Consider the following 124,675-nt stretch of genomic DNA (forward strand, 5'->3'; position numbering starts at 1 on the left):
GTAGATCCGGAACCACTTCCTCCAGTGAGAGCCAATGAGCTCTTTCTTATGGCAGCCAATTTAGTCCCGGAGTCCTCCCGACGGGAAGAACATTTTGATTGGTGGCTCAGCCGAGTGCGCAGAGGCTCACGGGAGTCAAGTCCCGCCGCTTCGCCGTGACTGCCCAGAAGACCTGTCAGTCAGCCGAGCCGCCCCTCTGGTCACGCCTCTTCCGCCGCCAGGCAGCGAGGCCGTGGGGGCCGGGCATCTCCGCTCGGCCCAGGCGCTTGTGCGGCTGAGAGGCGCGGGGCCGCGCGGGGCGGGCCTGGGAGGGGAGCGGCCGCGGGGGCGGGGCCGGGGCGGGGCCGGAGGAGGAGGCGGAAGCGGCGAGCGAGCTGGAGCTGGAGTCGCCTCGAAGCTGCGTCCGGGCCGGCGGAGCGGCGGCGGCGGGGTTGGCCGGGGCGAAGGGGCGCTGGAGCCTGGGCGGGCGGGCAGAGGGCCGGGGGGGCGCGGCCCGGGTGTGGGTGACGGGCGTGCCGGGAGGATGCGAGCCGGGGCTGTGGAGCGGGGCGGGCGGCGGCCCCGGGAGCGGCGCCGGGGGCGGGCGGCCGCATGAGGCGCTGGGCCGGCGGCCGCGGGAGGGCGGCGCGGCCCGCGGCCCGGTCGCTCCCGCTGCAGCTGCTGGCCGGCGCGCTGTGCCCTGACAGCTGGGCCTCGGCCGCTCTCGTCTCGGCCGCGTCTCGGGCCGCCGCTGGTGACCACTCGCCGCGCTGCCGGAGGCTTCACCCGCGCCCTCCCTCAGGACGCGCCCGCGAAGCTCGGGCGCCTTCGCCCCGGACCCGGAGGCCGCGCTGCGCGGGGCGGCGGCGAGGCTGGAAGATGGCCTGGGTGCTCAAGATGGACGAGGTGATCGAGTCCGGGCTGGTGCACGACTTCGACTCCAGCCTGTCCGGCATCGGGCAGGAGCTGGGCGCCGGCGCCTACAGCATGAGGTAAGTAAGGGGCGCCCGGTGGGGCCTGGGCCACGGGGTCGGGGTCCTGCCGCGTGGCTCCGTGGCCTCGGAGCCCGACGGGGGCGCCTGGAGGTGGACCCCGCCGCTTCAGCCCAGGGAAGGTGCACTAGCTGTTGAGATTGGGTCAGAGGGGCTAGGGAGACTTCCTTTCCAACGGATTTCCGAGTCTTTTTTAGCTGCGATAGGCTGTACAGAAGGCACCGCTTGTAGTGGGAAAACACGGTAGCCTTTCCTACCGTGCCTTTCAGGGTGGCCTTTGCATTTCAGCCACTAGACATTATATTAGTAAGTTACGTTGTGAATGAAAGTAGCCCCGAGGGTCGGCGAGCGTGGGGACCTGCCGTGTAGTCTCCTGATTGTGTGAAAGTGGAGCTGGGCCCTTGACTCGGTTTCTTCGGCCTCTAAGTGACACCCCTCAGGCTGTTTCCTCTTGCAGAGGGCTTTAAGATGGTGCCACAAACAATAGTTTAGTCCCCGCTGTCTGCACCAGCAGCTGTTCCACTTTGAGTAATTGGGAGAGGTTGAAACCGATAGGAGCCAAGTATGTCTTTGCCTGATCCTGAAAGAGTTGACTTCTTTGTGGCCCCGGAAGCTCTTTGTTTTGATATTGGAATATGACTTGTGTAGGTTATGGTTCATCCAGTGAAGTAAAAAACGGAGTGGTCTTTGAAACTGATGTGAATTAAGTATAATATTCTGTTTTCAGAAAATTCCTGGTGTGTGCAGTGCAGCGCAGTGCAGCTTCTAGAAGCTCTCTTAGTCTCCCTGTCGCCCAGGGGAGGACAGGAACGTTAATACCCCATGAGAAATGACCTGGGTCGGAACTGGTCTGGAGAAACTCATCCCTGAAGCAACTTGGCTTGGCTCTGCCCCACACAATACTCTCAGAACAGTGGGGAGGTTTCTTGGCCCATGGGAAGGAGCGATGGAGAGCATGCTAAGCTGAGAATTAAGTCACTCGCATCTAACCCTGGTTTGGTCTCTGCTCGACTCCCTAAACTTGGCACCTCCTTTCTCTCCAGTTGTGTAACTTGAGGGCTTTCAATGGGGTGGATTGTTTTCTAGAACAGCTGTCTTGGTTGTTGAGGAAACTGAGCTACTGAAAGTCTCGGATCACCTAGAGAGGTATACTGAAGAGGAGGCTTTCCTGTGGACCCCTCCTCCAGTGAGTGTGCCCTTGGCCACTGGAGAGCACATGTGTCTCCTCGTTTTTTCAGTGGGACGGGGCTGCAGAAAAGCTTGCTTATTGGCGGTTTCTAGAGCTTGACTTCTTTCTAGGGTCTTCTGTGAACTGTGCTAGTTTGTTTGTTTGTTTTTTAACTTTTGGTGATTTTGCCAACTGGCTAACTTGTGTTTTTTGTTATTTCTCTGAAGAGGAAGTCAATTCTTAGGATATTCTTCCCTTGATATTATTCTTGAAGTTGGTACATCTTTGTGTTCTCATTAGTGACACTACACTGGGAAAACTGTTCCCTTTAGTGGAATGGCGGTGTCATTTAGTCTAAAATTCCCAATGTATCTGAGAGTCAATAGCAGTTTGTGAGGGGCCTTGTTTATTTTTCATATTCAACTGGGTTCTGAGAAATCAAGAGGAGTTTGCCTCTTATGCCTTCAAGACCCTTGATTTAAAATCTTCATGTATGCCGGGACTTGGGAGGCAGAGGCAGGCAGATCTCTGTGAGTTTGAGGCCAGCCTCATCTACAGAGTGAGATCCAGGACAGGAGCAAAGCTACACAGAGAAACCCTGTCTCAAAAAACAAAAACAAAAACAAAACAATCTTCATGTAAGACATTGTGAAAGTGAGCTGACAGGAGAAAGTCGGAGAGGCATTAATCTTCCATAGGCCTCCCTCCCTTGGTTTGCTGTATCGTTCCCCATTTATCTTGAGCAGCCTGCTTGTTCTGCATAGGAATCTGATAGAAAGCAAGCCTTTCCTTTTTGTCATTTGTTCTCACCTATTAAGCTCAAAAAGTAAGCCTGAGGTGGTGGCTCACATCTGTAACTTCAGCACTTGGGAGGCTGCGGCAGGAAGATCATCTGAGTTTGAGTCCAGCCTGGGTACCTATTTCCTCTCTCCCTCCCCCCCCCCTCTCTCTCTCGGCGCGCGCGCACACGCACAGCACTTAAGAAGTATACTTGAACTTACTGGAAAAATCTTGATAAAATTTGGTTTGGTGGGCTGCAGAGATGACTCAGCAGGCAAAGGCATTTGCCGCCAAGCTGGCAGACATGCGATCTAGCCCTAGAACACACATGATAGAAGGAGAAAACTGACTTTTGTAAGTTATCCTTTGTCACATACATGTTGATGGCACCCTTGTGCTCTTTTCTTTTTAACTGAGTGTAAGCCATTTTCCATTTTTCTTCACACTGTATTTGTGGGAGTCCTAAAATAAAATTCATTCTGTCTCTTAACTTTATGGCTCTGGGAATTGAACCAAAGACCTTGAGTTTTGTAACTGAAAGTTTTCCTGTGTACCACCTGGTCTGCAGCCCAAGTAAAGTCCACTCAGACCCATGTAAACACACAGAGGCTTATATTAATTATTATAACTGCTCGGTCATTAGCTCAGGCTAACTACTGACTAGCTCTTACACTTAATACTCAGCCCATTTCTGTTAATCTATATGTTGTCCATGGCTTTACCTTGTGTCATTACATGCTGCTCCCTGTACAGCGGGAGTCTTCTGACTCAGCCTTCCAGCCTTCCCAGAGTTCTCCTTTTTTGTTTGTCCTGCCTATACTTCCTGCCTAGCTACTGGCCAGTGTTTTATTTATCAGCCAATCAGAGCAGCACATATTCGCAGTGTATAGAAAGACATTAACCCATTAGCGTTTACTAGGGAAGGTCTTTTTTTTTCTTCTTTTTTTCTTTTCTTTTTGAGACAAGGTCTCACTGTGCAGTCCAAGTTGTCCAGGAGCTCACCATGTAGCCTAGGTTTGCCTTGGATAGATTCCTAAGTGCTGGGATCATAGGAATAAACCACCATAACCAGTTTAGGCAAAGTATTAGAACTTTTTGTTTCTCTTCTCCATCCATTCATTCATTCATTCTGAGAAAGAATCTTATTTAGCCCAGGCTGGCCTTGAACTCACCGAGTAGCTGAGAATTTTGAACTTCTGGTCATCCTGCCTCCACTTCCAGAGTGCTTGATTATAGGTGTGAACCACATCCTGGTCTGTATGGTGCTAGGATTGTACCCAGGTCTTTTTGCATGGTACTAGCCAAGCACGCTACCAATTGAGCTGTATCTACTGCCCTTTCTACCTTTTTTAGACTTTTTTTTAAAAGACTGTTTTGGAGCTTACAGTGTAGCCCAGACTGGTCTCAAACTTGATCAGCTTCTGCATTCCCAGTACTGCAATATTATTCTTTATTCTTTTTTCATTTTTGGTTTTTTTGAGACAAGATTTCTCTGTGTAGCCCTGGTTGTTCTGGAACTCACTGTCTAGACCAGGCTGCCCTCAAACTCCCAGAGATCAGCCTACCTCCGGGATTAAAGGCATATGCTACCATGCCTGGCTGCAATTTCATTCTTAAAACCTATTTTAGGGGGTAGTTTCTACAGCTCCCCTCACCCCCAGACAGGGTTTTTCTGTGTAGCTTTGATGCCTGCCCTGGATGTCGCTCTGTAGCCCAGGCTGGCCTTGAACTCACAGAGATCTGCCTGGCTCTGCCTCCTGAGTGCTGGGATGATCAAAGGTGTGCGCCACCACCACCCAGCATTTCCATAGCTTTTGTGGACAGTAACTTGAAAAAAACTGGAGAATTGTGGTGTTTTTGTTTTTTTTTCCTCAGATCTGTGGCCTTATATGTGTTTTATTAAATAATGTAGGCTGATGGTATTAGGGACATATTTAGGCAAATTTCTGGTATTCCTTTGCTTCTCTTTTTCTGAGGGAGGGGTCTGGTTCTCATTTTGCAGGTATGTGTTCTGCAGCCAGACTTGTAAGCTAGCTGTGCAGATTCCCTTTAAAGTGAGCCAAGCCATATATAAATCTTAATTTTTTTTTATTACAATATCAGTTCCAGGATGGGAGTGGAGCTGACTGAATTGGTAGAATGCTTGCCTAGCATGCATGAAGCCCTGGGTTCAGTCCCCAGCACTGCCTAAAACCGGGTATAGTGTTACATACATCACTTAGGAATATTGTAGGTAGAAACATCAGAAATTCAAGGCTGTTCTGGGCTACATAGCAAGTTCTAGACTATCTTGAGATACATGATGAGACAAAAGAAAGAAGAAAGAAAGAAAGAGAGAGAGAGAGACAGAAAACCCTTATTAATTTATAGCCACAAACCACTTTGTATTATTATTATTATTATTTTACTAAAAGCTATTTTGCAAAATGGAAAAGTTAGCCATAAGAATGAAATTTCTTATTTTCTATTTTGTAAAACTTAGCTTTTCCCCTTGAATTTGCTTATCTGATACTTTTTTGTTTGTTTGGTTGGTTTTTGTTGTTGTTGTTGTTTGGATTGATTGGTTGGTTTTTCAAGACAGGGTTTCTCTATATAACAGCTCTGGCTGATTGGGAACTCATTTTGTAGACCAGGCTGGCCTCAAACTAACAGAGATCCATTTGTCTCTGCCTCCCCCCAGTGCTGGGATCAAAGTCTTGTGGCACCACAACCCAGCTTGCTTATCTAATACAAATGAAGAAAATTAGCCTCACAAAGAGAAGTACTTAATTTAGTTTATGTACATAGCTTTTTCAGATTGTTGTGGATATTATTCTTTGAACATATCAACATTTGACAAGTGGTAGATTACTTTTTAAAAAACTTACTAGCTTGGAGAGATGGTTCAGTGATTAAGAGCACTCACTAGCTGTTCTTCCAGAGGACTCAGGTTCACCTCTAACCATCTATATGACAACTCCAGTCTCCGGATCCACAGCCCTCTCCTGGCCTCTACCAGCGCCAGACTTGCATGTGGGTCACAAGCATATGCAGATAAAACATCCATACACATAAAATAAGTTACATTTTAGAACTTTATTTATTGTGTGTGTGGGGTGGGGGAGAACCACAGTTCTAGGGTGGAAATGGATGACAGCTTGCTTTGGTCAGTTGTCTCCTTTTACTGTATAGATGTATAGACGCTGCAGATTAAACTCAGGTTGCCAGGATTGGCAGCAAATGCTTTTCCCCACTGAATTGTCTAGTGATAGTCTCCTAAAACTCAGCTGGTGTGTAGAATCCAAAACCATAACATTTCAGTACTTTTCTGGTTTTGCTTTTTTGGTTTCTTGTTTTGAGGCAGTCTATTTATGTAGCCCTTTTGGCTGGAACTCTTTATCCTCAGGCCTCAGAGTGCTAGGTTATAGGAGTTTGCTGCTATAGCCAGTTACATTTTGACACTTTTAAGTTACACAGTATCAAGAAGTTGTATTCTTTAATATAGACGGCTCTCCAGCACATGGTGGAGGCTCAGACTTTATTACTGCAACATACTGTCAACTTTTTTTGCCTTGAATGATGGGCTTGCTTTGTTAAATTTTAAATCACATTTATTTATTGTGTTTGTGCATACCCCAGGGTGTGCTTGATGTAAAGGTCAGAAAACAGCTTTTGGGAGTGGGTGCTCTCCTTCCACCAGGTGTGTCAGGACTAGAACTCAGGTTGTTAGGCCTGTCAGCAAGCCCCTTTACCTGCTGAGTCCTCTTGCCAGTCTTCATGGTGTTAATGTGGAGACCATTTCTGTTCTGCATCTAGATCTGAGTCACCATACCTTTTCAGGTTAAAATGATGTCTGTTCTTGTCTCACACACTTGTAAGATCTGTCCCTCAACTTCACCACTTATTAGGGCCCTAGAGAAGCCTGTAGAGTGTTCTACAGCTAAGTAACGAGTGACGGCTAAGGTTTGCAGGTTCAGACTAGGATTGACTCTGGTCCTTTCTGTCACCTTTTTTTTCCCCGAGACAGGGTTTCTCTGTGTAGCTTTGCACCTGTCCTGGAACTCACTCTGTAGACCAGGCTGGCCTCGAACTCACAGAGATCCACCTGGCTCTGCCTCCTGAGTGCTGGGATCAAAGGCGTGCACCACCACTGCCGGCTCCGTCACCTTCTTAAACATCCTGCTGATAGTAATTGAACAGTCTCTACATAGAAGAGTAGGATTTCAACAGGAGGAAAGTGGACTGAGAATCCTGCGCTTTTCGTTGTTTTGTGTTGTTTTTTGAGTGAGGTTTCCTTATATAGGCCATGCCGTAGCCCATGCTGGCCTCAAATTCACTATGTAGCTCAGGCTGGCCTAAAACTTGTGCAGTTCTTGTGTAGAGGCACATGACTTGGTTAGGACTTCTGCTGCTGTTGTTGTGCTCCCCCACCTTGCTTGTTGTCATTCTGGTCATTTTATTCATTCTAGGAATGTGGAAGAGCTCAGGTTTTCTGCACAGCTAGATTGTGTCTTTAAATGGTGACTGTACTTCTTATATTTCTTTCTGTCTCCCTCTTTGTGAGATGTCTAGGGTTTCAATGAAATCTTGGCTAGAGATACCAAAAGCAGGAATCCTTAGTTATCTTACTGACTTTATAGAGAATTCTATATTCTAAATTTTAATTTTAAACTCTAAAGTCTCCTAAATTGTTTGTCTCCATCCTGAGACAAGATTGGTTTATTTAGCTTTCTATTCTCTTAAAAAATATTTTAAAGGTTTTATTTTATTTTATATGTGTGTGAATGTTTGCCTGCATGTATGTATGTATGTGCACCGTGTTTGTGCCTCGTGCCCAAGGGGGCCAGAAGAAGGTATTATCAGATTTCCTGCAACTGAGGTTACAGATGGTGTATGCCATCATGTGGATGCTGGGAATGAAACCCAGGTTCTCTTTAAGAGCAACAAGTTCTTGACCATAAGCCATCTCTTTAGCCCTCTTCTTATTTCATTTTATGAAAAAGTGTGTGTGTGTGTGTGTGTGTGTGTGTGTGTGAGAGAGAGAGAGGGGGGGGGGGGACAGAGAGAGAGACAGAGAGAGACAGAATATGTGTTGTGTGTACTTGGCACATCACACATGTGGAGGTTAAAGGCTAACTTGTAGAATTCCATTCTTTTTCATTCTACCTTGTGGGTCCCGGCTTGCCAACAAGTGCTTCTACCAGATGAGCAGTTTCACTGCCCTTTGTTCATTTTTCTTAGAGCTATAGCTCATGTGGAATTAACTATTCAAAGGTTGAAGCCAGGCATGATGGCACACACCTGAAATCCTAGTACTTAGAAGTGGAGGCAGGAGGATTGGTTGTTCAGGACCATTCTTAGAGCTACTGAGTGAATTCCAGGCTATCCTGAGTTACATGAAACCATCTCTCAAGACAGGAAAAAATGGGGGTTGGAGAGATGACTTAGTTGTTAAGAGCAGTGGCTGCTCATTCCAGAGGACCTAGGTCAATTCCCAGCACCCACATGGCAGTCTACAACTGTCTGTAATTCCAGTTTCCAGGGATCCAACACCCTTACACAGACATCCATGCAGGCAAACACTAATGCCCGTAAAATAAAAGACCAATTATTTTTTAAAAAGACAAAAATGTTTCGTAAAATTCACCCAGAATGAATTCTAGATTTGAGGTTTTAGCTCTTTTTCAGTGAAAATTTTGCAAGAATGTCTGTACGTGTACTTTTTCAGGCACATGGAATACTGAGAGTACCCTAGTTGTGCTTGGCTCACAGTTCTAGTTGAGTCTTAGCTCCAAGCTGCTCAGTAGTTAGTGACCTTTTGCCCTTGCTCCTGCCCTCCCTACCCCCACACTTTCCTAGATGGCTTCCCAGCCTCAGGATGCTTCTTCTGTGTCCAGCTGCAGCACTCTTGCTGCTACTAGAAACTAGGTGGTGATCTGCAGGCTTGGCCAGGTGGGGTACGCGCCTTTAAGGGCAGCACTCAGAAGCTAAGGCAGGCGGATCTCTGAGGCCAGCCTGATCTACAGAGTGAGTTCCAGGACAGCCAGGACTACATAGTGAGACCCTGTCTCGATGTCCCCTCCCCCAACAACGACGAGGACAACCCACTGCAGTCTTTCTCCCCTGCTCCCCTCTATTTCCACTCCCCTGCTGTCTTCTGGATACCTCCTTTCTCCCATTCCATTTCCTGGACTTGCCAGTCACAGTCGGAGCTGCCATTCAGCCCGAGGTCTTCATTTGGCTCATCTTAATTTTCTGTTCTGGAATTCTATGTGTTTGCTCACCTTGAAAGTCTCTTGTTCCTTGCAGGTCTATCTAGACTTCTTCAAACTAGGTAAGCATGATTTCAGAATTTGGGTCTGATAATTCTAGTGTCTGAAGTCTGAATCATTTCTGTATCCGATTAGGAAAATGGAAGCCATTGAGTTTGTAGCAGGGAGCTTAGTGAAACCTTCCACAGTAGAGGGCTGGGGAAGGACTGTGGTGCCCTTGGCTCCTGCTGGCTCAGCATCTAGCTGTGTTACCTGCCTTGCCTTTCCCTGCCCCACTCTAAAATCTCCCACGGTGCTTCACTACGCATGCAAACTAACAAGATTCCGGTTAGTAGGAAGTCTCCTATGAGGGTTGTGAGGCCTCTGTTCTCTGCAGCAGAGACCCGAAAAGTGCTGGGTACTGCAGACAGGAGTCTGAGACTGGCTGTTAAGCCATCTGTCGTTTTTTTGCTTTGGGTTCTTATTCCTAGAGTCTTGTTTGTCCTTTTATACTTGGTATTTTTGAATCTTGGCATTGTGGAATTACATGGAACAGTGATGCCTGTGTCTTTCATTAGCTTGTCAAACTCTGAGAGGCCTTCCTGCCTGGCTAGAGCCACCTTGAATCCACATTTAGCAGTTTCTTGGATCATCTGGAGAAATCAATGTGACTGGCATCCTTGTAGAAGCTTGCTCTACTTCTCCATGCTCTTAGACTCTTTCCTGTCCAGTTCATTTGAGGAGGGGCTCATTCTAGACCCATAATGTAGCCAAAATAATAACGTAGCTCTCTGATTCTATCTTCAAACTGGAAAGGCAGCCTTTGGTAAAGCTTTTTTTTTTTGAGCTGAGGATCAAACCCAGGGCCTTGTGCTTGCTAGGCAAGCACTTTACCACTGAGCTAAATCCTCAACCCCTGGTAAAAGCTATTTTGCATTCCAGGTTTGCTCAGAGTTTCTGAACTTTGCTTGTATTTTAGCCTCTTTTTGTACAAGATAGTTAGCTCTTAAGTCCTTGTAAGAAGAATGTATGTTGAGGCTGCTTCTGTAGATGAATGACCAAGGTTCATTTCCCAAGACCTGCATTGTGGCTTGCAACCACCTACTCATATTTCGAGATGTAGAGGATCCAGCACTCTACTGAGTTCTTTGAGCTCCTTTGTCAATGTGCGGCATATGAAATTCATGCATGTACATGTATACATGCACACTAAATAAATTCTTTCTTTTTTTAAAGTTAAGAATATATGTGATTTTCTCTGTATAGCTCTAGCCGCCCTAGAACTCTCTCTGTAGACTTTGCTGGCCTCAAGCTCAGAGATCCACCTGCCTCTGCTTCCCAAGTGCTAGGATTAAAGGCATGCACCACAACCTCTGGACATATATGTGTATAATATATGTGATATTATAGAGCACTCACTGTTTTGCTGTTCTTGACTCTCAGTAGTCTTGGTCTTGGACATCTGCCTCAGGTGTCTGCTTTCTTGTTCTGAGTGGGGCAGAGTTGGCGTATAGACTATTCTGTTAGTTCAGGTCTCCATGTTAGTTTCCATCTTGGTTTTATTCTTTTGAATTTTGAAAAGTATTACATTTTATTACTATGTGTGTGAATGTATGTATACATATGTATACCACAGCACACATGAGAAAGTCAAAGGACAGCTTGTTGGGGTTGGCCCTGTCTTTTCTTTCCATGTGGGTCCTGGGTACTAAACTGGTCACCATGCTTATGTAACAAGAGCCTTTCCTGCATGAGTCATTTAGCCAGCCCTTTGCCTTTCGAATTCTTTAGAATTTCACCTTCCAAATATGTTTCATTATTTACTTGCTACTTTCTCTCTAAGAAGGCATCACATTTTAGCTTGTTTTTGAAAACTACCCCATCACTATAGTTGTGTTCAAAGCTATGAAAGCAGACACGACACTCAGTGCATGCTGGGCCCAGTCATCCTGGAAAGCATCGTGTACTGCTAGATATTTAGGAATCCTTACAGTTCTTCTTATGGTCATTTTATCAAGTTTCTTGGGGCTTTCTCTTCTTCTCTTGTCTGTCTGTCTGTCTGCCTTCCTCCCTTCCCTTCCCTTTTTCCTTTCCTTTTCCTTTCTTTTCCTTTTCTTTCCTTTTTTTCTTGAGATAAGGTCTTATACAGCTCAGGCCAAACTCGAATTCACTATATAGCCAAGTCTGGCTTTGAATTTCTGATGCCTCTAGTACTAGAGTTCTAGGTGTTTACCACCACACCCAGCATATTTCTTTGTTTTGTGAGGTACAGTCTCCTGTACCCCAAGCTGGTTTTCATTTCCACATGTAACTAAGGATAACTTTGAATTTCTGACCCTGTCTCTGTTGAGGTGGCAGGCATGCACACTGTGCTCAGCTTTGTTAAGGTTGTAAAGTCACAACTTTAGTGCGAACAGTATAGATGGTTCAGTTTTTCTTATTAAGAGTTTTATCTGGTTTTATGCATTTTGTGGCTATGCAAAATAATCTGTCCTGAGATGAAGAAATGGCTCAAGGGTTAAATACCCTGACTGCTCTTTCAGAGGATCCAAGTTCCATTTCTAGAACCCACATGGTGGTTCATAACTACCTGTAACTCCAGTTTCGGGGACATAATGCCCTCTTCTGGCCTCTGTGGGCACCAGACATGCACATGGTACACAGACATTCCTGCAGGCAAAACACCCATACACATAAAATACAAATAAATAAATGTAAAAAGAGTCTGTCTTTAATACTCAAAAGACTCTTCATTTGTGAGATTACAAAGACAGTGCACTGAGTGTTAGCACTTTCATATGGGTTAACATAGGAAATCCTGAATTATTAAGTGTTTTATTGATTCAGTAAATATGGCTGCTTTGATTAGATGACAGTAAAGAAACAACTTTGGGTGTGATTATGCTAGGAGGGCACAAACTTATCAGAGCTCTGTATTAGCAAGAGTAATGGGGGAGTGTTTGGAAGCCTCTTATAATACTCATATCAAGTAAGCTACTTGGACATCCTGTAGAAGGGCAGAGCCAGCAAATAGCCCTGAAAAGGTCATGTTGGGAGGTCAGTGTGGTCAGGATTTGGTAAGGATGAGATACACCGTGGGCTAGGCTTTGCATGATTTTGTTAGGACCCTGGTTGAAAGCAAGCTGATGGAGGGTTTAGAGGAATAAAATGACCTAATTTCTGACGTTTGCTGTGTTGATTGGAACTTTGTCACTCTCTTTCTTTCTTTCTTTTTTTTCAAGCTGAGGATTGAACCCAGGGCCTTGCTCTTGCTAGGCAAGCGCTCTACCACTGAGCTAAACCCCAACCCTCATTTTCTTTTTTAAATTAAAAAAAAATATATTATTTCTCTCTCTTCCTTTCCCTCCCCTACCCCATGTACGTGTGTGTGTGTGCGCGCGTGTGTGTGTGCGCGCGTGTGTGTGTGTGTGTGTGTGTGTGTGTGTGTGTGTGTGTAAGTAAAAGAGAGTCACAGAAGGAGTGTGACAGCAATCAGCCACTCTGAATGCTGGGAACCAAACCCTGGTCCTCTATAAGAACCAGAAGTACTCTTAACCACTGGGCATCTCTCCAGTCCCATCTTTTTCTTTTGGGATATATGGTCTCACTGTCCAGACCATCATCAAATTGGGTTGATCTTGCTTCAGTGTTGGGGTCACTAATATTCCGTTCTACTCTCCCCTTATCTTTTACCAGGGATTGAACCCAGGGCCTTGCACATGCTAGGCAAGTATTCTACAATTGAGCCACAACCTCCACCATTTTTTGAGACATTCTACTGACTTAATTACATTCCTAGCCTTCTTTTTTTTTTTTTTTTTAAAGCAAAATCTCATTGGCCTTTAATCCCAGCTCTTAGGAGACAGAGGCAGGAGGATCTCTGTGAGTTTGAGGCCAGCCTGGTCTACAGATTGAATTCTAGGACAGTCAAGGCTACACAGAGAAACCCTGTCTCAGAAAAAGAAGAAAAGAAAAGAAAATCTCACTGACTGTATAATCCACACTGGCCTCAAACTATTGAATCTCCCAAGAGCTGAGATTACAGTGATAAGAACTTTCTTTTTGAAGCGGAAAGTGTTCTGGAATTGGATTCTGGTGATGGTTGCATGACTCTGTCAGTATACCAAAAATAATGGTATTGTACACTGTTAAAAGATGACTATCACTACTCCGTGATGCTGTTAAACACACGCAGAGCCAGCCAGCCATGCGCACAAAGCTGACAGGTGCAGACATCCCCAGAAGACCCCTGGATGCAGGTTATTCCTGGAGAAAGTAGCCACTGTTTCTGCTGCCAGTTTGCTGTTTTGTTTTGAACTAGACGAAAGCTTTGTTTTCAGCTGTACAGGCCTCTTGGGAGAGCATTTGTTAAACACCATTTTTATTTTATTCAATGCTTCTTTGTAGCTCCATGATGCTAGTGTGACCTGTCTTTTGGCAGTAGTCTCAGTTTCTGCCTTTCAAAACAGGTAGTTAGGCATTCTGGATTTGCTTTTTCTTTTTTAAAGGTAATCTGAAGGGTTTTTTTTGTTTGTTTGTTTTGTTTTTAATTAGGGCAGGGTCTCATGGGGCCCAGATTCTACCATCTGTGCTATATCCTCAACCAGAGTTTACTGTTTTGTTTATTTTGAGAGGGTCTCACTATGTAACTTTTGCAAATCTAGGATTTGCTACCTAAACTAGGCTGGTCTTGAACTCACAGAGATTCACCTGCCTTTACCTCCTGGATGTTGGAAGTAAAGACCTGTACCACTATACCTGGCAAGTTTAATGATTTTTTTGTTTTTGTTTTTCGAGACAGGGTTTCTCTATGTAGCTTTGGAGCCTTTCCTGGAACTCACTCTGTAGCCTAGGCTGGCCTTGACCTCACAGAGATCCACCTGCCTCTGCCTCTGCCTCTGCCTCTGCCTCTGCCTCTGCCTCCCGAGTGCTGGGATTAAAGGCGTGCACCACCACTGACTGCTTGACTTAAGTTTACTGTTTTAAAAGAAAAAAATTCTAGCTAATTTTTTGTTGTTTGTGGTGGTGTTGGGGATTAAGCCTAGGGTCCTTATATGATAGGCAAATATTCTCCCCTGAGCTACATGCCCATGCCCAGCGTTAGCTATTACTTTACAGTGTTCCTAATGAGCTATCATTAGAAAAATGAGTGACTTGTAGTATCTTTTAGATAAACCAGATTAGCATTAATAGTGGTTTTATTCTACAAAACATTTATCTTAACTTTTTTTGGGATTTATTTTTGTGGGGAGTGGTTTTCAAGACAGGGTTTCTTTGTGTATGCAGCTTTGGTTGTCCTGGAACTAGCTCTGTAGACCAGGCTGGGCTCAAGGTGTGCATGTATCACCACCATCTGGCTCTTACATTTTTTTTTTTTTCAGACAGAGTTTCTCTGTGTAACAGTCCTGGCTGTCCAGGATGGCCTGGAACTCACAGAGATCCTCCTGCCTCTTCCTCCCAAGTGGTTCATCACTACCATCTAGCTTATCTTAAATTTTAAATGAAATAATTCATTGACTGTCTAGCATATGCAAAGCTTTGGGTTCCATCTTGAGCACTGGATGGATGATGATGACCCCTGAACTATGTTTACATGCTTTCAAGTACCTGAAACATGAAGAAAGATAAGTTTTAATGTTGTTTTTCAGTGATGTATTGGCATTGCCCATTTTCAAGCAAGAAGATTCCAGCCTTTCTTTGGATGGTGAGGCCAAGCACCCCCCATTTCAGTATGTGATGTGTGCTGCGACTTCACCAGCCGTGAAACTGCATGATGAGACCCTCACTTACTTGAACCAAGGTTAGTATGGTTCCTCATATAGCATGTTAAAGTGTACACAAATCTTAAAATGTTTTGGTATTGTAACTTACAGTGCTAGTAACAATTAAAAGGTAGGTTCTTACATTGTACAAGCTTAGCAAAATCTGTAGGATGTTTTCTGTGAGCCAACAGTGTTGTACATGAACAACATTTTCATGTACGTTGTGGTTCTTTGTCACTAAATGCAATCCTTTGTTTTGTTTTTGTTTTTTAAGACAATGTTTCTCTGTGTAGCCCTGGCTGTCCTAGAACTCACTCTGTAGACCAGGCTGGTCTGGAACTCAGAGATGCACCTTCCTCTTCCTCCTAAGTGCTGGGATTAAAGGCATACACTACCACTGCCTGGCCTCTAAATAGAATCTTTAACTCATTGAACAATAGGTTTTAGGATTCATATTTATGATTAGTATTACAAGATGTAGAAGGGAACTGAGCCTGGTGGCATATTCTTTTAAGCCCAGTACTTGGGAGGTAAAGGCAGGCAGATCTTGAATTTGAGTCTACTCTGGTCTATACAGTAAGACCATGATTCCAAAAAAAAAAAGAGTGGGACGATTAACTTGTAACTTCCCTTGATAGGGAGTTTAGAATCATGAGGCTCTTTATCTTAAGACAGTAATCCTATCTGTAGCATGTGTGCTCTTCTCACTTTGCTTTTAATATATAGTACTTATTTTGGGGTTCAGTTATTAGAAATTTAACTTTCGAATGATTTTATTTAGTAATTTGTTTGGGACTTGAAATTTTCAAAAGAAACAGTGTGAGGGTAAGGATATTCATTTTAATCTTATTTTATTCTGTTGGTTGACTGTGTGGTGTTAGGGATGGAACCCTGAGATTTGTTTAGGCACTGAGGGAAAATGTGGTTAATTTTTGACTATTTTAGTAAGAGCTGCTTTGTTTGTTGTTGGTGTGCTTGGGATCCAGCCCAGGGCTGTAGATGTGTAAGGCAAGTACTGTACTCTACACCAGGCTCACTAAGAGCTTTTCCTCGTTCCAAGAGAAGGTTCTGAATGCAATGGGAAGAGTCCTGACCAGTAAGCACTTGGCTTCCATACAAGGGAGTGGTTTCAGAGTTGCAGGGAGGCTGAGAGTGAGGTCCTGGTTCCTTGTAGGTTTGGGACAGGACCCAGGAACTTTGCTTTTCTTTTTCTCTCTCCTCTGCCTTCCCCATCTCTCCCCTTCCCTCCTCTCCTCTTTTTTCTTCTGAGATTAAAGTCTCTGGCTGGCCTGGAACTCACAGAGGTCTACCTGCCAAGTGCTGAGATTAAAGGTGTGTACCACTACACTGCCAGGAACTTGTATTCCTGATAAATTGAGGTGAGGCTGCTGCTGGCTTGGGAAACACAGGTGCCCCTCTCTTTTGAGACAGGGTCTCACTGTATATCCCTGACTATCCTTGGAACTCACTGTGTAGACCTGGCTGGCATTGAACTCACAGAGATCTGCTTGCCTGTGCCTTAGTTGCTGGGATTTAAACTGTGCACCACCATGACCCCCCACGGTTCACTTTTTTTTTTTTAACTTTAAATATTTGGGAAAATCAGTGGGCTTTCCCTGACTTCTGTTTGTCTGTCTTTCTGTCTTTGTATTTCTGCATTGCTGGGGATCAAACACTGACCTCGTGTATGCAGGGCAGGTGCTCCACTGCTGAGCTCCAACCCCCAGCCCTCCAGCACTACCAGTTGAAGGATAGCCTTCAGAGGAGAGTTGGCAGGTGTTCAGAGGCTAAGGCTGTGATTGCTGTTTGCTAGCAGCTCCCCTGAGGCTCACTGCTCACCTGCCTTTGGAGCTGTTCATTAGGACTGCACCATTGGATAATGGGAAGAAGAAAACAAAAGAAAGGGGAAACTAGGTAATGTAGGTAGCAGAAATTGGATCAAGAATTCTTAGCTGGGTGGGAGGGGTGGTGTTCAGAGTTTGAAAACCACAACTTTGTGTTTGGCTGGTTATCTCTATATAGCCATCTATAAGAAGAGTTAGGTCCCTGATTTTGAACTTGGAGTAACTGGTTCTCCTTTGAACAGGGTCTGACTAGGATAAATCATCCTTTGCCAAGGAGCTTAGTCTTTGGAAGGAGACCCATTCTTCCTTGCTGCATTCTGGGTTAGGTCCTTGTAGCCACTGGGACATCATCTCATCTGCAAGCAAAAAAGAGAACCTTTCTCCCAGTTCCTCTCAAACACTGCTCTGTTAATTAACCAGTATCAGCTACATAGCAAAGAGGTCTTAGGCGTTAGGAAATAATAGCACATTTATTGACTTAAAATTCTGTTAAAATATTGTACACTCTAGAAAAAAACCGTTTTTAGTTACTTTCATTTTATCCTTATTAGATTTTTTCTTGTTTAATTTTGGTCACTAAAAGTCAGGACTGTAGAAATAAGAGGCTAGACGTAGGTAACATAGGTAGCCTACAGGTAAGAACACTTGCTCCCCCCTCTTTTTTTTTTTTTTTGAGATCGGGTCTCATTTGTAATCTTGACTTGCATGAAACTTACTGTATAGATAAAACTGGCCTAAAATTCTCAGAAATCTGCCTGCCTCTGTCTCCCACATGCTAGGATTTCCAGCCTTAAAAATACTTGATGTGGGCTGGAGAGATGGCTCAGAGGTTAAGAGCACTGACTGCTCTTCCAGAGGTCCTGAGTTCAATTCCCAGCAACCACATGCTGGCTCACAACCATCTGTAACGAGATCTGGTGCCCTCTTCTGGCCTGCAGGCACACAGGCTGTATACATAATAAATAAATCTTTAAAAAAAATACTTGATACACTTACAGAGGAAGGACCTGCATTCATTTCCAGTCCCCACATGCCCTCCTACAACCATTTGTAACTCCAGTTCCAAAGAATCTATTGCATTCTTTTTGCCTCTTTGAACACTAGTCAAATGAGTAGACAGAACACTCGTACACATATGCTTAAACTTAGCCATGTGGGTGTTGTCTTTGGAGTCCATGTGAGAAAGGTCAATTTAGAGTCTGAGTACTCAAAACAAGAGGTAAATAGGGATATCAGCGTAGCAGTTGTGTTTTCTTTCCCTTTTTTTTTGTTTTTTTTGTTTTTTGGTTCGTTTGTTTGTCGAGACAGGGTTTCTCTGTGTAGCCCTGGCTGTCCTGAAACTTGCTCAGTAGACCAGGCTGGCCTTGAACTCAGATCAGTCTGCCTCTGCCTCCTGAGTGCTAGGGTTAAAGGCGTGCTCCACCACACAGAGCTAGCAGTTGTCAACCATGGCAGTTCTTGTGTTACTAAACCCTAAAAGAAGAAAAATACCAAAGTGTGGAAGGTAGATTCAGAAGGTAGGGGCTGGAGAGATGGTTCAGTGGTTATGAGCACTTAATGCTCTTGTACAGGACCTAGGTTCAGCTCGCAGAATTCACATGGTGGCTCACAACCATCTGTAACTACAGTTGCAGGGGATCTGATGGCATCTTCTGGCCTCTACAGGCACTGCATGCACATGGTGATATATATACATATAAGCAAACATATAAAAACTAAACAAATATTCTAAAAAATTCAGAAGGTAAGGTTAAGAACAGAACCATCATCTCACTGGCTGTTACAGTTTGATTTGATACACTTCATACTTTGTTAGGAGTGGAATTTGGAACTGAAATGTATGGAGCTGAACAAACTATGGAAGAGAAGAAGACAAATGGAAAGGAAAGCCTATGAAGTCCTGGTCACCTGGTCACCAGTGGGCGTTCCTGGAATGGAATATGTGGCCTTGGGGTGTGACTGGGCAAGTGCTTTATCTCTGAGCTACATTCTTGCCTTTGGGATTTGAAACAGGCTGGCCTGGAGCTCTTGCCTCTGCCTCTCAGGTGCCAGATTACAGGCACAAGGCACCAGGTCCAGTTCACAGAACCCTTTAAAGCCCACTTCTGGTTTGGGAGAATAAATTACTTTTATCCATGAGCAGCATGTTTTGATCTGTGGGGGGGAAGACACAGAACTGTTGTCAGCTGTGTGCTTCAGACCCTTCCTTAGATGGACCAGGAAACATCAACCAAAGAAAGCAGGAGCACCAGGACTCCATTCCTTCTCTTCCTTATTGTCTCAAGCTTGAGGACTTGGTGTTTCTGAGGATCATGAAGTGATCCCAGTGAGACAGTTTTTCCCTTTGTCCAGGAGAGTCCAATGAGCACTGCTTTTGTCCGCCTCTCATCAGCTGCTTTCCCTGGGTGATTCCATGAGGTGAAGCCCTCTGTCTTCTTCAGTGGTCATGTTGAAATGGCTGCACCTCACACTGTATCCTGAAAAGCCCTCCTAACATCTGCAGCCCCTTCTCTTCCTGTAGCTCCAGATTTGAAACTAACTTCATCATGGTGGATGCCCCATGGTAGCTGACCCTTTAGGTCTTGTCTTCTCTGGTCTGCTCCTTGCTGTTTTCACCACATTAAGAGGTGGCAGCTGCTCTTCCTTGATCAGAACTCTGGAGTAGTTCTCCCTCTCCCTCCCCACCCCCAGTTTACATCTAAAAGCAGGAAACTCCCATAGGCTCTTCCTTATGGTGCCTCCAGTGAGTGACCTCTGCTTTCAACCTCTCCTGCTATCAGCAAATAGGACAGGCCTTGCCAACTCAGACTGAGGGGCTGACACCCCTCTGATAGGTGAACATGGGTCTGGGTTTCTCTCATGGAGGGTGTCTGACTTCTGTAGCATGAATCTTAAAAGGTCTTATTAATAAAAACAAACTCAGAGCCAGGTATGGGGTGAACACCGAAAGATCAGAGAGACAGAACCAGCCACAGCTACCTCACCTTGCCAGTTCCTCAGCTGATCCTGTTTCCTCAGACTGGAAACCTCTGTGTCCTCATCTGAATGGATCTCAGCTGAACTGCTGCTAAAAGCTTAACCAGGCTCTAGTTCCTGGTCCTCGAGCCTTATATACCTTTCTGCCTCCTGCCATCACTTCCTGGAATTAAAGACGTGTGTCATCATGCCTCGCTGTTTCCAGTGTGACTTTGAACTCATAGAGATCCATATGGATCTCTGCCTCTGGAATGCTAGGATTAAAGGCGTGTGCTACCCATTGCCTAACCTCTATGTTTAATATTGTGGCTGTTCTGTTCTCTGTCCCCAGGTTAGTTTATTAAGGGGGCACAATATATTGGGGGACACAATATCACCACAGACTTCTCTTGGTCTTCAATTGGCATTTTCTTTTTCTTTCTTTCTTTTTTTTAAACTCACATGTCCTTTTGATTTGTTCATGTTTACCTTGGGGAATATCAGGCATTTGTTGATTCTGTGAGCACTTCTTGAGTATTGGGCAGGCAGCCCTTTGTGGGGAATACAAGTTAAAATAGTCCCCCTCTCGTATTTTCCCCTTTGATTAGTTAGACTATGAGTCCAACGGTCTGGAACTTAACTTATTGACCAGTGCATACAGGCTGCTTTCTAAAGAGACCATTTAGACCATTGTATGAAATCATTCCTTGCCCACTTGACTCTTTCAAGACAGTGTCTCACTGTGTAGCTTGTGCTGGCCTGAGACTCTCGGTCTTGCTTCACCTGCCAGGGTTGGCTTTTTATTCAGCATTTGGAGTAATCAGATACCTACCACAAAACTTTTATTTCCTAAGTTCTTATGAGACTCGGTGTAATTTTAATGTGTAATGATATGTTTTTCAAAACTACATCTATGCTTTTTATTAATCTTTCAGTATGATGGACAAATTTAAGGAATATTTTAAAAATTAAGGAATATTTCAGTAATACACTCTACACAGCTGTTTTTTTTCTTACCAGTTTTCAAGTGGTTTGACTATATTTTGATAACCCTTTGTTGATAATTCTATGACCTAGAGCAGCAGTTCTCAACCTTCCTAATGCTGCAACCCCTTAATACAGTTCCTCGTGTGCTGACCCCAGCCTTAAAATTGTTTCATTGCTACTATTATGAGTTGTACTGTTAATATCTGATATTTGACCCCTGTGGAGGTCATGACCCACAGATTGAACTGCTTATCTTTCTGTAGGCCCACAGAATTGATAGTGTGTTGGTAGTTAAAGTCTCAAGTTCAGCTGGTCTAGAAACAGTCTTTGGTTTATACCAAGTACACCATTATTTTTATTAATAACAACCCAGAGTAGTATTTTTTTTAATTTGGGTGTATGCATATGTATGTCTTTGTAGGGGTAGGTAATGTGGATATGAATGCTTTTGCCCCTGGAGCTAGAAAAGGTTGTAAGCACCTAACATGGGTACAGGGAATCAAACTCAGATCTTTTGGTAAAACAGTAAGTGCTCCTAAACACTGAGCCATCTATCTCTCCAGTCCTCCTAATTTTCTAAATGCTCTAGGCCAGTGTGTAGAAACTGTGTGTGTGTGTACACAAATGAAGCAATGGGCAAATGTGACTTGGATGTAGTAACACAGAGAGTCTCTAAGGTTAAAATTGGTCTTGGTCATTACAAAAAAAAAAAAAAAAAAAACAACAACAACAACATTTTCTATGTTCATAGTACCATTTATTGTCACTCCCAAATTGGAAAACAACACAAAATGTACATCACTTAATGCATGGATGAACAAAATTTGTTCTGCTCTTGCAGTAAAATATTATCTGGCAATCGGAAGGAGAAACATTACATCAAAAGGACAAAGCATACATAAAGTGAAAGAAGGCATTCTCTGAAACCCCACATGTTATGTGTTGGTTTATATGAAATGTCTGTAACAGGCAAGTCCCTAGAGATAAAAGGTGGATTAGTAATTGTCTGGGGTTTAGTAGGATGGACAGAGGAGCATAGCAATTGATAGCTACTGAGTTGGGGTTTCTGTTTAAGACAATAAAGTGCTCTAAAATTGGTAGTGATAGTTGTGCAGTTCTGAACATATTAAAAAACTTATGCTGGGTGGTGGTGGTGCACGCCTTTAATCCCAGGACTCAGGAGGCAGAGGCAGGTGGATCTCTGAGTTCAAGGCCAGCCTGGTCTACAAAATGAGTTCCAGAACAGTTTCCAGAGCTACACAGAAAAACCAAAATAAATAAATAAACAAACAAATAAATAAAATGGATTTCATGGAATAAATTTAATAATTCAGAAAAGTAGAAAGTTAAATCTTGGATACATATGCAGTAAAATAGTTGAGAATGGCCAGAGAAAGTAAATTGACAGACAATCTCCTATGTGTAATTAAGATAGAATGGTGTGATTTTTCAGGGAAAAAAGAGAAAGATCAACTTGAATATGCTTCTCTGGCACACTGAAAAATTAATTTCATGTAGTTGTATATTCTGAGGGACAGTTAAATTATGTAGAATACAGTGATGTTCTTTACATGGATTGTTTTTGATATATAATTTCTTTAAATTAGGCCAGTCTTATGAAATTCGGATGCTGGATAATCGCAAAATGGGAGATATGCCTGAGATCAGTGGAAAATTGGTAAAGGTAAGGACAATCTGTTTCAGTGGATTCTGTAGTGACTGAATAAAAGTGGCTTTTGTCATGCAAGAAATTTTTTGTTTGTTTTTTAATATGTATTTATATTTTGTGTGTGCACACTTGAGGCTGGAGGGCTCTCTGCTCCCACCACAGGGGTTTGGAAGTTGTACCTTAAACTCTGAGCCATTGATGCAAGCTTCTTTATAAAAATTTTAGCCGGACGGTGGTGGCACACACCTTTAATCCCAGCACTTGGGAGGCAGAGGCAGGCAGATCGTGAGTTCGAGGCCAGCTGGGGCTACAGAGTGCGATCCAGGACAGGCACCAAAACTACACAGAGAAACCCTGTCTCAAAAAACATAAACAAAAAAATTTAAAATATCTCTTTAGAAAAATGACTATTTTAGAAGTTTGGGCTTTTTCAGCTGTATTTTGCTTACTCATGTGTGACATGGAAGTTACAGTTGTTGGGAACCAGGAAACAGTAGAAAAGTGAGTTTAATTATGCAGAGTAAAACCCATCTTCACATCTAAACCCTTTTCAGTTTCATTTTTTATTTTTATCATTATCATTATTATTATGAGAGAGAGAAAGAGAATGTGAGAGCACACACTCCTGCACAGGTATGCACCTGCTATATGTGGAGGTAGAGGATAACTTTTGGAAGTTTGTTCTTCCCTTCCAACATCATTTGGGTTTTGGGCATTGAACCTATGTTGTTAGGCTTGTGCTACAAGCACTTTTACCAGCTGAGCCATCTGGCCAGCTTGAACCTTTAGTTTGAAATACATTAATTTACAACTTTTAGGAACCTTTTGTTTCACTTTTAAAATTTTTCTTCAGTATAACTTGAAATTTCAGTTTATCTACTGACATATCTAAATGAGGATGTCAGGCATCCTATATATAAGAGACATAGCCCTTGTCTGGTCAGCCTTAAAGATTGATCTTTAGACAAGGAATACACACACTCTCATTCATGGGTCATGGAGAGTAAGTCCTTCTAGCTCTATCTGCCTATGTATTGGGGCTTGTTATAGACACCACAGCATTAGAAGCGGTGTATTTTTGGAATAGGCTTTTTGGGAAGATAAAAGTTACGCTGTCAGCAGGAGGCTACATGGAGCTCAGCTCCCCTGATGTTTGTTGTAATGTGGGGATCAAACTGGGATCTCACACAGGCTAAATACATGTTTGCTGATACTCCCAGTAATAATTTTTTCACTGGTTTTGTTGTTATTTGTTTGTTTGAAAAGGGGCTTCACTGTATAGACCTGGCTGTCCTGGAACTCACTCTGTAGACCAGGCTGGCCTCAAACTCACAGAAATTTGCCTGCCTCTGCCTCCCGAGTGCTGGGATTAAAGGTGTGCATCACCTAGCACCAGTAATAATTTTTTAAAGAGGAGATAAGACTGTATTTTTCTGTCACTGTGAAAGTTAAATTTGATAACTAGCATGCTGCTTTTACCAAAAAATAGGCAAATATAAAAAGGTTGAAGGTTTGTTTTGTTATGGATTCTGTAATAAAATTAACAGTGTATTTGATGTGTCTTGTGTTGAGCCCTATAAAACTGGCTCCAAAAGTGGAGCTCAAGTGTGTGTGCATGTGTGTTGGCACAGGGTCTCATGTAGCCCAGGCTGGTCTCAAATTCATCATGTAGTCTGAGGACATCCTTGAATTTCTGGTCTTCCTGCTTCCACTTGTAAATACTAGGATGGTGGGTGAGTAACACTGTGCTGGGTGTGTAGGTGCAGAGGATTGGACCACAGCTTCATGCATACTAAGGAAACACTACCAATGGAGCCATATCTCCAATTCCCAAAGTTGTTAGAACATCTTAAAAACTTTTTAATTTTTAAAATTTTTTATGTACATTGGTGTTTTGCCTACATGCATGTTTGTATGATGTTGTTGGATCCCCTGGTACTAGAGTTACAGACAGTTGTGGGTTGCCATGTAGGTGCTGGGAATTGAACCCGGGTCCTCTGGAAGAGTGGCCAGTGCACTTAGTTGTTGAACCATGTCTCCAGCTGTTAAGAACTTTTTGTTTGGTTTTTGTTTTTCTTTTTGGTATTGACAATTGAACCTAGGACCCCATAATACTTAGCAATTACTCTGTATCAGTGAGCCAATTTGCAACTCCATTGAACTTCTAATCTTACAACAGTTTGAACAAGCTGCCTTGAGCTCCCTGTGAGGATCATACAGACCTTGAACTTGCAGTCCTCTTGCCTCAGAGTTCTCAAGAGCAGAGTTGCTGGCTTGCGCTGTCAGGCCTGGCTTTTTAACTTTTATATTGTAAACTTTGAACATACTCAGAAGTAGAGAGGAGGTACTGTGAATTCACATATACCTGTTACGTGAAAAATGTTTTGTCTATCTTGAGTTCTTATGATAGATTCTCCTGTCAGCAAAAACAGTACCAACAACTTTCCAGTCTTACTTCACCTACTTCCCCTTTTCCTCTGTTTCTAAAAGATTTTTTTTTAAGTGTGTGTGAATGCGTGTGTAAGAGCCCTCAGGAGCCAGAAGATCCCTGGTAGCTAAAGTTACAGGTGGTTGTGAGCCTGAGTGTGGATGGAACTTGGGTCTTCCACAAGAGCAAGTCCTGGAACCCTTGAGCTCTATATCTTGTCTTCATACCCTTGAGTTCCTTGTGTGTGTGCTGCGTTATACAGTTTACTAATTCATGTTTGCTTAGGTCATCAGCCAAGACTACTGAAGATCTGAGGAAAGTGTAACACAGTTTGAAATCAACACCAAATGCCAAATTAAATTCCTATCAAAGCACTGGGAAAATCAATTCTAAAACACTTGGCATTTATCAGTGAAAATTGGCTTTTTAAGGCAGTTCCCTGATTGAGAAATAGCTAGTTACATAGGTGAGTTGTGTTTAAAATTATTTCATGGAGCTAGTTAAAATGCCTGTCAGAGTAATTTGGTATGAAAGGTTAATCATTTAATTTGTTGAACTTCTTTGAATTAAACACACAGAAACAATATATCAGACTGACTCAGGTGAAGAAACAGGCAACACTGGCAGTCCATGAAGTAAGGAGCCAACATGAACACCTTGGACATTTGGTGGGCCTGTGTGGCCTGGTACTCATCATGTAGCTCAAGTGCAGACGTACTGTGGTGCTGCAGTGCTGGGCTTATGGATGTGAGCTGTCGGCCCGGCTCTACTGTTTATATGTTTGAAATTGGAGACAGGGACTCACCAAGTTCTGGAGGATGGTCTTGTGCTCACGCTATAGCCTAGGCTAGCCTCATATTCTGATCCTCTAAGTAGTTACAATTATAGGCCTGTATACTAGGCCCAGCTAGAATGTTCACTTTTGTAGTATTTATTGATTTATTTAATTTAGTTGTATGTGTATGTATATGCCACAGTGTGTGTGTGTGGAAATTAGAGGGAAATTTTAATGGAGTCAGTTCTTTCCTCACTTTTATGTAGGTTCCTACGATTGAATTTTGGTCCTCTGCAAGTACTTTATCCTCTAAGCCACCTCACCAGCCTGTCTTTTTAGAGAAACTTAGCGCGTATTTTTGTTTTTCAGACAGTCGTCTATGTAGCCCAGCTGACATCAATCTTAAGCTCTCCTGCCTCAGCCTCGAGATTGTTGGGATTTCAGGTCTGAGTCATTACAGCCGATGTTAAGATTAATACAGTTGACTGTTGTTGTCTGGGCTTACCTATCTATATTTAGAATATTTTTCATCTTTCATAGTTCTTTTAGGCAGCTGGTATTTTCTCATAGAAATCTAATTCCTGCTCACTAATTTCATGGTCATGTACATTGATTTTTTTTTTTATTACAACACTGAATTATTTTATAAATTAAACCTTTTAATTAGACAGTGGTGGTGCATACCTTTAATCCCAGTGCTCAGGCAGATCTCCATGAGTTCGAAGGCAGCCTGGTCTACAAAGTGAGTTCCAGGGCTGTTACACAGAGAAACCCTGTCTCAGGAAAAAAAAAAAAAAAAATTACACCTTTTAAATTTGTGCATAATTTTTAGTTATAATTCTTGGTAGCTAAGCAAGTGTATCATAAATTAGATATCCAAGAATAGAAACAGGTGGAATTTCTCTTCTCTTATTTTGGAACTAAGATGTCACTGTATAGCCTATATTGGCTTTGAAACTAGCTGTTTATGTGACCCAGGATGGCTTCAAACTTGAAGCAGTCCTCCTGCCTCAGCCTCTCAAGTGCTGGCATTTAGGTGTGAGCTATGGTGCTCAACCTCACAGAAGGAGCATTTAAAGCAGAACCTGGTTTTGTATGCTCATCTATTACTATTTAAGAAGTAAAAAACCAAAAATGCTTCTACATTTAGCCAGAGTGGCTGGAATGCTCACTGTCCTCCCTCGTTTCACAGAGCATCATAAGGGTGGTGTTCCATGACAGACGGCTACAGTACACAGAGCATCAGCAGCTTGAAGGCTGGAAGTGGAATCGCCCAGGAGACAGACTTCTCGATTTAGGTACAGGTGGCTGTCAAAGACCGTGGAGATGAAGGTGCTGTGTAGCTATGTCCATTAACATGTTGGCACCATGTAAAATTCATCACGCGGATGCAGCTTAGGTGTTAGTAGATCTGTGCCTTGAGAATTGTCTTATGCTTGAAGAGTAAAGTACTTTTGTGGTGCTAAAGTAACCTCCGCAAGGAATTGTATGATTGTGAAGCTATCTTAAACCTCAGTTGGCATCGTCCATCATTTTCTTAATGAAATGAAATACAAACCGTGGTAGGAGAAACTGTGATTCTTGTTAGGTGGATTTGATATTGAAGACAAGGTTGACTACGGAGAACGTTGAAGGGAAGTTCAACATGGATTAATTATTTCCATAGAACATAATATAGTAAGTTTTAAGTTTGTTTTGTTTTTGTTTGTTTTGATTTTTTGTTTTGTTTTGTTTTGAGATGGGGTTTTACTAGGCTGCCCAGCCTGCACTTCAACCCCTAGGCTCAAGCCGTCCCCCATACCTCAGCCTCCCAAATAGCTGGGACTCTACTTGAGTGTGTCACCACACCAGGCTCAAATTGTAAGTCTTTTATTTTAATTACTTAAAATGGATGCATTTTTTTTGTAACTTGTGTTTGAACATACAGATATTCCAATGTCTGTGGGAATAATTGACACAAGGACAAATCCAAGCCAGTTAAATGCAGTTGAATTTCTGTGGGACCCTGCAAAGCGCACATCTGCCTTCATTCAGGTTTGCCTTTTTACGTTGTTAGATGCATACTGCCCAAGTCATTTAGAAGATTGAATTCCTGTCTCATGAAAGTATTTATTTGTAAATTATAATGTAATGTCTTTTTAAAAAAGTACATACAGTTAAGGGGCTAGAGAGGTGGCTCAGCAGTTAAGACTGTTCTTCCAGATGATCTGGGTTCAATTCCCAGCAACCACGTGGCAGCTCACAGCTGTCTGTAACTCCAAGATCTGACATCCTTACATAGACATACATGTAGGCAAATCACCAATGCACATAAAATTAAAATAAATAAATTATTTTTAAAAATACAGTTAAAATGGGTTTAATTTACTAGGTTAGTTATATAGACATAAAAGACATTGGGTGATAATTTTTTTTGGTTTTTTTTTTTGTTGTTATTTTGTTTTTTTTGAGACAGGGTCTCTCTACATAGCCCTAGCTGTCCTGGAACTCACTATGTAATCCAGGCTGACTTTCAACTCACAGAGATCTGCCTGCTGATTGCTGAGATTAAAGGTGCACCGCTATGCCTGGCAATATATATATAGATATATATATATATATTATTTTTTTCTGGTTTTTCGAGACAGGGTTTTTCTGTAGCTTTGGAGCCTGTTCTGGACTAGCTCTGTAGCCCAGGCTGGCCTCGAACTCACAGAGATCCACCTGCCTCTGCCTCTGCCTCCCAGTGCTGGGGTTACAGGTGTGCGCCACCACTGCCCGGCCATTATTATTATTATTATTATTATTATTATTATTATCTTTTTTGTTTGTTTTGGAGACAGGATCTCACTTTATAGCTTTGGATGGCCTGGAGCTCACCATGTACAATGTGCCACCACACCTTTGGGCTTTTAATTTTTTGTGTTTCAAGACAGGGTTTCTCTGTATAGCTCTATCTATCCTGGAACTTACTCTGTAGACCATGTTGTTTTGAACTCTGTTCCTGCTTCCCAAAGAATGGCATTAAAGTCGTGTGCCACCACCACCTGTCTTAAATTTTATTTTTGATTGGTGTTCACAATAATAGAACTTTCTATTTTTTTCATGATGCACATTTCTCTTGAACAGAAACTGCCATTTAAAAGGATAGTATTGAGAAAAGTTTTAGGCTTAAAATTTTTTTCTAACATTATTTAAAACATGTTCATAATCAAACTTTAAAGCCTCTACAAATGAAGAGATAACTATAGTGGATTCTTCATGTGTCCATCATGTCAGAGATCCACCTGCCTGTGCCTCCTGAGGCTGGGATCAAAGCTGTGCACCATCACACCAGGCACTGTTGGCATATTTTAAAACAAACCCCACTGTATTTTATCCATAAACATTTTTGTGTATCCAAGAGATAACTTTGAAAGTAACATGATTACATATTTAAAACCCAAAAGTAATTGTAATATGTAGTGTTTCCAAATTTGTAAGTGGTGGAATTTTAACTACTGTGTATAGGTAGTCATTATATAGAAGGGAATAGCCATTTAATTGTTGACCAGCTTAAGTATGTGTTTGCATCAACTCTAAGGATCATTAGCATTCAGTATTTGGGTTGTTTGTGAAATATTCCTTTCAGTAATGATGATGACATGATTCATATTGGTTTAATATTGTCACGTGCTGTTAGTGTCTGTCCAATAGAATAATCAGTTTTGTAGTAAATAAGAGTGATAAGACCTGGCCTTATCTCAGGTTGTGTAACCTTATTGCAGAGGGGAGCTTTCACATTGCATATCATTTGAAGAGGGCTTGTCTGTGTAGCAGTCAGAAATGACCTTGGTCTTGCTGCTTGCTAAACGTCATGGTGTATCCTGAGGCTGTTTTCTGAAGTGGTATGGGGGGGGGGGGGGGTTTGAAATGAATTTTGCCCCTGGGATCCTGCCAGGACTTGGAAAGGTTGATCTGGAGAGTTTAGATGAATACAATTTGCATAAATAATAAGCCTTTAGGGATTGAAAATGACCCAGGCAAAGCATCACAAATTGGTGTGTTTGGAGAAGCAGTAGCAAGAAGCTTGGCTGTCTACAGCAGGGGTGGAGGCAGTGGGGAAGCAGGCCTTAGAACCCAGGTCTGAGAGAGCATGCCGCTGGGGTGGAGGCAGGTGAGAATGTGTAGGTGCTTCTGGGCTCCTTTCCTCACTGGAACCCATCCCCCATGGGAGGAGAAGCACTAGAGCAAGAGAATTGCTAGAGCCCAGTGAGTCCAGAAACCCTGGGGTTCTCAAAGGAAGCCTGTATTCAGGAGTGTTCAGAAAATTCCAAGAGAATCTGACTTTTGTCCGTTTAAGGGATCTTGAATGTATGTCCATGAGGGGATAAAATGGAGCCTCCATGGAAGGTTTTGAATGCAGTTGGGCTTGAATTGTTGTGTAGGTACACTGCATCAGCACAGAGTTCACTCCACGTAAGCACGGAGGTGAAAAGGGGGTGCCTTTTAGGATCCAGGTTGACACCTTTAAGCAGAATGAAAATGGAGAATACACAGATCATCTTCACTCAGCTAGCTGCCAAATCAAAGTCTTTAAGGTAAGCAGTGGAAACCAGGAGGGATGTTCAGTTTTGCTTATAAAGTTGTGTGCAGCCAGATGAATGAAGTTACCTACTTTGTTTTTAAGCCTAAAGGTGCGGATAGGAAACAAAAAACTGACCGAGAAAAGATGGAGAAGAGAACAGCTCATGAAAAAGAAAAGTATCAGCCATCTTATGACACCACCATCCTCACAGAGGTAATGCGGCACGGCATTTGGCTTTGGAGAGAAACAGAGGTTTAAAACTCGTGTTAGCAGGACCTTGCAGAGGTGTTGCAACAAAGGGATTGGGAAGGCTGGGTGGCGGATTGACGTGATATTCTGAGGATTTTGTGGGCACGTGTTTTACCCTAAGTTTGAGGGGTTTTATGAGTTTATTTGCTTGGGTGGGATCTTGAATGAAGATGCTGAAATCCCAATGAGGTCTCAATAGACCTTAAAACCTTGAAATTGACAAGAGATTTAAGTGGGGGCCTAGAATGTCCGATTTTTGTCACTGCTGGGGTTTTGCATTTTCTTTAACTTTGAATCCTGTTAGTCATACATTTGTTTAATTGAGCTCTAAGACATGAAAACAGGGTATTAGGTCTTTCTTTGTATAATGAAAAGACATTGACCCCAATCTTTGGTGTTTGTCCAGATGAGGCTTGAGCCTATAATTGAAGATGCAGTTGAACATGAGCAGAAAAAGTCCAGCAAGCGGACTTTGCCAGCAGACTACGGTGATTCTCTGGCAAAGCGAGGCAGTGTAAGGGACTTCTGCTTCTCTTTTCATTGTGCAAGAACCCTTGTGCAGTGTTAGATATAGGACCAACTTCCATGGAAAGTAAAGCCGAAATTGTTTTTTATGTCCATGTCTTGATTTAATTTGCTTTTGTTTAGACTTTCTGCTTTCTGTTTGTTCCTCGCTGAGGAAAATTTCCTAAATCTAACACTTTAAAACAAAGCATAAACAATGTTGACCATAGTGGGTGGTTTTGGAGGGAACGACACTCAGAGAGATGTTTTCCAACTTGTTCCCTTGTTCCCTTCCCCTCCCCCTCCCTTCTTCCCTTCACACACACAACTCCTTCAAGATCATGAAGTTACTTGACTAATTTTAAATCATTTTTATGTAGTTAAGAAAAGTTTTGCTTTTTTCACATGTATACCTAGTAAGAAAATTTTGTAGACAGTTAAATGATGGCAGCAAGCTTGACATTAACATGTGCAGTACTGTGTGACCTTCCCCTGCATGCACTATAAGAATGTGTGTCTGTCTGTGCTTTTAAAAGCCTCTTCGGCAGCACTGGTAGAAAAACATCCTTGACTGTGTAGTGTTTCCTCTTGGCACCTGCGTTGTGATGTAGCGCTTCAAACCACAGTGGTAAGCTTGCTGCACTGCACCCCAGGACCCTCAGCAACAAGCACTTAGTGAGGGTTTTTGATCGAGCTTTGTTAGGGTAAATATAGCAAGTCTTTCTAACACAACTCTGCCCAGTAGTCCACAGAGGATTGTTGAGTTCAGACTGAAATCAGCTATACACCCTTACTAAATATGAGTAGAAATGTGAAAGAATTTTTTAAAATAACCGTTTTGAGTACTCTGATCATTATTGCACTGTTTGTATTATTAGAGTCCCAAAAATGGATTTTTACTTTTACAATTATCTGTGATTAATTGTGGACTTTGAAGGTCAATGTCACAAGGACTATAACAGAGATATCATTTCCATTTTAAAGCAACGTTTAAATGCTTCTTTATGCATGCTTGCATCCCAGGGCACTGGGAGCACATGTTGCATTTTCTTTTATTTATTCATTCATTTATTCTTTTATTTATTTATTTATTTTTAGGCGCTAGTCCAGCATGACCTAGTACTCACCATGTTGCTCAGGTTGACTTTGAACTCATGGCAGGCCTCCTGCCTGAGTACTAGGATTGCAGCTGTGAGCCACCACGCATGATTCTTTGCATTTTCTTTAACTAGGCTGTTTTGGTTTAAATCAGAGACAGAGCCACTGAATGCTCTTTTCCCCAAATGTGTGCTCTTTAGTTTTATGTTTTATCAACTCCTAATTCTTCTGAAAACCTACAAATGTTCCTAGTAAATTTTTTTTTTTTTTTTTTGAGGGGATCTTGGGAGCTTAAGTCACTTCCCTTTATAACTTACCTTATAAACCATTTAGCTAATTTAAAGAAGTTGGTTCTGGTGTGATTGATAGGTAAATCTGTTTTAGCCCAGAGCCAATCCAAAAATGAGTAAGTCAGTAGTAAATTCTTAACGCTTAAGTCTAAAATATGCAAAACGTCAGCAGTTCATGCCTGGGATTTCACATCTTCTTAAGTGTGTCGCCTGCCACCCTGGCTGCATTTGGTTTGGGTATGATGAGTTGGTTAGACCACAGTCTGGAAACCTGTTTTCAAAATGCAGGGTCCAGATCATGAATGCCTTAACCAAGAACGTAGCTGCAGCACTTTGTGTATCTCTTCAAATGTCTGTAAAGGGGATGGGGACAACCTTTCTCACAGTTTCGGGCTTTCAGTTAAAGGGATGTATATCCAGAAGTCTTGATAAAATCAAAAGGTACTGGATGACAGGGTCCCACACTGAATTGTCACTCCTGGGCTGCCACAGTTTGCTGCTGACAGTGGCTCCTCATTCTTTAACCTGGGTGGGAACATGCTACACTGCATTCCACTGAAAGCAGAACTGCACCAGTCCAGACCATTGGCAGAGCCTTCAGGAACATCAGCACTGTGGTGCTACAGCTTGCTTTAGCAGCACCCTGAGCTGTGGTTACCCATTAGTGGTACAATGCTTGTACGATGCTGAGTTTGCTCTCCAGTCCTACAAAGCAACCAAACCCCAGATTAAAATCTCCTCTTGTGATAGTAAAAGCATCTAAATTCATAAATGTGAAATAGATGAGCGTATGGTGAGTAAACATGCCCGTCTCCACTGTGCCACACCAACTTGGAATTTGGGGATAGTTCTGTTTTCTCAAAGACCTGGCAGTAATTACCAAGGTAAATTTGGGGAGGTCTTGCTTTGGTTATTAAGAGTTATTTAGATGTGTATGTTTGGTTGTATTGTGATATTCTTTATTAGGAGAAGGGTGATGTAACAGGAAGCTCTTGCATGTAGTGGAGTGACAGTCTGTGCTCCCTTGGTTAGATCTGTATGAGCATGGCACAGGCGTGGGCACTTCACATTATGTAAACTGAGGAGAAAGAGGTACTTAGTAAGATGAAAAGGGCCCTGCTCTTAAAACAATAGGTATTTTCGTGTGGAGTGTAATCTGTAGTAAGTTGACCAGTCAGGCCAGTTTCTGCTTTGAAAGGTGGTGGTCTTGGAACAGTGTCTGCAGTGATCTTTCTCTCTCTTTTTTTTTTTGAGGGTTCCATAATTGGTCAGATGTGAGAAATGCTGGGGATTTATTTTCTTTCCCTGTCTATGCCTATGTCTGGTAGCTGCTAAGACATAGATGGGCTCTGCCTAGAGAGGCCTCAGTTCAGGCTCTGTGCTTCACATTAGTGATCTTAACACTTGGCTAAGAAGAATTTGAACATGATGATTTTTTCCCTTGATTATTTTCAAGCTGGCAGCCAAAAGTTTCATTGTAAATTTGAACAGTTGCAAAGGAAGCATTTCATGGCATGATGTATGTTTGTATTTATAATTCTTAAATTTTAAAACTTACCTCTGTGAGTTTGAGGACAGCCAGGGCTACACAAAGAAGCCCTGTCTCACAAAAACAAAAACAAACAAAACCAACAACAACAAAAAGGTTATAACTCAAAACTGTTATTAATCTGGAGGAAGTAGCCTGCAGAATCCAAGTATCACAGACATTTCAAATTTCTTTTGTTTGGTGCTGAGTTTTACTCCCATCATCTCTTTTGGTCTCACCTTTGTATTCTGTTCCTTTTAAAAGGTACCTTAATGTGACTGTACCCTTATGCATGGGAGTCTTTTCATGATAACCTCAATTTTTTTAAAGATTTATCTTTATTTGATGTGTATGAGCATTTTCCCTGCATGCATGTCTGTGTGCCACATGTGTGCAGTGCCCAGGAGGTCAGAAGAGGGTGTTGGACCTTCTGGAACTGGAGTTACAGACAGTTGTAAGTTGTATGGGTGCTGAGAACCAAATCTAAGTCCTGGAAAAACAAGTTCTCTTAACCACTGAGCCATCTCTCCAGCCCAGTAACCCCAGCTCTTTACAACACAGCTTCTGAATTTTTGAGTCTAACTCTGTAGCCCAGGCTGGCCTTGAACTCATGGCCATCTTCCTTATTCAGTCTCCTGAATTCTGTAGTGCAGGCATGAACCACCACTCCTGGATACAATAGATTTTTATAAATAGGGAAGACGGAGTTTTGTTGTTTTTACTTTTGTTTTTGAGTTAGGATTTCATGTAGCTGATGTTGGCCTTTAAACTTCTGATCTCTTTGCCACCACCTCCCGAGCTTGGTGATAGACATGTGCTACTAGCGTGCCTGACTTGAAATTTAATTTTAGCTGGGTGGTGGTGGCCCACGCCTTTAATCCCAGCACTCGGGAGGCAAGAACAAAGGCAGGTGGATCTTTGTGCGTTCGGGGCCAGCCTGGTCTACAGAGTGAGATCCAGGAAAGGCACAAACCTACACAGAGGAACCCTGTCTCGAAAAATGAAACAAAAACAAACAAACAACAAAAAAATTTAATTTTTAAAATTTCTTACAACTATAGATTAAGCTTGGGTAGGAAATTAATTGGTGTGCATGCTGCCAAGCCCAGCAACCCAAGTTTGATCTCCAAGACTCAAGTTGTAGAAGGAGAAAACAGACGCCCCAAAATGTCCTCTGACCTCCATGTACATGCCATGGCAGGTGTGCACGCATATAGACACACACGTACGTACATACATACATACATACATACATACATACATACATACATACACACACACACACATAATGTAATTTTAAAAAGAAAAACTCATTAGGACCAATTTATTAAAACAGTTGTTCTTTATTTTTTTTGTTTTTTGTTTTGGGTTTTCCAAGGCAGGTTTCTCTGTGTAGCCCTGGCTGTCCTAGAACTCACTCTATAGACCAGGTTGGCCTCGAACTCAGATCAGCCTGCCTCTGACTCCTGAGAGTTGGGATTAAAGGCATGTGCCACTACCACCTGACAGTCAGTTATACAAATTTTGAAGAACAGCTAATAAATATAAAAATAGAATATCTTTATAAATTCATCTTGAATAAAGAGAGCAGACATAATTTTTAGATTTTTTTTTTCTTATTTTTTTGAGACTAGGCTGGCCTGGAGCATCACCAGGTGCTAAGATTACAGGTGTGTGCCACCATGCCCATGTAGATTTTTTAAAAGAGGTATGAGAAATTTCGTTTCACTTTGTCATTACATTCAAGATTCGACATTCCTTTTGAATCCTCTACAGATATACCAATGATCTTTGTAGATGATTTCGTATCTGCCAGGTGACCGACCATAGAACTGAAAGCCACGTTACTTAGAGAAAAACTTTTAGTTATTAGAAGTGGCTATTCTGCTGTCATCTGCTTGGCTCTAGAGAGTCTTAAACCCTGGTGCTGAAGTTAGACGCTATGCCTTTCTTTTCTCAAATGCAAGCTGGCTGATTATAAAGGTACTGACATCCTCAGCAGAACAGTTGTAGAAAGAATGCCGGCTGTTAGGTGGACCTCTGTGAAGCGCAGGAGGGAAGGTTTCTACTTGACTACTGTAGCCTGCTCAGCATGCTCTGGACCTTGGCTTATTTAGTTTTGCTAACTGTAATAGTGTGTTTCTGTATCTTTGCTCTGTCTCTTGTCAAAATTTTGCCTAAGGTTGAGAGATCCTTAGTTCACCACATCCCTCTCAGAAAACACATTTGGTGTGCTTTTGTGCTAGCCTGTTTGTTAAATCTTATTTATATCAAAGTAACAAGTAGGTACTGATGAGGCTGCTTCCTGGGCAAGCATACGATCAATAAACAGGACCTAGCCACACCCAGGTGACTGTGTGACGTCAGATGTTGCTTGTGAATCCCTTGTCTGCTGTTTTTAAACCTTGAGATATGTCTGTTGGAGCACCTGACAGAAGATGCTGGAAGAGTGTGTGTGTGTGTGTGTGTGTGTGTGTGTGTGTGTGTGTGTGTATCCACGCGTGCGCGTGTGCATGCGCATGCGCATTTAGAAAGCAAATATATTTAAAGTGTCTATAAATTTTGCTGCTATCATCACTCAGATTATCTTTAAGCTAAATGTCTTTAGCTGCATAAGATGAATTTGACACGTCTAATAGGCACCAGGTATCTTGTGCTTTATAAGTTTGCATTGGGTCAGTTAGAGACCAGATAACACAAGTGCTTCTTCCACACATTTAAGAAGCATGTTGTTAACTCATTTCTGTTTCTATCCTTAGTGCTCTCCATGGCCTGACACCCCCACAGCCTATGTGAATAACAGCCCTTCCCCAGCGCCCACATTCACCTCCTCACAGCAGAGCACGTGCAGTATCCCAGACAGGTATCTGGTTTGTGTGGCCGTGTGCTTGCACTTAACCGTTGCTCCTGCAAGTCCCCATCCATGCGGCCTCATTTATGTGTGTCTGTGTGTTGGGTGGTGGGAAACAGCCTGTACTCATATGAGTCTTCACCTGACAGTCTTTGTGCATCTTGTCCTGTGTCTCACTTTGACAAAAACAGAAACTGCAGAAAGGGTTGGAGGGGCGTTTTCTCCAGAGACGGAAACAGGAAGATTTGAGTTTGAGGCCAGCTTGGGGGTTGTATAACAAGACCCTATCTGAACAGGGAGGGAGAGGAATTTTTAAGATTTTAAGAGCCAGGGAATTGTCTTTGAAAGATTTAAACAATCACTAACGGGATACACAGTTAAGGACACAGGGTGACTGGTTGATGTGAGGCTCTGATATGAATTGTTAAGATGACATTGATTACAAAGCACAGTGGGCTTTAAGTTAACCACATGACATAGGTTATTTTTTTCCACACTGTTTCTTACCCTCTCGGCTAGTGTAGTTTTAGGTGAGTATTTAATATTAAAGGAAAGACTCTGGGTTTTCTTAAGACTATGGTGGCTTTTGAATCAGGACCTCTGGATTTTGTTGAGTGTGTTACCTGGCAGTTGAGGGCCCAGGGAGCTCAGAGTGGGAGCTGTATAGGCCTGAGGCTTCTATAAGCCTTCAGCTCCTGCAGCCTTGCTGGAGGACAGTAGTTCAGAACTTCCTGCTTCTAGGAAGTTTCTTATGGAGCAGAAAAATTATAAAAGCTGGAGATAGCAGGGGAAAGTTCTCTTTAAATGCTCTAGTCTTGTTAACAGGGTCTGTTAAAACCTACAAAAATCCTTCTTTTTCTCTGTAGAGATGGGAAAACTAGCCAGGAGCCTGTTTTCATGTAGCAGTTTTGTCTACAAGTAGAAAAATTCACGCCAGGTGTGGTGATGCACACCTTTAATCCCAGCACTCGAGAGGCAGAGGCAGGCAGATCTCTGAGTTCGAGGCCAGCCTGGGCTACAGAGTGACTTCCAGGACAGCTAGGGCTACACCAAGAAACCCTGTCTGTTAAAACAAAACAGCAAGCCGGACGGTGGTTGGTGCACGCCTTTAATCCCAGCACTTGGGAGGCAGAGCCAGGCAGATCTCTGTGAGTTCAAGGCCAGCCTGGGCTACAGAGTTCGTTCCAGGAAAGGCACAAAGATACACAGAGAAACCCTGTCTTGAAAAATAAAGATAAAAAAATTTTAAAAAAACAAGTAGAAAAATTATCATGGACAAGGGAGACCAGAGAGCCAATGTGTAGCACACAAGAAGTCTCTTGTGTTTCCTGTCTGGGTATGTTAACAAATTGCTGTGATCTGAGAGATGAGCTTTGAATTGTATACCTTAGTTTTCTAGATGTTTCCTGAGAGCCCACTGTGTTCCCAGCATGGTCCCAGGTGCTAAGATATTTGGATGACCGGACAAATTCCTGTTGGAAGGGGCTTAAGTTCTGGTGAATGGAGAATAATGTAAGGTATAGGCAGTGGAGAGATGGTGCTGAGAAAGGAACCCTGCTCAGGAATGGGCAAGGTGCCTGTTCTCTGAAATAATCTGCAGTTTTCTTTATACCTTAGACTCACAAGAATGGTGGCAGGTGTTTGTTTCATTTCCTCATTTCTCATGGGTGGATATATTAATTAAAGACAAAGAGTTGTATATTTAGTTAGGATCACTGTTTCATCACTGTTTCCTAGAGCCTATTTTATTAGTGTTCACAGTTATTTTTAGCTGTGTCTCATTTAATTTCCCGTATTTTCCGAACTCAGATGAATGCATACCTTCCTTATTTTCCTGGCACCCATCAAGAACTCAAGGGCACACTTTTCACTCAGTGCTGCTGTCAGCCTTGTCTCATCCTCTGTGCTCGCCCTACTGTGTGCAGTCTCTCACGCTTACACAGCTCTTTCCACGGTGTCGTCCTATTTCAAATGACCTGTGCACTAACCTTTCGTTTCCTGACTTTAAAAAAAAAATTAAAAACTGTTCTTTTCCTTTCTCCAGCAATTCTTCATCCCCAAATCACCAGGGAGATGGAGTTGCACAGGTGTCTGGGGAAGTAAGTATCTTCCTTGCAAGTGTTCAATACTGCTAAGGTCCTGCTCTTTAAACACTCTGACCAAGATGTGTGGGTTGCTCAGTCATCAGCTGTGTTTTCTCTTCAGACTTAAGGCCCTTTGAGTTTTGCTTTTAAACATGCTTCATGACATGCCAGTGACTTGGGGTTTGTTTTAGTTTGGGTTTTGGTTTTTGTTTTTAAGCTTAAATGGTTCTGTCTATGCTCACTTTTTTTTTCTTCATTAATAGCAAATTCAGCCTTCAGCTACAACCCAGGAAACACAGCAGTGGCTGCTCAAAAACAGGTTCTCTTCCTACACAAGACTGTTTTCTAATTTTTCAGGTATGTATGTGTGCGTGGATACATGACAGTATTTTGTTAGTATGTTTTTGTGTTTTTAACTAAGAATTTGTCTCCAGGTTTTCCTCGGTTGTGACTCCCTGTTAAATTCTTTCCAAACAATGAAATTTATTTAACATTGTTCCAGTCCACTCAAGACAGTTTTTTGTGATACTTTCATTCTATTTATTTTAATTACTTTAAAATTATGTGTGTATGTGTGTGCCTGTGTCTAGGTATATGCATGTGAGTGTGGGTGCCCACAGAAACCAGAAGTATCAGAACCCCCGAAGCTGGAGTTAGTGGTTGTGATTTCCCCAACATAGGTGCTAGGACCTGAACTGTGGTCTTAACTGGTGAGCCATCTCCCCAGCCCCAATTCTAACTTACTTTGAGATAGTATTTTCTTTTTCTTTTTCTTTTTTTTTAAAGATTTATTTATTTATTACATATATAGTATTCTGCCTGCATGTGTCCCTGCAGGCCAGAAGAGGGCACCAGATCTCACTACAGATGGTTGTGAACCATCATGTAGTTGCTGGGAATCGAACTCAGGACCTCTGGAAGAGTAGTTGGTGCTCTTAACCACTGAGCCATTTCTCCAGCCCCGAGATAGTATTTTCTTTATGATAAACTATAAAGACAGTTTGAAGATGATCCAGCATGCATTCCATTCACTCAATGTCTCACAAAATTATAGCATCCCAGCCAGCAGTTAGCCCCGTCCTGGGTGCATAGATCTGTTAGTGTGCTGTGAGTGTAGATCTGTGCAGCCATCACTGCAGATAGATACAGAGGTAGGGTGTCTGTCTGCCCAGCTGCTCTCTGTCCTGCTGAATCTTTGTAACATCATTCGTCCCCTATCCACACACACTGAACTGTCCTGCCGATGACTTGATCATTCTAAGAATGTTAAATAGAAGCCTGCAGGATATGGCTCTTTGAATCTGGCCTTTTCTTCCCTGGCCTTATGATCTCAGATCCTACAAGGCCACCCTGTATCCTGTGGTTTTAGCCTTTTCACATAGAGCAGTATCTCATTTGTGTGCTTTTGCTCAAGTGTGGGTGTCATAGATAGCCTACTCTTTTTTCTGCACAGGAAACTGAAGGGAATGCTCTGGTGGGACTTTAGGTGTCAAGCGGCATTGCCCAGGTAGTATGGTTGTTGGAGAGCACGCAGGAGGCAGGGCAATCTTCAAAATGTTTGTGTGGCCCTTGTGCCTTTCCCCATAGTACATTCTGAGAACTGCTGGGCCGGAGATGCAGCAGCCAGCATTCCTTTCGTGTGGGCGGGGGGAGGCACTGAAACGGTTTTAAGAGGACAGACATGTGTGCACATACCCAGCTGAAGGAAACAAACAGTGGGGTTTCTATTAGGTCATTTATTGTATTGTTTGTGCGTTGAGTTACTCCTTGTGTAGCTCTTGGACGCTAAAATTAAAATGTCACATGGAAGTAATTTGCTAGCTGTGATCCACATATTTATATGGTTAAATAAAGCCTTTAATACGTGAAAAACTAGAAATGACAGAATTCAAGATGAGGGGAGGGCTTTCATGAGTCAGTCACGTGTCAGAAAGAACTGTGACACACCATCTGTCCCTTTCTCTTCTTGGGTTACAGTTGTCACAGCTGGGAGCCCTGCTTCAGAGCTGTGTGTAATGACTCCAGTAGATGAGAGAACTTCTTTCTCTGCTATTTCATTCCAAGAGTGACTTCATAATAACTCACAGCATGGACGTTAGGATCTCTAGTCTTGATACTCTTTACAAACTAGAACTCCATCTGGCTCACCCTTTTGAGCCTATGAAACAAAGACAACCCCATTATCTTGTTACATATGGGAGTAGATATCATTATATGAAATCATACCTTCTTAATTATGGAAGTATGGGTCTTGACTGATACTAAAAGTTAAAAACAAGGTTTTGTGGACATATCCAAGGATAATAAAAAGTATGGAGGACATGTCAAGGACTTCCTTTGACCACTCCAACTTAGCTGTGGCCCGATGCTTGTGCAGTCTTGTATCCACGTCTTCCTTACACATACTGGCCTTTTGTTGCTTTTAAGGCCAAGGACTTATGGAAGAGATCTTAAGGAACAGAGTATTCTCTACTAGGCTTGTGTTCCTATTAGAACTGACTGTGGAGATGGAGCTATAATAGAGTGTCATAACTTAAATTGTGTAACGAGACCTGGTCTCCACTTTGCTTACCACTCCACTCACTGGTGGCTTTGGGCAAGTTCTCCAGATGCTATGATTCCATTTATGATTTTAAAAAAAGAGAAGGATGGCAGGGCTGGGGTGGTGTTTTACACGTCAGGCTGGGGTCAGAAACATGGGTAGCCATAGCCCAGCAACAAGGAAAGAAAGGCAGTATGGGAATCTTGTATTGTGAGCACACGGGCCTTTTGACACCTTGTGACCATAGCATGTTGTTTCTCAGAAGGACAGATGTTTGTTACTCATGGGTGTGTGTAATTCAGGACACCTGATGCTGCTTAGAAGGACAGAACCATATGAAGACAGAGCCCCATGAAACACCTGCCGTATCCATCCCCTGCTTATTTGAGGATCTCTCTGCTATTTTCCAGGTGCCGACTTATTAAAGCTGACAAAGGAGGATTTAGTTCAGATTTGTGGTGCAGCCGATGGAATTCGGCTCTATAATTCCCTGAAGTCAAGGTAAAATACTGTAGACTGTTCTATGAGAAATGAGAATGGACCTTTCTCTGCGTGGGGGATTTGGTGGGCAGAATGTGTTTCCACGCTAGGTTGGCGTGTGCCTGTGTGCGCCACCGAGTATCGGCAACTTCGTGCTCACGAGAAGACTGTTTTGTGTACACCTTCAGGGCAGGCACTGATGAGGGCAGAGGTAGACTAAGACTGGTAGCAATGCACATGGGCAGGACTGATTTCTTGAAGACGACTGGGTTTGTTGCCAAGAAAACAAAACTTCTAATTTAGGTGAGCTCTACAGAATCTATGGTTTTCAAGGTCATGATTATTTGTTAAGCAGTTATTAAATGTGAACTTGTAACTGTCAATTAGAATGCTACACCTGTGGCTGTGCTGGCTTTGAGACCTATTGCCTGCCATTCCTGTCTCTAGACTTGTGTGGTGAGAGTTTAGTAACTCGAGCCTTACCCCTTGCAGATTGCTTAATCAATCTTGAAACTTAAATTTACCAGCATCTGACAGACCATCTCAATGGTTTAGAGTCTGGACCTGTGGTAATTGTTGTGAGGTGTGTGGTTTTATATTTTTATTAGGAAATTATCTTGCATAATGAAATAACACTGTAAAGTTCTCATAAGGAAAAATAGGCCTTAGATTCCTGTAGTTGTTGATTGTACATGTGCTGAGGCCACTTCCTCTCATAGTCTCATTGATGGCATCTTCTGATTACAGGTCAGTTAGGCCCCGCTTAACCATCTATGTCTGCCAGGAGCAGCCGAATAGCACTGTGCTGCAGGAGCAGCCACAAGCTGCAGGCAGTGGAGGCGAGAGTGGCAGTGGGACACCCTGCGGTGGGTATTGAGGGCACTTGAGGTCTCCTGTCCTTACTAAGACGGTCAGGAATGAACTGGTGCAGGATTGTGGAGTTCCCACTACAGAGCTGACAGACGCAGCTGTAGGGCCATGTCCTCGGGAAAGGAAGAATTAGAACTTCTCTTAGTTCTCCGCTGTGCATGCTGTAGATCTCTTTTTTATATAGCTCTATGCATGAAATGCCAGGAAACAATACGATAACTTGAACATGTTGAGACCTCTCTGAGTGAATGTAACATTACCAGCTTGCTGGGGAAACAAGAGGGTTTCTCTTTCTTCCCCCATTTCATTGACTAGATGGGGAGAGGGGCCTTATCACACATGAACAAATGGGAGTCTATGTAGCAGTCTTCCTCCAGTTGTAGACCCATCTGGGGTGAGACCCATCCATTGTGTTCCATGCAGGTCGGAAGGTGGGTGATATGTCTTTGGTCAGTGTTAGCACAGTTGCATAGCTTACCTTGTGACTAAAGAGGACTTCTAATCCTGCAGATTTATCTCAGTTGGACAATATGAAGAAGTCTGGCCTCTCCCGTCTCTTTCCTCCCTCCTTTGAATATAAAAATTCTGGGAAAGGGAGAGGCTAGACAAGGTTTTACTAAGTAGTCTAAGCTAACCTCAGAGCTGCCATTCCCCTGCCTCATCCTCCAAAGTACTGGGATTACAGATGTGCATCCTCTCACTTGCACAGTGGTAGTAATGTCCCCTATTCTCACGTTCTGAAACAGAATGAAGGTGACACTCAGCTTCAGAGAAACATGTATTGTGGGATTCAGAGAGGCAGTTACTTACCCTGATAGTGGGTAGAGCTCTGAAAAATACTTTGTGGCTTGGATTTCTTTAAATAATTGGAAGAGTTGTAAATCACAGCTGTTGGCCTTTACATTTATGTCCTTTAACTCCAGGTATGAGCTGTGACTTTTAAGATGGAAGACACAAATTCTTAAAGGAGCCCCCTGTATCACTTCATTGTACACATCATCCCATTTTTGCCAGGAGTATAGTGCTACGGAAGACGTGTCCTCAGAGATGAGTGCTGGCAGGGGTGGGAGATAGGCGGAGACACTGGGCACCTTTACCCGTGACCATCCACATCAGTGAACTTCAACCACAGGGGTTTTCTGCACCGAACTCTGCCATCACAGCATGTGGACAGTGGCTTTGACCCTGTTCCCATAAACAGAAAGTTACTTCCACTTAATTAAAAGAGCCAGAGGGCAGGAACTAGTCCCCAGTCATTGATATGGTAATCCTTCAGAGTTACCTTTAGTTTTGAGTTTTAATCCAAAAGCTTTTCCAAGTGCGAAATTAGTGAACATTCCTGTACACAGAGCTGCTCAGTTGGGAAGCCAACTTTTCAGTTTCTCTATTGCAGATCCATACCTGGCTTGAGTCAGTGGTTGAGCAATAATCCCTTGAGTGACGCTCACACTGCTGAGTTAAGTCATGGGCATAAATAACAGAACAGTGGATGTTGACCTGAGGCCGGGACTTTCCCTAAAACAGAACCAGACTTTATTGTCTGTATCCTTATTTCTCATGTGGCGTTGTCTCCATTTCTTTTGATTTGGTGTATATATAGGAGGTGACACAGGGAATTGTTACTCTTAAATCCTCAGTTGGAGAATTACTGGTTCAAACTCCTTTTAGAGTTCTTTTTATGCATCATTAGAAATACATTGTTGTTTAAAAAACAACCAAAAAACCCAGCTTGCTTGCGACATAATTTATACAGCAGACACCTCCCATTGTGTCTACAACACAATGACATCTTAGCTCATGCACAATTTTTTTCATCCTTTGCCCCAATCCATTGTAAGTTCCATTACCCTGATCCCTAATGCTCCTTTTTTTTGTTTGTTTGTTTTTTTCCTAGACAAGGTTTCTCTATGTAGCCTGGGCTGTCTGGAACATACTCTGTAGACCAGTCTGGTTTTGAACTCAAGAGATCTGCCTGCCTCCCAAGCACTGGGATTAAAGGAGTGCACCACCATGTCCAGCTGATGCTTTTTTTTTTAAAACCATTAATATGAGAGACTTTGCAAAAAACTATGAAGTCACATCGTGTAGTACAGGATTAGTATTTATTATACATGACCATAAATAATGTGTTCTTTACTTCAAATAAGGTGGTTGAGATCTTAAGAGGGCAAAGACATGTCACCTTGTCCCTGTTTCTAGTTTACATTTTATTACTTTGGCACCTTGAAAAGGGTGACTGGATAGGTCAAGCATTATTGTTAAAGTGCTTTTTTTTTTTCTTCAGTTTATCATGCAATCTACTTGGAAGAAATGGTTGCCTCAGAAGTTGCTCGAAAACTTGCCTCGGTGTTTAATATTCCTTTCCACCAAATTAACCAGGTTTACAGACAGGGCCCCACTGGCATCCACATTCTTGTTAGTGACCAGGTAAGTAAAACAGGCAATAGTCACGCTTCCTGTCCCAGTGGCACTGGTCTGTATTGTTGGAACTGTAACAAATGCTGCTGACTTCTTTTGCAAGTCTTGATACACATTTTGATCCCAGCTCTTTAAAAATGACTAAGAGTTTATAACCTGGAGTTAGAGCATCTTAGTAGAGAAGGGATAGTCAAGGAAAGCAAACTGAGCTTTCCCTAACCTTTTTGAAATACTTTTGGGGGATCTAAGGTTAAGTGGCAGGCTTCTGTCCTTCCTGGGAGGTGAGGCATTAGATATATTCTCCTTTTATACATTATTGGAAGGGCAGTATTTTTAAAACATGTAATATTACAAGCACAGTCTGCCCCCTGCTCAAGCTATGTTCACTGACAAGCAGTAACAATAGGGAAACAGTCTGCATAATCTTTAAGTCAATATTCATAGGACCTGGCACAACATTCTCCTCAGTGGCTCCAGGGTAACAGGTGTAAACTTTGACTATCTCATACTGCCATCATGAATTATTTGGATCCTATATTTGTGTAAGAAAGATGTAAGGATTATGCTGTTAGTCCTTTAGCCACAGATTTAATCATGTATGGTTAGTTAAGAACCGGTGGGTCTTATACACTTACATGTCTGCTTTATCTTTCTAGATGGTTCAGAACTTTCAAGACGAGAGTTGTTTTTTATTCTCCACAGTGAAAGGTACTTTGCATGTATGTGTGCCTCCACATGTTGTGATTGTGAAGGACAGTGTGCCCCTGATAGCATCTCTCTTGTGTGCGCATAGTCTATTTTTTTGTTTTTGTTTATTCCAGACAGGGTTTCTCTTTGTAGCCCTGGCTGTCCTGGAACTAGCTCTGAAGACCAGGCTGGCCTCCTCTGCCTCCCGAGTGCTAAGATTAAAGGCATATGCCACCACCGCCTAGCTATGTGTGAATATTCTTGAAAAAGATGTCTTTGCTAATTTTAAGAGGTTAGAACATGGATGAGCAGTAATTTTAGTGTTTCTAATAGAAATTATCTGGTAGATATAGGAAGGGTTGACTTTTCTAGATGACTGTCCATTCTGCCAGTGTTTGCTGAGCGTCACATCCAAGACTATGTTAGTGCTAGTGCTTGAATGAAACAAGGACAGTGGGAAAAGTCAGAGTTGGCCACAGGCACAGAAGACAACCAGTATTAGGTGCTGTGGAGAAATAGTGTGGGGCTAATCCGGGAGGGGAAGCATGGGAGCTGTTACAGAAGGCTTTTCTGAGGTGACCTGAAAAATGAGCTGGCCACAGAACTAGCCCAAGGACAGCGTGGGGCTGCGCAGAAGAGTGCACTTGGCTTCTGTGAGGCCTGGAAGAAGGCCATGAGCTGCCATGTAGGATGAGAGTGAGTAGAGGAGAGTAGGGTCAGGGAGAGAGGACCTGGCTTACAGTGATAGCTGGTGGTGATGGTCGTTGAATCTTAGTTCAGATGGATCAGGAAGTCAGTGAAGCGGTTTAAACAAAGGAATAATGGGGTTGGGTTTTTTTTTTACCACTGTGGAAATAACAAGATGGCAAAACTGGAAGCTAAGCAGTCTGTCTAGGCCAGAGGTAATGGGATTGCATGGACATGTGGACAGAGCTCACTGTGCTCCCTATTTGGTGGGGAGTAGTTGTGATTGCCAGGGCAGGTGACCGCCTCATCAGTAAGTAAGGTTGATGCAAAACAACATGGAATGTCAAGCAGGCAGCTAATTGTACCATTCTGAGGTGCCTTGAGCTTGAGTTACTAATTTAGAAATTTGTGGATGGCAGTAGTGACTGAGCTTGGCGGGCTGTACAGCACTAATTCAAGTGAGCTCCAAACTACGAAGTTAGAGAGGGAAGGGATGCGTGAAGGCAGAACACGGGTTAAGATGGTCTCAGCACAGACTCCTCTCCCCTAGAAGAGGACAAGGTCTCAAGTCCCCCTTTTCTGGTAATCACTGCAAAGCAGCAGCCCTAAAGGGTTGAAATGACAATTGCTTTTTATAGCTGATGGTGATATATGCCACTGGCCATCAAGCTACCTGCAGAGCTAAGGCAGCAGTGAACTGGCTCACTTCTTAGTCATGTGCAGAAACAGCTTTAATTTCAAAACTGTATAGCTTTTATCTTACAAAATTCCAAAAAAAAAAAAACAAAAACAAAAACAAACCAGAAACCCATGCTTAATCACATACTTGTATCTTGTGAAACTCGTGGCCGTTTACAGAATTAGTCCTCACAAGACTTCTCTCCAGTCTCAGTTTACTGTTGGTGAGACTTGGTCCACATGAAAGCCTTCATTTCTGTGTTTAGGAATGCCTTCACTGCACCTCACAGTTTTCCAAGGCCATTAGGCAGTCTTGCTAGATATCTGCCTCTGGAGATTCAGTTTTCCAGGAATAGAGATGGAGAAGGAGGGAGGTTCTACAGCAGAACCTGCAGGCTTGCCTGCACATTTGGTGCAGGGCTTTCTCAGCTCTGCCCTCACACAGTGCTTTGGCCTGGTTTACATCTAGCATAAAGGGAAGGGTATCTGCTGCTGTTCTCCCAAGCTCTTCCCTGTAGGGCAAGCAGTGGAGGACCTGGGGTCCCAGAGCAGTGCGTTCCAGGGATGTGTGCATGGAATTGTCCCAGGGAAGCAGAGCTAGAGCAAAGCAAAGCACTTAGCTTTTTATCAAGCTGGAACTTCTGAAGCAGATTGTACATTTCCATCTTTAATACCGTTTCTTTTCTAAGTTTAGTTTGTTTTGTTTTTTAACTTTTTCCCTCTTTTTTTTGGCAGCTGAAAATAATGACGGTATTCACATAATTTTGAAGTGATACCTTATACAGACTGAACTCTATTCAGTACCAAATAAAGTCATGCTTAAAAGTGTGTGAAGACTGAATCCAAGAAGTCTTGGGATTGGATTTTACTGTGAAATGTTTCATATTGAAAACACAAGATGACCTTCCTAATGAGCTGTAGGAGAGACAAGTCTCCTCATTGTCACTGCCACAGCCCAGTACCCTCATGAGAGCGAGCACATCAGTCAACGTGCAACCAGCTCCCGGCCACGGCGTGGGCACAAGTGCCCACTTCCCTAGCAGGGCCATCGGCCAGAGTTCCCGAAGCAGTCTCTGCAGCCTTTGACACTGTAGCGGTTTGAAATGAATGTAAAAACTCAGCCGTGGGCAGTTCCCTTTCTGTGCCAGTCTGGCCTTTGTTGCCTGACCCTTAGCTGACCTGGGTGGAGATAGGGTGTGTTCTCTGGGAGCTGTGCTGCAGACTCGGCGGCATCGGTCAGGCAAGAGGCTGAGCACCTTCTCAGAAGTGATCATGTCTGAAGGTGTACATCCGAGGGGGTCATGCCAGACCAGGGAAGAGCCAAGCAGAGGAGAGGAGCAAGCTATCAGAAGTACCTTGGTGTGAGGTCAGTGTAAACCCTAATAGGTACAAAGACTTGGGTGTTTGGCTTTCGCTTCATGTTTAGCATTTTAGTTTCCAGATTTCACCTTTTACAACCCCGTTGCCTTTTAAACTCACGTGGTTTCCTTTGTTCTCATCTCCCTATTCTCCATCCCCGCCCCACCCAGTACACACTTAAGCCTCCCGAGTAGCTGGGACTCCAGGTACTACTTGTTCTGTGCCTGACTCTGTTCTTAAACATGTTTAAAGCCCTTCCCCAGACATTAGAACTAGGTGATCTAACAGGGGAAACAAAGTATTATTATTGTTGATAGCTTCTGACTTGGTGTTAAAGGGATCTTTGTTTTGAATGAGACACAAGTACCCATGGAAACACTAGATGTCACAACAAGACACTAAAAGGTACCATAACACCCCCCTCCCTCGCTCCTCCCCTCAGATGCTGAGTTTCAGTACAATCATGGATATTTCTCTGGTGATTAGTTAGGAGCTGTTAAGGTGTCCTGCTGCTTTGTAACAGGTGTGCCTCTGTAGGATCACATGTGCTCGCATACCACTCTCGAAGGGAGTCTTTGCCTTTTCCCTCCCCATCACCACCTCTCCAGAGTTCATCAGCAAACATTTTGTGAGGCCTGTGGCAGGTCTGAGTTTTAAGAAACTTTTTTCCATTTTAATTAATTATGTAGCATCTCTGCCCATTCACTCAGCTGCTGGCTGTGAATGTCGGTCTGACCCTTGTTCAGGTGGGTAGGAATGACTACTTCAGTGGGTAACGGCTTTAACGTCTTGCATTTTATTCATAATGGGGGTTAATTATTTGCCACAAACTAAACTGTCTCCATGTTTTCATCTTGGGCTTGGCAGCGCTGTGGCTCTGCAGCCCTTCAGGAGGGGAGCGTTCCCATCTGCCCTTCCCTTTGCTTTTGTGACCACATGCTTTCTGTACCAGTCACTTATTTAGGAAAGAAGCGAATTTATCTCTGAATTGTTTTTAGAGTTTTGCTTGTCTGTCTGTTAGCTTTCTTTTTCGGATCTCATGATTTATGGAACAATAAATGTCATTTAATGCTGTGTGCTATTTTGAATTCCTGATCAGGTTTTAGAAGTGGGGTGAAAGTACTTACAAGCTCCTCAGACTTGAAACTGTGCTGAGCAGCACAAAGTGCTAGTCTGTCTCAGTGAAACTGTACAGAACCCACAGCACCAGCAGTTTGCTCCTTTGGTTACTAGGATGTACAGTTGAGTGTAATAAATGTTTTCTGACTGTTTTGTAAACGTGTCACTCATTTGAAAGCCAAGTTGTGCTGCTATCTCAGGCCACCCTGCGGGCTGCCCCGCCCCCTTTCCGCTGCTTCCCACCAAGGTGGGGCTACAGGAACTACCCCACCTTACAGAAGACAAGTCAGGCTTTCTGACAGTCTGTGAGTGAAGGTGTGGTCACTGAGCACAAGTCCTACATCTATCATAGGCTGCACTCTAGCTCAGAAAGATGTGTCTCTCTGATGTTTCATGAACTTATTTCTGTTAATCACTGGAGCAAGTCTAGTACACGCTTCACACTTCCCTCACCCCTAACAGTTACTTAAATGGCTGTTGTGATATTCATACAGCCTTCAAACCAGGGAGTGCTGCAGCATATCCTGAGGTGGTCAAACCCACAGTAAGCCAATGCTTACAAGGGGTCTGAGGAATTTCCAGGGTGTATGTGTGTGCTTGCTTTCCCTCTGAGAATGCAGCTGAGGCAGCGTGTACAGATGTTGTAACCCTGTCCACAGAAACAGCGCATTTTTGCAGTTTTGGCTGGGGAGGGATTGCTAGGAAGGTTCAGCTACCATTAACCCCTGAAGTCACATTGAAGATGGTGCTAAGTGTTGACAGCACGCAGCAGCCAGCAGCCGTAGTACAAGTCTGGGCATCCTACCCTAGTCTGGGCAATAGAGAAATGCCTGTGTTTGGAAAGGGGCTTTGCTCAGATTTGCCAGCTTGAGCATCACAGCAGTAAAGCCTCTGACTAATTCTAGGGAGCACTGTAAGGGCTTGATAGGAGCTTAAAAGGTGCCAACACTGGTTTTTCATGTGGGAAGCTTTAATTTAGTTCTGGTATGATCTCTAAAAATTCAGTCAATTTAAAAAAAAAAATCCGTTCTACATGCATCCATTCATTAATTTTACTTGATTATATTATAGATAACTTAAGCCTTAATTCTGTATTTCTTCAAGGTTCCCCGAAATTTTTTTGAGAAGTGTGGACATGATTGGCTTTTTTTTCCCCTTTACAAAAATTCACTGTATGCTGTAGCACATGGCAGGGCTTATCATTTCCAATAGGACAGCGTAAAGTAGGTTGCTTTGTTTACTTTTGGGTCTCTAGAATTGGATGCGACAAGTTGACACAAACAGAAAGGTGAAGATCCTGCCCCACCCAGTTTAGAAGTCCTCATCTCTTTGGTGTCTTATGGAAATGTGTTAGCATGCCTTTCACACACGTGTCTACACGTGAATCTACCACCCAGTTTAGAAGTCCTCATCTCTTTGGTGTCTTATGGAAATGTGCTAGCATGCCTTTCACACATGTGTCTACACATGAAACCACCAGCCACTCTGAGTTTGCGGTACAGTCACGTTGATAAAGGCGCAATTTAGTCTTCAAAGGGAAAAGTCCTGCAAACAGTAGGAATCATTATGAATTAAAGTAGGCCACTGGCTTAAGGACCAGGTAGAAAACCACAGGTTCTTTGCTCTGTTCAGGTTATGCTAACACTGAAGGTCTGTGGAGGATGCTGGCAAAGCCGGTGAGGCTCATGTGCCCAGGCAGATACCCACTTCTAAAGGGCTCTGGGTTGCTTGTGTGGTCTTGGCTGCACCACACCGCTCTTGCCACATAGTAACTGACACTGATTTGCTTGCAGCCCAGCCAACGTTAAGGTGAGTGGTATCACCAGTTACTGTGATCTGTGCCAAAGTCTTTTACCTGTAATGCTTTCCCAATGGAGTGTTGAGATTGGATGATGGTGGCGCAGTCAGGAGACTGGTCTAACCTGGAAGATGGGGCCCTTGGCCTAAGCAGCTGCTGTCAGAGTATGACACAGCATCTGCACAGTCGATGTCCGCTTCCTGCCACTGCTGGTGGAGGGGTGACTGGAGCAAAGTAGGCATGGACTTTGACATGAGGAAGCTGAGCCTGGAAGGAGACGGAAAAGGGGGAATAGTCAGCCCTGGTATTAGGATTCTTGGATAACCACCTATGAGAACCTGAAGTCATTTAAAATGGATTCTACCTTAATAATAGGAAGGTAGACTGCTGTAAGCTAGAACTGCTCCCATCACACTCTCTTCTACCTCCAAAGTCCAGCCCCTTCTAAAGACAAGTGGAAACAGTCTTCCAGTGGCCATGATTGCCCATTTGTAAATGGGCCCCATACGTAAAACAATAGGTGACCTTTGTGGCTCTCCCTAGGTGGAAGCTTGTGAAGGTGCCAATCACCAGACCACATGGAGCCTCCACCTCCAAGAACAGATGTGAAGAAGCCTAAGGAAGTGCTGTGTAATCAGACCAGTTTGCATGAACACAACAGACTGGAGAAGTGGATGTAGTTTGTTTTTTAAAGTACAATGTGTGCAGTAGTGTGAGTGCATGCCACAGGATGTATGTGGAGGTCAGAAAACATTTGGGAATTGGTTCTAGTCTACTTTGTGTGTTCTTGGACTTGAATTCAGGAAGACAGCTTGGCACAAGCACCTTCACCAGCCTAGGTCTTGATTTCTGTGCATCCCTCAGTTGCTAAGCAGGGCCTCACACCTACCCGCATGCGCTTGATGCCTGCGCGGGTGACCTGCTGGCAGTCGTACAGCTCCAGGCGCTGTAAGCCGCGGCAGTTCTCCAGGTGCTCCAGTGCAGTGTCTGTGACAAGGAGGCAGTTGTCCAGCTCCAGGACCCGCAGTCTCTCATGCCCACACGTGCTGCTGCTAAGGTGCAGGATCCCTTCATCTGTGATGAGCTCACAGTGGGACAAGCTCTGGGGATGGGAAAGAAATGTTCTTTCAGAGGACCCTCATTGCAGGCTCCAGCTAGTAAGAGCTGGGGGACTGCTTGCTGTGGTGTGAAGTGTGTGTTTGTCCTCTGAGAAGCACATGATGGCAGTTTTGTGCCATGGGTTGGGGAGGGCCACCTTTATGGATGAATGAAAGATGTAAGGGCTGTTCTACAAAAGCCTCATCAGATTGACAGCCTGCTGTTCTTCAATCCCCCAGCATCCAGTACTGCAGAAAACAGTTTGGGGTTTTCTGTAAGACCAGCACAAAATGGCCATGACAGTTTTCTTGTCCAGGGAGGAGCTGACAAGGCCGAGTTTGCTGTACCTGGGCCATAGCAGCTAACTTTTAACCAAAAATAAGGAAATGTATGTTTCAGGGGGGATTTCAAAGTTTACCCCCTTGAGCAATTTTCTGGCCCAATTCACCATTTGAGTCAAGGCTTCCCCAGTAAAGCCAGTGGTTTTGGTACCCTTGTTCCTTTAAAACATACAGGGCTGGAGAGGCGGCTCGGTAGCTAAAGCACAAGCTCTTCCAGAGGACTTGGTTCTCAGAGCCCATGTAAGGTGGCTCACAACTGCTTGTAACTCTGGCTACAGGTGGGTCCAATGCTTTGGCGTCCATGAGCACCCACAGTCACATGCACTTACCCTAGCATAGAGATAATACACACATTAAAAAGTACAGGTGGCCAAGACCCTGACCCATAGTCATATATCATTAACCTCTTGGAAGTAGTAATAATAAAGGTTACAAAAGTAATGGGTAGTTTACACAGCCAAGTTTACTTAGTAACTTCAGGCTGGACAGTTTCTTCACTGTGAAGATGGAAAATCTACACTAATATAAAAGTTCTTCGGGGGCTGGAGAGATAGCTTAGAGGTTAAGAGCACCAACTGCTCTTCCAGAGGTCTTGAGTTCAATTCCCAGCACCTACATGGTGGCTCACAACCATCTGTAATGAGATCTGGCGCCCTATTCTGTATAAATAAATAAATCTTTAAAAAGAAAAGTTCTTCTGAGGGGAAAAGAAACAGAGTGCCTGAGAGCAAGTGGCTGACAGGTTTACCATGAGGAAGAGACTATGAGGTGATGTCTGAGGTATTGGGGCAGAATAGGAAAGGGCAGAGTATGCTGCGATGCCCCTGCTGAGGGACAAGAATGTCAGGTTCAGAGCTTAGCAGCAGACAGGATGTCCCTGGATGGACAGAGATTCCCCGGATGTGCAGGCCATGTAAGTCAGTGCATGGCAGAAGTGGATGTCAGAGGACAGTTGGGGGCATTGGCTGTTTCCTATCACCACTTGGGTCAAGCTTGGCAGCAAACACCCTTCCCCACTGAGCCTGCCCATGGCTTTTCTTTTGATCCCAGGGTTACTGGGACTATGATGTTACACTTCTCAGAAAGCTCATCAGTATAGAATCCTGTTAATTCTTTAAATGTTAGGAAGAATTCTAAGCAAATCCATTTGTATATGAACATTTGGGGGAATTTAGAGATTATAGGTGAATTTCCTTAAGAGAAGTTTTGGGGTTATTTTACATCAAATGACTTATTGGTCCATTTCACCTATGTTGTCAAATTTATGTAGTTGAATGTATCCGTAATGTGAAAATTTGAAATTCTTCAAAATCGAGGAATGTTTGAGTATCAACACAGTACCACAAATAGGAAATCCACAGCCAACCTGAGGCAGGCCACAGTTGAACACAGTAGCAGACAGGAATGAGTTTGGTTTTAGCTTGGACCCTAATCCCAAGCACACTGTAGAAGTGTGCATGACAAGTGTGTAGTGAGAGAGACTGGAAGCCCAAAGGCCTCTGTCCCAGAGGTCTTTCTGGACAGACCTGGTGACAGCCAGCCTGAGGGCTGTTTCCAGAGCAGCAGCAGCGTTGCCATGACATTGTTTTCAGTTCACTCATCTCCACCATGTTCTGTCATTTGGGTTTGGGCTTCTTCACTTGTTTCTGGCTTCTTGGACTGAAAAATGAAATCCCTGGGACCTTTCTCCAATGCGGGCATTGGTGTCAGAACCTGCAGAGCGCGGTCTTAGTTCTCCCACACAGCGGGATGTGACTTTCATTCAGTTTACCCTCTCCACTCTCGAGTTCCCCCTTGACTGCTCTTCAGTTTCCACGTGTAAACTTTTCTGTTGCCATCTGGAGCTGAAGGCCTCTAATTCTCTAGTTGAGGCTATTACTCAATGGGGCTCTGGGACCTGTTCACAGTGCGCTCACTGCAGGACGCATCCTTCCTTCAGCTTCTGGTAACTGCCTTCTACCCATGCGACTCTGACCGGGCATCCCAGAGAAGTGTCAACCCCTACAGAAAACGACACTTGTCTTTGGGGGAATGGCTTACTTCACTTAGCATCATGTCCTCAAGCTCATCTGTCTTGAAGCATGTGCCAGGATTTTCTTCTGTTGGAACATTCTCTATATGTGTATGCAGCATATTGCATTTATCTATTGATGGACATTTGGGCTGTTTCCCTTTGGCTGTTGTGGATTATTGCTTTCAGTTTGGATGAGCATGTCTGTCTCTCACATCCCCCATTCTGATTGGCTTGGTTCCATTTTGTTGGTGATATTTTATTTTATTTTTTTAATATACCCAGTAACAGCATCGCTGGGCCATGTACTGCAGTTTGTAACGTTCTGAGGATCCACCACATTGCTTTCTGGGGTAGTGGAACCATTTTCCATTCCCACCAGCAGTTCACAAGGGTTCTAACTTTTCCATGTTCCCCCAGCACTTCCTCCACCACACAGGATCCAGAGCTGAGAATTCTCAGCCTTTGATGAAGGCAGTGTCAGCTCAAGGTTCCTCGTGAGGAACTGGCTTTGGTGGCTGGAGAATGGATGATGATGTGGGTGGTGGCCGTGGCAAGCATTGGTCTGTCTGAGGTTTGATTCGCTTGAACCTACAGAAACATTTTCCAGCTTTGGAATTTTTAGCCGTTTCAATTCTAACTGTGATACTGTGACATCTTCTGTTCCAGCTCCCTAAGGCCCTAAACTAACCCTCTTGTTCTTCATTTTCTTCAGGCTGTTCTCACTTGCCAAGAGTAGGCAGGCCATCTCTGTTTTTGGGTCCTCCATTCTGCTTTAAGGCCACCCACTGAATTTTGGTTTTAATTTTTTGAACAGTTGAATATACTGAATCTATTCACAGACATTGATTTTCTGTTGGTTTTACTGTGTTTTCATAATTTCTAGCTGGAATGTTTCTCTGAAGTCCACTTTAAAATGCTTTCATGTTATCTGGACTTGTCATCTTTTTTTTTCCACTAAGCAAAACATATTTAATAAGAAAAATCACTTCTTTTTTAAAAAAATGTCCTTTCATGCTAAGTGTATACACACAAAAAGAGGCGGCTGATTCCTGGTTTGAGAATTTAATATCCTGAGGTTATGAAGCCAGGCTACATCCACAAGCTGGCCCCAGAATTCTTGGCTTCCCTGTCCTAAGAGGTAGGCAAGTGCAGAGACTCCCCTTCGCTGCCCTCCAGGGAACTGGGGACTTTGGCACCTGTGCCAGCTGCACCAAGTACAGTGGCACTGAAGTTGTGGATAGGCAGAGTGCTAAGCCACTGGGCCATGGACCGCTCATCCCACTCAGTGCTGACAATGGTGGGATAGATGTATTGCTCCTTGAAAGCAGCCACCTTCCCTTCCTGTGCCCAGTCCAGGGGCTCATGCAGCCCATCACTACCAAAGCGCTGATTGTACTTCTCAAAGTGTACCCTCTCCAGGACGAGGCCAAGACCTGGCGCCTTTGGCACATCCACCTTCTCCTCGCCCCAGCTGCGCTCCAGCACACTCTCAGGGGCATAACCCTTCACAATGGCTACCACCAGGCCAACCATCTTCTGAATCTGGTATAGCATGAAGCTCTGGCCCTTCACCTTGATCACAGCAAACTCCAGGCCCTCTCGTAAAAGGGCTCCTCACAGTATATTTCCAGAATGTAGTGGCGTACACTGGGCTCTCTGTGCCCCTTCTGTGAGGTAAAGTTGTGGAAGTTATGGGTGCCAGAAGTCGGTTGACCTACTGCAAGGTCTCCGCACTCAAGCGATAACTCTCATCCTGTACATCCCGGTCTTTGTGAGCAAAGGCAAAGGTGCATGTAGCTAGCACTGGTCCTGGCATCACACTTGTTCTTGGAGTTGAACCCGCCCGTGACCCCCTTCAGTCCCAGAATCCGAGTGTGGATGGAAGGTAGCTGCTGATCTTGTCCAGAATGTCGTCAATTAGCCACACCTGAGAGATACTACCTGCCCAGCTGCAGACACACCCTTGTCTGTGCGAGCACATCGCCGGAAGGACATCTTCCTCATATCTGTGCCTTGGTTTCCAGGGATACAACCTGCCTGGACTAGAGCAGATACCAAATCATCTTCCATGGTCCTGAACTGAGAGGACCCCAGATTCCTCTGTGTCTTCTCTCTGCCTTGTACTGCCCTGAGCTGTCTTGTCTGCCTCAGGCCAGAGCACTGCCTGCTTGTTGGACTTGTCATCTTGGTGGTGCCCGCTGACCATCTCTTCTCATGAGTCCAGATTGTTCTGTTGTATCTCAGACCTTATAATGTCCTATTTACATCTCATTGCACCAGGCCTGTGGCACGACACTGCTGTGGGGAATGCTCTGTTAACATACAGTGGCCAGGAGTCCCCATGCCCAGTCTGATCCGATGCCCATGGGGGTTTGCCACAAGTCTCTACACACGGTGCAGTGCTTCCTAAGAGACACCTCAGGAGTAGCCTGCCAGCAGAAGTACGAAAAGCCACAGCCTGAGGAATGAGAGCCAGTCCCCTGCCTGAGCCTGAGCCCTCCCTGATCTCCAGCAGTCACGTTGGAGAAGGTGGTTCAATACTTCAAGAACTGGTTGGCTGCTGAAGAAGCCACCTGGTGCTCTGAGCACACGAGCCAGAGTGTCAGAGAGGATTTGCTGCCCTGGTCCTTGCTGACTTTCCTCCTTTGATGCGAGATGGCTGTCATGGCACAGTGCCTTCCTAAAAATGCCTGAGCCTCACAGTGGTTGGGATGGTCCCAGCACTCACTGCACAGGTGCATGCCCTCTCTCTGTCTGTCCTCCACAGTGACAGTCTTAAACCACAGGCCCAGTCCTTCCTGGAAATCCCACAGCAGGAAGCCACCTTGGATTTACAGAAAGCACCTTTACTGTTTAAAGGCAAAAATCAATGCACAGATGGGACTAAAGAGTCAAAGGGTAGCCAGGGGCATTGGTGGCGCACACCTTTAATCCCAGCACCCGGGAGGCAGAGGCAGGTGGATCTCTGTGAGTTCGAGGCCAGCCTGGTCTACAGAGTGAGATCCCAGAAAGGCGTAAAGCTACACAGAGAAACCCTGTCTCGAAAAACCAAAAAAAAAAAGAGTCAAAGGATAAGATAAAAAACGTTAAAAACAAATTATTCCAAAAAAAGCAGAGAAAAAGAAAATTAAAAGCAATAGTAAACAGGTCACAATCCAGCTGTAGCTATCACATTGAATGTCAATGACTAGATTGACTAGATCTTCCCATTCAAAGGTAGAGATTGGGGCTCAGGATTAGTTCAGTGGCAAGAGTAGTGCCTCGAATGGCTGAGGCAGGGGAGTAGGAATTAGGCAGGTATGATTGTTCAGGGAGCCTGAGACAGGGCTGTGAACTCCTGGCTAGCCTAGGCTACACAAACTGATTCCAAACAATGCCAAGAGTTGAAGGGTGTAGCTTGGTGGCAGAATGCCTGTGTGGCAGGGGCAGGGAGGAGGGCTGAGCCTCAGGACTGAGAAGACTTAAAAAGGCAAGCAGAGGAGAGGTGACTAGGTGATCAAAAGCTTGTATGCTCTTACAGACAACCCAACTCCCTGTCTCTAAGAGACATAAACAGATAAGCTGAAAGAAAAGCACATGTCACTCACAGTATCAACAAGCTGATCACATCCTATAAAGCATATGATGCCAAAGTTGGCTCCATGGGTTTGTGTGCATTCTCAGCCAATAAGGAAAGCTAACAGAGCAGCTAGGCAGTGGGAGGGCATCTGTGCTGGAGGTGATGTGGGGAGAAACTATTTGTGGGCACATGGGAGAGCCTTACGTTTTCTAAATCTCAACATCCTGAGATGCTTACAAGTTCTAAAGACATCAGGGCACATCCCTCACACAAAGATTCAAGTTTCAGAGTGGAGAACAGGTTGCTGCTGCCTCAATTTCCTGTTTTCTCCAGTGAGAACAGCCCTGGTCAGTTGGCCCTGAGAAGAGTCTGCAGTGAGAATCTACAGCTACAGCATTTAGCTCCAGACTCAGCTCTGAGGGGGTTTCCACTGCGGCTCCAGGCCTCACTGGCTGCTAGTGATCCTTGGCCATTTCCACTTTGGGCTCTTGGGTTTCTGGAGTAAGCTTTTTTTGACCTTGTTCTTTGAAATGGGGTCTCTACATGCTGGCCAGTCTGGGCTCACACCTCAGAGTGTCATCACCTTCCAGGAGCTAAACTCACAGCTGTCACCTCAGCCCACCTCATTTGTGGTGTCACAGTTCACTTTACTCCTATGACCCATTTCTAGAAGCAGCATGTATAAAGGGGGGGAGGCTGCATTGAGAGGGGGTTTTGGTGCTCAAACCCCCTAGGGAGAACTGGTTATCGGAAGGCATTCCCACGAAGGGCAGTGGGTCCTGTTCTCACAGGAACCTACCATGACTGCGTTAGGGCTTTCAGGACATGCTCAGACCTCTTTCCATACAGCTGAGTGACTATGAACAGCAGACCTATCAGGAGGCTGGCCCCGATCTGTGATCCACGTAAGGGCATTACACATGCCAGCTCCCATCGTCCTGACAAGATGAATATGAGGTTAACTGAAGTGATGGGCTTTGGTCCCCAGCAGCTTCACTTCCTACAATGGAAGCAGTAACATCCAGACACCCCACAGCCCGAGTTAGCCCAACGAGGAGATCTCTAGACCAAGAGAGGCTTTACCGAAGGGTGCCACATGGCACTGGCTGGGGGAGGGCTTTGATTAGTAAGACATCCGTAAGACATTGCTGTGGCCAATAACTCAGACTCACCAGGGCTTGCAGCTTGGGACAGTGAATGGAGAGCTGGATGAGGGTGCTGTCAGTAATCTGGAGAGAAACATGCTGTCAGTGTGGCTTCTACGCCAGGACTTAGCACCTAATCCTGGCTTCTCCTGAACGTGGGGGTCAGAGGGTACAAAAGAAAACTAACACCTCATCCCAGCACACTGGGCTCCAACTGTCAGCTCCTGGGGAGGCACACTCTTGTCTGGCCTTGCTTCTGGTGCCTGAGGGAGCCTAGACAGGACACAGAAGCAGGTGGACAAGGGAGTTCCCCAGGACCCCCTTCTCTGCTGATACCCTATGACCTGACGTGCAGGTTCACTCCTCTCATAGGCTATGTATAAAATAAAAGGGATCATGTTTATGCTTGGAAATGGATGGTGCTCTCTTGCATGTCCCTGCTATAGTCTGCCTCAAGTTCCTATTACAAGTGGTCTAAAGGGGCCCAATCCCCACCACCATGCTGGGGAATGATAGCCTGTGCTTGCTACTACTCCAAGCCCCCAGCAGTGACAGAGCAGCCCTAAGAGGTGGCCAGAAGTCCACTCACCAGGACACATTCTTCAAGATCCATCTTCTCCAGGTCATGGCAATTCTGAAAAAGGCCACAAGACACGTGAAGAATGGCCCTGCAGCTCCCCCGCTCCACTGAGGAATGGGCCCACTTCTACAGCTGTCCCAAACCAGCAATTCAGAATGGCTGCCCTCTGAGTCAGTGCTCACTTTGGATGATGGCCGTGACTACTGGAGGCCACATCATCCTCTCAACCCAGAGAGGGTTGACGACACATCTTTCTCACTACAGACTCAAGGAGGGCCTAGAAATGGATGCTCTGTCCTGTGGGAGGTAAGGACAGGAGGACACAGACAGGGTACCACAGGCAGTATTCAAGACAGAAGGCAGAGCACAGCCCTGCAGGAGAAGCTGAGCGGAGGCCAAGTTGGGTTCACATAGAAAGGGCACCTGCCTCTGGAGAGGAAGTTCTGTTCAAGATGGGTCTCACTGACAAAGCCCATGGGCAACACATGCCCAAGGAGAGCTATGAATGTGGCCCAACATTTTTTCTCAATGAATAGTTCTTAATATGAACTCTGTAACTGACAACGTAATGCTAAAAGGTTCAACACGCCTTCCAGGATCTCCCTAGAGTCCTGGCTAGCTGAGAAAAAAGTGAAAACCTCCCAAAAGGGTTCTATCCTACCTCATGATCGTCTCTTCTGAAGTGAGATTTTGGTTTCTTTTTGCTCCCCAAAACTACCTAAGTAACTCTGAACTCTGGGGGTTAATTACAACACGGTTGTATTTCAAACTCCATGCCTTACCCGTGCTAAGAGTGTAAAGCCTGCATCAGTCAAATGGGAGCATCGGGCAGCCTCCAAAATTCTGGGAAGGGGCGAGGGAAGAAAAAGCAGCAGAGCCTGGTTAACAACAAACACACTGTATGCTGCACATCCTCCAATCTGCTCTGTTCTGCGGCACACTGAGCTGTGGTCGCATGCAAACACAGCTCAGGACCCACGAGTGGCACCAGGATGGGGGACTGGAGCAGAGTCCTCATGTCTCATCACAGGCATAGACAGTGATCTAGGAGCCTGCCCACCTTTTTTTTTTTAACACAATTAAAATGGATTTTTGCTAAACAAAATCATGAGTTAATTCTCATAAGAATTGAAACAGGAGGGGCTGGAGAATGGATCAGAGGTCCTGAGTTCAATTCCCAGCAACCACATGGTGGTTCACAGCCATCTGTAATGAGATCTGGTGCCCTCTTCTGGCATGCAGGCAAAACACTGTATACATAATAATTAAATAAATAAATAAATAAATAAATAAATAAGAAGAAGAAGAAAAGAAGAAGAAGAAGAAGAAGAAGAAGAAGAAGAAGAAGAAGAAGAAGAAGAAGAATTATTAAAACAAGACCCTGTGATGGTGGTACACACCTTTAATCCTAGCACTCAGGAGGCAGAGGCAGGAAAGGCACAAAGCTACACAGAGAAACCCTGTCTCAAAAAACAAAACACAACAACAACAAAACCCTGCTGGTTTTGAAATAGAAATCTACAAGTTAAAAGTCTTGCTTCCCTCCTTATCCATCATGAGATGCAGGACAAATTGACTTTCCTCTGCGTCTCAGTTTCCGCTGAGAGTGAGTGTCCACTCACGAGGGTGTGTTGAGTGAAGTCAGGGTGGCACAGGGCTGCAGGGAGCAGCTCCTATCAGGCACCAAGCTCCTGTATGTGAAGGGTCAATGCTTGGGGCAGTGGACAGCAACTCTACCTTGGTAACCAACCTTTTTCCGTTATTCAGGAGACAACAGGCACGCAGCTGCTACTTTCCCAAGTTTACCCATCTAGTGACTCTAGTGACAGGTGCCACAGAGTCTGTGTCTTGCCCCCCCCCCCCCCCCACCCCAGGCTGCTCACTGTCAGACCACACTAATGGCCAAAGCATGACAGCAGGAGTCAGATTATGGGCCGATGCATGAAACAGCAAGAAACAACATGTGAAGAGTCATCCTGAGGGGCTGGTGAGATGGTTCAGCAGTTAAGAGCACCCAGGTTCAATTCCCAGCACCCACATGGCAGCTCACAACTGTAACTCCAGTTCCAGGGGATCTGACACCCTCACAGACATACATGCAAGCAAAACACTAATGGACATAAAATAAGAATAAATCATTTAAAAAGATGCTTAAAAATGTTCTTTAAAAAAAGCCATCCTACCCCACACCTTCCTCCCCGATGGGTTTGGCACTGCCTTACCCCAGTCCACCCACCAGCTCTTGGTTCCACCACTCCTCTACCCTCTGGAAGCCTGGTGCTCCTGGAGCCATAGAGCAAACGTGGGTCATACTCACTGCAATCTGGGGCAGTTCAAGCCCAGGGCTGTGAGAGATGCATCCGTGAGATTGCTACAACCCGAGAGGCACAAAGCCTGTAGCCGGCGGCAGCCCCTGCAGAGCTGCACCACGCCCTCGTCAGTGATGCGCTGCAGAGAAGGGAAAGGGGTACAGGAGTCCCAGCACTGACCGGAGGCCAGGAGAATGAGCCTGCTGCTGCCCACCAGCACTCACCCTGACATCTACACAAGACACAGCAGGCTGGGTGTGACAGCACAGCACTCGCCTGTAGTCCTGGCACTAAGAAGGCTGAGGCAGGAGGATTGCCAGTTCTAGCCCATTCTGTACTACATAAGTGAAACTCTACCTTAAAAAAAAAAAGAAAAGAAAAAGAAAGCAGCCAGGTTTGGTGGTGCACACCTTTGATCCCGGCACTTAGGAGGCGGAGGCAGAGGCAGGCGAATCTGTGAGGCTAGAGTCAGCCTGGTCTACAGAGTGAGACCCTGTCTCAAACAAACAAACAAACCTGTCTAAAAGCAAAATAACAGTAAATAAGTCAGTCCAGGCTATCACTAAGTTGGCAGGTGCCTCCCTGGCATGCAAGAGGCTCTCTCTCCCCAAGTTCAACCCCAGCACTACTCCACAAATGAGGGGAGAGGTCTCTGCACAGCTATAAACTAGCCTAGTACACTGCTAACACTAGACACTGGAAGTCAGGGTTCTACCCAGAGTCATCAAAAGAGACTGTTTTCAGGAGAAATTCATAAACTCATGTGACAAAACATGAAATAAAGAGCTCACGAGACTCCCTAGTTAAAAGACACGTCAGTGTGGGGCTAAATGTGTAGACAGTGATTCTTCATGTACTCCTAGAAATCGTGTTGTGTTTACATGTATATAACATCTCACCAAATAATTGAGAGAAAAGGGAAACTCGTTGCTCATAAATTCCTTGGAGTTCTATTTCATTTGTCTGTAAAGATCTGGAACAGTCTTTGCATTCCAGTACACTGATTCCCGCAGACATAAGCATGGAGCTATCCTCTAGGCTCACCACCGGCCAGTGTTAGCTCTGTGTAACTGGGGCCTGTCCTTTGGCCAGTCCAGGCCGATCTGCGAAGCAGCTATGGGCAACTGCTTTCCCTTCCACCGGCAGGCCCTCGGAAGAGCAGGATTCACTCGCTAAAAGCTGAGTGCAAGCTCTTTTTCTCGTTTCTCCAAACTCTAGGTTCCCCTTGGGTCATGCAGCCCAGGGCTGTGTACACCCACACAGCAACAGTGAGGAAGACCGGTAGTCCTTCCAGGGCTAGAGAAGAATGTTTCTCTTGCACATACCGTTTACAGCACAGCTACGTGCATGCACACGTGCGTGCGTGTGTGCATGCGTGTGCCCAATCTCAGGTGTCATTCTTCAGGTACTGGCCACCTTCTTTTTTGAGACATACTCTGTTCTGGCTCAGAACTCACCAAGTAGAGGAGGCTGGCTGGCAAGCCAGCAGGAGGAATCCCACTTCCTCTGCTCCCCAGTGCTGGCGCTGTGGGACATGCCTCCAGGCTCAGCTTTTTCACATGGGTTCTGGGCTCAAACTCTGGTTTGTGTGCTTACCTGACTGGTAAGCTCCCCAGCCCAGTACTATTATTCTCACTGAGGAGTTAAGGAGTCATCACCCCAGTGCATTAAAAAGGAATGAGGGATGGGGATTTAGCTCAGTGGTAGAGCGGTTGCCTAGCAAGCACAAGGCCCTGGGTTCGATCCTCAGCTGAAAAAAAAAAAGAAAGATAGATAGATAGATGAGGGCTGGAGAGGTGGCTCAGAGGTTAAGAGCACTGACTGCTCTTCTAGAGGTCCTGAGTTCAATTCCCAGCAACCACATGGTGGCTCACAACCATCTGTAATGAGATCTGGCGCCCTCTTCTGTGTACAGAATAAAAAATAAAAAAATAAAAAAATAAAAAAAAATTTAAAAAAGGAATGAGATATTGAGAGCTTACCAAGCTGTTCAGGTCTAACAGATAGCTAGTTTCAGCATTCCGGATTTTTCAGTTTTGAGAGTCAGCCAGGCATACTGGCCCACCACACCTGTTTTCAGTATGTTGACGCCTGAGAACTGTGAGTTTCAGGCTAGCCTGGGCTATGCAGTGAGACCCTGTGTCTATCTCTCATATACATGTGTGATATATACGTCATATATATTCATATATGTTTCTAAATATGAAACAAGTATATGAATCCAGGTGCAGAGATGATCAGGACTGATTTCTATGATTTGGGGAGGTGCCGATGTGCTGAACATGCTCTGCTGCCTTATCCCTGTTCTCACCTTACAAAGACTCACAGCTCCAATGAAGACAGAGGAGGAGGAGGAGTCAGGGCAGGGTGATGTGGCCATCTGCCAGCCACTTGGGTATGTGCGGCCAGACAATGGGGCTGCAGGCAGGTGCTGGAGGCAATGGGGCACGGATGTGGGGGGACGGGACAGGACAGGGGGTGGGGGTGGGGGTGTGGGGGGAGTAGGGGGAGTGGGTGCGGGGGCCGGGCAGGGGGCAGGGGGGGCTGCGCACAGGTGCCCCGTCCATACTTACCGAGCAGGACTGCAGGTTGAGGCTCACGAGCTCGTGGCAGTGGTTCTGAATGTGTTTCAGAGCTTCATCCTCTAACTGAGTGGATGGGGGAAATGAAAGAGGGATGAGAGAACCGTCAGGTCAAGATGAATGCCACAGCAAGCCAACAGGCGACCCCATGTCTGTACCTGTGTGCAACCCCTCAGGAGCAGGGCTTTCAGGCCCCGGCAGCCCCGGACTAGCGCCTCGATGCCTTCCTTTGTGATCTGGTCGCACCAGGACAGGTTCAAATACTCCAGGTTCCGGCAACCATCGCTGAGAGAACAAACAACAACAGCACCCTGTGCCGCCTCCTGCAGACAGTGCTCAACTCAGTACACCACGGCAGCCTGGACAGGACGCGGCCCAGGGCCGCCTGCACCACCTCGTCCTCACCCGGTGGAGTCACTGCGAATGTCTCAGACCGAGAAGCTAACCAACCAGTGTTGGCTTTGGGGTTTCTCTGTGTAAGTGCACGTATGTGTGGGTGCATTTCATGTGTGGCCAGAAGTTGACTTTGGGTGTCCTCCTCAATTCCACACCATCTTTTGTTACTAACTTTTAAAAGATCGGTTGATTGTGATGAACTCACAAACAGAAACACATGCCACAGCTAGATTAAGTGAGTCTAACAGTGATCCAGCCTCACACACTATCAGTCTCAGTGAACGTCTATGCAGTTAGAAGGGCCGTTCCAAAGCCACGGAGTTTCCCTTAGGATTTTGCACTTTTAGTATCAATTACAATTTCATGTACTTATCCATCACAAAAAGAAAAAAGTGATAGAATTGAAAACACAAGATGATTAGCTTTAAATTGTCTTTTTAATCTTAAATTTGTATGTGTTGGGGGGGCTGGGTTATGTGTCTATGTATGCAGTTGCCCAGGGTGGCCAGGAGAGGGCATCATACCTCTGGATCTGGAGTTACAGTCAACTGTAAGTTGCCCAACTTGGGCGTCAGGAACTTGGTTCCTCTGCAAGAGCAGCGTGTGCTCTTAACTACTGTGCCCTCTCCCCAGCCCCTGGCTTTATGTCCTCTTCCAGGGCTCCTGTGCCCATTCTCATTCATTCCATCCCTCCTTACCACACAGGGTCTCTCACTGAACCTGGCTGGAGCTCCCAAACTCAGCTAGGCTGGCTGAGCAGTGAGTCCCAGGGATCCTCCTGTCTCTACCTCCCCAGGACTGGAGTCACAGGCAGGTGCCACCATTCCTGGTTGTTTACATGGATTCTGGAGATTACAACTTGGGTCTTTATTGCCCGACAGACCGTGCCACCTCCTCAGCCCACACTGGGTATTTTCTTGACCCCGAAAGCCAAGTGCTCTCACCTGATCCCCTTTAAGGAGTTGTTGGTAACAGACACGCAGGACGTGAGATCCAGGTGTTTCAGCTTGGAACAGAATCTGCTAAGGCTGTAACACGTGCTGGAAAAAGGCAGGCACACTAAAGATATTTCCAACCTTGTTTCTCACCCGGTCTCCCTGGGTCCTCTCTGTCCCCAGATCCATTTTTATTCCTTACCTGTCAGTGATTTTTGTGCAGCCATTGAGGTTTAAATGTTCAATGTTTCGGCAGTTCTGTGCAAAGGTCCTAAAAGGGGTGGGGAGGTAAAAGTTGAGTGGATTTTTCCCAAAAAAAAAAAAAAAAAAAAAGCACAAAAAACTTTAAAGCAAAATGATGCAGAGACCGGAGGCCACAGGGTGGCTGCAAGCTGCAGGGTGGCCAGTAGAGGGCAGCACAACCATCCACTTAGAACAGTGCTTTCCAAGTAAGGCCACAGACTCCCTGGCAGATAGGAGCTCAGTAACCTGGGACGCTTTCAGGTACTGCATGCTACTAGCCTGGCACCACACTTTGAGAAACGAAGGTCCAAGCTACCTGTCAGTTAACCCTCCTCCGGCCCCATCTTCGGGATCATCTGAGATGCGAGGCCTGAATTTCTCACTGGAAAAGTCATTTTGCAGCAAGGGGTGACGTCCTTCCTGTACCACGCCCTGGGGGCGCTCTGACCACCGTCAGTGTCATCAGTATCAGACCCGTGCTGACTGACCATGGGGACAGTAGGGACAGAAGCAGACAACTACACGCCACTACCTCTCCTTGCCAGGGTGCTCTCAGGCGATCTGATCTTCCTCAGCTACAACTTTAGTGTCAGAGGACCGAGTCCTGCTGTTTCATGGAGTAGGTCATCTGCTCACTTTGTCCTGCGAGTATAGGGATGGGGAACTAAACTGGATAAAATCCAACAAGTCCACGATGTCAAGGAGTGTGAGGGGAACAGAATGCCAGCAGTTGGCATGTGTGCCCTGACATTTGCATCTGAATAACTACCTAAGGCTGGGGACAGAATCGGCTAGGATGGGATTGAAGACCACCAAGGTCCCTTGGTGCGTATAGTGGCTACGAAACTTGAAAATATGCCATTGTTTCTGGGATTGGGTAGTAAGAAGAGTCGAGCCTCAGGAATACAGAAGTACCTAAACAAAATGCCACAGGAACAAAAACTGCTCCATAGCCAAGAAGGTAGAATTCACGATGCCTGCCCAACACCAAGCAGAACCCTGTGTGCTTTCAATGGCAAGGAAAAGCTAGATCTACAAGGAACAGAGAACTCTCCTATCCTATCCAAGCCTGATAGCAAAGACATCAGGCCAGGGCACTGAAAAGTCTGTTTACCCAGAATGCTGCAGAGCTGCAGTGCCAAGTGAAGACATTCCATGGAGACAGGAGAGGGTTTTGTTCATTTGAGAGGAAGACATGTTAAACATGACTGTGATGAAAATGTACTGATGGACTGATTAACAAGAAATTAGATGTGGCAGGTAGAAAAAAGATCGGTGAGTCCGCAAAGGGCAGGGCAGGGCATGTGCTGGTGGTACAGGGTTTGCCGACTGTGTCTGAGGTCAAGACAGAACAGTGTTGTTGACAAGTGTGGCTGACAGCAAGTCACAGATCACACTAGGAGAGCAAGCAGTCTACAGCAGAACCCAAGCCTGAGTGCGACCCTGTGCTACACAGAAAAACCAGTTCTGGTCAGGGGCAGGCTCGGTGGGAAAGGCTGGCATGAGTGACCCTGGGTTCAGTCATTAACAACTGCCCCCCAAATACTCCAAATAGATCTTGTTTAAATCACAAAACTTCTAAGGGGTGGTGGAGTTGTAGAACGCCCAGCAGTCAAGAACACTGGCTGCTTTTGCTGTAGTGGGTAGCTGTTCTGTCTTTGACCTTGAAGTACTGCCTATGACCTTGTAGTACATGCCCCTGGGGCATGGCTTCTCAGCCACCCTTAAGACCTGAGATGCATCTCTCTTCACTCCCTCATGGACTTGGATGTGGGACTGACTGAGACAGCAGAGACTGCCCAGCATTCCAGAACCTGCGACAATTCTGTTCTGTACAGTGAGTTTTTCTCCTGAATAAATTCCTTTGCCCAGTAAACAGACTCCGTGGATTTCTCGTATTATTTTGCAGAGGACCTGCATTCGATTCCCAGCACCCACATGGCAACTTACAACTCCAGTTCCAGATCTGGCACCCTTTTCTGGCCTCAGTGGACACCAAGCACACTTGGTGCACTGTCATGAAGGCATTACTACATACACATAACTAAAAACAAACAAATCTTCAGGACTTTCAGAAGAAAGGCACAGGTCAGCATGTTTGCAATGTCAGGTGAGGCAGCAAGTTCTTGTGTTCCACAAGCAAGAAGTCGGTGAAATGTCTTCCATTAAAAACTTCACTTCAGGAGCTGGAGGGATGGCTGAGCAGTTAGTTAGCAACACCTGCTGCTCTTCCAGAGGCTCCAAGTTCGGTTCCCAGAACTACATGGTGGCTGTCAACTGTCCATAACTCCAGTTCCAGAGGAACCCAATGCCCTCTCCTCACCCCTGCAGACATGTGTATATACAAGGTGCACATAGATCCATGAAGGTCCACACACAAACATAAAATTTAAAAATTAAATAAATCTGTATAGGAACTTCCCTTCAGACACACAGACTGGAAGAATGCATTTACAAAGGTACTTTGACAAGCACTGGTATCAAAAACAGCAGGCAGTGGTGGTGCACACCTTTAATCCTAGCACTGGGAGGCAGAGGCAGGGGTCTCTGTGAGTTTGAGGACAGCCTGGCCTATAGAGAGAGTTCCAGGACAGCCAGGACTGTTACATAGAGAAACCCTGCCTCCAAAAAACAGAAAAAAAGAACTCTCAAAAATCAATTAAAAACAACCTATGAAAAAAATGGGCACATGACCTAGACAGACATTTCCCCAAGATCCATGGACAGTGAGTCAGCATAGGAAGACATCCAGCAGCATCAGGACCAGGGAACTGCAGGACAACCCACAAGATGCCACTGGGCACCACGAGGGCCAAAGTGAAAAGATCGCGCCACACTAAAGGTTGGCAGGAACATGGAAGAACTGTAGAGTCACAGGCCACCGTGGGAACTTACAATAGTGCATTCTGCTTGTGAAACAGATTGGAAGCATCTTAAAAGTTTGACTGGGGGTTGGGGGACACTGAGATGGGTCGTCAGGTAGTAATGCTTGTTGCCAAGCCTGATGTCACTGCAGCAGACCCTGACTGACAGTCACTGCATGGACTCACAACTGCAGCAGATCCCTGAGTGACAGTCACTGCACAGGACTCCCCGCTGCAGCAGATCCCTGAGTGACAGTCACTGCACAGGACTCCCCACTGCAACAGACCCCTGACTGACAGTCACTGCACAGGACTCCCCGCTGCAACAGATCCCTGACTGAGAGTCACTGCACAGGACTCCCCGCTGCAACAGACCCCTGACTGAGAGTCACTGCACAGGACTTCCCGCTGCAACAGACCCCTGACTGACAGTCACTGCACAGGACTCCTCACTGCAGCAGACCCCTGACTGACAGTCACTGCACAGGACTCCCACTGTAGCAGATCCCTGACTGACAGTCACTGCACAGGACTCCCCGCTGCAGCAGATCCCTGACTGACAGTCACTGCACAGGACTCCCCGCTGCAACAGACCCCTGACTGACAGTCACTGCACAGGACTCCTCACTGCAGCAGACCCCTGACTGACAGTCACTGCACAGGACTCCCCACTGCAGCAGACCCCTGACTGACAGTCACTGCACAGGACTCCCACTGTAGCAGATCCCTGACTGACAGTCACTGCACAGACTCCCCACTGCAGCAGATCCCGGACTGACAGTCACTGCACAGGACTCCCCACTGCAACAGACCCCTGACTGACAGTCACTGCACAGGACTCCCCGCTGCAACAGACCCCTGACTGACAGTCACTGCACAGACTCCCCACTGCAGCAGATCCCGGACTGACAGTCACTGCACAGGACTCCCCGCTGCAACAGACCCCTGACTGACAGTCATTGCACAGACTCCCCACTGCAGCAGATCCCGGACTGACAGTCACTGCACAGGACTCCCCACTGCAACAGACCCCTGACTGACAGTCACTGCACAGGACTCCCCGCTGCAACAGACCCCTGACTGACAGTCACTGCACAGGACTCCCCGCTGCAGCAGATCCCTGACTGACACTCACTGCATAGACTCACAACTGCAACAGACCCCTGACTGACAGTCACTGCACAGGACTCCCCGCCGCAGCAGACCCCTGACTGACATCACTGCACAGGACTCCCCACTGCAGCAGATCCCTAACTGACAGTCACTGCACAGGACTCCCCGCTGCAACAGACCCCTGACTGACAGTCACTGCACAGGACTCCTCACTGCAGCAGATCCCTGACTGACAGTCACTGCACAGGACTCCCACTGTAGCAGACCCCTGACTGACAGTCACTGCACAGGACTCCCCGCCGCAGCAGACCCCTGACTGACATCACTGCACAGGACTCCCTACTGCAGCAGATCCCTAACTGACAGTGTGCACAGGGAGACAGCACACACACACACACACACACACACACACACACACACACTCAGTGTGCACAGGGAGACAACACAAACTAACCCCTCTGAAACTGGGAGCTGAGATCAACTTTCCCAAGTTGTTCCTGCAGGCATTCTGGTCACAATGACCACAGCTCACTAACACCTGAGTCAGACACTGGGGGGGGGGGGGGGGCAGCTCCAGGCTGGAAATATGGTAACAAGAATGAACAGTGAAACCATTCCAGAAACCATGTTGTGTTCAGATGCGGATGCTTGATAAAGTATATAGGCCATAACTACACCATGAGACAGGCTTTATACTGGACGCTTTCGCTCAGTTCTGTGATCACAGCAGTGTTCCAAGCACACCTAAGGCTAAGCTAAGCTTGGGAGTCCAGTGAGGCGAGTATATTAAGTGGCAATTACAAGAGGTTACTTTTATGAATATGTATGAGTCTCTGTGTGTGCCATGTGAGTGCAGGTACCCACAGAGTCCAAAAGAGGGTGCTAGATCCCCTGGAGCTGGAGCTACAGCAGGATCTGAGCTACTGGGCACGGGTTCTGGGAACTCCACAAGAGCAGCCAGTGCCTCCAAGCTCTGAGCCATCTCCCCAGGCCCTAAAACAAGTCCATCCAATGGTAAGCCTGACATCTCCATAGCACCTGTACCTCTATGGGATGCATTACTGCTGGGCAGTAAGAGGAACAAATGGTATCTCCAGCAAGATGAATGAATGAATAAATAAATCCAGGGCAACTGTGCTGAGTGGCAGGAGCCACACACTGGAACAGAGTTTCCCTCCGACACACAGCATCTAAGTAATCAGGAAAGAGTTTTGGTTTCAATTCAGGACAAACTACTAAATGTTCTTGGCCTCTCAACGGTGCTTCCTACCGGGTGTGATGATACCCACCTTTAACCCAGCACTCAGGAGGCAGAGACAGGCGGGTCTCTGTGAGCTCCAGGCCAGCCTGGGCTACACAGGGAGTTCTAGGCCAGCCAGGGCTCCATCATGAGACTCTAAAAACAAACAATAAAATGGCATTTCTTTCATAGTCCCCACCAGCAATCCACATTTTCACATTTATTTGGGCGTCTTCAACAGGACAACTATTAGATTTACGTCTTGCATCATAAGCTATACCAGGCCTATTAGTAAATTCCCCTTTCCTGTTAAGCTAGACTTAGGCCATTCCACTGGTGCACAAAACCGATCAAGTAGGGCTTAAAGATCTGAACCATTCCCACTCACCCCCCACTCCCCGAGACAGGGTTTCTCTGTAGCCCTGGCTGTCCTGGAACTGGTTCTGTAGACCAGGCTGGCCTTGAACTCAGATCCACCTGCCTCCGCCTCCCGAGTGCTGGGATTAAAGGCTGTGCCACCCTGCCCAGCTTGAACTAGTCTTTAATATATCAGTAGATCTACCCTGTACACAGTGACGGTTTCATAATGGCATTTTTCACGGTGGTAGCTCAAGCACATGACCTTCATCTGCCCTTCCCTCCTTAACCCAATAGATCCTCCTCTACTTTCTACTATATTCTTACTTTAAAAAAAAAAAAAAAAAACAACCTCATGAAGGCAGAGTGTGGTGTGGATCTCTGTGAGTTCAAGGCCATCCTGGTCTACATAGCAACTTCCAGGGCAGCCAGAGCTAATCAAGAGACCCTATCTTAAAAAGAAAAAAAATCTTCAAGGGCTGGAGAGATGATTTAGCAGGTAAAAATGCTTGCCGTCAGGCTGATGTTGTAGTCAGCCTCCTGTGTCAAGCTGTGTCAACCATGTATAAACCTGGAGTCACCTGGGAAGAGGGAACCTCAGCTAAAGAACTGCTTCCATCAGACTGACCCGCGGCCAGGTCTGTGAGACATTCTCTTAACTGCTGATTGATGTAGGAGGGCCTGCCCACTATGGGTGACACAATCCCTTAGCAGGTGGGCCTGGGCTGTAAGCAGTGTTCCTCCACGGCCTCTGCTTCAAGCTCTTGCCTTGAGTTCTTGCCTCAGTTTTCCTTGGTTTCCCTAGATGATGGACTGTAACCTGCAAGCCAAATAAACCCTTTCTTCCTCCAACAAAGCATGGCTGCCTGGGAGGAAGGGACTGTGCATGTATTGTACAGGTGCTATTGATCACCATAATAAAGTAGTGTAATTAATCCGTCCCATCATGAGTAAGCAAAACTCTATCTTACAACACAGGCATTTCTGAAAGAGTTAATTTGTGTGTGAATAAAGTCTTCTAAGAAACTGGAAGATGAGAGGGCCAGAGGAGAGTAAGCAAAGAGTCACAGGCGGGCGCTGCCCCATCTGCCAGCCATCCGATGCGATGTGGGCACTCCAGGCACAGCCACTCCTAACTGCCCCACCTGCATCCAGGAGAAAGAGCTCACAGCAGGCAGGTGAAGCCATCTGTCCCCAGACTGCCCCTTTAGGACAGTGGGGTGTCAGTTATTCTAAAAGCAGAGCTCTCTTTATGCACACTATCACAGAAAGGACTTAATGGAAGAAAAGCATAGAACATGTTTGCTTTGCTTTTGCTGATGTCAACCATCACCTGCAGTGGCTGTCACTCACTTCAAGGAAGAGTCCCCAACGCCGATGCAGCCACGCAAGCTGAGTTTTCTAAGGAAGCCACCACACCTCTTGGAGATGTTTTCCACCACTCGGCCCTTAAATGGAGAAAGGTGGGAAACAGTCACTTTTTCATGCTGTTATTAATATTTAATAACAGAATAAGCTGAACTGTAAATGAAGTTTTCCAAATGCAGCAAGAGACGCACCCGATGGTCCGAGTCCATCCTCACCTGTGTCTTCCAGCACAGGGAGGATTCTCTGAGCACCTCACTGCCTTTCACAGGATTGGAAAGCACCCTCCCCACTCACAGCTATTCCAGATGTTCCACTGGAATGTAGCTGTGGAAATAAAATAATGCTAAAAAGCAAGTCAGTCTTTTTAATGTATTGTGTTGTATGTGCAAGTGGTGTTCAGTGTTTTACGTATAGCTAGCTATCTTGGCAGAGACCTGTAAACACTAGGGATCTGCTAGGACACAAACCACAACACCATCAGAGGCTGACACTACACTACAAGTCTGACCGTCCACAGTGGTGGTATTCATTATGTTTTCTTGAGGATCGCCTGAGCTATTTTTTAAATATTTTATTTGTATTTATGTATATGTGTGTGAGTACCCACAAAGGCCAGGAGAGGGTGCTGGATCCCCTGGAGACATAGCTTGTAGGAGCTGATGATGAGCCACCCAACAAGTGTGCTGTGAAGAGAACTGGATCCTCCAGAAAAGCAGCAAGTGGATGTCCACAGGCAGCTTCCCTTTCCGAGTGAATGCACAGGAGGTGTGGCCTGGGGGGAGGTGGGGGAGGGGGCTGCAGTGGAATGTAAACTAACTATCGAAACAAATCATCAATGAGCTGGACGGGCTTGGGGGGAGTTGCACAGGGGAAATACAGGGCAGAAGTGACTGTTTCATTGTATACGTGTATGAAATTCAAGAATAAAGAAAAATTAATGTAAACATATAAAAAAGAAAAGAAAAGCAGCTCTTAACCCCCAAGCCATCTCTCTAACAGGAGTTTATCATTTTTAAGCAAAATCCAAGACAACTGTAAAATAAATCTTTGCTACCAAAGAGGAAAGAAGATTAGGACTTGGAAATCTAAATTGTAAGCAGCTAACAGCAGAACCCACAGCAGCTTCTGGTAGCTCTCTCCACTGCAAGACTTTATTCTTTTTTTCACTGGAACAACAGTTATGTACCAGAATAAAAAAAGTTATGTACGTGGCGATAATTATGCACCACTATTTCTAAGAGGGGGAAAACAGCAAGGCCTTTGCTAATTCACTGTTTATTCAATAGCCCTTGTTACCTGCCTGACATAGCACACCACAGTCATGCTTAGGATAAGAGGCTCTGGGGAGGCTTAAATAGGCTTTTAAAACCCAAAGTTATGACTTTAACATATCACTTTTTGGACTGGTTACACTTTTTAGTTAGATCTTTGAGAATCTCGTATTATCTGTTTTCGTCAAATCCTCACAGACCCACCCTTCCTTACGCACCCAACCTTGTGGGCTGTCTTCGTTCTTTTCACTCAGCAAGTCCAGTCTGTGCCACCGCACATTCTCGGGTATGTGCCGCTCCCCTGGAGCACCATCAGCTTACCAGGGGTTATATTCTTTTGTTTGTTTTTTGTTTTTCGAGACAGAATTTCACTGTGTACCCCTGGCTGTCCTGGAACTCACTCTGTAGCCCAGGCTGGCCTCAAACTCACAGAGATCCGCCTGCCTCTGCCTCCCAAGTGCTGGGATTAAAGGCGTGCGCCACCACTGCATGGCTCAGGGGCTATATTCTTAAAGAAAAGTGACTCCTCCCTTTCTTAACAACTATTAATTGTCAATAGTTCCTCAGCTATAGGTGGGTAGCATTTGTAACTACAAAAATGATGAGGAATGGACAATTTCTTTTTTATTTTAAAATTTTATTTATATGTATATACACGTAAAAGTACCATGGCACAAGTGTGGAGGTCAGAGGCCAATTTGCAAGAATCTGTTTTCTCTCTTTCTACCAAGTGGGACCCCAGAACTGATCTCAGTCAGGCTTGATAGCAAGTGCCTTTACCCACTAAGCCATCTCCTGGTCTCATATGTCCAGTCTCTGGAGGCATGGAAATGCCTTGCTATAGGCAAAGTTTCTGTCCCACCTGGACCTCAGCTGTTCAGTCCCAAATAAACACACAGAGGCCTATATCAATTACAAACTGTTTGGCCTATAGCTCAGGCTTATTACTAGTTAACTATTACATCTTAAATTAACCCATTTCTATTAATCTATGTATTGCCACATGTGGCTTCATGGCGTTACCTATATTGAATTACATCTTGCTCCTCAAGCAGCACTTAACATCTCCTTAGACTCAACCTCTCTCCTTCCTGTATCTCTTTAGATTTCCCACCTGCCTCTAAGCTGCCTTGCCACAGGTCAAAGCATCTTATTTATTAACCAGTGGTAGCAACACATATTCACAGCATACAGAAAGACCACCCCCTGCACTTCCCCTTTTCTGTCTAATCAAAAGGGAAGGTTTTCATTTTAACATAGTAAAATTACATATAACAAACAGTTATTGAGCAAGAATTACAGTTATAATATCTAGTCTACTTGTATATGGCATTTAAGATGTTGTAATAACACAGGTTCTTCATTTTATGACACTGAGACATGACTGCTCCTGGCAGCACCAATATACTTCAGAGAATATGATGGGCATCAAAGAAATCTCCACATGGAATTTCCTTTCTCTGTGGCAAAAGTTAGCCACTAGGAAAGAAAATGTTCTTGCCTCGACTGCTGACAGTGTGCTGCCCAAATGCATGAGCAGGACACAAAAGAAAGGATTGCTGAACTTTGCCAAGACAAGGTAGAAAGGCCCTTTAGAAAATCCTGCTTCACAGATGAGTCTGTCAGATGTGCTAGGCCTATAGGCTGAAGATGGATGCCCCAATGTTGCAGAGGAAACCTGGGTGACTGTCCAGGCAGCCAGCTGTCTCTGTCACTTCTCACATTTTTGGGGAGTCACCTGCTTGCACTTCCTGTTTACTCAGGTAATATTTCCTTCTTAGGTCACTGATGGAGTTAAAGACTAGATTTTATAGTTTTCCTTGTTAACAAGTCAGAAAAGAAACTCGCTGAAGAGGTGTAAAGTATATGTTTTAAAGACATCAAAAGATGGGCTGGAGAGATGGCTCTAAGGTTAAGAGCACTGACTGGTCTTCCAGAGGTCCCAGCAACCACATGGTGGCTCACAACCACCTGTAATGAGATCTGGCACCCTCTTCTGTGTACATAATAAATAAATCTTTAAAAAAAAAAAAAAGACATCAAAAGATAGTTTCCATTGGTAATACAAGTTAGATAGAAAGTGAATTAGGCACAACACTTTGGACTGACCAAAATAGAATAAATAATGGAGTATTTTCTCTGAACTGGTCAATTGTTAATGGACTGGACATTGTTAATGTAATTCTTGACTATATATATTGTATATAGTGATTGTACTTACTGTATGTAGTTTTCTTATATTAGTTATAACCTTTTTGATTTTAGACCAAAAAAGGAGAAATATGGTGATACTTTGTATATGCTCTAACAAATCTTGTCTGAAGATCTGTGGCAGAGTCAGCCACAGAGTTAGCCATAGAGGTCAGGCAGTGGTGGCATATACCTTTAATCCTAGCACTCAGGAGGCAGAGGCAGACAGATCTCTGTGAGTTCAGGCCACCCTGGACTATATGAGATTAATCCATTCTAAAAGAGAAACAGAACCAGGCAGTGATAGCATACACCTTTAATCCCAGTACTTGGGAGTCACACGCCTTTAATCCCAGCACTAGGAAGGTGGAGACAGGAAGTGATATGACTGGGTGGAGAAAGGAATATAAGGTGGGAGGAGACAGGAGTTCAGGCCCCCTTTTGGCTGAGGACTCAGGGCATTCGATCTGAGGATTTGTGGAGACAGGATCTTCCCCTTTTGGCTGAGGAGTTGGTGAGGTGAGAAGTAGCCGTGGCTTGTTTCCTCTGATCTTTCAGTATTTACCCCCAATATCTGGCTCTGAGTTTTTATTATAAGACCAATTAGGATTCATGCAACACCTCACCTCAGAGAAGCATGTGCATTCAGAAAGAGTGGTGAGCCAGGCGGTGGTGGCACACGCCCTTAATTCCAGCACTTGGGAGGCAGAGCCAGGTGGATCTCTCTGAGTTCGAGGCCAGCCTGGACTATAGAACGAGTTCCAGGAAAGGCACAAAGCTACACAGAGAAACCCTGTCTCGAAAAGAAAGAAAGAAAGAAAGAAAGAAAGAAAGAAAGAAAGAAAGAAAGAAAGGCACTGGGAGACTCCGTAAGCTCCTGCCATTTGAATACTTTGTTCACCTTTTCTATCAACCCACAGGTGTGTAACCCACTTCCCTAGGTAGGTACCTAGACTCAACCTATTTGTTTCTCAGTGTCTTCAGTTTGATTTTTAAAATTAGTTTATTTATTTATTTATTTGTTTGTTTGTTTATTTTTATTTATTTATTTTTTGGTTTTTCAAGACAGGGTTTCTCTGTAGCTTTGGAGCCTGTCCTGGACTAGCTCTGTAGACCAGGCTGGCCTCGAACTCACAAAGATCCGCCTGCCTCTGCCTCCCAAGTGCTGGGATTACAGGCGTGTGCCACCACTGCCCGGCTAGTTTATTTATTGATTTACATGTATGTGCTTGATGTGCGAGTTTATGTGCACAATGTGAGTGTAGGAGCCCTCAGAGGCCACAAGAGGGCATCAGATTGCCTAGAACTGGATTTCCAGATAGTTGTAAGCTGTCATGTGATATTGGGAACCAAACCCAGGTCCTTTGTGGGAGCAGCAAGTACTCTTAAACCACTGAACCATCTCTGCAGCCCCTCTGCAGTCTGGTATTGAGAAGACGAACTGAATTAACACATGAGGCATGCTCAGAACTGTGAGGGCAGTCAGGAATTACTGCTGTGTGTTATCTGCAGGGACTAGGGCTTCTCTGATGTGGGATGTCCTTCTGTACGCTGTGCATATGCGTTGCTTTTATTGGTTGATGAATAAAGCTGCTTTGGCCTATGGCAAAGCAGAATATAGCAAGGCGGGAAAGCTGAACTGAATACAGGGAGAAAGAAGGGCAGAGTCGAGGAGACACCATCCAGCCACGAAAGGAGCAAGATGTATTAGAACACAGGTAAAGCCATGAGACACATGGCAAAACAGATTAATGGAAAAGAACTAATTTAAGTTGTAAGAGCTAGTTAGTAATAAGCCTGAGCAATAGGCCAAACAGTTTGTAATTAGTATTAAGCCTCTGAGTGATTATTTTATAAGTGGCTGTGGGACCAGGTGGGACAGAGAAAAGCCTCCAGTTGTATTTCCCTTTCCAGAGGGACACATGGATCCTTTGGTCCTTGTCTCCTCTGTACTCACCCACCAAAGCATGAGGAATGAAGGGCTCCAAAGTGAACAGTGAGAGGGAAGTGCTCTGCCCATTTGCTGTAGCTGTTTGCAATATGGAGAGACCCTGGCTCAAAAAAACACTACCATCAACGGGAGCAGAGCAATGTCTGAGTAGGTAATGGTGCCTGTTACCAATCCTGAAGACCTGAATCTGATCCTTGGAACCTGAGAACCAACTCCTGCAGGTTGTCCTCTGACCTCCCTTGGCAAATACATGTACGTAAACACACACACACACACACACACACACACACCACCACCACCACCACCACCACCAACAACAACAACAACAACAACAACAACAACAACAAAAAATACAAAAATAATTTAGGGGAACTAACTTACCTCTACATCTGTTTGAAAGTTAAAAAGATCTATTCTCTGCCAGTTGCTTCCATCCAGGGCTAAGATGTTCCATGCCTGGGAGGGGAGGCAAGAGAGGAGGAGGGGTGAGATTCATCTGCTGGGGATGTTTGCTATTTCCAAACTTTTACGTGTGGTGTATGTCAAGTTAAAATAAAATACGGAATTATAGTACTGTCATTTTAATAAGACAACATTTAATTGTAATGTTTAGTTTGAACCAAGCTCTCATTGATACTAACAACCAGGCAATACCCTACCTTGGAAATCTGTGCACATCGGCAAAGAGTTACTATATCCAAGAAGGAGAATATTCTAGAGAGAGAGAGAGAGAGAGAGAGAGAGAGAGGAGATGAGAGGGTGTCAACACCTCAGGACAATTAGAACTTGAAAGACATAATCTAAGGCATCACCTGGGCACACAGAATTTTCCAGAGCCCCTGGCTGGCAACTCACTCAGCTGGCAACACACTAATGCACACTTATTTCCCACGCACTAATGCACACTAATTTCCCACACATTGATGTACACTTATTTCCCACACATTAATTTCCCACACACAGATTCACACTAATTTCCCACACACTGATGTACACTTATTTCCCACATACTAAGGCACATTAATTTCCCACACACCAATGCACACTAGTTTCACACACACTGATGCACACTAATTTCCCACACATTGATGTACACTTATTTCACACACACTAAGGTACTCTAATTTCCCACACCAATGCACACTAATTTCCCACACACTGATGCACACTAATTTCCCACACATTGATGTACACTTATTTCCCACACACAGATTTACACTTATTTCCCACACACTGATGCACACTAATTTCCCACACCAATGCACACTTATTTCCCACACACTGATGCACACTTATTTCCCACGGCCGTAGTAAAACTCTGTCTGCTCCTATTCTGCTTTGGTCCTGTCATACAAAGTCTCTCTAACCAGAAGTCACTGAGCTTCTCTCTCTCCTGCTCTGAGAACGGGATGTGGGAATGGACCCTACTTCACTCTCCTTGAAGACCAGCATTCCAGTTTCCCAGGTGCTGGGCCAGGGTGACTAAATCCTGTCTTTCTAATGTTCCTAACGCACAGCACCAACTCCTAGTTCAGGTACTAGAGCCTCAAATAATGCGGCTCAAAAGGCGCAATGAGAAAACCCATTTGGCTGGATGTATCTGTTCACACGGCAAAGAATTCTCATAGTCTTTAAATGCTTTTCTCCAGGCAGATGCCAAGGAGCCACAGGAGATGAGAAAGACGGGGAAGGGGGCAAAGGACAGATGGAAGCCTGGTGACGTCTGTAAGGGCTTTAGAGGAAGGCAGGCCCTGGGGGGGTCCATCTGACACTGGAGGTGCTGATGACAGCAGAGTGGATGCACTGTGTGTGCACTTCAATGCTGGGGAGGCGCTGAGGGCGGCCACGATGCTGGCTGGGTAAAAAGAAGCCATGTAAGTATGAGGAAGAGGGCAGGGTAGAACGGCAAATGCACACCAATAGAGATCCCCCAAATCTTCAAAGTTACAGCCAGTGTTGAGTTAAAATTCCATGGATGCAGGGATGGATGACAGAGCCCTAGAATGCCACAGTACTGCACTACCATGGTGGACCCACACAATACCGTGGGAGTAGAGGTGACAGGTGTTACTCTCCAACAGAGACTCTGTGAATACCTGGGAGAGAGGCCTAAAGGCTGCACTGGTCTTAACAGATCAAAGTACAGAAAATGCCCATGGCTGAAACGTGTGCTGACATACAGACTCATGCTCTTATGTTGGGGATCTGCACACCTACGTGACCTCTATGGGAATTTATTTTGCTCACCCCACAGGCCTTCCTGTCCAATAGCCATGTTGCTAGCCCACAAGGGGCCCCACAAACTACCCACGCACACACACGTCATGCTGGAGCCCAGTGCAAACGTGTACAACAGAGATGAGAAGAGCTAAGGCCTCCCTGAGTCTCCCCAAGGACAATCCACATGGCAAATGAAACAATCTACCATCCCCCAGGATCAACCACACACTCTGTTATAAAGACTGTGCCCTGTGGACCACCCACAGGCTCCACGGCAGTCACTTGTCACAGCCACACTCTGAGGAAGAGGACTACTGTCATGTCCACTTCAGGGACAAGGTGACTTGGTCAAGCCACAGGAATGGAAAGGCTGTAGCTGCTGTTCAGCTGACCCAAGAGCCCACGACACATGTGCCCTGCCTGGGAAAGTCTGACAGCGATTTCTTCCTTGGGACTTGACTAGCCACTGTGTTGAGAAGTTTTCTCTTAGTGAACATGCTGCTTGGAAAAATCTAGTCTAAGTTTAGCAAGACCTTTGTAGACTGAAACAGTCAGGAACCAAGTGGGTCTGATACATGTGCCTCCTCTTGTGCCGATGACTCCATTTTACGGTCACTGAATGGAAAAGCGCATCGCCCGAGGTATTTACATCATGTTCCCCACACACCTTTAAACTGAATGCAATTTCATTTCCACAAGCAGGCATGGGCTTGCGCCAATTCTTGACTCAGGGTTTAGAGAACAAAATCGATGGTTGAAAGACAGACCCCAGAGCACCAGTGACAGACAGGGGCCAGGAAAGGGGCACAGCAGGTAAGGGTGCCTGCTACCAGGCTTGATGACTCCAAAGTTGTCCTCTGACCTCCACACATGGGCCATGCCTTGCTCCAGCCTGCTCTCTCTCTCCCTTCCCCCTACACATCATATTCTCTCTCTCTCTCTCTCTCTCTCTCTCTCTCTCTCTCTCTCTCTCCCTCCCTCCCTCTCCCTCTCCCTCTCCCTCTCCCTCTCCCTCTCCCTCTGTCTCTCTCTCTCACACACACAGAATGAAAGAGAGTAAATAATTTTTTTAAGTAAAAACAACGATTAAAGGCGGCGCACACCTTTAATCCCAGCACTGTGGAGGCAGAGACAGGCGAATCTCTGAGTTTGAGGCCAGCCTGGGCTACAGAGTGAATTCCAGAACAGCTGGGGCTACACAGAGAAACCTGTCTTGAAAAACAATGAAAAGATCAAAACAACACCACCCCCAAAAAACAAAGAAAAAACAGAGCTGGCTGAAGTAGGAAACAGTCACGGCCCCTTGAGGGCCTGCTTCTGAAAAGTGGCTCCCAGCTTCCCCCAAGAGCATCCCACGAGCACAAGGTTATACACAGACACAGGGAAGCAGTGCAGCATGCCTGGCTCTGTGGGATACCCTCACTAACTGACATGGGAAAGCCTATCACACAGTGGGTGAGGCACCAGGGGCTGAGTCTTGGACAGAATGAACAAGCGCGAGAGCTGAGCACCAGCATGCGCAGCTCTCTGCACAGGGACCCTGGCTGCAATGTGACTAGTGTCTTAAACTTAAGCTTGCCACTTGTCCACAGTGGATGAAGAACACTGTGTGGGCCAGAATAGACCCCTTCACCCCTAAGTTGCCTTAATCGGAGTACTTTGCCAGATCTACAGCAACCTCTAGTGGACAGCTGTTCTGTTCATGACCTTGTAACACCACCCCTAGAGATGCAGCGTACTGTCCTACCTACCTATGACCTTGAAGAACCGGCTCCTGGGGCGTGGCTGGGGCTACCCTAAGACCTGAGATGCACTGTAGGCTGCCGCTTCTCGGGCTCGTGGGCTGGATCCAGGTGCAGACCATCTCGACAGCAGAACAGTGTTGGACTGACCTCAGCTTTCCAGGACCCTGTGATAAATCTCCCGTGCTGTAGTGAGTTCCCTGTAACTTCCTTCACCCTTTAAGCAGACTCCCTGGATTTCTTGCATTAGGAACCGACACAAATCTACTCATAGACGTGACAGCTGTTCCATTCGTCCGTCTGTCCCACACCTTAGATCCATGTTCACTACAGAGCTCTGCTCTAGTGACTCACCCCTTGTTCATTCCTCACTCCTCTTGGCCCTCTGAACTTCCATTTACATTCTAGACTCTTGCCGACTTGCAGAAGAAACCCTTCTGAAACCTTCACTGGAATTACCCTGAATTTGCAGGAAGCTTAGACAAAATTCAAACTTTTTAGAGTATTGGGGGAGAAAAACACACACCCTCATACACACAGAGCCAGTCAGTGGCTCTCAAGGCACCCAGCGAGGTAAGGCCCACTGTTGTTTAACCCGCATGGACCTTACACTGCTGTTCCCTGCTGGACTTAAAGAATGTCTTCCCGACAAGAAATTCCCTTAGCACTTGCGTGGGAGAGCTTGCGATGAATCTTTCTCAGCTTGCACTTACTTGAAAAGGTTTCTTTTTAGTTACAATGTATTGTGTCTGTATGGGGCGGGGTGCCCGGTGTGAAGGGGAGGGCAGGTCTGGGACAAGTTCTCCATGCACAAGGCTTCTGGTGTTGAAGTCAAGTTCCCAGGCTTGCACGACCACTGCTCCTGCTGCGCCATCTCACCAGCCCAGGCTTTTATTACTTTTTTGGCTAATTTTTAATTTTTAAAAATTATTACTGTGTGTATGGTGCGTGGGTGTGGATGAGCTGCAGAATACACGCAAAAGTCAGAGAACAACTTTGTGGAGTTGGCTCTCTCCTTCTACCTCAGCATGGGTCCCAGGGACGCCAGGCCTGCCTAGCAGGCACCTTGACCTGCTGAGCCATCTCACCAGCCCAGGCTTTTTGTTTTGTGGTTTTTTGTTTGGTTTTGTTTTTGTCTGTTGTTTTTGAGACAGGGTCTCTCTACACAGCCCTGACTGTCCTGGATCTCACTCTGTAGACCAGGCTGGCCTCAAACTCACAGAGATCCACCTGCCTCTGCCTCCCAAGTGCTGGGATTAAAGGTGTACGTCACCACCATGCTGGGCTCCAGGCTTTCATTTTCTAAAGGTAACTAACGGGCTGTGTAGTTTGGGGACAAGAGAATGTTCTTTCCGCACTTTAAACATCTTTGCTTTTGAATCATTGCTCCTAAGAACCAACTGGGTGTATCTTAACCACTGCTCCTGCACATGTACAGGTCCACTGTTCAGCTCTGGGTTAGGTTACTTGTGTTTTTGCAACAGAGATTTGCTATGTAGCCCAGGCTGACATGGAGCCCATGACCCTGACCCTCAGCCTCCCAAGTACTGGGGTCACTCATGGCCACACCAGCTTCAGTCATCCTTCAAGATGACTTGACCTTTCTTCACTGTTCGTCGGTATTTAGCTGTGTGTCTTAGTATGATGGTCACCATGTGTGCCCACCTGGAATCCACTGCTTTTTATTCTGATGTCTGTAACCAGGTATGAAAGCTTTGGGGCCATTATTCTGTCAAACATACAGACGACTACTCCTTCTCTTCTTATCTTGACCTCCAACTGAATGTACATGAGGTCACTTCATCTTCGTACTGTTTTTATTCTTACAGGGTTTCTCTATGTAGCACTTACTGTCCTGGAACTCATCTATAGATCAGGCTGGCCTTGAACTCAGAGATCCAAGGGTCTCTGCTTCCTGAGACCTGGGATTAAAGGCATGCGCCACCACTATACCCGAAGAGTTATTAATTTTTAATTTGTGTGTGTGTGTGTGTGTGTGTGTGTGTAGCTGCGGGTATGTGCATGTGAGTACAGGTGCGATTGGAGGTCAGAGTTGTCAGATCCTCTGGACTGGGTTATAGGCAGTTGTGAGCAACTCGATGTGTGTAGAGCCCACAATAATTCAAAGATGATAGCCTGTGCTGATTCTTCTGTTGAATGACCCTTGTCCCATACGAGAAGAACAGTTAGTGAAAAATTAAGACAAGACCCCAGCTGTGTCAAGAGCTGTGTTAAGATAACCACAGACATGCATAGACATGCTTTTACAAACCCCATTAAACTTGTACAAACACCCTGTCATCACAAATTGTACTACTAATTGTAATATGTTATCACAAGTTATAAATTCCCAAAATGTACTGTCACCCAAGACTTAACCTCAACTTGTAAAAATTATTTTCTTATTATCACCCCTCACCTCCCTACTTGTGGCTTTTGCTTTAAAAAGGACCTACTCCCTCTTTAAAAAGGACCTACTCCCTCTTCTGGGGTCACAGTGTCAGAAGCTGACCTGCCTGTGGCTCTCACTAGCTAGAAGTTCTGGTACCCTGCAGCGATGGAATAAAGTTGCCTCTGCTCATCTAACTTTGGTGACCTCATCCTCAATATCTGTGCAACTCTCAGACCCAATAATGTGGGGCTGGGAACTGAACCTGGATCCTCTATAACAGCAGGCTGCACTCTGGGTCCCTCATCTCTCCAGCCCTCCACCTCCCACCCCATCCCCAACGCCACTATGACTGATACTTTCCTCCTGGAGGTTTTGCTGTCCCTTGCATACAGCTTTTTCTGTGGATTCTTTCCCTTATCTAACCCTGCTGTGCAGAGCTCAGTAGCCAGGGCACCGAGGGAGCTCACTGATTTGTTTTCTCTTCCCTATGGGTCCTGGTTTTTCTGATTTGTCTGCCTCACTCCAGGTCCAGTGGAGAATGTAGCATTTTATCTTGGCTTATTTCCCAGAGAGCCCTGGCCTTTCCTCTGGAGGTTTAGCATCTGCACACTCTAGTCCTCAGGTGCAGCTAAAACTACTCAGATCACCTGCAAGCGGCCAAGCCTGACTCTGGATCTCTAACTGTTGTGACACCGAGCAGCCAAGCCTGACTCTGGATCTGTAACTGTTGTGAGTGAAACAGAAAAGGGTTAGTTGCAGTTTCCTCTGAGTCTGTAAACTCCTCTGAATTGCATTATTCCAAGAATCCAAAGGCCCAGGCACTGCAGACAGCTCAACCCCTCCTCACAGTGTTTCAGGAGAAATGAATGGGGAGAAATTTTAGGACAAAGAATTTGTTGCATTTGGGCCTCTAAGCCATGGCTGGTTTAGTTTCTATAAAACTCAGTAAGGCAGGGGCTGGGAGGTGGCTCAATATCTACGAGCACTGACTGCTCCTCCAGAGGACCCAGGTTCAATTCCCAGTACCTGCACGGTGGCTCACAACCCTCTGTAACTCTAGTTCTAGGGGATCCAACACCCTCATACAGACATATGTGCAGGGAAAACACCAACGCACAGGAAATAAAAATTAATAAATAATTTAAAAAAAAACAAAAACAAAAACAAAAAACTCAGTAAGGCCCAGTGAGACTGCACAGTGGATAAAGGCATTCACTGCCAAGCCTGATGACCCACATTTGATTCTTGGAACCCACATAGCAGAAGAGCACTGGCTCCTGTACACTGAATCGCACAACTCAGCAGCTACTGATGGAAACAGTTCCATCACCCAGGCGAAATGCCACTTACTGTAACCACCCCCAACCCCCGCCCTACTGAGCCCCCGCCAACACTGATGTGCCTGGCTGCGAGGATGCTTCCCTGATCTCCAGGTGAACGGCTTCCTTAGTGTGCTCTTCACACTCACCCACACTGGCACACACAAGTACTTCTCCTGGCTGCATACCTCTTTGTGTGTTTATATCAGATTTGTTTGTTCAGTTATCTGTTGATAGACATCTGGAGTTCCTCATTTTGGCTCTTGTGAATAATTCTGCTATGAATATTTGTATACATGTAATTGTTGGCATTTTTAATAGTTTGATCATGTATTTTGGGTTTTTTGCAGCTTCAATTTTGGGATGGCAAACTGTGATCCCAAATTTTAAATGAAAAAAAAAATTCCAGAAGTAAGCAATTTTAAGTTTGTGTGATTTTTTGTTTTCTTTGGAGACGAGGTCTCACTATGTAGACTGAGCTGGCCTTACAGTTCACAGAGACTCACCTGCCTCTGCCTTGTAAGTGCCGGGATGAATGCGTGTGCCATCATAGCCAGCTTGAGTTTGGGTGATTTTTATTACTGAATATTGTCATTTGTTTTACTACTAGCTACTGTTATTTGCTCTGCTCATTTGTAGATTCAACTTTCTCTGCATGTATAGGAAAAACACAGTGCAGGACCCAGTCACTCGGGCTGCTGGGATACACAGGGATATAGCCTGCCCAAGAGTAGAACTCCCATTGTGTGATTATTTTGTGTTTCTTTTGAAGAACTGCCAATTGGCTACACCAATTACAACTTCATTATCATTCTTGCATCTTCATTATAGAATAACCTAGCTCAGGCAGACAGTTCTAGGTTTCTCTCCCCTTGGGCACATGGAATAAGAGTACGCTCTCCCTTTTATCACTGCTGTCCAGAGACCTGCCATTAGTTACTTACGGCTGTCGCTAGGAATTGGGCTCATTTTACAGGTTTGTTTAGGACCCCTTGGGCTTTTGAGATGGCTCAGCTGCAGGCCCAAAGTTCTGGGTTTCATCCCCAGAACCACGTGGTGGACCCAAAGAACCAGGTTCCTCCAGTCGTCCTCTGTGCTGGAGAGTTTATGTCAACTTGACACAAACCAAAGTCATTTGAGAGAGGGGACCTGTTTATCTTTTTTCTTCCAGACAGGGTTTCTCTGTGTAGCTCTGGCTGTCCAGGAACGAGCTCTGTAGGCCAGGCTGGCCTCGAACTCACAGAGAACTGCCTTCCTCTGTCTCCCCGAGTGCTGGGATTAAAGGCGTGCTCCACCAACACCCCTAGAGGAGGGAATCTGAATTAAGAAAATGCCTCCAGGAGGGCTGGAGAATTGGCTCTGGGGTTAAGAGCACTTGTTGCTCTTCCAGAGGACCTGGGTTCAATTCCCAGTACCCGCATGATGGCTAACAACCATCTGTAACTCCAGTCACAGGGGATCTAATGCCCTGCATGCATGTGGTTCATAGACATACAGGCAGGCAAAACAACCATACACAGAAAATAAGAAAGCAAAATGCTTCCATAAGACTAGGCTATAAGCAACCCTACAGCACACTTTCTTAATTAATGACTGTTGGGGGAGGGCCCAGCCCATTATGGGTAGGGCCATCCCTGGGCTGGTGAACCTGAGTGTGGTAATATATTGTAATGTGGTGATATAGTGTGTACCCTAATAAACTTGCCAGAGGATCAGAGGACAGAGCCAGCCACTAGATTAAACACAGAGGCCAGGTAGTGGTGGCACACACCTTTAATCCTATCACTGAGAGGCAGAGTTCTGTCTGGATCTCTGTGAGTTCAAGGCCACACTGGAAACAGAGCCAAGCAGTGGTGGCACATACCTTTAATCCCAGTACTGGGAAGCACACACACCTTTAATCCCAGGAAGCAACATGGTTGGGTGGAGAAAGGTATATAAGGCGTGAGGAAACAGGAACTAAAGCAGTTCAGCTGAGACCCGATAGGGTGAGGACTCAGAGGCTTTCAGTCTGAGGACACAGGATAGGCTGAGGAGCTGGCGAGGTGAGGCTGGCTGTGGCCTACTCTGCTTCTCTGATCTTTCAGCTTTCACTCTGATATCTGGCTTTGGGGTTTTTATTAAAAGACCATCTAAGATTCGAACAACACCTGAGCAAATCATGATGAACAAGCCATTTAAGCAGCACCCTCCATGGCCTCTGCATCAGCTCCTGCCTCCAGGTTCCTGCCCTGCTTGAGTTCCTGTCCTCACTGCTTTTGATGATGAACAGTGATGTGGAAGTGTGAGTGAAATCCACCCTTTCCTGTCCATGTTGCTTTTGGTCATGGTGTTTCAGCACAGCAATAATAACTTAACTAGGAGAGCCTCTGGCCACCACATGCATACTAGGACACATCCCCCAACCCACACACATTCACACAAAAGAAATAAAAGCCGGAGAGATGGCTCAGTGGTTAAAAGGACTGGCTGCTCTGCCAGAGGATCCGAGTTCGGTTCCCAGCAACCACATCAGACAGCACACAGCCACTTGTAGTTCCAGCTCTCAGAAATCTAGCAGCCTCTTCTGGCGCACACATGCACAGACACATACAGCGTACATAAATATCTTAAAATAAAAATAAACAACTTGTAGTAAGGCTTGTGTCTGATGTTCTGCCATTTCATTATAACTATTCAGGTATGAATTTATCTTTCCTGATCCTGATTGGTAACTGGTGTCCTCCCACAGTTTGAGGACCCACGCCTGTAATCCATTCTGAAAAACAACTCCAGCCATGAATGCTTTAAATATCCCACGTCCTTTGTCTATGATTCTCTTTCGAGCTCAAATCCCACCTTCAGGTCCCTTGAAAGTGGTTCAGTGTTTCTGTGACTATCTCCACATGCTGATGTAAAGGTGGAAAGAAAAACTAGGAACTTGTCCTCTGACCTCCACAGGTACACTATGGAACACACACACACACACACACACACACACACACACACACACCATACACAATAAATAATAAATTTTTAAATACTCAAAAGAAAAATTTAGAACATTATCTTGAGTCAAAAGAAGATATATATATACACATACACACACACACACACACACACACACACACACACACACACACGCATATGCATATATACATATATGTGTGCCCGAGACCTCTGCAAGAGAGCAAATGCTGTCGACTGCTGAGCTCTCTCTAGCCCCTCATGGAGAATTAAAAGGTGACTTGAAGCTTTGTGTTCAAAGAAAGCATTATCTACTCTGAGAGGTCCGAGAAGGCATCAGATCCCAGAAACTGGAGTTTCAGAGAGTTGTGAGCCACCCTGTGGGTGCTGGGAACTGCACCTGGGTCCTCTGTGAAAGCAGCAAGTGCTCCATTGCCCTACTCCTAAACTCTGTGTTCTTCCATGCCCGAGCAGAAGGATGCATGTGCACATGTGTGCGCTGGAATCATTTGCTGAAAGCACTCAACAGATTTAATGCAATCTTTTTTTGGGGGGGAGGAGGGGGTTTCGAGACAGGGTTTCTCTGTGTAGCTTTGCGCCTTTCCTGGAACTCACTCTTTAGACCAGGCTGGCCTTGAACTCACAGAGATCCAGCTGGCTCTGCCTCCCAAGTGCTCGGATTAAAGGCGTGTGCCACCACCCGGCATTAATGCAATCTTAAACAAAACAAATACAATGTTGGAAGCAACATGTGGCTATAGGTTGATAACAACCATTTGCTATTTCAAATGCTGTTTCAAGGGAAGAGCCACTTCTTCCCTTGTGGAATTGTGTTGAAGGCCGGGCAGTGGTGGTGCACACCTCTAATCCCAGCACTCAGGAAGCAGAGGCAGACAGATCTCTGAGTTCAAGGCCAGCCTGGGCTACAGAGTGAGCAGAGTGAGTTCCAGGACAGCCAGGGCTGCACCTATATCGAAAAAGAAAAGCACTCCTCCACATGCCTTTCCCACATCACGTTTTCTGTGCTGTTCAATAAACACAGAGTAAAGGTCTATGTTAGGACAGCAGCAGAGATGGACAGCATGAGAAGACCCAGATCTATCTCTATCTCTATCTCTATCTCTATCTCTCTCTCTGTCTCTCTCTCTGTCTCTCTCTCTGTCTCTCTCTCTGTCTCTCTCTCTGTCTCTCTCTGTCTCTGTCTCTCTCTCTCTCTCACACACACACACACACACACACACACACACACACACACACACGACAGGCTATGGACAGGCCACTAACCAAACTACAGATAGATGAAAGACAGAACTCAAGTTTGGGGTCACTGTTGGTCTAAACCCCAAGAGGAAGACTCTGTTTTCATCCTTAACATGATATCCAGAAAATGGAGTAACATATCTTAATTAATCAGGAGGAGGAAATGTGAACCTTTCAGTGAACTTTTCGGTGTAAATGACACAAGGTGACTGTGCTGGCAGGTGTTTGGTCAAGTAAACACAAGTCACTCGGGAAGAGGGAATCTCAAGTGAGAAAATGCCACCATCAGACTGTCCTGTGTGCAAGCATTTCTTGATTAGTGGGAGGGACTCAGCCTTTGTGGGTGTGCCACCCCTGGGAAGGGGGTCCTGGGTTCTATAAGAAAGCAGGCTGGCCGGGCGGTGGTGGTGGCGCACGCCTGTAATCCCAGCACTCGGGAGGCAGAGGCAGGCGGATCTCTGTGAGTTCGAGGCCAGCCTGGGCTACAGGGCGAGATCTAGGAAAGGCGCAAAGCTACACAGAGAAACCCTGTCTCGGAAAAAAAAAAAGAAAGAAAGAAAGAAAGAAAGCAGGCTGAGCAAGCCATATTGAGCAAGCCAGTGAGCAGCACCCCTCCATGGTCTCAGCTTCAGTTCCTGCCCTGAATTCCTATACTGACTCCCTTGGATGAGGAACTACAAGTTGTAACATGAATAAACCCTTTCCTCCCCACATTGATTTAGGTTATGGCATTTCATCACCATAAAAGTGACAAAAAGACATACGGGACTTGGGACAGGCTTTCCTCAGGAATATTCCAGAGACTAAGCATCAGAAAAGAAAATGACAACACAGAGCTGAGTAAACATGGAGAAACAGTTCAAGGAAAGAGCACAAAACTGAGGGAACTGGTCACATCTTAAAGTGTCACACTGACAGATATGGTTGAGAGCTCAACTCCTAAAATCTGCTTCCTAAAACCAAGAGAGACAATAACAATGTGGAAAGTCCATGCAATCCATCTTCAACTGGTGTGGATGATAAAACTCCCACAGTCATGAACATACACCTGACTGAAAGGTGTGAGCTACTGAGCTATGTGAGAGCCAAGAGCAGAGAAAATCACTTTCTTTTTAAATGATTTATTTTTATTTTTAATACATATATGTGTCTTGTGTATGGGTACATGAATGCACTTGCCTATGGAGTCCAGAAGAGGGCGCTGGATCCTATGGAGCTGGAGTTACAGGTGGTTATCAGCCACAAGATTCAAGGGCTGAGAATCTTCTGCAAGAGCAGTTTGTGCTCTTAACCACCGAGCCATCTCCCTAGCCCTAAGAAAATCTTTAATTCACAAGTGAAAGGTGTGTAGAAAAAGTCAAGTTGTATAAACTTAATAACAAAGTGCATGGAAGGAATATGTGAAATAATAACATTAAGTATTCTTAAAATTACCAATAAAAATCACTAGATGAGAAGAAAACTGTTTTTTCTAGTGGATTCAAAGTTATATTAAAGGCCTGTGATCCTGGTTTTCAGGATGCAGAGGGAAGAAGATTGTGAGTTCAAAACCAGGCTGGTCTACAGAGTGAGGCATACACACATGTGCACATACACCATCTCCAAACGAGAACCACGTGGAGCTAAGAGACAAAAAGATGACGATGGCTCAGTGGTTAGTGAGAATGCCTGTCTAGCGTTTGGTTTGTTTTGTTTGATTTTCGAGACAGGGTTTCTCTGTAGCTTTGGAGCCTGTCCTGGATCTCACTCTGTAGACCAGGCTGGCCTCGAACTCACAGAGATCCGCCTGCCTCTGCCTCCCCAGTGCTGGGATCAAAGGCGTGTGCCACCACCTCTGGGCCTGTCTAGCGTTTGGCAGATCCTTCCACGTACTGAAGATGAGCAGGAATCCACCAGGGTTAGTACGGCAGCTCTCACCATCACAGACTCTCTAGTACACAATCAAAAGACCAAACCTAAGAAGTCAGCATTGATCTGGGAAGAAAATAAGGACCCTGCCGGCACCTTTAATCCCAGCACTCAGGAGGCAGAGCCAGGCAGATCTCTGTGAGTTCAAGGCCATCCTGGTCTCCAAAGTGAGTTCCAGGAAAGGCACAAAGCTACACAGAGAAACCCTGTCTTGGAAACCCCCCGCCCAAAAAAAAAAAAAAAGAAAAAAGAAAAGAAAAGAAGGACCCAGGAGACGGGGACTTTGTGGCGCTCGCCTGAGCAACCTGGTCCTGCAGAGTTCTGCTGAGAACAGGGAGCCGACGGAAAGCTGCTCACCAAGAAGGCAAAGTCTCGGGCAGAAATGGGCTAACACCCAGCGAAACTGTAACCTCCACTAGAGGTAGTTTTGACCCGTAAGACTTCTCACAGTAGTACTTACAATTTCAATCGCTGCCGGGCAATGGTGGCCCATGCCTTTAATCCCAGCACTTGGGGAGGCAGAGGCAGGAGGATCTCTGAGTTCTAGGTCAACCTGGTCTACAGAGTGAGTACTAGGACAGCCAGGGCTACACAGAGAAGCCCTGCCTCAAAATAACTGATTAATTAAAAATAAAATAAAATTTCAATTGCTCTGACTGTTTCCACAATAATAACAGGAGTATGGGAATCTGAACTCTCAAGAAAATGTGATGGACATCTGCTCTCAAGTGGCGATTCATTTCAAAAAATGATTGACAGATGAGCCTTGTGCATGACTTGACGCCACGCCTAATGATCACAACCTCCATGTTCACAACTGATACACTGTGGATTGCTGTCCTCTGTGTGCATGCTTGTGCACACATGTGTGTGCATGTACACACACACATGTGGGCACACCAGGGGTTGACACTGTGGTGTCTTTCCTTAGTCTCTTCTCAACCTCATTTTATTTAGACAGGGTCTCTCACTGAACTTAAGGCTCACCATTTCAGCCACGCTGGCCAGTGAAGCCCCAGGATCCTCCTGCCTCAGCTCCTCAGCCCTGGGGTTACAGGTGTATACCACCATGCCCAGATATTCAAGTTCAGGTCTCCATGCTTGCACATCCCTTTACCCAGCGAGCCACTGACATTTCCACGGTCCCACTTTTGGGTCATTAAAGAACAACCCCCCCCCCTTTTAAACAAAATTTCACTGTGTAACCCTGGCTAAGAACTCACAGAGATCCATCTGCCTCTTCCTCCCAAGTGCTGGGATTTAAAGGGGTGCGCCACCAGGCCTGGCCTAACTCATTTTGCTGACAGAGACCAGCTAGTGTTAAGTGGCTGCAGACAAAGGTGAGGAGCACAGAGTCGTCAGGTTATCCGCAGAGTTGAGAGTACTAAATGTTTGCTTAAGAAATGGTCAGAATCCAGGTTATCATATTTTCCAAGGCTCAATTCTTCCTGGGTTACTCTTCATTCAAAAGATTCTAAGGGGGTGGGGGTGGAGAGCTGGCTCAGTAATTAAGAAGGGTACACTGCTCTTGCAGAGGACCTGAGTTCAGTTCTCAGCATCTGCAGCAAGCAGATTACAACTCCAGCTCCAGTGGCTCCAATGCCCTCTTCTGGACACTTCAGGCACTGCATCCTCATGCATATACCCACATAGGCACAAACACACAATTAAAAAATAAAATAAATCTTTAAAAACAAAACACAAAGACCCTGGAGACCAAAAGGAGAGGAATCCTCCATTCTAATGGTCTTCTCTCAACTGGGACCTGAGCCTGGAACCTGTCTTCAGGCTCCTCTGGAGTGCCAGTTTCTGCTCTGAGCTCCCTTCCCCCCACTGTCTTCCACGTGCTCATTCTTCAAGCATTTTTCTCATCTCTCAACCAAGACTGTCTCTGCAATGACCAAACAACTCCAGAATGTCTGTGACACTCGGTCCATCGTAGGGTCCACAGGCTGGCGGCTCCACAGAAAGACAACCAAAACTAACTTCTCGGCTGGGTTCAGAAATCACATGACCACTGAGTGGCAGAATCCCTTATTTTGACTCTCGTTCCCTTGTGTCAGCAAACAAACCACTCCATGGCTGAGGTAAGAGCCAAGCCAGCACTAGGAGAAAGGGAAGTTACTGCTGTGAGGCACAAACAGCAGCAGCAGCGGCGGTGGCGGCAGTGGCAGCGGCGGCGGCAGCGGCGCTGAGAAGGGTGAGGTTTAATAACAGCCTCGTGATGAACGACTGATGCTCCGGCTGCCGCAGCTGGCCATGGCTCTCACTCCCACAGCAGCCTGAGGCCTGGGCCAGACGAGTACCCATGCTGAGGCTCGAGGTATCTGCCTGACCATGCCCCTGCAGTGGTACAGTGACAACATGCCACCCTGGATCCAATGGCTCTCAGTCTTCTGAGCCCTTCTGAGTTTGGGCCTTCCAGTCCTTCTTTGTCACCATTTTTGAGTTTAAAAACAGTCGAACTGCCAAAGATGATTCTCTTATCCAAATATCTTTTATTGGGGTAAATATAAACAACCTTTCTTATCCAGCCCTGCCTTGGTGTTTTTTATTAACTAAACACTCCGGGGCCCCTGAAATGTGATCACTACCCAAGAAGATAAGTTCTCATCCTCACAGACTCAGAGAAAAAAGTTTAACATCATATGACAGCAGAGGTGAGGCCTGGCAGGAAAACAGAAAAAAATTACTCTCAGGTTGACAAGATAACTCAGTGAGTGAAGGCGCCTGCCACCAAAGCTGACAACCTGAGCCCATCCTTGGGACCATGTGGTCAGAGAGACAACCACTTAGTCCCATCCTTGGGGCCATGTGGTCAGGGAAGATAACCAACTCAGTCCCATCCTTGGGACCACGTGATTGGGGAGACAGCCAACTCACACACAGTTTTCTGACCTCCACAGGTGCACTGTATCACACATTTGCATGCCTCTACCCCAAACAAATGAATGTAACTTATATAAAGAATAAGTCCCAATAACCAAGCAAAACCTAGACTTACTTCTGAAATCTAGAAAGATGTAGTATAGCCAGGCAGTGGGATCATGTGTCCCCTCTCTCTAGATGTAAGCACTAGTTCCTCACCCTGGGCCATCACCATGCATACCAGCCTTCCAGGCTCCAAGACACCCTGTACCAAAGAAATGTCCATCCTCGGATCAGAACCTGCTTCTTGTTTTGTAGGGTATTGGCAAGTTTGGCAAATGCCACTCAAAGATTATCACATGTACAGAAGTCCATATTTGTAAAGAATTAAGATGTGACAGCCTCCCCACTAACATTTGCCAACGGCAGAATCAAAACAAACAAGACAAAAAGCTGCATGGCCTAGTAGCCAACAGTGTCACCTGCAGACTTCCAATGACAGGCGACAGCTGCAGTCCACAGAGGCCTTTTGTCCTCTAGTGCTGTCACTTAGCATGCATTCTCAATATCGGGGACAGCACACCGGCTGCTGGGTGAGGACATCAGAACCACACATCTTCTGTAACTGTTGAACAACTCATCTCTTAGAAAACACCAAAAACTCTCTGACCCCAAGAGCCCACACCTATAGCAATAACCTTTCCCCGAGTTACTAACTAATGTATAATTATCTATTCATACCCACCATGGGCACCTGCTGACAATGGCTGCGATATGTATCACATTACAAAATGAATTCATACTTAGTGCATTCTGGAGTAGGCCAAGTAAACCGTAGGAACAAACTGAATGGCATTCTATAAACAAAACCAGGAAGTCGGGCAGGTCTGAACCTTTCTAGCTCAGGACTACACTGAGACAGAGGCCATCTTGCAACTGGAGGCCTGAGCCAAACCCAAGCTCTAACATGTATGCGCTTACCTTAAGAGGAGCTCCTTGGGCAACTTTTTGTTGATAAGGCCATCATCACTGTTTGAGAAAACCTGCAAGACAGAGAGAAACTGAAAACACTTCTTCAGCCAATGTATAAAAACACGAAATCATGTGTTTTTATGCTATTTCAAAACAGCACTTCACTGTCCTACAGAGGAAAAACAAACAAACAAACAAAAACCCCTTCATGACTGGAGTTCAGTTCCCAGCCCACGTCAGGTGACTCACAGCCACCTGGAACTCCAGCTCCATTGGATCCAACACCTTTGGCCTCGTTGGCACCAGCACACAAGTGCATCTACCCAATCAAAACAAACACATATACATAATTAAAACTAATAAAAATAAATATTTTTAAAATGGCAACACACAGCCATTTGTGTTCTGCATTGTACTGGAGGCTCTGGTAAATACACAGCAAGAGAAAGACAGAAGACATAAAGTACAGCCTCCATTCAAAGGCATGGCATTACATGAAGACAACTCTAGAACCCACAAAGACATACAACTCATCAGAAAGTGCAGTGAGCTCATACATTTACAAAGAAATAGATTTTATACTTTTAAATTTAAATTTTAATTATGTGTATATGTGTATGCACATCTGAGTGCAGTACTCTAGGAGGCCAGAAGAGGGTGTCAGATCTTCTGGAGTTTAAGATACAGCCTGCTGTGAGCTGTCTGCCCAAAGTGGGTGCTAGGAACTGAACTCCAGTTCTCTACAGGAGTAGCCAGTGCTCTTAACTGCTGAGCCATCTCTCCAACTTCATGAAAATACAGTTCTGCTGGGTGGTGGTGGCGGTGGTGCACACCTTTAATCCCAGCACTCAGGAGGCAGAGCCAGACAGAGCTCTGTGAATACGAAGCCAGCCTGGGCTACAGAGTGAGTTCCAGGAAAGGTGCAAAGCTACAGAGAGAAACCCTGTCTCAAAAAACCAAAAAAAAAGAAAGAAAGAAAGAAAATATATTTCTATACATTAATAATGGACAACTTGGAAATGAATTCAAGAAAGCAATCAAACTTAAATGGCATTAAAATGAATAAAGTACTCAGAAATGAAGTTGACAAAATATACATATCTATTTATTCCCTATGAGCCTAAGGGGGCCATTTTCATCCAAACCACACACACTGATACATGTTTGAATAATGAGTTTTAAAAACCAAATCATTAAAGTATTTTAGTTACATTTATTTCTGTGTGTGTGTGTGTGTGTGTGTGTGTGTGTGTGTGTGTCTGGGCTCAAGTGACTGCTGTGTCAAACCCCTGTAACAGCTGAGATGTATGTGTGCTCCTGTGCCTGTCCATAAAATAAATGTTGAAATCAGGAAGTTTGAGTTCTCCAACTTTTCCAGGCTTATTTTGCTTGGCTATTTTGGGTCCATGAATGTGAGCTATGGATCAGATGTCGGTACGAACTGCAGGCCTGGCCTGTGCAGCCGTTTGGAGGTTGCTAACACGTCACCATCGTGAGCATTGGGTCAATTCACTTCGCATAATCAATTTCTCTCAATAATTTTGAAGTAATTTCCTTTCCTTTCCCTTCCCTCCTCACAAAGATCCACCTACCTCTGTCTCCTGGGATTAAAGGAGAGTACTGGAATTAAAAGCACCATCACTGCCTACCACAAACTCTTACATCCAGGAGCCACTGATTTAAATGGGGAGAGGGGGTCTTTTCAAGAGATGTGCCAGGACAATAGGGTCTTCATGAGAACCATGGGGCTGGACTTCACTTCCATCACACAGCAGAACTCACTCCAAATGGAAGTGTGTGATGTAAACACAGGGTCAACAACAGCAACCTCTGTGTTGTGGGCTTGCTCTCTGACCATTTTAAACTACGATACCCAAACCACATGTAACCAGAAGTAAATGTAGGTAAGGTGAACTTCATTGAGATTAAAGCCTTCTTGACACCATTCAAAAAATGAAGAGGAGCTGTGTGTGGTGGCACACTCTCCTGTAATTCTAGCATTTCAAAGGCAGACAGAGGCAGGAGGATTGACACCAGTTTGAAACCACACTAGCCTATAATAGAGGGAATGGTGGAATCAGGGGTGGTGGGGACGGCAGAGATACAGAAACAGACAAATACTCATAATAAATATTTGCAAATAACTTGAAAGGGATCCCAGGATACATAGCAGACCTCTCAACACTAACAAGGCAAGCCAGTGCTGGGGAGAGGCTCAGTGGATAAGAACACCTACGCAGTAAGCATGAGGACCTGAGTTCAAATCCCCAGCACCCATGTAAAAACCCAAGCATGGCTGAGCATGCTGTAACCCCAGCATTGAGGGTGATGTTGCAGACAGGAAGATCCTAAGAACTCACTGACGAGCTAGCCTGGCTGAATGGGGAGCTGCAGGTTCAGTGTGAGCCCCTGTCAATGGTAATAAGGTAGGGAGTGACAGACAGTCAACACCCTGCTCTGGCCTCTACATGCACAAACATGTGCACCCTCACACTCATGTATACTCACCTCATGACACATTCACACTTATAAGATAGCTCAATGAAAGAACTGGTAAAGAAGCCGGGAATGGTGTGATGTGCCAGCAGTCCCAGCCACTTGGGAGGATGAGGCAGAAGGACTCACTTGAATCATGATTTTGAGACCAGTTGTGTGACATGGTAAGAAGACTCATCTCATAAACAAGGGATACACCTCAGCTGATAGATTGTTTACCTACACCCTGGTTTTCAATCCCAACACTGCGTAAACTGGTCAGAGTGTGGTCCACCCACAACCCTGGCATTTGGGAAGTAAAGTTGTGGGCATCAGAACATCGGGTTATTCTCAGTTACATAGCGAGCTTGAGGCTGGCCCGTAATACATGAGACACTGTACATACACACACACACACACACACACACACACACACACACACACACACACACACACACACACACCCCCAGCCTGGTCTACAGAGCGAGAGCCCATCCCAACAAACAACAAAACAAACATCAAACCTCACTACTGCCTGTTAACTCTGGCTCCAGGGGTCCCAACGCCCTCTTCTGGCCTCCTCAGGCATCCAGGCTCAAGTCAATATACCCAAACAGACACAAAATTAAATCTCAAAACAAACAAAAACATCCTGTGGCTGAGGCGATCACAGGTCTTAGCAGGGAATCACTGTGACTGTTCTAACAGGAGAGGGTGTGCCCATCTGATTCCCTTCCAGACACGCCTGCTTATGCCTGGGATTGGTGCTGCTGCCAGCTTCAGCCTGAGAAGCTTCTTCTTGCAGTGGGTGGTAATCACTGCCAAGACTCATACTTGGTCAGACTGCTGAGAATTCCTGACTGCTGAAAGCTGAGCCCTAAAAGGACACTGATGTCACCCCCTCCCATGCTGGAGGAACACGGTGGATGATGGTGGTGAGCAGAGAGGAGGAGCTGGAGGAGGGTGCAGTGCTGTGAATGCTGTTTTCTGAACACAAGAGAGACCACACACTCTGGAGCCTTCAGCAGCTGTGACTGTCTATACACACCCTGCAGAAGACCAGTCATCAACACGCTAACGCAGAGCCAGGAGCAAACCATGGGTAAACAAAACCAGAACTAAACCTGCAAGCTGCCATCAGACAATATTAATAGACAGTTGGGGAGGGGAGCATTCTTCCTCTGGCTCAGTTGATAAGATACTGAAATTCTTTTTTTCCTTTTAATCTTTAGATTTATCTATTTTATATGAGTACTTTGCCTCCATATATGTATTGCACCACATGCATGCCTTGTGCCTACAGAGGTCAGACGATGGCTGTGAGTCACCATGTGGGTGCTGGGAACCAAACTCAGGACCTCTGTAAGAACAAGTGCTCCTAACCACTGAGCCATCTCTCCAACCCCCAAACACTGAAATTCTTTAAAATTTACTTTTATTTGTGTATATGTATACATTTGTATGAATGTATGTCACATGTGTGTAGTGCGCCCAGAGGCAAGAAAGGATAACAGATCCCTTGGAACTGGAGTTACAGACAGTTGTGAGCTGCCAGGCAGGTGCTGGGAACCAAACCGGATCCTTTGCAATTCTTTTTTTTTCCTCTTTTTTATTTTACATACATGGGTGTTTTGCCGGTATATAATGTCTGTGTACCACTTGCATGCCTGGTGCCTGCAGAGACCAGAAGAGGGCGTCAGATCCCTGAAAACTGGAGTTACAGACAGCTGTGAGCAACCATATGGGTTTGGGAAATGAACCTGGGTCCTCTGGAAGAGCAGCCAGTGCTCCTAACCACTGTGCATCTTCCCAGCACCTTCTCTGAGATTCTTTTTGTTTGCTTTGTTTTGTTTTGTTTGTTTATTCAGAGCTGAGAACCCAACCCAGGGCCTTGTGCTTGCTAGGCAAGCACTCTACCACTGAGCTAAATCCCCAACCCCTCTCTGAGATTCTTAATCTGAGTGTAGCACATACCTTAGTGTAGAAGGCCTTGATGTGAAGGTTAAGATGGTGGGCTTTGAAGAGCAACTGAGTGAACTGAAGTCCTTCCTTGGCCACGCCCAACTACTGTGGGACTAGTAAGCACTAAATCTGGGCTACCAAGTATGTGTAGTGATGTCACTCTCGTGGGGATGGAGGAGGGGTTCAGGAATTCAATGTGAGCAGCCCCCAACTCAGGCTCTCTGGAAGAAAGCTAGAGTGACTGAAATGATTCCCCACCTCAGCATCAGGAGCAGGAATCCAAACAACCTACCGTTTATGGTCAATGAACACAGAGATCTCATCCGGTAAGCACCTGTCTCAATTGGCACCTCCCCTCACAGTGGGCAGTGTGGGGACTGCAAGCCTCTTGCATGCCACGTAAGTGCTCTACCACTGAGCTACATCCCAAGACCCTTTCATTTTGAGACAAGCTCTCTCTAAATTACTCAAATTGGCCTTGAACTTAAGATCTTTCTACCATATTCAGGGTTAGGAGCATAGGTACCAGCAATCTCAGCACCCAGGAGGCTGAGGCAGGAGAATCACCACAAATTCAAAGCTGGCCTAGTGAGTTCTAGAACAACCAGGGCTGCCTTAAAAGATACACACACACACACACCACTGATAAAGTGTTTGTCACACAGGCACATAGGAATGAGCACCTGGGCTTGACCCCCGGAATCACATAAAACCACCACCACCAAAACCCCCAGCTGTCCCGTGGCACGCGCTATAATCCCAGCTGTGGAGAGAAGTAATCTCTGGACTCACTGGCCAGCCAGTCTAGACTAATTCAGGTTCCGAGAGAGACTCCCTCTCATAAAGACAAGGTAGCTGGCCTCTGAGGAACACCACTCAAGGCGAACCTCTGGCCTACACACACACACACACACACACACACACACACACACACACACACCCCTGCACACACGTACCCAGAAAAGCCAAAAAAGGTAAAAAAAGAAACTTGAGTGTAAAGTGGAAGACTACTATTAAATAATTGAATTTTCCCCAAATTCGTGTTTCCCAAACCTCTAAGGCGGCCTGATCACAGACAGAAACAGGAAGTGGGGTACACGACAAGGAGGGACAACAGATAGAGCAGGTTCAAATGGGAAACACGTCATGACATACAATTTAAGAGATAAATCTATTTATTTATTTTGGGGTTTTTGTTTGTTTGTTTTTGTTTTTCGAGACAGGGTTTCTCTGTAGCTTTGGAGCCTGTCCTGAAACTCGATCTGTAGCCCAGGCTGGCCTCGAACTACAGAGAGGCGTGCGCCACCACCCCCAGGTCTGAAATAAATTTATTTTATAAGCTGAATTAAACAACAACGAAACTGGCACCGAGGAAAGACGATGGAGCATTCAATGTGTCCAGACTGAATCCGGTGGTGAAATCAAACCAGCCACTGGAGGACCTCTAAAGCAATCACAGAAGAAAGCGAGGAAGAACAGTAAAAGGAGATGAGGAAGGAGGGGCAGGAAAAGAGAACAAGACTGTGAAGAAAGAGGGGGCAGAGAGAAGAAACTTTTTAAAACACTGCTGAGGGATAAAAGGCCTTGTGTAAATCAGCTCTGAGCCGGGGAGAGCAGATGAACACAAGCTGAGGTGGCGGACAAACTCCAGGGCTGCCTGCCCTAGGCGGAAGTGTGAACCCATCCACGCCTGCGCCTGTGCGCTAATCCCTTCTCATTCAACTTTGCCACGGGGAAGAATGCAGAGCCCCAGAGCGTGAGGCCTGCCCACTCTGCTCCTCAGCATCTAACCCAAGGCTGGGACATGATGCCAATCACTCCAGACCGCTCAGAACCAACACATCCAAACAAGAAAAGCAGCCTCACTCCCTACCTCATGGCATCTCTACAGGGGACACAGAACAGAACGCTCTACAGTACAATAGACTTGTGTGTGGTGTCTGTAACCTCAGCGATGAGGAGACCTTGTGTGGAGAAACAGAAAGAGCCCCAGAGCTCCAGGCTCAGTGAGGGACCCTGTCAAAAGTAAGGTGGACAGGGATGCAGGAAGACATCCAGTCATTGACCTCTGGACTTCACACCATCACCTACACACACACACACACACACACACACACACACACACACACACCAAGCAAATATCCATCTAATTATTCATAGTAACATGTTTTCTTTACATTTTATTATTTATGTGGAGGGCATACCCTGTACAGAGGTCAGAGGAAAATTTACAGGACTCTCTGCTCCCACCACGTGGATCAGCAATATGGAACTCGGGTTGTCAGGATCGGCAACAAGTGCCTTTACCCATATGTCAACGGCCCTCTAGATATGTATTTCTTAAAATTAGGCACGTCTCAATTAGCTAGCCCTCAAATATTCTATACCGGGGGTGTGTCACAAACCAGGGAGCTCACTTCTTTTGTATGGATGGAGACCTCTCAAGAAATCACACCTGAACCTTGCCCATTCAAGCCAGCACGCAGGCCAAGTCAATTAAGGCTTTAAACAAGAAGTTAATGGAGGCCAGGTGGTATGCCCACAGCCTTCCAAGTTTATTGAGCAAAGCTAACTAACGGCTTAAAGTGTTTACAACGTACTAATAATGACTGATTCATTAAATCCCTCACTGAGAGTGCAGCACTCAGAAGAAAGAAAAAGGGGAAAAAAAAAGTCCAGTTCAATGTGCCCCATTTTTACAAAAGGGGGTGAGGGGTCTTTCTGAAGCCACCCTTTAGATCCCCCTGTGCTAGGAGCCCCGTCAGGACGCTGAACTTGAAACAAATGTGTGGTACGGTATTGACATCATTGCATAAAAGCAGCCTGAAGTACGCAGACTGAGGAGTGTGGCTGTGGGTATCTATGTAACCACACCCTCTGGTGGCTTCCCGGGCACGCTCCGGCCGAACAGCGTCACGGCGTCGGGGTGGTCCACCGAGCGGAGGTCCCGGGAGTGTGATCCAGACACGGAGCATCAGAGAGCACAGCGCCCCGGTGCCCGGCATCCAGGACCCAGGGACCTGAGGTTTCCTTCTTCAGGACCAATCGGATGCCCCCTGCCCTGCCCTGCCCGGCCCGGCCCTGCCCGGCCTCACCCGGCCCTGCCCTGCCCAGCCCGGCCCTGCCCCGCCCGGCAGGCCTTGGCTCTTCTCCGCACCCTCCCCTAGGCGCCCATCATCTCCGCTGCCCCGCGAGCGCGGGCCCCAGACTCACCATGGCCGCGAGCGCGCCCACAGCCCGGAGTCACACGGCGCCGGCGACGCCCGTTGTCCTGGTGACGCCAGCCCGGCGCCCCGCCCCGGCCTCAAGGTGGGCTCGGAGACGGCCATTGGCCCACGTCCGCCACGTGATCCGTAGGCGCGCCCTCCGGCCCGCCCACATCTCCTGGCCCCACGCAGCTCCGAGGCGGGGCCTGACTGCCTTGGGGCTCCACACCTGGTCCTTTCTCCTCACCACAGCATCACCTTGACGCCCTCGCAACCGACAGGTGGCCCGGCCACGCTCTGTCCGGAGCAAGACACCTTTGTGGATCCTCTTTACTAAGAAAACAAAAACAAACAAACTACAACAAAACCCCAAACTGTTGGAGCTGGGGATGTGACTGAGTTGGTAGACTGCTTGACTAGAGTGCATGAAGCCCTGGGTTCCACCCCAGCACCACATAACCCCAGCGTGGTGGTGCACACCGGGGAGGTGGAGGCTGGAGGACCAGAAATCCAAGGTCATCCTCAGCTACATAGAGAATTCGCGGCCAGCCTGAGAAACAGGAGGCCTCACCTTGAAAGAAACAAACACCAGTTATCTAAGAGGCCGTTTTAAATGACCACAGTAAATGGCAACACCTGAAATGGTCACGGCTGCTATTCTGATCTGTTTGCTTGCAGGCTTCCAATCAAATACATAGCGAAGCATGCATTTGTTCTGTAAGCTACTTTTGTCTATTAAAAATGACTCCCCTCCAGAAGGTGGTGGAGCACGCCTTTAATCCCAGAACGCAGGAAGCAGAGGCAGGCGGATCTCTGCGAGTCTGAGGCCAGTCTAGTCTACAGAGCGAGATCCAGGACAGCCAGAAGCTGTTACACAGAGAAACCCTGTCTCGGGGAAGTGAGGGGGATGGGGCGGGGGGGGGGGGGGGCGGGTGGCTATCCTTAAACTGGTGTGCAGTGGCTAAGGTGAAATACTAAATACTCGGGAGACCGAGGCAGGAGGATCCTTTGTGTCCAGAGTTCAAAGCAAGACTGACCAACAGAGAGAGACACCCCCTCCATCTCAAACACATTTGTAATTAGAACAAAAGTCAACAATCAACCTTCCATCTCCCCCGGGGCTGTCTGATAGACTCCCCGACTTTACAGGGCCCAAGGTTCTGGCTTTCCCGCCTTCCCAGTCCCAGCAAACGTTCCTACTGTCCCCTGGTTGCTCCAAACAAATTGTCCTTGATGTCCCCTTTTTTCCCTTTGACCTCACTTCCCATCTATTGACAAACATTCTCTTTACCTTAAAAAAACGTGGGGGCCGGGTAGTTCACATCTTTAATCCCAGCACTCGGAAAGCAGAGGCAGGAGGATCTCTGTGAGTTTCAGAACAGCCAGGACTGAGAACACAGAGAAACCCTGTCTCAAAAGACAAACCAACAAAAACATGGCCTCAGAGGTTGGGGGTGGGGGTTAGCTGGGGCAGTCTAGCGCTTGCTGCACAGGCATGAAGACAAGAATTTGATCCCTAGGTCACATGTGTAAGAGAGAAAAAAAGTCAGTCATCAGGCCCTGTGTTTGTAATGCCAGTGATGTGAAATCAGAGACAAGAGATCCCTGGAGCTTGCTGGATACTTGGTGAGACACCGTGTGAGACCTTGTCTCGAAAACAAGGTGAACAGTGCCTAAGGAATACCCAAGGATGTCCTCTTGCTTTCACATGCATGTGCACACACATGTGCAAATACACACAATGTACCACACAAACATGCACACACATACCCATTATAGATACAACTGTAGATATAGTATGTATGTATATTATCTGTATCTTGAAAGTCTACTTTCTCAGACTTATTTTCTTACCAACATCTTTGCCTAAGTTTGTCTCTTTGTGCCACAGTTTAAACATCTGTGTCCGAAACTCATGTTCAGACTTAATCTGTTTACCTGCATGAAAAGACAGTGGCCTAGAGGGGAAACAGAGACTTGTGAACTAGTCCAAGTGCTGGGGACAATGGCTCATCCCTAAATGGGGCTAGAACTTCCAGAACTATAAGAAACACATTTCTACTTAGGAATGCCCCCGCCTTGTCAGAGCAGCACAGCCTCGGGTAGCTCATCACATTGTCACATGGCAGCCACGGTCAGGAAGCTGTGGGGGCAGGCTGGTGCTCACCTGCTTTCTCTTTTTATTCAGGCAAGGACCCCAGCTCACAGAAGATCACTTGAATTGAGGATGTGTCTTGCCACGTCAGATAACTTAATGTAGAATCCCCTCACAGACATGCCCAGAGGTTTGTCTCCTGGGTGTCAAATGGACAACCAGTATTAACTAGTATTAACCATCACAATCAATAAGCCCCTACATGCTAGGGGATGCATACATTCCACTAACTGTTTGCAACTGCTGTTTCCACACACTATGACGAAGACTTCGAGGCTGCATGTGCTAAAGGAAAGAATTCACCTGACTGGGCTGCAAATGTCTGTAGAGGTGGGATGGGTAAGTAAATGCAGTGTAGAGGCTTGGCCACCTACCTCCATCCCCTCGACTCTGTGTCTGTCTTCCTACAGTCATCTTGGATTGCAGGGACAGCAGATCTGATAGATCTGAAGCAGCTCAGAAGGGAGTGGAGTCCACCCCGAGGCAGGGACACTAAGGCCCCACCTGACCCTGAGCTGAAGATCAACTGACCCCTGATTATATATGGTTTTTGCCTCCTGGACGACAGAATCTTAAACAAGGTCTTTGCAGCCTGCTGAGGATGTTGCTGCAGATGTCACTGTTACCTTTTCTGTTTCGTTGCTGGGGTGAGTGTATGGACCTGATTTGCTGGGACCTCTCAAGAGTCAGGCCTCTGGCACAGGACTTCATTAACACCTCCACACTAGCTCACTTAATTTCCCAAGGACCCTCAAACCTGCTAAACGCTAGTGGCCAGCCTCTGCTTCCTTCCCTGCCTTACACAGGGTCTGGCTGTGTAGCCCAGGCTGGCCTGGAACTCATGGAACTCTTCCCACCCCACTTACCACCATGCCCAACTCACTCACTCCTTACATCTTAACATACGCAGCTGAAGGCCCTGATGGTTGGTGGTCTGTGGCCTTTGTGGATGATTATCCTGGTCCTTCCTGATCTGAGGGGATATTTTTATGTGCTTAAAAAATGTGGGCCTCAGTCAAACATACACTATTTACCAAAGCTACCATATTTACAGGCTCAGGCCGCTCACTAAGCTATTCCAGTTTTGTAAATTTACTATTACTAATACATGGAAAGGGTGTTTATAAAACTACTACAGATGGTCTATACCAGGCTTATTCTTTTGGGCCACCAACCAGCTCCCAAATCATGACACAGAGACTTATTATTAGGTATGAATGATTTGCCTTAGCTTAGGCTTGTTTCTTGCTAGTTCTTCCCCCTCCCCACCACCACCACCGAGACAGGGTTTCTCTGTGTAACAGCCCTAGCTGTTCTGGAACTAGTTCTGTAGACCAGGCTGGCTTCGAACTCACAGAGATCTACCTGCCTCTGCCTCCCAAGTGCTAGGATTAAAGGTGTGCGCCACCACTGCCTGGCTTTCTTGCTAGTTCTTATAAATTAATTTAACCTATTTCTTGTGGTGATATTTTGCTTGTGATCTAAAAAATAAGTTTGCCTGAAGATCAGAGTATGACACTAAGCCACTAGTTAGCCATAGAGGCCAAGCAGTGGTGGCACACGCCTTTAATCCAAGCACTCAGGAGGCAGAGGCAGACGGATCTCTGTGAGTTCAAGGCCACCCTGGGCTACACAAGATTGATCCAGTCTAAAAGAGAAAGAAAGCCAGGCAGTAGTGGCACACACCTTTAATCCAAGCACTTGGAATCTCACTCCTTTAATCCCAGCACTAGGGAGGTGGAGACAGGAAGTGATATGGCTGGGCAGAGAGAGGAATATAAAGTAGGAGGAGAGAGGAGCTTGGCTCTCTTTCAGTCTGAGGATTCTTAGAGGTCAGAACTAGTGGCTGGCTGCTCTGCCTCTCTGATCTTTCAGTTTTGCCCTGATATCTCTGACTCTGGGTTTTTATTAATGGACCAATTAGAATTCTTGCTACAGTTTCTTGTCATGTACTTTTTGCCTCAGAGCTTTGTATCTGCTTTCCATTCTGTGTGTCCTACTTCCCCGTTTGCCTGGCTGGCCCCAGGTGTCTCTTTCTCCCTCATTCTCTTCTCTTCTGCTCCAAGCCTAGATTTCTCTTCCTCCTTATTCCTTCTGCCTGTCAGCCCTGCCTATCCCTCTATTGCCTAGCTATTGGCTGTTCAGCTTTTTATTAGACCAATCAGTGCCTTAGGCAGGCAAGATGAAACAGCAACACATTTTTTGCATAGTTAAACAAATGCAGCATAAACAAATATAACACACTTTTTCACAATTAAGTAATATTCCACAACAAGGGTCAATTTCATTCCTATTCTTTGTCAATTTTTGTATCTTATTAAAGTTGTTGGGGCTGGAGAGATGGCTCAGAGGTTAAGAGCACTGACTTGCTCTTCCAGAGGTCCTGAGTTCAATTCCCAGCAACCACATGGTGGCTCACAACCATCTGTAATGAGATCTGGTGCCCTCTTCTGGCCTGCAGTCACACATGCTGTATATATAATTAATAAATAAATAAATCTTTTAAAAAAAAAAGTTGTTATGTACCTTCCATATCTGCTAGGAATCATTCTCATGGAGGTTTGAGGTCATGGAAAATATCAGATTCCATGTGTAGTTTTTTAAAAAGATTTACTTATTTTTTGGGGGATATGTGAGTGCCACGGTGGAGGTCAGAGGACTGTAAGCAGAAGTTTCTGTTCTGCCAACAACTCTCAAATACCCAGCAGCCACTTCCCAAATTACACACAGAAGCTTATATTAATTATAACCGCACAGCCATTGGCTCAGGCTTATTCCTGACTAGCTCTTACACTTGAATTAACCCGTAATTCTTATTTACATTTAGCCACGTGACTTGGCACCTTTTCTCAGTTCGGCATTCTCATCTTGCTTCCTCTGCATCTGTCTGGAGACTCCTCACTCTACCCTGCCTCTTCCCAGCATTCTCCTAGTCTGCTCACCCTGCCTAGACTTCCTGCCTGGTTACTGGCCAATCAGCATTTCATTAAGCCAATACAAGTGACAAATCTTTGCAATGGACGAGAGCATTGGACGCAGCAGAGGACAGCTTGTGGGAGTCAGTTCTCTCCGTCCCCTTGCTGAGGTAGGCCCTCTTCTTCTTCCTGCTACTCTGTGTATCTCGGGCTCACTAGCTGTCCTAGTTGGGGCTTCCATGGCTGTGAAGAGACACCATGACCACAGCAACTGTTATAAAGAAAGCATTTAACTGAGGCTAGCTTACAGTTTCAGAGGTTTAGTCCATTATCAACATGGAAGGGAGCATGGTGGCATGCACACAGACATGGTGCTGGAGAGTAGTTGGGAGTTCTACATCCAGATCCAGAGGGAGCAGGAAGAGAGTGAGTCACTGGGCCTGGCTTGAGCATGTGAGATCTCAAAGCCCACCCCCAGTGATATACTTCCTCCAACAAGGCCACACCTACTAATCTTCCTCAAATAGTGCCACTCCCCAATGACCAAGCATTAAAAAAAAATTAGATTATGGGGACCATTCTTACTCAAACTATCGCACTAACCCCAAAGGTTTGGACAATCTGTCTCTAACTTCCATCTTTCCATAGGAGTGCTGGGGTTATAGATGCAAGCTCTTGTTTCTTTCTGTGTGACTTCCAGGGACCATTCTCATGTCACTAGACTTGGACAGCAAGTGCAGAGTCATTTTGACAAACCTGGTAAAATTATTTTTAATCAATATTGTTTCTTTTTCAGAGTATACACAGAATCAAGGCTTTCAGCAACTGGACGACTAGGCATAGGTAAAGACTTCTCCAAACTTTTTTAGTGTTGTTTGGGGGATATACTGGCAATTGTTTTTGGTTTTTTGAATCAGGATCTTGCTACTTAGCATAGGCTGGCTCAGAACTCATGATGGTTCTACCCCACATGAGATTATAGGTATGCTCCAACGTGCCTGGTCCAAACTGTATATTAGTTAATTAAGTGCCAGATTTCTTTTTTTTAAATATTTTATTTTATACATATGAGTTTTGGCCTGCAAGAATGTCTGTGTGCTGCATGTGTGAGAATGCCTGCAGAGGCCAGAAGAGGGGATCAGATCCCCTAGAAATGGAGTTAGAGGTGATTGTGAGCCACCAAACAGGAGCTGGAAATCAGACCTGGGTCCTTACAAGCAGTGCTCTTACCCAGTGAGCCACCTCCAGCCCCGACACTCTGGCTTCTTCTGCAGCTTCCTCAGTTTCTCAGCATCTTCCCTCTTGTCTTGAGGTTGGTGAAGAAAGTATCTAGCCAGGTTCCTCAAAGCCACATCATCACGGTTAAAGTAACAAGGCACAGACAAAGACACCAGAGCATAGAGATCCAGACCTGGCGGTTGATGGCAGCATCCAGGTCCTGGTGGTAGTTTGGCAAACTTTCAAGGCAGATGTTGTGGTGTGGCTACATGGGGCAAGTTGTCGTGGTGCAAAGAGGTAGAGCAGAGGGAGTAGCTGGCTGGGTCTGCTGTGGGATGTTCTGTATGTCAAATGTGTTGCTCTAATTGGTTAGTAAATAAAACACTGATTGACCAGTAGCCAGGCAGGAAGTATAGGCGGGACAAGTGGAGAGGAAAATTCTGGGAAATGGAAGGCTGAGGCAGAGAGAGACACTGCCAGCTGCTGCCATGACAAGCGAGATGTAAGGTACTGGTAAGCCATGAGCCACGTGGCAACATATAGATTAACAGAAATGTATAGCATGAATCTTAAAGGTACTTGTAGTAGGAATTTTAAAAGGTCTTATTAATAAACCAAACCCGAGGCCAGTTATTGGGGTGAATGCTGGAAGATCAGAGAAGCAGAACAAGCCACAGCTATCTCACCTTGCTAGTTCCTCAGGTGATCTTGTTTCCTCAGGCTGGAAGCTTCTGAGTCCTCATCCCAATGGCTCTCAGCTGAACTGTGTTGCTCCAAAGCCTAAACGCTTGACCAACCAAATGCTTAACTAACTACATGCTTTACTGCTTTAGTTCCTGGTACTCACGTCTTATATACTTTTCTCTTTCTGCCCCCACTCCTTGGGATTAAAGGTTGGGTTTCTGGGATTAAAGGCGTGGGTCACCATGCTTAGCTGTTTCTAAAGTGGCCTTGAACTCAGAGATCCACCTGGCTCTGCCTCCCAAGTGCTGGGATTAAAGGTGTGTACCACCACCGCCCAACTTCTGTTAGGGCTTACTCTTCCTATTTTCTAGCCACCATTTTTGGCTTTGTTCTAGTGGCTGTCTGTTCTCTGACCCCAGATATGTTTATTTCGGGGAACACACAATATTTCAGGGAACACAATACCCACCACAGAAATGGGCTGAGTATAAGAGTAAGAGCTAGACAATAGTAGGTCTGAGCTAATGGCCATGCAGTTTAAATAATATAAGCATCTGTATGTTTATTTTATAATTGCCAGAGCTTGGCAGGACCCAGAGAGAAAAACTCTAGCTCCAGGGGTCAAGTTCCAGGGTCCATTCAAAACCACTGAAGCAGGAAATGGTGACTCTTGGAGGAGGAGAATGTCTCTATTTCTACTTTAGTTTATTATTAACTGTGTGTGTGTGTGTGTATGGGGATATGCATCATGCCACAGTGCTTATGTGGAGGTCAGAGGACAACTTTGTGGAGTTGGTCCTCTCCATCCACCATTGCAAAAGCTTCAGAGATCAAAAGGGTGGCTAAGCTTGCACTGCCCCAAGGGTTCACCATCTTTGCTACTGAACCAATAAAAATTATTCCAAAGTAGCCCATGATACAGCTGGCAAACTGCAAATGGAACTAAAGTTCACCTCTTTGCTTTCTATGCACACTGCGCTGGTTTAAACAATAATGGCCCTGTAGGCACCTATGTTTCAATACTTGATCCTCAGCTGGTGGAACTGTTTGGAAAGGATTGGGAAGTGTGGCCTTGTTGGAGGAGGTGTGTCACTGGGGGGTGGGCTTTGAGGTTTCAAAAGTCCATTGTCCCATCTTCTTTAAATCCATTGTCAGGCTTTATACCCCTTCCTTCCTTCCTAGTTCCCTAGTTTCTGAGCCCGCTCTGATACCACCAGCTGATCCAGGGCTTCACAGCTGGGTCTCTGTCAAAACAGGGACTGGATAATGACTTTGAGAGAGACTAGGCCTGTAGGAGCTGATGGGCAGTGGTAGTGCAAGCCTTTAAGCAGGCAGGAGGATCTCTGAGTTCAAGGCCAGCCTGGTCTACAGAGCGAGTTCCAAGACAGCCAGGACTGCTTCACAGAGAAACCCTGTCTCTAAAAACAAAAACAAAAGTTATGGGTCAGGATGTAAGCTCTCAGCTACTGCTCCAGCACCATGCTTGCCTGCCTGCTGCTGTGCTCCCCACTAAGGTCATGGACTTGAACCCTCTGGAACTGTAAGCACCTAAAAGCTCTTCTATCAGTTGCCTTGGTCATGGTATCTTATCACAGCAATAGAAAAATAATTAAGACACATACATTTTTTAAGTACCTCAGTCTGGTTACCTATTGTGGTTTTTGTTTTTGGTTTTTTGTCCCCCACATCATTTTGTTATAGACTGTGCATTTCTTAAGAATTGTGGCTGGGTGGTGGTGGCGCACACCTGTAATCCCAGCACTCGGGAGGCAGAGGCAGGTGGATCTCTGTGAGTTCGAGGCCAGCCTGGACTACAGAGCTAGTCCAAGACAGGATCCAAAGCTACAAGAGAAACCCTGTCTTGAGGGGAAAAAAAAATTGTGTCTTATTTTTGCTTAGAGAACACATGAGTATACATGAAGTCAGCCACATTCTTCTCAAGATTCCTTCAAAGAACAGTTTCATACATATATAAAAAATCAAGACCTTAGGAGGTTGAGACTGGAGAAATGGCTCAGTGGTTAAGAGGACCCAGGTTCAGTTCCCAGACTCCACATCAGGTGGCTCACAACTGCTTTTAACTCTAATTCCAGGGATCCTGATATTCTCTGGCTTCCACGAGAAACTACCTGCACATGGTAAACAGACAGACAGACACACACACACACAAATAAATATATTTTAACGTTATTGGGTATAGTGGCTCGTCCTATAATCAAGAAGTGGAGGTGGGAGGGTCAGAAGTTCAAGGCCACTTAGGACTACATATTGAATTCAAGGACAGTCTGAGCTATAGAGTGAGACCCTGTCTCAAAAGAAACAAAAGAGCAAGGCACTGAGCTTCACATCGGCAATCCTAGCACCTGGGAAGATGAGGCCAGAGGATTGATGCAAACCTGGGGCCAGCCTGGGCTGCAGACTCAAAACAAACAAACAAACAGATAAATAAATAAATGCGGGGTAGGGGGTGGCAGGGAGAGGTCTGGCCAGATAAAGGTGCTTACTAACAAGCCTCACCTCAGTTCATCTCTCCTTCAGTGACCTCTGACCTTTGGTTAGCTCCATCTGTACATCCAGAACAGATGACTTCCTAAACAGACTATATGTACTCGATCCAAAAATAACCTCCCTGCCAGCACAACTCTGTGCGTGGCATCCCCAGTGGGGACGGGATGGGTGGGGACAGGGGGGTGGAGGGTGGACAGGGGGGTGGGTGGGGGGTGGGGTGGGGGATGGCTTGAGATTCACTCTGCACTCGTTATTCTCCCTGGTATCTCCTTTAGCCAGTCCAGCAACTGCTACAGAAATGACACACGATGCTGGGTCTGATGCCAGATGCATCCTCACAGGTTAGCTGTCTGCAAGATGGGTGCACAGTTTGTGTGCAAAGATCGAAGATCGGCAACACCCATCACATTAGCCTGGATAGGAAGGAGACGAGCTGACAGGATGCTACCTGGAGGCTGGCAGTGGGTGGGTTCCTGACTTGTCCACATCAAGGAGGTCAAAGGGGCAGGTGGGGAGCAAAGCCTCTAGGAGGTAACCTGGAGACCACACTGGGAAGAAGGCTAAAGGGTAGAGGGTTTTCAAAGGAAGCCAGGGGACTTAAGAATCCTCAGAACCCACACAGTGCAGCACCCGGGCCGTGGGATGGGAGAGGAAGGTGGGAGAATCCCTGGAAATCTGTGGCTGGTTAGCCAGGCTTATACATAGGTGAACAGTGAGACATGCTGCCTCAAACAAGGTGGAAGGCAGAGACAGACACCTGACATTGTCCTCTCACTTCCACATGAGCACCACGGCACAACAGGCATTCACATACAAATATTCACACACATGGACACGTACAAACATACACTATATGCACATAGTATACAAATAAGCAAACAAGCAAATATCCTTTTAAAAGACAAAGGTTGGAACAGGGCAGTGGAGGCGCATGCCTTTAATCCCAGCACTCAGGAGGCAGAGGCAGGCAGATCTCTGTGAGTTCAAGGCCAGCCTGGTATACAAAGCCAGTTCCAGGACAGCCAGGACTGTTACACAGAGAAACTCTGTCTCAAAAAACAATAAACAAACAAACAAACAAATAAATAAAGACAGGGGTCTCAAGTAGTACAGGCTGTCCTTGACCTCACTACATAGCTGAGGATGACTTTGAACTTCTGACCCTCCCTTTCCCACATCTTCAGAGTTGGAATTACAGGTGGAAGTTACCACACTAGGTTTATGCAGTAGTAGGGATCAAACCCAGGGCTTTGTGCATGCTAAGCAAGCGCCTCACCAACAGAGCAATATCACCAGGCCCCAAAGCTGTAAAAGTTTATGAGCCAGGAGTGGCACACACCTTTAATCCCAGCACTCAGGAGGCAGAGGCAGGTGGATCTCTGAGAGTTGGAGACCAGCCTGGGCTACAGAGTGAGTTCCAGGATAGCCAGTGCTACACAGAGAATCCCTGTCTCAACTAAATAAATAAATAAATAAATAAACAAACAAACAAACAAACAAATAAATAAGTAAATAAATAAAAATAAAGAAAGAAAATAAAAGCTATGTTGTTAGCCATGACACATTCTTTTGTTTTGTTTTTGTTTGTTTGTTTTCCAAGACAGAGTTTCTCTATGTAGCCCTGTGTTGTTTTTAAAGATTTTGTATTTTTTAAGGACTTACTGTAATGAAACGGTGCATAGGGAGCCTTGGTGGGTTGGTCCCCCGTGGGTGAGGGAGACAGGCCATGCAGACACTGGAGCAGGTGGCGTGGCACGTTGGAAAGTCACTCACACCCCAGGCACATCATCCATTGGAGAGAGTTTATTATAACAGACTGAGCAAGAGAAAGAGAGAGAGGAAGAGAGGGAGAGAGAGAGAGGAAGAAAGAGAAAGGGTGGGAAAGAGGGCAAGTGGAGGCGTGCACACCTCATGGTGAGAAAGGGAGGAAGGGGAAGAGGAAGGAGAAGGGAGGGGTTTCCTGAAAGGAGGATTTACTTCAGGACGCAGGGCAGGTCCCCAAATGGTGGGCCAGATTGCCAACACTTACTTATTTTTGTTTTATGTGTTTGGGTGTTTTCCCTGCATGTACATCTGTGCATTGCATGAATGGTGTCCATGGAAGCCAGAAGACAGTGTTGGATGCCCTGGAACTGGTGTTGCAGGCAGTTGAGCCAATATGTAGGCACTGGGAATTGAACATGAGTCCTCTGAAAGAGATGCCAGTGCTCTTATCCACTGTGCTTGAGTTCCAGGCTCGCAGGCAGGAGCCACTATGACCAATTTATTATTTTAAAAATTGTGTACACATAGCCGGGCGGTGGTGGCGCACACCTTTAATCCCAGCATTTGGGAGGCAGAGGCAGGCGGATCTCTGTGAGTTCCAGGAAATGCACAAAGCTACAGAGAAACCCTGTCTTGAAAAACCAAAAAAAAAAAAAAAAAAAAAAGAAAAGAAAAGAAATTGTGTACACAAACTCATAATGATGCAGGCTTTTGGTGTTTGGGTTTTCACATAACATTTTAATTTTTTGCAAGAAAAATAATTAATTGTAAGTTACACAATTAAGAATTTGAACAAGTCAGAGTTATAAGTGGGGCGAAGACATTTTGGGTTTGAGCAGAAGGCTTTGGGGGCAGAGAGCATCATTTTGCCAGACATCTTCTAACATTTGGAGATTTTTTTTTTCTACGTTGAGTGTACTTGCTTGATGTTTGGTCTTTTGGGACAGGGTCTCATTACACTATGTCCTCTGGCCTGTAATGGATTATCCTCTTGTCTTGGCCTCAAGTACTGTAAGTAGCTGCCTCTGCCCAGGTCCTGTGTTTCTATAGTATACTTCCAGATGGGAATTATTAGTGTGCATGTGTGTTCATGTTGGGGATGGGGGGAGCTACATGTGTATGTGTGCTCATGTGATGTGAGCAGAAGCCAAAAGACAGCCTTGGCTCTCACTCCTTGGGGGCATTTTATTTTTGAGGTAGATCTCTCATTGGCCCAGAACTTACCAAGTAAGTAGGCAGGTTGGCCAATGAGCCTCCAGAAGAGGCCTGTCTCAGTTTCTCTAGCCCTGGACTTATAGGTATATGCTATCAGACCTAGCTTCTTTAAAGTTATTGGTGTGTGTGTGTGTGTGTGTGTGTGTGTGTGTGTGTGTGTGAATACAGGTGTCCTTGGGGATTCAGAAGTGTCAGACCCCCTGGAGCTGGAGTTACAGGAGGCTGTGAGCCACCTGACATGGGTGCTGGGAACTAAACTTGGGTCCTCTGGAAGGGCAGTGTACTCAACTTCTGAGCCATCTCTCGAGCCCCAGGCCCAGCTTATGTGGATGCTGGGGATTACACTTAAGACCTCGTGCTTGTCCCACAAGCACTTAGCCAGCTAAGCCATCTCCCAGCCTCTGGGGATTATTTTTAATTTCTCTGTTCACAGTATTCCCTCATACAGCACTGAAAACACCCCTGCTCCCCCCCCCCCCAGCCTTTGGTCCACCTAAGCAGTCCATACATGACCTCCGGTTCACTGGAGCAAGAGCTTGTCTGCGGGCAACGGGTCATTCTTCCCACCTTTCCTCTCTGCTGCTGTAGGCACACACTGCACAGTTTGGTGAAATGTGGAGTTAGAATTTTGTTTTGGTTTTTTTCTGTGCAAATGAAGATAAAGTTCCAAAGCTCTCCAAGCAGCCACAAAGCAATCCTCTTCTTTGCTCATTCGCCCTGGCAGGACTTCTTAGAAGTCAACAGACAGGAAGGGAAGGGCACTGAAACACAATGTAATGAAAAACTGGGTGTTGGGTCCTTTAGCCCAAGGCTCTTCCCACCTCTTCCAATAAACAAATACCAGCCGGGGCACCTTTGCAATAGGTGAAAAGTTTAAATCCCCCTGGAAATAACGCTGTCACTGATGTACTGAATCAGATCAGGCCGAATTAGTAAATCCAGGTTTAATCTGAGCAGAGCATTCCCGGGTGGCCCCAGGAGAAGAGAAGAAGCCAGGAGGAGAACCAAGAAGGGAAGTCCTTAAGTACCCTTCGGGGGTGGAGCCTGTTTGGCAGGCTTTCTGAGATGAGGCAGGGTTTGGGGAGAGATGGGGGAGGGGCTTGAGGTGGCGCTTCCATCAAAACAAGGCTAGCGTAGAAGTGCACAGGGAGTTGGGTAACAGTGTGTCCAGCAGTCTCAGGGGTAGTCGATGCAGGTGATACCCTCGGCAGGGCTTGGTCAGGGGCCTGATGGGGTCCACAGTGGCTTATCCCTGTGGCGCTACCCGGTGCTCGGCTGCCATCTCTGGATTCCAACCGACTTGGCCCTAGAGTTGGGCTGTCAAACCAGATTGTCTCCTGCAGAATGCACCGTGTCCTGCTCATCTTCCATCGCTTGTGTGTTGCATATATGCATGAATGAGTGCTGGGCAACTTGTTTCTAGCCAGAGGCCTTCCCAATGGCAAGTCTCTTTGGCTTGTCCTATCGGCTCTCTGCGGCCCACTATAAAGGGAAAACAGAAAAGATTTCTCTTGTTTCCTGAGGGCCTGACCCGTTCAGGTCGGTTCTACACACTGTTGTATGGCATTTTCCTCTGAGTTGAAACTTCCCCTCCAAGGAGGAGGAGGAGGCTCACCAGCCTCAGGAAGTAAACAGCTCAAATCTGGGAGAACAAAAACGTGCATTCTTGTTGTTGTTGTTTTTCAAGGTTTTCATTGTTTGTTCAAGGCAGTCGTGGCACAGCCTCTAATCTCTGGGGAGTCAGAGGCAGGTGAATCTCTGAGTTCGAGACCAGCCTGGTCTACAGAGCGAGTTCTGGGACAGCCAGGGCTACACAGAGAAACCCTCTCTCAAAAAAACAGAACAAACTGGGGGGAAAAAAATAAAAAATAAAAAATAAAAACAAAAACAAAACAAAACAAATGGCAGGGTTCCTTTGTGTAGCCCTGGCTGTCCCAGAACTCGCTCTGTAAACCAGGCTGGTCTTGAACTCAGAGATCCACCTGTCTCTGACTCCCCAGTGCTGAGATTAGAGGTTGTGCCACCATGCCCGGCTAGACTTATTGACGGTCCTTCCTCAGCAGTATAATAAAGGAGCAAACAACCTGGGAAGGGGATTCTGACCAGCGGGGCCGCAGAGGGGAGACATCTGGACTGCGCACCCGCCTGCAAGCTGTGCAGAGTGCGCTAGGATCGCAGCCATGGTGAGGTGTCATTCATCACCGTGCTGGCGTGGGCTGGCGTGGGCTTCCTGGTGATGCGACTACCTTTGAGTCATCCCTGTCCTTGTCAAAAAACAAACAAAACAACAAAACCCTTCACCCCTATTTCTGTTAGTAACCCCTATAATAACTCAGTGGCACAGCAAATGGGACATGGTGTCTTCCTAACCTTGATCTGTAACGGTTCCCTTTCTGGGGTGAATAGAAGTATATGCTGCGTCTCCCCCAGGAAATATCTGCCACACAACAATTGCCTAGAAAACTTGCATAATTATTTCTTATTCAAAAATGTATTATTATTACTCTGTGGGGGTGGGCGGGGAGAGGGAGCTGAGGTACCTCCAGTGAAGGGACTCTAGCCATGGCAAGCGTGGCTCTGGCAGGCTTTGCCCTCCCCCCATCCCTCTGCCTTGTTAAAAACTGTAGATCACATCCCTAGAGCCAGTCACCAAGGTCTGTTCCCTTATGTGGCCTCTTCCTCCTCCTGAGGCTGACCACCAAGGTCTAGCAATCAAAAGGGAGCAGCCCGTTGGCTCACCTAACATGTCCAATTAAAATTAAACGCCTCATCCTAACACGGAGTTTCCCATTTATAAACTGCCATTTTCCTATGCTCCATGTCTGTCTCCTCTCTATCCAGAGACAGTCCTTTGTTTTTCCCACCCTGCCTCAGCCTCTCAGCCCCCTTACACCCCGACCTCAGCCTGGGACACACCCCTGCCCCTTCTCCCTTCTTCCCTCCTTCTCCCTCATCCTCTGTCTCCTGTCTGTCCCTTGTTCTCTGCTCTCTGTCCCTCTGGGGCAAAGAAATCTCCTTTGTGCTGAGAACTTGGTCTTGGGGGTCCTTTCCCTCCAGGGTCAGAAGGAGGTGCTGGGTCCCCTAAGCTGGATTTACTGGCACTTATGTGCCCTCTAAAGTCAGTACTGGGAATTGAACTTGGATCCTCTTCAAGGGCAGTACATCCTCTTCAGCACTGAGCTCTATCTGCAGACCCACTTTCATACTTATATAAACATACCTATCTTGTTATTTTTAGATGATTAAGCTAATTGTTATTGATCTGCTGTCTTGGCAATAAATGGACGTAGCCTCTAGTGTATAATGGTAAAAATAGAAATCATTGTATACAGTTTTATATGAAAATTAAATAATAAACTGAGGCTCCAAAAGATACACACATGGTGCATGCCTTACTCTCAGCATTTGAGAAGCTAGGACAGAAAGATTGCCATAAAATTCTGGGCCAGCCTGGACTATATCTTGAGTTCAAGGCAAGCCTTGACTACATAGTGAGTTTGAAGCAGACATGGCTTCCATAGCTAGACCCTGTCTTAAACAAACAACCAACTAAAACAAAGTTACCAAGGAGTGAACATGGTGGCACATGGCTATAATCCTAGTTCTAGACAGGATAGGATTGTCGTGAGTTCGAGACCAGCCTTGGTTATACAGCCAATACAAAGCCAGCCAGGGCTATTTATCACCATCCTGTGTCAAGAAACCAGAGAAACAGAAAGTAATGTTGAACAAGAGCTCGCTTATAACTTGTCCTATTCCTCTGAGTTTAAGGTATGTTTTGTGTTCGCAGGTACCCTCATAGGCCAGGAGGACACCAGATCCCCTGGAGCTGGAGTTTGGGGTGGTTGTGAGTTACTGTTGGAAACCAAACTTGGGTCCTCTGCAAGAGCAGTCAGGGCTCTTGCCCAGTGAACCACCTCTCCAGCTCTCCTTTGAACTATTTACTGGAGTAATTTCCTCTGCCTCTAACCTTCAGGTCGCCCTGTGTTTTTTGTTTGCATTGTGTTTTGGTTTTAGTTTTGGTTTTCCCCCTCACTTTAGGTAATCAAACTGCTTTTTTCTTTTTTTGCAGTGCTGGGGATCAGATGCAAACCCTTGCACGTGCTAAGCAAGGCTCTACCACTAAGCATTTGGTTTTTCAAAGGGCAGAAGCCTAACTGGCTGGCCTGGGATTCTCTGCCTTGCAAACAGTTTTGGTTCAGAATCTGTCATCAGACTGTTAATGGTGAAAATACACAACTTGCTTGGCATCAAGGCCTCTCTGCTGGTTTGGGCTCTCATATCCTTCATGGGTACTTCTATGTTTTGAATTCCTTGCATCTCTTGACCTTGCACAACTGATGTAACTCTTAGTCCTCTTCCTGGTGAAAGTTCTTTGCCTCTTGAGACAGCCTCATGTGGCGAGCCTGAGATAACCTCATGCCCTCATGGGTTCGGACCCAGGCTCTGACAAATTGTAATAGTATGAGATATTAGTTACCATTGAGTCACCAGGACAGAAGGTGGAGAGTTTCTGTGCTGTGGAACTATCCTTTTCTACACTATGAATATGCATTACTTTCATTTGCTAATAAAAAGTTGATTGGCCAATAGCTGGGCAGGAAGAGAGTGAGCTTGTGAGCCAGACTAGGAGAATTCTGGGAAGAGGAAGGGCAGAGTGAGAGAGTCGGACAGCAAATGCAGAGAAGCAGGATGAGAATACCATACTGAGAAAAGGTACCAAGCCACGTGGCTAGACATAGATAAGAATTATGGGTTAATTCAAGTGTAAGAGCTAGTCAGTTGTAAGCCTGAGCTATTGAGCATTTATAATTAAGCCTCTGTGTGGTCATTGGGGAAGCAGCTACCAGGTATTTGGGACACAGGCAGTCAGGACAGGAAACGTCTGTTTACATTTCTGTCTACCTTGACAGAGAGGGTGGGGAAGCCACTGTATAGCAGACGGAATATATGGCAGAGGCACTCACATCACAGCAAACCAGGGAGCAGAGTACAAGGAGAAACCAGGAGAGGGTGGGGGAACAGGTATGACCTTCAGACCTGCCCCTAACAGATTCTGCCAGCTAGTCCCTACCTCCTAAAGCCCCAGAGCTTCCCAAAATAGTCAATGGGAATAAGCGTTCAAAATAGGACTCTCTCTCTCTCTCTCTCTCTCTCCCTGTGTGTGTGTGTGTGTGTGTGTGTGTGTGTGTGTGTGTGTGTGTAGGGCTTGTATTTCTGATTCAAGCTGTAACACGTGGACTTGGAGCTACCAGTCTGTCCAAGAGGAGGCACCCTAATTCAGGAAACAGCTGTGTGTGAGGGAAGAGGCCTGAGACTCCAACGGGACCCGGAGAACCTCCTTAGAAGTCATCCTCGTCTTCTCTGGGCTCTGCGCAGTAGAAGGACAAGAAACAGGATGTAAAGGCATGATTAACCCAGCAATAAGCTGGCGAACTACTTTTGATCCTGGCCAGACTTGAACCCTGTCTACCATGTCTTCTCAGAGTAAATGGGAATGACTGTGTGCCAGTGCTAGAGGCAGAGCTCAGGGTAGAGTGTTCATTCACCTAGCATGTGTCCTGGGTTCAAGTCTCAGTACTTGCCCAGCCAAAGGAGGAAAAACAGGAAGGGAGGGATGAAGGATGAATGGATGGACAGAAGGAAGAAAATAAAGGCAGGAAAAATACCTTTGCTAAAGCTTTAATATAAAGCCTAAGTCAGCACAGCATCTCACTGAGTGATGTTAACTTATTGGAGCATTAAAGTAGGCTTTGCTTTGTTCCATATAACAACCACCATACCTAGAAAGAAACAAAGATTTGGGCGTGTAGACTGACAAACACATGTTTACTGATGGGTATAAGACAATCTGGGATGTTGAAAGGCCATTGTAAGGGAAACAAGCCCCCCCCCTAGCTCTGCTAATTGCAGATTCAGTGGGAAATACTGCACTCTGCCCCCACGCCCCATATCAGAAAAGTTAGCCCACCATGCTGTGCTAACAGGATGCTTGCCAATTAACCCCTGGGGTTGTGTTTGTAAGATAAATTGCTTGAGAAGAATGCTTGCCAAATAACCCCTTGCTAGATAAGCTTGGAATTCGTTTACCTACCCAGACTCTGAGAAAGACCGTGAAGACATCTGGCATCTAGGTGTCTACACTCTGGGTGACCCCACTCCCCTGCTCTGGTAGAACTGCCTCATAAAAGGCCTGTGAGCCTTAAACTCGGGGTCACCAGCTACTCCTCGCGCTGGTGCCCCACGAGCTCGTGCTAAAATAAAGCTTCATTTGTGACCCGATATCGGAGTGAAGCTCTCTGTTTTGTACGCAGACCCTAACAATGTCACTGTGACTAGACAATGGAAGAGTCAATGGAGAAGGTCAGTTTAATTGTTTCTCAAAGCAAGGGTATGTTTCACTGATTAGTTTGTGATTTTTATTTTATTTTTTATTTTTTTTGGTTTTTCAAGACAGGGTTTCTCTGTGTTGTTTTGGTGCCTGTCCTGGAACTCACTCTGTAGCCCAGGCTGGCCTTGAACTCACAGAGATCCACCTGGCTCTGCCTCCCAAGTGCTGGGATTAAATGTGTGCGCCATTGCCGCTGGTTTTAGTTTGTGACCTTTAAAGATTTCTTTTCATTTTTCGACTATGTGTCTATGTGGGGGTTGGGGGTGCACAGGAGTGTAGCTGCCCAGGGAGCCAGAGGTATCAGGCCCCCTGGAGCTGGAGCTGGAGCTAGCCCTACAGGTGGGAGCTGAGCTCTGGCCTCTGCAAAAGCCGTACACTTTTAACCACTGAGCCATGTCTCCAGCCTGCAAGGTCCTGTTTTTAAACAAACAAAACATCTATAATATAGGTGACATTATTGTGTGTTTTAGAGGAAAGCAGCTGAGGTCCAGAAATGTAAAATGAGGCGCCAAGGCTCCTGCTGATTAAATCGCAAAAGCCAGAATTAACTACAGGTTTTAAATACGGTGTTTTACCAGAACGGGCCCTCTGAGGACCATCTGCATTTCAACAAAAGAGGAAGAAAGCAGCAGGGGTACCCTATGGAGCCTGCGGGGCTTCCTGGGAGACTGGGGACTTCCTGGGTCCCTGAGATGCTAGCACCGAAGCAAGTCAGAGGCAACACCCCTCCAGAAGCAAGACTCCTGATTGTACCAGGGTCTCTCTCCTTGGCAGTCCTAAACTGCCTTCCTTCCAAGCGTGGGGGTTGGGAGGGGCCTTCCTTTGGGACCCCGGCTTCCAAAGCACCCGTCTCTGAAGACTCATTCCTGCTCTGCAGATTAGGCACTAACCCTGTGATAAACAAGAAGTCTCCTGCCGTTGGCAGCCTGTGGTTAGCGGGCTTCTCCCTGGATGGTTTTTTCTTTTTTTAATTTTTAAAAGAGGCAGGGAAGGTAAGTTGAGGGTTGGGAGGTGGGGAGCAGTTTTGGCAATAACTTGCGTCCAGCTGCAAATGGGCTTCAGACCCCGGAGCAACTTGAAAGAACCCCAGTGTCCACAATGGCTCTTCAGTGCAGCTTGTGTTTACCCAGGACCCCGCCCACAACCTCCGGGCCTCCAAGGCAGCCTGCATGTAAAGGCTACATTGTGCCTGGGTTTTTTCAGTGCCTTCAGTGGCTTCAGGCTGGTAGCAAGATGATTTGTAAGGCTGCTGCACATCAAACAGGTTTTGAAATTCTATATTGGCTGGTATAATGCTGCTTTGCAGGCTCATGGAGCCGTCTTTCCACTTAGCAAAGCCTAATCGAATGGGCAAGATGTGCCGGTCCTGCAGTGGCCTCGAGGGGCCAAGAATAAGGCTGTTGTCCTATAAAGCAGACACTGAGGGGCTCAGGAGACAGCTCAGTTGGTAAAGTGCAGTGCAGGCCAGAGGACCTGAGTTCAAATTCCTATCACCCATGTGAAAAGTCAGGTATGGTGGTTACATGCAGGTAATTCCAGTGCTGGGGAGGTTAAAACGGGCCAATCCCAGGAGCTTGCTGGCCAGCCAAGCTAAATCAGGTTTCAGGATCAATGAGAGACCCTGTCTCAAAACATAAGGTAG

The 124,675-nt window shown here is 45.7% G+C and overlaps 2 protein-coding genes and 1 pseudogene across 6 annotated transcripts; 1 reads left to right on the forward strand and 2 right to left on the reverse strand.

Moving 5' to 3' along the window:
- The first annotated feature begins 351 nt into the window (after positions 1-351).
- Positions 352-49,718, forward strand: Ubp1 (upstream binding protein 1). 4 transcript variants are annotated; one of them, XM_036192585.1, is made up of 17 exons: positions 352-430; positions 782-971; positions 14,798-14,949; positions 22,305-22,381; positions 26,762-26,867; positions 27,497-27,603; positions 29,976-30,128; positions 30,218-30,328; positions 30,771-30,878; positions 36,544-36,647; positions 38,680-38,734; positions 38,983-39,076; positions 41,672-41,762; positions 42,489-42,607; positions 44,896-45,038; positions 45,686-45,737; positions 47,817-49,718. In XM_036192585.1, exons 2-17 carry the CDS (start codon positions 859-861, stop codon positions 47,852-47,854), a joined length of 1,623 nt encoding a protein of 540 aa, XP_036048478.1. In that variant the 5' UTR covers positions 352-430; positions 782-858; the 3' UTR covers positions 47,855-49,718. The 4 variants fall into 4 exon arrangements, with proteins under 4 accessions (XP_036048478.1, XP_036048477.1, XP_036048474.1 ...); XM_036192581.1 differs by lacking the exon at positions 352-430 and having other exon boundaries at positions 569-971; XM_036192582.1 differs by lacking the exons at positions 352-430; positions 30,771-30,878 and having other exon boundaries at positions 569-971.
- Fbxl2 (F-box and leucine rich repeat protein 2) lies at positions 49,221-104,263 on the reverse strand. Of its 2 annotated transcripts, XM_036192586.1 has the most exons (15): positions 104,191-104,263; positions 96,550-96,611; positions 79,573-79,627; positions 79,295-79,369; positions 73,487-73,581; positions 66,519-66,587; positions 66,326-66,421; positions 65,144-65,270; positions 64,977-65,051; positions 62,412-62,542; positions 60,877-60,937; positions 60,104-60,148; positions 59,542-59,598; positions 52,247-52,459; positions 49,221-51,624 (listed from the first exon to the last, which is right to left on the reverse strand). In XM_036192586.1, the coding sequence occupies exons 1-15, from the start codon at positions 104,191-104,193 to the stop codon at positions 51,517-51,519; spliced, it is 1,272 nt and encodes a 423-aa protein (XP_036048479.1). In that variant the 5' UTR covers positions 104,194-104,263; the 3' UTR covers positions 49,221-51,516. The 2 variants fall into 2 exon arrangements, with proteins under 2 accessions (XP_036048479.1, XP_036048480.1); XM_036192587.1 differs by lacking the exons at positions 79,295-79,369; positions 79,573-79,627; positions 96,550-96,611; positions 104,191-104,263 and having other exon boundaries at positions 66,326-66,440; positions 73,487-73,549.
- On the reverse strand, positions 55,831-57,016 carry LOC118587032 (annotated as a pseudogene).
- Positions 104,264-124,675: the final 20,412 nt, after the last annotated feature.

This window comes from Onychomys torridus, chromosome 7 (assembly GCF_903995425.1).
Source record: "Onychomys torridus chromosome 7, mOncTor1.1, whole genome shotgun sequence".
NCBI lineage: Eukaryota > Metazoa > Chordata > Mammalia > Rodentia > Cricetidae > Onychomys > Onychomys torridus.

Coding starts and splice junctions, on each gene's coding strand:
- Ubp1 (XM_036192581.1), top strand. CDS start 592: ATGAGGCGCTGGGCCGGCGGCCGCGGGAGGGCGGCGCGGCCCGCGGCC. Junction 14,950..22,304: donor CCTCACTTACTTGAACCAAG/GTTAGTATGGTT, acceptor TCTTTAAATTAG/GCCAGTCTTATGAAATTCGG. Junction 27,604..29,975: donor GCACATCTGCCTTCATTCAG/GTTTGCCTTTTT, acceptor ATTGTTGTGTAG/GTACACTGCATCAGCACAGA.
- Fbxl2 (XM_036192586.1), bottom strand. Junction 79,628..96,549: donor CCCAAGGAGCTCCTCTTAAG/GTAAGCGCATAC, acceptor CTCTCTCTCTAG/AATATTCTCCTTCTTGGATA. Junction 65,052..65,143: donor TCCTGAGGGGTTGCACACAG/GTACAGACATGG, acceptor CCATCCACTCAG/TTAGAGGATGAAGCTCTGAA.